General features: G+C 46.5%; 5 protein-coding genes and 2 pseudogenes across 5 annotated transcripts; 5 read left to right on the top strand and 2 right to left on the bottom strand.

Annotated features, from left to right (window-relative positions):
• The first annotated feature begins 12,890 nt into the window (after nucleotides 1-12,890).
• On the top strand, nucleotides 12,891-13,832 carry LOC141989145 (olfactory receptor 5AR1-like). Its single transcript, XM_074955517.1, has one exon. It carries the CDS (start codon nucleotides 12,894-12,896, stop codon nucleotides 13,830-13,832), a length of 939 nt encoding a protein of 312 aa, XP_074811618.1. The 5' UTR covers nucleotides 12,891-12,893.
• Nucleotides 13,833-27,036: 13,204 nt separating this feature from the next.
• LOC141989872 (olfactory receptor 5AP2-like) lies at nucleotides 27,037-28,083 on the bottom strand (annotated as a pseudogene).
• A 27,014-nt stretch (nucleotides 28,084-55,097) lies between these two features.
• On the top strand, nucleotides 55,098-56,096 carry LOC141989127 (olfactory receptor-like protein COR4). The gene has a single exon (XM_074955481.1). The coding sequence runs from the start codon at nucleotides 55,098-55,100 to the stop codon at nucleotides 56,094-56,096; it is 999 nt and encodes a 332-aa protein (XP_074811582.1).
• A 12,729-nt stretch (nucleotides 56,097-68,825) lies between these two features.
• Nucleotides 68,826-69,764, top strand: LOC141989871 (olfactory receptor 5J3-like). Its single transcript, XM_074956792.1, has one exon. The coding sequence runs from the start codon at nucleotides 68,826-68,828 to the stop codon at nucleotides 69,762-69,764; it is 939 nt and encodes a 312-aa protein (XP_074812893.1).
• Nucleotides 69,765-73,631: 3,867 nt separating this feature from the next.
• LOC141989126 (olfactory receptor 5AP2-like) lies at nucleotides 73,632-74,380 on the top strand (annotated as a pseudogene).
• A 12,223-nt stretch (nucleotides 74,381-86,603) lies between these two features.
• On the top strand, nucleotides 86,604-87,763 carry LOC141989870 (olfactory receptor 5AR1-like). The gene is made up of 2 exons (XM_074956791.1): nucleotides 86,604-87,514; nucleotides 87,733-87,763. The coding sequence occupies exons 1-2, from the start codon at nucleotides 86,604-86,606 to the stop codon at nucleotides 87,761-87,763; spliced, it is 942 nt and encodes a 313-aa protein (XP_074812892.1).
• Nucleotides 87,764-103,194: 15,431 nt separating this feature from the next.
• Nucleotides 103,195-119,845, bottom strand: LOC141989125 (olfactory receptor-like protein COR4). Its single transcript, XM_074955480.1, has 4 exons — nucleotides 118,923-119,845; nucleotides 110,575-110,597; nucleotides 103,958-104,095; nucleotides 103,195-103,427 (listed from the first exon to the last, which is right to left on the bottom strand). The coding sequence occupies exons 1-4, from the start codon at nucleotides 119,843-119,845 to the stop codon at nucleotides 103,195-103,197; spliced, it is 1,317 nt and encodes a 438-aa protein (XP_074811581.1).
• Nucleotides 119,846-143,637: the final 23,792 nt, after the last annotated feature.

Here is a 143,637-nt window from a genome sequence, read left to right as displayed (position 1 = left end):
GACAAAAAATAAGGTGTTCAACTCAGAAATGGTTACAAGAAAAATAAAAGTGAGCTGTAGCTCACGAAAGCTCATGCTCAAATAAATTGGTTAGTCTCTAAGGTGCCACAAGTCCTCCTTTTCTTGTTGCAAATACAGACTAACACGGCTGTTACTCTGAAAGATAAAAGACTTTCTCAACTTATCAAACCAGACTTGGTATAAAGTGAAGTTCTTACCACAAGTTCCCATAATCATTGCTGACCACGTTTCAGATCAGGATCTGCATCCAAAGTCCATAGGTTGGTCGTCTTCGTCATCTTCATCTTCTTCGGTGGAAAAGAGAGAGATAACTTGGGAGTATTGGTGCCCTCACTTTTATAGTTCAGTCACACTTTGAAATTCTAGCCTTGGGATTCCTATCCTTAGAAACTTATTAGGACTTTTAAAGTAATAGTTCTGTAGATTTTGTAGCCTACCATCCATGGAAATAGCTTTTGATATGTGGTTAGCTCTATTCTCTTTTTTCAGATACTTGCAGCCTCTCAATAAGAAGTCTGTAGTAAGTCTTGGACACATTCCTCAAGGAATATATAACTTTCAGGGAGGAGATATGGAGAAGTGTGGCAATGGGCACTAATGCTTGTGATGATACAAGCTTCAATCCCATTCACATACCACCAATGTATTTGCTTTGGACTTTCATTCTCCTGTAATGTTGTCATTGTAATTTATGCCATTACAGTTATTTCCATGTTAACTGTTGTGACTTCACTTCAGAATATGCACATGGAAGAGGCAAAGAGGGACTGAGAAAAGATTAAATGGAACCACAAAGATCTGCAGTTAGGTCAAGAGAGATAGACCTTTTGGTCAAGCAAGTAATTTTAGTAACAATATTCTCTTCTCTGAAATTTTGACCAGAGAGAGAAATTTCCAAGTCTGTGTGTTTAAGATTTACGTTGCTGTGTAAATCAAGAGTGGAACTCCTTTAATGATGCTGCAATGGTTATCACTATCAGCTCTAAACACAGCAATCTGTGTTCAAATCTCAGTGAGAACTAAAGGTTTTATCCAATTATTTCATTCAGAGAGAAGGTCAAGGTTTTTTTTAAATGAATGTCTAATGTAGGGCCTGGGTCCATATTTACTCACACAAATAACTGGCCTGATTAACAAAATGCTGAGAATCCAGAAGCTAACATAGATTTTTTTTTATTTTTTTTTTCGTCTCCTTGTGCCAGAACCATGTCTTTCTAGGTGTTCTGGTGAACCTCTTAAAATGCTGTCAATAATAATATGCTGTTGCAAGTTGTTTACATGTTCAATCATTGCAGGACTTCACTGAAAGCAGCTTTTTAATTATACTGAAAGAGTGTGTATTATTTTTAAAACATTAGGATTTCTAGTGTATTCTAAAGAACCATTGTAACAACTTTCCTAGGGTTGTGGTGAACTCTCTGTCACTGGAAATTTTTCAATAATTTATTTTTTTTCTAAAAAATATGCTGTAGTTAACATAGGAATTAATTGCTTGGGTTCTATATCTCTGACTAGCTTCCTGTGATAGATAGGAGGTCAGGATAGATGAGCTCATGGTCCCATCTCCCCTTAAAATGTATGAATAAGTTTCATTGGATTCCATATCGGTTCTTATATGGCCTTGCTCCTCTTAGGATCAAAACACCTCAATAAGCTCATTAAACAACATGACTAACATCTGTCAAATGTGGGGGGTTCTCTCTCTTTCATCATTTAACCATAACTGCTGTTCCAGACCAGATCACTGCTTCTTTTGTCTGAAAGTCACCACCCACAGCTGCTTGAGACGAAGGTGAAAGGAACAACCTGTTGGTGAATTATGAAATACGATGCTCATAGGAAAAGATTCCACCAAAACTGAGTCAGTAATTGGGTGTCTGGAACATTTTTAACAGTGGGGGTGCTGAAAGCCAGCCCCCTTACCCCTGTCCACCCCACCACTCCCCAGAGCTGGGCTATGAGCAGGGCTGTGTCTCATGGAGTGAGTGACCCGGATGGGGTAAGGGGGCCGAGGCTGGGGCCACAGCTGGAGGTGGGCATGGGGCTGGCAGCCAGGACTCCAAGGTGGGGCGGTATCAGAGACCTGGGGCACAAGCCCGGAAGTTGAGCCCCAGGCATGGGGCCAGCAGTGGAGTCCTCGGTGCAGGTAGGTCCCTGGGTGTGGGGGTGGAAGCCTGGATCTTGGGCACTGTGCCGGCAGCCAGGACCCTGGGCGCAGAGTGGCCTCCGGGCCGCTGGGTGTGGGACAGCAGCTGGGACCCCTCAAAAACATGCAGGCATTGCAGCACCACCTGTACCTCCAGTTCCCGTGCCTGTGGGTGTTTTATACACTAAATAATAATTAACTTTTATACAAAGAGTAAAGAAAATTTACTTAAAATTTAAATAGGTGTGTTTTCAATAATCTTACAAGCAGTATTATTAAAACATAACCAAGGCAGAAGTAGCAGAAAGATAGCAGCTTGAAGCTCTGAATTCAGAGGGAAACATTTGGACTTTCCCTAAAGAACTGAAATGAATAGATACAGATTTCCTGAAAATCCCTGGCAAATACTTACATTCCACCCCACTTCCCCCATGACATTGTAGAGCTATCCCCATTCACATTTTTTCATTTCACTCCAAATGTCACTTTTCTGCCCCATGGTCAATCTCATTGGGCCTTGTCATAAATATAAAGGGAAGGGTAAACACCTTTAAAATCCCTCCTGGCCTTAGGAAAAACCCTTTCACCTGTAAAGGGTTAAGAAGCTACAATAACCTGGCTGGCACCTGACCAAAATACCAAGGAGGAGACAAGATACTTTCAAAAGCTGGAGGGGGGGAGGGGAACAAAGGCTCTCTCTGTCTGTGTGATACTTTTGCCGGAATCAGAACAGGAATGGAGTCTTAGAACTTACTAAGTAATCTAGCTAGATATGCGTTAGATTCTGATTTCTTTAAATGGCTGAGAAAATAAGCTGTGCTGAATGGAATGGATATTCCTGTTCTTGTGTCTTTTTGTAACTTAAGGTTTTGCCTAGAGGAATTCTCTACGTTTTGAATCTAATTACCCTGTAAGGTATTTACCATCCTGATTTTACCGAGGTGATTCTTTTACTTTTTCTTCTATTAAAATTCTTTTAAGAACCTGATTGCTTTTTCATTGTTCTTAAGATCCAAGGGTTTGGGTTTGTGTTCACCGATGCAAATTTGTGAGGATTTTTATCAAGTCTTCCCCAGGAAAGGGGGTGTAGGGTTTGGGGAGGATTTTTGGGGGAAAGATGTTTCCAAGCAGGCTCTTTCCAAGTTATATATCTGTTAGACGCTTGGTGGTGACAGCAATAAAGTCCAAGGGAAAAAGGAAAATAGTTTGTACCTTGGGGAAGTTTTAACCTAAGCTGGTAAAAATAAGCTTAGGAGGTTTTCATGCAGGTCCCCACATCTGTACCCTAGAGTTCAGAGTGGGGAAGGAACCTTGACAGGTCCACAGAAGGGTAACTGTACAGTCAGGAGAGTCTGAACCATGGAATGCACAAAGTCCCCCACCCATGAAGCCACCACCAGCTGCACACCTCCTTGTTCATAATGGCCGTATAATGGAGGGATTTGCAGATCGCAATGTAACGATCAAACGCCATCACTGTGAGGAGGAAACTGAACAGCTGTGCTATGCAGCCAGCAAAGGAGATGGTTCTCCTCTCAACAAGCAATCTGCGATCAGCTTTGGGGCTGTGACCAAGGGATAGCAGATGTCTACGAAGGACAGGAAGCTCAGGAAGAAATACACAGGGGAGTTCAGACACTCACTGCACTTTATGGTGACAATGATGAGCAGATTTCCCAGTACGTTAAGTATATAGAAAAGTAAAAACAGCACAAAACACACTCGCTGTAACTTCTGATCCTGGGAGAATCCCAACAGAATGAATTCAGACACATTGTTTGTATTCTCCATGTATTCGGGATAGGAGACAACTTTAAGGTGCTGAATAAAATCACCTGTCGAGACACAGATTAAGGCATATCATCAATAAAAAAGTCAATGTTGATTACTCTCACAGTGAATATTGAACTGTATTAACCAAATAAATAGATTTTGACCAAAAATAAACCAATATCAATATTCCACTCAAAGAACACTAGAAGTTGATGGTCAACTCAATATGAAAAGCTAAGATATATGAACATGTATTGCAGTTTATTTCTATTGTATTGTTATATATGCTCACTAAGCCTATTGTTCAACTGTGTTCTTTTAAACAGGAAGAATAGCCTTCTCACATTGTCCCTTGGGCTTATAAATGCCCATTTTATGTACTTAATTGTTGACTTGAAGATCTAAATATGGGACTGAGATGTTCCACTGAGGAGGCCATGTTTGAAAATTGGTGCATGAATATTTTCATCGGAAATCTCTGGAAATCTCTGTTATAGTCATGAATATGATTTGTATATTAAAGCTTTAAAGAGGAATAAGATAAATGTACATTAGAAAATTGCTTTTTAGTATTTTACCTCTGGTAACTCAAGCAGAAGTTCAGTTTATTATCATCAGAATTCAGACACTGTTAGCACACATTGCTCCAGACCTCTATTGTTCATTTCTGAAGAGGTAAATGATAAAAATTCATCACATGTTTGTTTTCTCATCAGTCATGATCCAGGATTATCTTCTAGAGTGTAACAATCAGAAAATATTGATTTCTCTTGCCACGGACATCAGGATTTAGTTTCTCATGGGAACATACCATATTGATTGAGGAAACTGCACATCTGTCAATATTCACTTCAAGGAACTATAAACCAGTCTTTCCTAAGCCTTAAATATGGAAAGCATTCATACTAAAAGAGAATGACAACAGAGGAAACCTTTTCTCTAAAATGCCTACTGAATATTGTTAGTTTAACTATCATCTTTCTACATATCACATTTTTTTTCATTTCACTCTCAAAGTCACTTTTCTACTCCATAATTTGAAAAGGTGGTGTGAAATTTTCATACAAAAGTTGTTAGCGAAGTGCACGTCGTGAGGCATTGCTCCATGTGCTCATTCTGAAATTCTCCCTGAAAAGAGGTGAGGGTGACCTTCAGGACCACTGGCTGAAAGTCTTAAAATTTAAAAAAATACCTCAAGAATATTTCAAAAAATGTAAGAAACAAAAACAGCCAGGAAAAATGAAAACTTTCAGTGAGCTTTTTGTGAAAATTTCCACACACAACTTCCCTCCATTTTTCAAACAACTATGGATCTGGTTGTATTGCCCCAGATTTGAGGGGGTGGGGTGTACCCCAGATTTTTATCAAGCTAATTGCAACCATATTGTCTGCATTCAGCCACTGTGAATTAATAAAGTGGAACATCACATAGATAAGAGTTAATTTGAACAAGCAGGGCTTCTGGAGGCAAAGTCAAATGTTCACTACACGTTTGCAGTTTCTGCTAATCGGAATGGGAGGAGGGGAGAAAAGAGTCAACAAATTGAGACTGAAAGAAAATAAGTGGATGAAGACTTTGCATTTTGGCGCCTTTAATATAGACGCTTATTATGACTAAGATTGTTAGGAATGTTTGTTGATAAGTAATTTATTGAAGTTAGGAGAGGTAATGACCCAGTAGGGGTCACTATGAGCTATGCGTTTGGTAAACGTTAGTTATAAAAAGACTAGATAAAAAAGTGTACTTTACAGCAGCTTTCTGAAGCTGTCCTGGGAGATCATTTTTCTGACCCCATACTCCCTGGCAGGGAAGTGACTGGCCATCACGGACCTGCTGCAAATTTTTCAATACCATCTCAGATTCTACGTATTTATTTTGGATGTTCTAAACCTATTGCTTATGTCTGTGTGTGCTTAAATCTAATACATCATAGTTTGAGATAAGAGCAAGCTTACTTGTATTAATCTTTCATCAGACAGAATTGCTGTGTTCCCATTGATTTATTCCTGACATTGCCTGGGCTGAAACAGTTAAGTTACCACTGCTTTGGGTTCTGAAAACCCTGGGTAACCATTGAAATGTCATGCATTTTTAATTTAAATAAATAAAATAATTTGTTGGGGGAAAATAACAATTGTCTTCTGGCACAGTTCAGGGCAACTGCCCCTGTATTCCCCCTCTGTGGTCCAGAAAGTGCCCTGACTCTTAGATTTATGGCTCCCCACCTGTCACCTCTCTCGGATGTGGACAAGGTGTCCCTCCCCTTTCTGACCAAAATTTTCCAGGCTGTAAAGTTCCCTGCCTATACTGTGAATTCCCCAGCAAGTGAGATTCCATGAGCCAGCCTGCTTTACTTTTCTCCTCAGAGATAGAAAACAGTATAATTGTCATAGTTACCTCACAGATCTTTCTAAGCAAGCACATTTATCCTTAAGGTAAAAGTGTTACACAGAAAACAAATTAAAACAATAAAAGAATCTACACACCCACTAAAAAGCTTTCCAGAGATCACTGCCCACCCTCTCAACTCCAAAAAGGGCTTTGGCAGGTGACAGTCCTTCCAATCCTTCTCTAAGTACTGGGGGCCCTCCCCTTGGACAGAAGTTCTGTGCATTTGCTGGATCAGAAAGGCGGCCCTGAGTCAGTTTAAACTCAGGTTATTGATCCAAAAGCCCTTTCTTTGTCTGTTGATCTCTAAAGAATCTGAGAGAATTTGTCTAATTACCTCCCACTGGAGCACTGTGGTCCCCTCTGCCATGCAATTCCATATATTCACTGGCCTACAATGTTACATAAACTTATTACAGTAAGATCTCCCCAAAAATATGGCAGGAAATTGCCATCCCTGTCAGACATTCCCCTTGCTCTGTTTTTATATTTTTAACAGTTTGTGGTCTGTGATATGCAGGAAATTAGACTATCTGATAGTTGCCTTCTGGCCTTAAACTCTACAAATTAGTTATTTATTATTATAATTATTTTATTTTATTATTTTATTATTTGAAAAACATATAGTAAAATACCCCAGAGAGTTTGCAATTAGATCCATGTGATTTGGCTCCTGCTCCAATATACAGCCTTCATTCTTACTGTTCTTATTTGTATTAATGTGGGCACCTAGGAGCCCACCAGCACCCCATTGTGCTAGGTGCTGTACACATAGACACAACAGAGAGACAGTCCTGGCCTCAAAGAGTTTGCAGTCTAAGACAGGAGTCCACAGATGTTAGACAGATGGGGCAGTACAAGAAAACAGAGACACAACACTGGGCAGTTGTCTCAATAAAACAGTGGCCTAATCATTGTCAAGTTTCTGGAGACAGTGAGAGCAAACGTGAGTTTTCAGGAGGGAATGGAAGGAGGATAATGAGAAAGCTTTTTGACTATTTCTAGGGAGCTCCTCCCAAGTGTGAGGAGCATGGGAGGAAAGCACAATGGTTCTTGTCTGAAAATTTAACAAGTGCGTGATGGAGGCTGTGCTTACTGGTCAATCTGAGATGAATGGTGACCTTTCAATAGCGAATGGTGTTAGGGTCATCTGGGATAGGTTGTGAAGGGTCCTGAAAGTGAAGACAAGCAAAGCGAAAGGGGAGCCAATAAAGGGATGTCATGGTCAAACCAATGGGCTAGAAAAATTGTCTTTGCAGTAGCAATCTGAATAGATATGAGCAAGGTAAGACTGCATTTGTGATTACATGAGTCACATGGATAGACTCAAGCCTGAGAAATTTTAAGGGGCGGAATTGGCAGTATGAGTGAGAAAAATCCTAGATGAGTTCTGAAATGGTTCAAAGAGAAAGCACTTCTGGGAAAAGCCATTTTTTTTAGGGTGAGATATTCAGAAGTGCCTAAGGGAGTGACCAGTACAAAGTTCCAGGGAAAGTATTATCTGCATTTTACATAGTGAGGAAGTGAGGCAAAGACGGTGAGTGCTCAAATTTAAAAAAAAAAAGTGCTTTAACTTTGAGTGCCCATATTTAAACACCTGGGCTGACATCAAAAGTGCCTGAGTGACATTTTCAGCAATTTTCAATGGGGCTGTAGCTCTCAAGAGTCTAAAACCAGCGTCCTGTGTGGATACAAAATTTGTAACAGCATTCGATCCGCAAAAATGATCCCTGGATATAAAGTGAGTATCCACAGATTTTCAGGGCTCCAGATACAAAGTTTGTGTCTGCATCCGGTCCATCATCCACAAAAATGGTCCACAGATATAAAACGGATATCTGTGGATTTGCAGGGCTCTAATTAAAGGGACCAGTTTTGAATCTATTTTCCAATATATATCACATTTTGCACCTTCTGAGGTGAGTGACCCCGTGAGCATCTGATCAGGATTCGGGGGATGGGAGGGGAGGAATGGGCCAGTTCTCTTTGAAACAAAGAAAAGGGGAAGAAAGAAAACATCCAGAAGTTTGAGCAATAATTGGAAACAACATGTCTTTGTGTAGTTATCCCTAGGGGACGTGAAGGTTTTAATGATCCCATCTGTGTCTGCCCTGAACTGAAGAACTCTGGGGTTCTCCAAGGAGTCCATCCCCAAATGCCACTGAAACAAGTCTATAAACCAGACCTCCAAACACAATCTGCTTTGCAGTCAAGAGTAACAGACGTCTCCCTCCTGCAGGTAGGTTTAATTGCTCTGGTTCTGAGGGAAGTGGAATAAATATTCTCTTTTGGTTCTGGCAATTTTGAATTAATTCTGATTCAGAGCCAAATCTCATGGAGATCAGATTTATTGACTCCAGAGATCCTGACTTTTCAAAGAAGGCTGCATCCTCAGGTGGTGTCCGTTGCCTAAGTTCACTAAAGCCAATTTTCCATGTACACATGCTGACGATCTGGCTCATTAGAGCAGAGCAGTAGCTCTGCTGTAGAAAGGGTTGCGACTCACTTATCATTGGCTCTAAAATCCACAGCTTTACTCAGACTGTCTTGAAAATTGCTGATCCTCGTGGAGGTCTAGGGTAGGGTTAATGGACTAAATTTGGAGTCATGCGTGCAAGGGAGAGCCCCTTGAAAAGTCCCCGGATATCAGAATTGTACAGTTCACATCATGTTGTTTTGTGAACGCCCTGGGCCCACTGGGGCTCTGATTCTCCCCAGACTGTTCTCACCTTCTCGGGGTTGATCCCAGCTAGTGTCTGGCACCCACTGACCCTCTGAGGAAAGGAACATTTCAAAAGTTATTCAAGGTAAACTTTCATGTGCAGGGGGAGCGCTGAAAGCCAGAGGGTTTGCAGGCAGCCTGGCCTCAGAACAACAAGGTGGTTCAAGATGGCTGGATCCCAGTGCCCACCTTGCTCTGTGATTTTTGAATCCTGGCTTTGGCAGATTTCCACACATGTGTATTGTGTATGTATGACAAGGAGGAAGGTGGAGAGGAGAGCTGAATTGCATGTGTGTGTGCGTGTGGTGGGAGGGAAAGCTTGGAGCAGCCAGGTCTTTTGTGAGATGGTCACAGCAATGGATGTGGTGGAGGGTTGGGCGTTGGAGAAATGGTAGAATAATCTGTGTGTGTGTGTGTGGGGGGAATATCCACTGTCCAAACACTAGGGCTTCAAAAACCCAGTTGGATGCCTCAAGCCCTGAAGAAGAACTGAGTTTTGAACAATGTAGGGTTGTTATTTTCCTGTGATCCCTTGATGTATAAGAGATCGTCCTTGTCATAAATATAAAGGAAAGAGTAAATTCCTTTAAAACCCCTCCTGGCCAGAGGAAAAATCCTCTCACTTGTAAAGGGTTAAGAAGCTAGGATAACCTCGCTGGCACCTGACCAAAATGACCAATGAGGAGACAGGATACTTTCAAAAGCTGGGGGGAGGAAAAAACAAAGGGTCTGTGTCTGTCTGTGTGATGCTTTTGCTGGGGACAGAACGGGAATGGAGTATTAGAACTTAGTAAGTAATCTAGCTAGATATGCGTTAGATTATGATTTCTTTAAATGGCTGAAGAAATAAGCTGTGCTGAATAGAATGAATATTCCTGTCTGTGTGTCTTTTTTGTAACTTAAGGTTTTGCCTAGAGGGATTCTCTATGTTTTGAATCTTATTACCCTGTAAGGTATTTACCATTCTGATTTTACAGAGGTGATTCTTTTTACTGTTTCTTCTATTAAAATGTTTCTTTTCAAGAACTGAATGCTTTTTTCATTGTTCTAAGATCCAAGGGTTTGGGTCTGTGGTCACCTATGCAAACTGGTGAGGATTTTTACCAAACCTTCCCCAGGAAGTGGGGTGCAAAGGTTGGGAAGATTTTGGGGGGAAAGACGTTTCCAAACAACGTTTTCCCAATAAACCCAGATAAACGTTTGGTGGTGGCAGTGGAAGTCCAAGGGCAAAGGGTAAAATAGTTTGTACCTTGGGGAAGTTTTAACCTAAGCTGGTAAAAGTAAGCTTGGGGGGGTTTCATGCAGGTCCCCACATCTGTACCCTAGAGTTCAGAGTGGGGAAGGAACCTTGACAGTCCTCAAAGGGACCTTTTCTCTCTGGGAGCTCAGAGACGCTGACAGAGCAGAACCATAAGTGGCATAACTGGTGGGATGGAAAGTCGAGCCACCTGTGCCCTTCCCCACACATAACCCCACCACCACCACCACCATTGCCCCACAATTATTCCCCAGGACTGTTTCACTAGGTGGAGGGAGGGGGCGCTTCTTCCCTCTACTTTTCCTGGGTCAAGGGAAGGAACCCCAAACTCCCCCCTTCTCCACACTGCAGTGGGGAAGGGGTAGGCTCACCCTTCCCTTGGTGCTTCTGCTTCCAGGGGAAGGGGGAGGTCAGAACAGAACTGGGAAGTGTGGGGAAGAAAGGAGGGCATCTGAGCTCAACAGTGGGAAGTCTAGCAGGAGCTTCTACTCTCCCTCCCCCCAGAAAAGCCTCCTCTCAGCCAAGCTCTCTAATTGTGTCCCCTCTTCAAACAATTGCCTCCACTGACTCCGTGTTAATCCTTGCGCTGGTCCTGCATCCTCGACCTGCAGGAGGCCATGTGATTGGAGGACTGGTCTGCTCTGTACAGACAGAGAAACAGGAGACAAGGAGATGATGTAAAGATAGTGAAGGGACTGACATTCAGCTCCTGCCTTCTGTGGCCATGGGAATCCTTGCCAAAGGGGCAGTGGCTGAGGAGAGCTGGGCAGTGGAACATGAGGATGCCAAAATTATTGGACCAGAGAGTGCGAGTGGTTCGGGCACACACCTCATGGGCAGAAGACCCTGGGTCCAGTCCCCCTGCGCCAATTATTCTTTCTTTATCCACAGTGGAACAGCTTCAACAGGAGAGACACGATATCCCAGAGGCCAGAGGTTAGAGCGCTCTCCTGAGAGGTGGGAGATACCTGTTTAAATCCTTTCTTCCCTCTCTTTCAGGGAAGGGGAATGGAACCTGGGTCTCCCACATCCCGGGTGAGTTCTCTAACCACTGGGCCAAAAGTTATCATGGGGGCAGGAGCACCACAGCTGCCTCCTTCCGCCATTTTGTGTAGAACGAGGCTGGTGTCCAATTCATTCCCTCAAGAAACTGCTACGAAGCCAGGAGAGGGGTACCTGTGTGGGGGTTGCTAGTAGAGAGAGTCACATAAATTCAGGTGGAAGGGAGGTGCCGATCTGTGAGGAAGGGGCAGTGCTTCGCAAATCGGTGGGTCCCACTGGCAAGCTTAGGAGACTTCCCACCTGGCATGCTGTGGGCTGTTATGGAATACATTTTAAGGTGCCTATCTGTCCCCATTCATTGTACAGGGAGATTGTGGAAGCTCCTTTGCTGGAGGTTTTCAAAAGGAGGCTAGAGAGCCAACTGCCTTGGATGGTTTGGGCACAACAAATCCTGCCTCTTGGCAGGGGGTGAGACTGGATGACCCTTGCGGTCCCTGCGACCGCTACGGTTCTATGATTCTACAGGGAGGTACCTAACTCGGCTTTCTGGATTGCACTGCTGTGCTTGTTTTTGTTTAGGCACCTAAACGTGAGGTGCCAGGATACTCGGAGCTGCAATGCCTGAGTCCCTTCATGGATTCCAGCCTATGAGACTTAAACACTGAGGGCCAGACGATCATCCCCATGGACATGCCAAATAGCATCAGAACCCACCATTGCTCCCGTCGAAGTGAATAGCACCACCTCCCAGCTGGGGTAAGTTTGCTGCTCACATGAGGAAAGGTATTGGATCTGGTGCTCTGAGTGAAGGAACTTTTTTTTTCTTCAGAAAGGCAGGGCTGTAAAACTGGGCTTGCGATAAACATGGCCGTGCAGCTTTAAGAGCTGAGTCACTGCGGTAATGTGAGGAGTGGAACTGGAGAAAGAGGGTCAGTTTTCTGGAGGGACCTAGTTTATTGTGACATCAGGAGCTCAGGAGTGCGAACAGGGGTCAGGCTACTTGTGCACAAATGCTAGAGGCTTTGCATAGAACGCTGGGTAGCCCCAGGCTGCTGAATAAAGTTCTCTTTCCTGCAACTCCCTGCCTGCCCATATCCCTTATTGCTAATGAAACAACTAGCCTGGCTCCATAAAGACAGTGCATAAGCACCCATGCCTCATATACGTTCGCACCCCAAGTAGTACTTTGCCCTGCAAAAAGTCTCATTGCCCAGTGGTCTCACTAATTGATGTGGGTGATTGTATCAGAATCTGACTGTGGAAACGACATTGTGCAGGTGGGTGGGTTGTTAGCCGCAAAGATTGATCTCAAGAGCATGAGCCACCACTCCCTGAGCTAGAAAACCTAGCTTGAAGCCAGTGCTGGACTCTGAACACTACATGTAGGTCAGACAGTAGAGGGAAACAGAGATCTTCATGGTGGGTGTGAGGCTTATGGAATCCTGAGATGGATCCACTGCCGAGAGTGTATGCTTTGTTGAAAGTAACAAAGTTTGAGGTGTTTGCATTCAGCCCTCATTTGTCTCCTTTTTTAGTGTAGGCCTCACTTTCTCACCTACAGTGGAGAGTGCATCTGGGATAAATGACGGAGAGGAATCACACTGCAGTGAGTGAGTTTGTCTTGTTGGGATTCACACAAGACCCAAAGCTGCAGGTCATCCTCCTTGTGATGTTTCTGTTGATCTACCTGCTGATCCTAGTGGGGAACCTCACCTTGGTCACCTTAATCAGGACTGACTACCAGCTTCACAACCCCATGTACTTTTTCATCAGCAACCTGGCCCTCTTAGATGTTGGTTACACCACCATTATCACTTCCAGCATACTGATTACTTTAGTATCAGCGAGAAAAGTCATTTTGTTCCCTTTGTGTGCTCTGCAATTCTTCTTCTTCTGCATCGCATTGTCCTGTGAATGTTACCTCTTGGGTGTCATGGCATACGATCGCTTCGTGGCCATCTGCAACCCATTGCGCTACACTGTCATCATGTCTAAGCGGTTTTGCATGCTGCTGGTGCTGGGGTCATACCTAGTGGGCTGCGTGAATGCAATTGTTCAAACTATGTTTATATTCCGTTTGTCCTTCTGTGACTCGAATGTCATCAACCATTTCTTCTGTGATGTACCCCCCATCCTGAAACTGTCCTGCTCTGACACCCACATCACAAACATTGTTCATTTCACCTGTACCGCTGTGGTGGTAACACTTACTATCTTGATCATCCTTATCTCCTACATATACATTGTGGTCGCCATCCTAAGGATCAACTCTGCCAAGGGCCAACTCAAAGCTTTCTCCACCTGCGCCTCCCACCTGACGGCCATCACCATCTTCTACGGAACAGGCTCTTTCATGTATTTACAGCCCAGTTCAAAGTACCCCATAGATCAGGACAAAATCATTTCTTTGTTTTATACCCTTGTGATCCCCATGTTGAACCCCCTGATCTACAGCCTGAGGAACAAGGAAGTGAAAGAGGCCTTTATGAGGATGTTACACAGTAAGATTTATTCTCCGTGAATTTAAATGTTGGGAATGGGTTTTTTAATGGTAAACAGGAGTGAAAGTGGGGAGTGAGTCCTTTACATCATTATCTTGGTTTTTGTGAATTACCAACCTTGTTTGTCTTGCACCAAAAAAACCTAAGGGGCAGGTTTTCCAAGGAGATCTGCACCAAACAGCTATGATTTGGCAAGTCGTCAAGGAGCCAGCTTCTCAGAGCTGCTCAACTCCCAGTTAAGAACCATTTTGTGCTAAGGCCACGTTGCCATCCTCAAGGGAAGGGCAGGCTGGTCCCGTGGTTCAGGCACTGGCTGAGGACATAGAAAACCTGGGTTCAATTTCTGCGTCCACAATGGACTTCCCTTTTGAGCTTGGGCAAGTCACTTAGCCTCACTGTGCCTCTGTTCTCCATCCTTACAATGGGGATGGTGGCACTGCCCGGTCTCCCAGAGTGCTGATAGGAGAGAAACGTTAAAGAAAAAGACAGTAAAGTGCTCAGAGAGCTACTGATGTAAGCAATAGGCATTATTTTTATTATTATTTATTGATTTATTAAGTGTTTTAAAAGCATGAGCTGGGTCCTCTAATAATGAGAGTGGCTGAAAAATCATTTATATTTCATAATAATAATGAGGTGTGTGTGCTCATTATTTGCCTTCTAGTTTTTGAATATTTGAGTTATTCGAACTAGTGAATATTTGGGTGAACTCTGGTCATGTTTGGAAGATTTCATTACAGGGTCTTTCTTAGAGTTAAGGGCATGTGCCAGTGAGCCACTTAGGGGCATTTCATCACTGCCTTATACAGTACTAGTCCACTTATTTTGTACAACCTTCTACTTACTCACCAACAGCCCTTTCTGTTTCATGGATCTCCACATCTCATTTATATCTGATCGTTGCCTGGTTGTCGATGCTAAAAGTTTTGTGTGGGTTTGTTCTTCTCAGGTTTCTAAGGATCACCTGACAAAATTACATACAAACAAAGCATTGGAAGTAAGTTATGCCTACTGAGAATTTGGTCCCATACACACATCAGTGACAGAAATGGCAAACACAGGCATGGTGTTGAGACTATCGCATTAACTTTAAAAATGTTATCTGTAAGTCGGTGAGCAAAAACTCAGGAAACATGACAACATCATAGACTGTCATATTAAGAGGTGCCCAGAAAATATTCATGGCCCTTTGTATTCAATAAGTGTTATATGTATTTGTGTGTTCTGGTTTCGCTGGGTGGGTGTGATTTGTTGGATCACAGAAACCTCCCTGGCAGCTGCCAACTGATGTGCCAAGACTACTTCTGCCCCTGCTTCCTTGCCCTTTCCAGCTTAGGACTCCAGAGTCCTACCTGGTTTGAGCCAGATCTGCTAGCCTGCTACAAACCCAGATCCGGTCTGAACCACGTCCCCTAACAGCTGTAGGCTTACCTGGAAACAGCTTAGGAAGTGTTCCAGTCTTTACCACTCAGATGCTCAACTCCCAATGGGGTCCAAACCCTAAATAAATCTGTTTTACCCTGTATGAAGCTTATACAGGGTAAACTCATAGATTGTTCGCCCTCTCTAGCACTGATAGAGAGATATGCACAGCTGTTTGCACCCCTCCCCCAGATACTAATACGTACTCCAGGTTAATTAATAAGTAAAAAGTGACTTTAAGTACAGAAAGTAGGATTTAAGTGGTTCCAAGTAGTAACAGACAGAACAAAGTGAATTCCCAAGAAAATAAAATAAAACACGCTGATCTATCTCTAATACTGTAATAAAACTGAATACAGATAAAAGCCTCACCCTCAGCAAAGTTTCCATGAGCTTCCTTTTACAGACTAGACTCCCCCTACTCTGGGTCCAGAAATCACTCTCACCCCCCTGTAGTCACTGTCCTCTGTTCCAGTTTCTTTCAGGTATCCTTGGGGGTGGAGAGGCTATCCCTTGAGCCAGCTGAAGATAAAATGGAGGGGTCTCCCAGAGATTTTCTCCTCTGGGTGGATGCCCCTCCCTCTCCCTGTGTAGAATCCAGTTACAAGATGGAGTTTTGGAGTCACATGGGCAAGTCACATGTCCCTGCAAGACTGAGTTCCTTACCAGTCAAGCCACATTCCTGGGAAAGCTCAGATGTGGATTGGCATCTCCAAATTCATTGTTGGCTTAAGCGGTTCTTGACTGGGTACTCACTGAGAATAGTCTTCTCTCAGAAATCTGATGAAATATTTTACCAAGGCTACCCAGAAATCAAGCAAGTACACAGCCAATATTCATAACCTCGAACACAAAAATGATACATGCATACAAATAGGAGGAATAGATTCAGTAGATCACAACCTCTACAGAGACATTTTACATGGCATATGTCGCACAAAACGTATTCCAGTTATATCATATATACATTTATAAGCATTTCCCCATAAAGCACTATGGGGTGCACCATCACAGTGGGTTTCCCATGGAATCTGGAATCACTCGGGTTGAGTAATGCAAAACCTAGCCTATAAAGCTTTGTCCTTTGGGATAAGTAGCAGTGATTGGTTTTACCTGTTTCAGGAGGCCTGAAAAACAAAGAAAGCCTTTTGGGTACAAAGGCTGAATTTAAATTAAGAGGGGTCCTTGTTTTGATCCAGCAAACTGGCACAAGCCATTAATCAAGGGCACAAGACCTACCTGGAGGGATTTTAAGACTGGAACCTGCCAGATCTCCATGTGGATGGTGGTTGGCCCTTGGTAAGACAAATGAGCATTTTTTAGACCCTTTTATTGTTATGTTTTCTCTGTAATGCACCGTTGCCAGTTGTTGTTGCCAGCTAAAGTGAGAAAAGATAACATTGCGTTTCAGGCATGGAAAATACCTCAACTCTTCATTTCTTTCTGCATATCTGAATGGCACAAGACACCAGTGGGTAAACTTTACTCTACATTAACAAATGTTTGGGAATTGAATTTAGGCCAAATTTGCAGCTAAATATTGAGTGTGGAATTTTGGAACTACCGAAATAAAAAGCACCCACTCCCTATTGTTTTTAGTTGGATATTTAACTCCTAAAACCATAATGCTCTTCAATGCGACTTTCTTTTGGGAGTTGTTTGATCTTGTTTCAGAGTAACAGCCGTGTTAGTCTGTATTCGCAAAAAATTTCGTGAGCTACAGCTTATGCTCAAATAAATTGGTTAGTCTCTAAGGTGCCACAAGTACTCCTTTTCTGTTTGATCTTGATTTCAGAGGGGTAGCCATGTTAGTCTGTGTCAGCAAAAACAATGAGGAGTCCTGATGTCACCTTAGAGACTAACAAATTTATTTGGGCATAAGCTGACGAAGTGGATTCCAGCCCACGAAAGCTTATGCCCAAATAAATGTGTTAGTCTTTAAGGTGCCACAAGACTCCCTGTTGTTTTTGCTGAAACCGACTACCGACTACTGTCTAACAAAGAGAATCATGAACCAGCAATGCAAATCCAAATTGCCTTTTACTAACCAATAGAAAATAGATGCATTCAACTCACACAGGCAAAATATATTAATGAAATCATGGGATGTGTTTGTTGTTGCAGCTATAAGTGCAATTAAAAAGGAGAAGTGGTGTAACCACAATAAGAAAGTAGTGAATAGGTAAAGTACATTGTACTTAGAATGTGTTATATTCATGCTGAAACCATACTGTTAGATGATGTAACCTTTGCATGACCCTTGCTCTGTATACAGTAGGAGAATTCAACATGGCTAGAGAAACACATTCATCCTGACAGCCTTTAGGTATTCTCCTATGCTTGGCTTCTGCAACCTTCTGTCTTGCATATCTACCTACCTATCTATCTACCTACCTATGTAAAAGTTTTATAGTGTTTGCCAATATCATATATAATATTATACATAATAGTAGATATGTTTATACAAGTATGAATTGTATTCATCTTAAGATCTTCCAAAACAATTTTTACTCACGTTATGCTATTTAGCCGAGGGGAGATGTGAACTCTGGTAATCTCAGAGAACAAGGACAAGAGAAATAATTTTGCTAACGCCTCACTAACGTGGGCTTTATAACAAGGTTTTACTGGTAGAGGATGCTTCTAAGGTTTTGCCAACTTCTCAAATATAGATATTATATTAACATAGATATTAAGCTAGTTATATGTGTTGTCCTGTTTACTTTCGAGTCTGTGCCAGCCTAACAAAAACATTCAAAAACATGTCAAAGATAAGAGATTAAAAAACCCCTCAACTATATATATATATACACACACAGTGAAGTTCAGATTTTAAGGCAGTGTGACCTCTGCACTGTTACCATCCAGATGGGTTGGTAACATATGTAGTCCTCCTTTCTCTGTTATGCTGTATTTATCTGTTACTAATAATCTTTTCTTCATAAAAGTTGATTAAGCCTAGCCATTTGGTATTATTGAATTCAGTCAAATCTGTAACACGTGGTAATGATTTAGGGCTGGATCCAGTGTGCCTTAAAAGCCAATTGCACAACTGATTTCACTGATGCGAATCATGCCCTTAAAGAGGGTGGGGACAGGGAATTCTCTGAGCTTCTCCATTTTCTAAATGATTTTTATTTACTCATCTTGCACAAATATCTGAAGAGCTAAATTCAGCTTGGGCCAGTAAATGCAGCAAAATGAAATTTCCTCTCTCGGTAACATGACATTACATGTCCCATTTTTGGATGGTATCTGTGCCATTAATAGTTCCTCTGTTTATACCTTGGAAACTATTCAAAGTGATGCTTTAAAATGTCATGTGATGGGAAGATGGATCTACTTAAATGCTGATCTGTCCCTTAGGAAGGTCCATTTTGGCAGTGATAGCTATGGTTTCCATGTATTTGTCTGGCACATTTCATCCACTTAAGGATCTCCGATGGATGTCACAGGAGTCATATGCACAATATTTTTCCCACTGCGTTATCACAGTTGCCACTGTGGTGAGGCCATTCTGGCCTAATGCAATGTAGCCAACGTGAAACGCGTCAAGAGTTAACGGTCTAGCTGCCCCTTTGAATCCTCTTTGGCCAAATCCATGGAGGACTGGTGCAAAGACCCCTCCACCTGCATCTTCCTCCTGGTGGCCATCACAGTGTTCTTTGGAACTGGCTCTTCCATGTATTCACAATATTTTGTGCACTCCCTCACATATTTGGGCTCTTGCCTTCACCTGTCCTGGGATGGAATCCCCAGACTCTCCCACTCTTAGGTTATCGCCTCCTGTGTATCTACAGTGACTTCTCATCTGGTCCATCTGGGCATGGAGCCCTCAAGTCTTTCCTTTGGGAGCTGTGATGAATAATTAACACAGTGACCAGCTTTCTTAAAAAAACAACAACAACAAACATCTGTGTTTCATCTTAACAACAAAAATACAATGCAACATGGGAGCAAAAGGATTTTCAGACAGTAAACCAGTCTGTGTGCACGAGTGTCTCACCTAGGGCTTCAGAACCCTGGGTAGATTAGGAAGGCCCTTCTGCAGGGCCCTCGGCTATGTCAGCCTGAGCCTCACAAACAGCACTTGACAACTGCTCCCACCCTCTCTAGAGATTTGATTTTTAACTGTTTCATATCCTTTCACTCTATTTCCACCTGTATAAGGGCTGATCTACACTGAATATTAACATCAGTGTAGCTACGTCTCTCTGGAGTGTGGACAATCCACACACACCCTCCGAGAGATGTATCCACGCCAACATAGCCCCTGGCATACACAGTGCTAGGTCCATGGAAAAATCCTTCTGTCAACCTAGCTACCGCCTCTCGGGAAGGGGGATTAACGACACAGATGGGCGTACCTCCTAGCCCTGTCGTGAGCGTCTCCACTGAAGTGCTACGGGTGCAGCACTGCCCCTGTGCTGCAGTAGTATTTTAAGTAAAGACGCACCATAATTTAGGGCTGGAGGCAAGGATCTGGGCACCATTTCTTAGTCCTGTTGCAATGTGAAGTTTGGGAGGGTTCGTCCGTAATCATTTATAGCTACTGTATATGACATGGATAGTGAGATTAAATCGGACTAGTTACACTGCGTTCTTGGATGATGTAATACATACATTGATTAAGCTGGACTGTTCGGAAACTATCATGAAGGCAACAAAATATCTCTAGTAGAAGTAACCTGCCCGTAAACACAGCAGGAGTCATTAGCTGCTTCCTATTAATTTCTTTGGCTGATCTCTGATTCTTGTCCTTTGTGAAGGGGGAAATAGCATTTCCTGGGGTAAATAACCTGCCTTATTCACTTTCTCCATATCGTTAATGATTTTATTGACCTCGATCATATCCCCCCGTAGTGGTCTCTTTTCCGAACTGAACTGTCCCAGTCCTTTTAATCTTTCCTCCTATGGAAGCTGTTCCATAACCTTGATCATTTTTGTTACCCTTCCCTGTATCTTTTCCACTGCTAATATCTATTTTTGAGATGGGCCGACCAAAACTGCATGCAGTATTTAAGATGTGAGTGTACCATGGATGTATATAGTGGCCTTATGATATTTACTGTCTTATTATCTCTCCCTTACCTTATGGTTCTTATCATTCTGTTAGCTTTTTGACTGCTACTGCAGCTAGACTGGATGTTTTCAGAGAACTGTCTACAATGATTCCAAGATCTTTTTCTTGAGTGGTAACCACTAATCTAGACCTCATGATTTTGTGGCTCCTCAGTCTGGGATGCTTCCTCAGATCCATCACCTAAAAAGAATGGCTCAGGTGTGGGGATCTCCCTCATATACTCTACAGTGAAGACCAATGCAAAGAATTCAATTAGCTTCTTTGCAATGGCCTTGTCTTCCTTGAGGGCTCCTTTAGCACCTCAAATATCTAGTGCCCCCCCACCCCCATTCTTTGTCAGGCTTCCTGCTTCTGATGTACCTAAAACAAATGCTGTTAGTTTTTGAGTCTTTTGCTAGTTGCTCTTCAAATTATTTTTTCACCTGCCTAATTAGACTTTCACACTTGACTTGCCAGGTTTTATGCTCTAGGTGTATAATATATTATATTTAATATTTTAATATAATATAAACATTTTTAAAAAAGGAAATGATAAGATTGAACCAAAATATTTTTCCTTATTGAAATGCTACATTTTTACCTTCTTGAAACAAAAAGTTTCAAGATTATTAAAATGACATGTTTAGACATTATCAGAATAAACTTCTTCATGGTCCCAAACTGAAATTGCTCTGAATTGTGGTTTTTGTGGGAAATGTCAAAATATTGGCTCTCTGTTACAATTCGGAATGAAATGTGGGAATTTTCTGAGGAAGAGGGATCGCAGTTTCTGACCAGTTCTATTTCTAACACAGCTCTACCAATGTTTATGGAGTGCTCGGCTGACTGGATGTTGAACGGGGGAATGCCATTGCCTGCAATGGCCATATTCCTTCCCTATTGCTCAGCTAGTGTGGGGGGGAAGGTGCCATTATTGACTCTGATTCTCTCCTGCCTTGCTTCTTGTGCTACCGTTTATACCTGATCACAGTGACTACTGAAGAGAGGATCAACTATTATATTTCACTCAAATACCTAATTCTGTGTGAAAATCACACTGAATCAGAATGATTTCAGCCTGTCTGCACGTCATGAAGAAGAGCTTCAAATATATAAAGCCCTTCAGAGAGAAACTATTAAAAAAAGCCAACTAATTAAAGTGGGTTAAAGATGGAAAAAACAACGATTAGGGAAGCAGACAATCTGGGCATCCTGGAAGTCAGGGAAGTCTCAGATTCTGGGGACGCAGGAAATTCTCTAGTCCGCCAGCACATCAAGCAGGCCGCCTGGGCACCTGGCCGCCCAGGAAAATGGGGGACCAGGTAGGCTGGGGAGCCTGAGAGCTTGGAGGAGCAGGGCGGCTTGCCCACCCACCCATCAGCCAGCAAGCATGCATGTGGCCTGGTAGGAGACCAGGCAAGAAGACCAGGCTTCCTGTGGTACATTTTAATTCAGTCTGTAAATGTGTGGCCTCCTCCCGAATGTCTCTTTGTGGCTTTGAGGCAACCCTGCAAGTGGCCCCCCATCTCAGTTTCCCTTTTGGGTAACTCCAAGCTCCAATGAATTGGCGGATGTGATTGCAGAGCCATTGGCCATTGTCTTTGAAAACTCGTGGCGAACGGGGGAAGTCCCGGATGACTGGAAAAAGGCTAATGTAGTGCCAATCTTTAAAAAAGGGAAGAAAGAGGATCCTGGGAACTACAGGCCGGTCAGCCTCACCTCAGTCCCCGGAAAAATCATGGAGCAGGTCCTCAAGGAATCAATCCTGAAGCACTTACACGAGAGTAAAGTGATCAGGAACAGTCAGCATGGATTCACCAAGGGAAGGTCATGCCTGACTAATCTAATCGCCTTCTATGATGAGATTACTGATTCTGTGGATGAAGGGAAAGCAGTGGATGTATTGTTTCTTGACTTTAGCAAAGCTTTTGACACTGTCTCCCACAGTATTCTTGTCAGCAAGTTAAAGAAGTATGGGCTGGATGAATGTACTATAAGGTGGGTAGAAAGTTGGCTAGATTGTCGGGCTCAATGGGTCTAGTTGGCAGCCGGTGTCAAGTGGAGTGCCCCAGGGGTCGGTCCTGGGGCCGCTTTTGTTCAATATCTTCATCAAAAGGTGGGGGAGTAGCACTGTATGTAAGGGAGCAGTATGACTGCTCAGAGCTCCGGTACGAAACTGTGGAAAAACCTGAGTGTCTCTGGATTAAGTTTAGAAGTGTGTGCAACAAGAGTGATGTAGTGGTGGGAGTCTGCTATAGACCACCGGACCAGGGGGATGAGGTGGATGAGGCTTTCTTCCGGCAACTCACGGAAGCTACTAGATCGCACGCCCTGATTCTCATGGGTGACTTTAATTTTCCTGATATCTGCTGGGAGAGCAATACAGCGGTGCATAGACAATCCAGGAAGTTTTTGGAAAGCGTAGGGGACAATTTCCTGGCGCAAGTGCTAGAGGAGCCAACTAGGGGGGAGCTTTTCTTGACCTGCTGCTCACAAACAGGGAAGAATTAGTGGGGGAAGCAAAAGTGGATGGGAATCTGGGAGGCAGCGACCATGAGTTGGTTGAGTTCAGGATCCTGATGCAGGGAAGAAAGGTAAGCAGCAGGATACGGACCCTGGACTTCAGGAAAGCAGACTTCGACTCCCTCAGGGAACAGATGGCCAGGATCCCCTGGGGGACTAACATGAAGGGGAAGGGAGTCCAGGAGAGCTGGCTGTATTTCAAGGAATCCCTGTTGAGGTTACAGGGACAAACCATCCCGATGAGTCGAAAGAATAGTAAATATGGCAGGCGACCAGCTTGGCTTAATGGTGAAATCCTAGCGGATCTTAAACATAAAAAAGAAGCTTACAAGAAGTGGAAGGTTGGACATATGACCAGGGAAGAGTATAAAAATATTGCTCGGGCATGTAGGAAAGATATCAGGAGGGCCAAATCGCACCTGGAGCTGCAGCTAGCAAGAGATGTCAAGAGTAACAAGAAGGGTTTCTTCAGGTATGTTGGCAACAAGAAGAAAGCCAAGGAAAGTGTGGGCCCCTTACTGAATGAGGGAGGCAACCTAGTGACAGAGGATGTGGAAAAAGCTAATGTACTCAATGCTTTTTTTTCCTCTGTTTTCACTAACAAGGTCAGCTCCCAGACTGCTGCGCTGGGCATCACAGAATGGGGAAGAGATGGCCAGCCCTCTGTGGAGATAGAGATGGTTAGGGACTATTTAGAAAAGCTGGACGTGCACAAGTCCATGGGGCCGGACGAGTTGCATCCGAGAGTGCTGAAGGAATTGGCGGCTGTGATTGCAGAGCCCTTGGCCATTATCTTTGAAAACTCGTGGCGAACGGGGGAAGTCCCGGATGACTGGAAAAAGGCTAATGTAGTGCCAATCTTTAAAAAAGGGAAGAAGGAGGATCCTGGGAACTACAGGCCAGTCAGCCTCACCTCAGTCCCTGGAAAAATCATGGAGCAGGTCCTCAAAGAATCAATCCTGAAGCACTTACATGAAAGGAAAGTGATCAGGAACAGTCAGCATGGATTCACCAAGGGAAGGTCATGCCTGACTAATCTAATCGCCTTTTATGATGAGATTACTGGTTCTGTGGATGAAGGGAAAGCAGTGGATGTATTGTTTCTTGACTTTAGCAAAGCTTTTGACACGGTCTCCCACAGTATTCTTGTCAGCAAGTTAAGGAAGTATGGGCTGGATGAATGCACTATAAGGTGGGTAGAAAGCTGGCTAGATTGTCGGGCTCAACGGGTAGTGATCAATGGCTCCATGTCTAGTTGGCAGCCGGTGTCAAGTGGAGTGCCCCAGGGGTCGGTCCTGGGGCCGGTTTTGTTCAATATCTTCATAAATGATCTGGAGGATGGTGTGGATTGCACTCTCAGCAAATTTGCAGATGATACTAAACTGGGAGGAGTGGTAGATACGCTGGAGGGGAGGGATAGGATACAGAAGGACCTAGACAAATTGGAGGATTGGGCCAAAAGAAATCTGATGAGGTTCAATAAGGATAAGTGCAGGGTCCTGCACTTAGGATGGAAGAATCCAATGCACCGCTACAGACTAGGGACCGAATGGCTAGGCAGCAGTTCTGCGGAAAAGGACCTAGGGGTGACAGTGGACGAGAAGCTGGATATGAGTCAACAGTGTGCCCTTGTTGCCAAGAAGGCCAATGGCATTTTGGGATGTATAAGTAGGGGCATAGCGAGCAGATCGAGGGACGTGATCGTTCCCCTCTATTCGACACTGGTGAGGCCTCATCTGGAGTACTGTGTCCAGTTTTGGACCCCACACTACAAGGAGGATGTGGATAAATTGGAGAGAGTCCAGCGAAGGGCAACAAAAATGATTAGGGGTCTAGAGCACATGACTTATGAAGAGAGGCTGAGGGAGCTTGGATTGTTTAGTCTGCAGAAGAGAAGAATGAGGGGGGATTTGATAGCTGCTTTCAACTACCTGAAAGGGGGTTCCAAAGAGGATGGCTCTAGACTGTTCTCAATGGTAGCAAATGACAGAACGAGGAGTAATGGTCTCAAGTTGCCATGGGGGAGGTTTAGATTGGATATTAGGAAAAACTTTTTCACTAAGAGGGTGGTGAAACACTGGAATGCGTTACCTAGGGAGGTGGTAGAATCTCCTTCCTTAGAGGTTTTTAAGGTCAGGCTTGACAAAGCCCTGGCTGGGATGATTTAACTGGGAATTGGTCCTGCTTCAAGCAGGGGGTTGGACTAGATGACCTTCTGGGGTCCCTTCCAACCCTGATATTCTATGATTCTATGATTCTACGATTCATAAATGATCTGGAGGATGGTGTGGATTGCACTCTAAGCAAATTTGCGGATGATACTAAACTGGGAGGAGTGGTAGATACGTTGGAGGGCAGAGATAGGATACAGAGGGACCTAGACAAATTGGAGGATTGGGCCAAAAGAAACCTGATGAGGTTCAATAAGGATAAGTGCAGGGTCCTGCACTTAGGACGGAAGAACCCAGTGCACAGCTACAGACTAGGGACCGAATGGCTAGGCAGCAGTTCTGCGGAAAAGGACCTGGGGGTTACAGTGGACGAGAAGCTGGATATGAGTCAGCAGTGTGCCCTTGTTGCCAAGAAGGCCAATGGCATTTTGGGATGTATAAGTAGGGGCATAGCGAGCAGATCGAGGGACGTGATCGTTCCCCTCTATTCGACATTGGTGAGGCCTCATCTGGAGTACTGTGTCCAGTTTTGGACCCCACACTACAAGAAGGATGTGGATAAATTGGAGAGAGTCCAGCGAAGGGCAACAAAAATGATTAAGGGTCTGGAACACATGACTTATGAGGAGAGGCTGAGGGAACTGGGATTGTTTAGTCTGCAGAAGAGAAGAATGAGGGGGGGATTTGATAGCTGCTTTCAAATACCTGAGAGGTGGTTCCAAAGAGGATGGTTCTAGACTATTCTCAGTGGTAGAAGATGACAGGACAAGGAGTAATGGTCTCAAGTTGCAGTGGGGGAGGTTTAGGTTGGATATTAGGAAAAACTTTTTCACTAGGAGGGTGGTGAAACACTGGAATGCGTTACCTAGGGAGGTGGTAGAATCTCCTTCCTTAGAAGTTTTTAAGGTCAGGCTTGACAAAGCCCTGGCTGGGATGCTTTAATTGGGGATTGGTCCTGCTCTGAGCAGGGGGTTGGACTAGATGACCTCCTGAGGTCCCTTCCAACCCTGATATTCTATGATTCTATGATTCTATGATTCTTCATTTCACACTCTTACTCAAACAGTAGTCATCCTGGGGGCCAGTTACCCAGGCTGCCTGTCTGGTGTGCTGTGGGGGGAGGGGGAGGGGTGAGTGCCTGCATACCCAGGATCTGGGATCTCCCTGACTTCCAGGGAAGTACTCCATACCATCCCAATGCATACAGTCCTTGTTCTCCCCATACCCCAGTGTCCTCCACCACAGCTCAGCTCCTTAGCTGTCCTCTTCCAACCCTGTGCCAGAACAGCCCCCCCAATCTCCCTCCCCCCACCGTCCAGCCCTTCCTTCTCCGGTGCAAACCCCCACTTCCCAGTGGGCACTCCCACATCCTTGCCAGGGAGCATCCCTGGCTCCCCTGGCCCTTCTCACTGTCCATTAGGATCCAGCTGTTCTGCAAGGAGACATCAGCATATAAGCCTCTCTGCTGATCCCCCTCCCTTCAGCCCTCTCCGGCCATTGGATCCACTTCTCTGGGTTGGAGCCAAAAGGCATCTCCCTCTTATGTTGCTCCTGCCTTCTTTCTCACCATGCAAGGCCCAGTGACAGGGGTAACAACAGTAAGATCTCACTTTTGCCACATCGCTAGAGCCAGTTGGGAATTTTCCATTGGGATGATGTTCTGGTAGAACAAACCTTTCTCACAAAATTTTAGGGAGGAAAACTTTATTTGTCATTGGAGAAGTCAAAAGGACAGCTTCCTGGCTATCCTCTTGGGAAGCTCGTGCCAATCTCGTGTTCTACCGACAGATAGAAAGCGAAATTGGGAAGAGCCTTCTTGGCGGGTGGCCAGCCAGCCAAAAAAATCCATTTTGGTTTTCCCAAAATAAAATGTTTCAGAATTTCTGTCCCACAAAGTATTTTGAGATGTTAACTTTTTGTCCTGAGTTAGGATGGTTCTTTTTTTGAAATCTCAACATTTTCCATAGGAGAGAAATTCCATTTTCAGGCCAGCTCCTCTCACTTCTATTTCTTATTAAATCATGAAACTCATCCTCTCAGTTAGATTCAGTGAGGAATAATTTTCTGGGATATTGTCTTCCTCAGGGCGTCCTTCACCTCCTTGTTCCTCAGGCTGTAGATCAGGGGGTTCAACATGGGGATCACAAGGGTATAGAACACGGACACCACTTTGTCGTACTCTGATGAGTTGCTGGATGTGGGTCGTAAGTACATAAAGAACAGAGCCCCATACAGTATGGACACGGCCGTCAGGTGGGAGGCGCAGGTGGAGAAGGCTTTGCGTCTGCCCTTGTTGGAGCGAATCCGCAAGATGGCCACCATGATAGAAACATAGGAAACGAGGATGACCAGGATAGTACTTAATGCAGCTACAGTGGCAAAGAGGAAATGCACTGTCTCACCCATGCGAGTGTCAGAGCAGGAGAGTTTCTGGAGTGGTGGGAGGTCACAGAAAAAGTGATCAATGATATTGGGACCACAGAAGGACAGGCTGAACAAAGAGCCTGTATGCACAGTGGCATTAATGGAGGCATAAAAGTATGATGCAGCTACCAGCTGTACACAGACTTTCCTGGACATAATGAGTGTGTACATCAGCGGCTTGCATATAGCTATGAATCGATCATACGCCATCACAGCCAGAAGTAAAGCCTCAGAGTTCACAGAGAAGGAGTGAAAGAAAAATTGCGTAGCACACCCAGCAAAGGAAATGACTTTACTCTCTGCTAAGAAGTTCACCAGTGCCTTAGGGACAATAATGGAGGAGTAAGTGATGTCTACAAGGGACAAGTTGCTGAGGAAAAAATACATGGGGGTGTGTAGCCGCGTCTCGATCCTGATTAAAGAGATCATGCTGAGATTCCCCGCAAGGCTCATGGTGTAGATAAGCAAAAACATCCCAAAGAGGACAGCTTGCACTGATCGGCTGCCTTTGAATCCTAGAAGGATGAACGCCGACACTCCAGTGTGATTGCCATGCGCCATGTATTCCAGATGCCATCGACACTGTTGGGGTAGAAGAAAGAAACACAGCCAAGATAAAGCTTATGATTGAAAATTAACCGTATGGGGCTGGGAGGTGGACACCACCATTGTGAAATACAGTAGAAAGCCAAGATACAAAAAATAAGTTATGCTGTTCTGGCTGTGTAACATTTGCAAACTTAAAATAATTTCATGTGCGTCCGTATAATTGCCAAGATTTTACTCCTTTTAAAGAAAAGAGATGATAAAATAAAATAAAATTGAAAATTCTGAAGTGATCTTTCTAAGTCTGCATCCCAAGCAGGCATTGTCATTTGCTAATATCTCTTCATGGTATTATATGGCTAGGCATGATTTGAAAGGATGTAGAGAAACTAGAAAGGATCCAGAGAGGAGTGACAAAGGTGATCAAAGTGATGGAATGCAAGCCATGTGAGCAAAGGCTGAAGGAACTGGGTATGTTTAGTTTGAAGATGGCTATCATGTCCCTCCTTAATCTCCTCTTTTCCAAATACTTGAAAGGCTGCCATAAAAAAGTTTGAGAAAAGTTGCTCTGTCTTGCCACAGAGGGCAGGACAAGAGGCAATGGGTTCAAACTACAGCACAGATGATTTAGATTAAACCTCAGGAAAAGCTTCCTAACGGTCAGAACAGTAGGGCAATGGAACAGATCTGCCAAGGGAGGTTGTGGAACCTCCTTCACTGGAGGTTTTCGAAAGGAGGTTGGATCGCCATCAGTCTTGGGTTGGTCAGAAACAACAATTCCTGCATCTTGGCTGGGGGCTCGACTAGAACACGGCCCATGTGGTCCCTTCTAACCCTATGGTTCTATGATTCTCTGAACTCTGCAACAACATAATATAGAGCAGAAAGGTGGATGAGGTGTTTGAAAACCAGCCTTATACTGCAGCTTTAGTATCCTTCCATAATTAAATCATCAGTTAGGAACCAGTATATATTTATGACAAGGCAGCCAAAACCTCACATTTGGAATAAAGTCCCAGAGTAAGTTCAACAAAGACAGTTATTTTGGAGAAAACTAAGTTAATATTCACAAAGGGGGGTGTTCACATAACTAAAGGAGGTATGAATGAACAGCAGAGTTCAGCAAAGGGAGGCTGTAGTTAAAGCATGGTTGAAAGAAGCTCTCACACCCATTCTGGCCCCTGGCACTAGATGGAACTGGTATAAGTCAGCGGGGCAACACGAGTGGGTTTGGTAAAGATCACCATTCAAGAGAAAAACAACCTACTGAACAGTGATACAAATACGCTCCCCCCCCCCCCGCCCATGCTCACTATGGCAATATCTGATCACCCTCCCTCCTCGCCTGGTGTCAGAGGCCAGGCTCCAGTGTGGGCCTGAATGTCTACACAGCTATTTTTTGCCCTGTAGTGCAAGCCACACACGGCAGAATCAATTGACCTGGCCTCGAAGACTCTCTGCCATGGGTTACTTTTCCGTTCTGCAGTGTAGACATACTTTGAAGCTCTGTTAATCTCTCTCATGTACCCAGCATGCATGGAGACGGCGGGAGGACCGTCCTTTCTTTCTCAGAAGATATTTTGAAAGCAGAGACATTAAGCAGCTTCATAGTGAATACGCACCCGATAGCCACCAAGAACTCCACAATGAGATGCCCCAGTAGCAGGGAGTGTTGGTCAGACAGCGTCCAAAGAGACGTTTCCTTGGAGTCCAAGTGTGTCCAAATGTGTTTGTTCTTCCACTTCAAGCTAATGAGAAAATCTGAAATATACATGAGCTTTTTATTTTCATTCCATTATCTCTGTGTATCCGCCCTGAACCCGCGAGACCTTCCATCAGCTCAGAGACTGGTGTGTTGGGGGAAGCCAGTGCTGCCCATTCTGTACAGGACCTTCTTTCTGTAGAGAGAGACCATCTCTCTCTAGGGCTGCCAATCTAGAAAATTTCAACAGCAGAAAACCTGCTCTAAGACGTTTAAAATGAAAACATTTGTTGTTCAAAAGCATGAACTGCATTTACAGGAAAAAAAGCCCTTGCAACTTGATTCCTGGCAAACAAGGGGTATTTTTATCTTACCTTTTCCTTTTTTTCCTTTGGGGAGCATATACAATAACTTAGCTCATTAAAGCACATTGGGCCAGATCCGTAGTTGGTGTAACTCATCACAGCTCTATTGCGACAACAGCTGAAGGTCTCTATCCCCATATATGACACCCCCCAAAAAATCACTTCCCGCATTCAGGGTATTTTAGGCTTTTTATCCCATTTTATTGCAAATTGTACAAAGAGGGATCATCAAGACAACATTTTGGTGGTAAAAGTGTCTCCATTTTGAGAACAGAAAAAACAACAACGCTGTTTCTCAGTAAAAAGAATTGATCAGAGTGTCTTTACCAGGTAGTTGAAGAAAAGAAAACATTTCTTTCACTCACGTTAGTCTTTGTCCTGTAATATTAAAGTGGCCTGTTGCAAGGGAGACCTCTCTCTTTCCTGGATTCAAACGGTGTAATTAGCGGCAGGGTGTATTTATTTGGTCTGCTGGCATTTGGAGACAGAATCCCTCAGAGCCGTTAATCTCAGGTCTGGCACTAAAGGCATCATTAAAATGCCCTTTAGGTCACATGGGAGCAGTAGATAGTGGGATGCCAATCTGTTGGCTTCTAACTTTGTTCAAGTTCTTTGAAGTGTTGATGCTGCTCTCCATCCCTTCCCCCTGTTTTATGCATTCTATAAATCTGAACCTCCCCCAGCAAGAATTACTTCCAGTCGGGAGTAAATGTGGGAACGTTTATTGAAAATGCATTTTCCATTACATTTATTTAATTATTTTGTAATTGCAGAGAAAATAAGAATGGAGTCATTCATGACACTGTTTTTTTGAGAGCCCAGAGATAGAAAACTTTATAAGCAGTTACCACGTAGAATGCAATGGATCAGGATTAAGATGCTTCTTTTCCCCCCAAGAGATGTCTAAAAGCCTGGGATTGGAGTGGGAAAAATGGCTGGAGATCAGGACTGAGGGGCACTGGCAGACTCAGGGATTCAGAAAGGGCTGCAGTAGCCTAGAGTGATGCCAAGAGTAATGGGATGAAGGGCATGGCCTGGGACATATCTCACCCTATATCAGCAATAATGTGTGTGTGTCTCTAGTAATGATGATGAAATGGAATTAAAAAATACCAGGATGAGCATGTCATGATAGAGACTAACAACTTGTGATTCTACTATGGAAAATCATTCCTCATCGATCTGCTATAATTCTTTTATTTTGTCGACAAAAGAGTGAATATGTGGGGAACCATCTGACATAATATACTTGGACTTTCTTTGACAAAGTCTCTCACATGAGGCTATTAAGGAAGTTAGGTAGTCATGGAATAAGAGGCAAAATGCTGTCAAGAATGAGAAACTGGTTACGCAACAGGAAACAAGTGCACAGGTCGTCAGAGACATCTAGACACCTAACGTCCTTTGATTTCAGTGGAAGTTAGGAGCCTACCTACCTTTGAGCATCTGGGCCAAAGAGTAGAATAAAAGGTCAATTTCAACACAGCAACAGGGAAAAATATGGGTTGGCACAATGTTCTGCATTAGGACTGGTGGTGTTTCAAATATTTATTATGATCTGGTACAAGGAGCGAGCAGTAAGGTAGCAAAATTTGCAGACGACATGGAATTGTTTTGGTGAGTCCAGGCTGGGGAATGAGAGTGAAAACTTCAGAGGGACCGAGCTGGAAGTTATGTGAATGGGCAGCTCAGTGGCAGGTGACATTAACTGTTGACAAAGGATTTGAACAGCTCACGCACGGTTCTGTGTTCTAAGTTCAGTAACCGCCAGTGAAACATTCTCTGGGGTTCCCATGAAGAGCTGAATGACAACTTCTCCCCAGTGAAATGGAAAGTTGGCAAATTCAGAACTGAACAATGGAAATACTCATGCTTGTCACAAAACAGGGGAGTTTTTAAACAGGAAATTTGCTGCTGTTGTTGGTTTTTTTTTTTTACAGAAAATATTAAACCCCAGAAATGTTCAGCCTGAAACTTTTGGCTGAAAACCAAAAATGTCTCTTTGGAAAAGTTTCCCTGCTGCCCTAGGGGAGTTATTGTTTGGGTGTCTTGTGTGGCAGTTGTCCTCAAACAGCTGGGGTGTCTAGCAGGATTATATCTCCCATTCTTCTGATACCGGGGTGCCCATCCTATGGCCTGCAGTCCATATATGGACCACCAGAGCATTTTGTAAAGTCTGCAGGCCACTTGAACACAATCTACTGATGGCCAATTCAGGGGCGCTGGAACAATTTTTATAGTGGGGCTGCTTAAAGCCATTAAACCAAACTTTAAACACTGTACATGATGGAAACAACTTAAAGCCAGGGGGTGCAGAAGCCCCCCTACGTCCAGCACCTATGGGGATATTCATTAATGTTTTGGTGCCATGTTTAGATCATTTTAGTTTACACATGTGTGCAAATAGACAATCCTGTGCATAGAAACACTCCAAAGACACAGGAAACAAGCTGATCTTAAAATATAAATCAATATCGGCGACTTTAAAGCTTATTAAAATGTGTAGAAACTGCTTGCCCCCACTGTTTGGTTTACGTGGCCCTCCTGTGTAATAAGGTTGGGCACCACTGTAATCTGATCCATTAATATAATTTCTTATGGCCCAAATCCTTGGGACTTAGGTGCCTAAATACCGTTGAGGATCGGGGACTGTGCTCCTATATACAGCAGAAGCCAGGAAAGCAAAACCAAAACATCAGACTGCATAAGGGATAAGATAGATTTTCAGTTTTTAAGGCCAGAAGGGACCATTTTTATAATGATATATTACAATTAATATTGAGCAGCACTTTTTGGTTAAAGGTCCTCTCTTCTATATGCTTAAACATCTGATTGCTTCTTTGGATTCCATTTTCTGTGCTAGGTCTCTGTTGAACCAAGAGAAATTCCAAGCAGCCCGTTGTTACAGCAACTGTGGGTGTGTCTGTACTGCACCTCAGAGAGTGCACGCAAGCTAGCATGCTACAAATAGTAACGTGGACATTGCAGCACCTGTGGCAGCTGAAAGTAGCTGGCCGTCTCCAAGCCTGCGCGACCCCTGAGTCCAAACTCATGCGGCTACCCAGAGTCACTGTCTGTGCCGCAATAGCTAAATGGCAAGTTTTAGCACACTAGATCTGGAGGAGCTAAAGTGAGTCTGTCTAACTGGGCTGGGGGGTAGCAACATTTGCGGATGACAAGGAATTGTTTTGGTGAGTCCAGGCTGGGGAATGAGCATGAAAAGTTCAGAGGGACCGAGCTGGAAGTTGTGTGAATGGGCAGCTCAGTGGCAGGTGACATTAAAGGATTTGAACAGCTCACGCACGGTTCTCTGTTCTAAGTTCAGTAACTGCCAGTGAAACATTCTCTGGGGTTCCCATGAAGAGCTGAATGACAACTTCTCCCCAGTGAAATGGAAACTTGGCAAATTCAGAACTGAACAATGGAAATACTGGTGCTTGTCACAAAACAGGGGAGTTTTTACACAGCAAATTGTGTTTTTCTTTTTGGGGGTGTTTTTTTCTTAAAGAAAATATTAAACCCCAGAAATGTTCAGCCTGAAACTTTTGACTGAAAACTAAAAAATGTCTCTTTGGAAAAGTTTCCGTGTGGCCTTAGGGGAGTTATTGTTTGGGTGTCTCCCGTGGCAATTCTCCTCAAAGAGCTGGGACACCTGGCAGGATGATATCTCCCATTGCTCTGATACTGGGGTGCACAGATTATGGCCTGCACTCCATATATGGACCACCAGAGCATTTTGTAAGGTCCGCAGCCTGCTTCAACACAATCTACTGACGGCCAATTCAGGAGTGCTGGAACAGTTTTTATAGTGGGGCTGCTTAAAGCCATTGAACCAAACTGTAAACCCTGTACATGATGGAAACCACTTCAAGCCAGGGGGGTGCGGCAGCAGCACCCCTAGGTCCAGCACCTATGGGCCAATTCATTAGTGTTTTGGCGCCATGTTTACATCATTTTAGTTTACACAGGTGTGCAAATAGACAATCCTGTACATAGAAACAACCCAAAGACATACAAAACAGACAGATCTTAAAATATAAATCAATATCGGCGACTTAAAACTTATTAAAATGGGTAGAATCTGCTTGCCCCCACTGTTTGGTTCATGTGACCCTCCTGTGTAATAAGGTTGGGCACCACTGTAATCTGATGCATTAAGATAATTTCTTATGGCCCAAATCTTTGGGAGTTAGGTGCCTGAATACCGCTGGGGATCGGCGCCTATGTTCCTATATGCAACACGAGCCAGGAAGGCAAAATCAGAACGTCAGATTGTGTAAGGGATAAGATAGATTTGCAGATTTTAAAGCCAGAAGGGACCATTATTATCATTATATATTACAATTAATTTTGAGCAGCACTTTTTGGTTAAAGGTCCTCTCTCCTATATGCTTAAACATCTGATTGCTTCTTTGGATTTTATTTTCTGTGCTAGGTCTCTGTTGAACCAAGAGAAATTCCAAGCAGCCTGTTGTTACAGCAACTGTGGGTGTGTCTGTACTGCACCTCAGAGAGTGCACGCAAGCTAGCATGCTACAAATAGTAATGTGGACATTGCAGGACCTGTGGCAGCTGAAACTAGCTGGCCGTCTCCAAGCCTGCGCGACCCCTGAGTCCAAACTCATGCGGCTACCCAGAGTCACTGTCTGTGCTGCAATAGCTAAATGGCAAGTTTTAGCACACTAGATCTAGAGGAGCTAAAGTGAGTCTGCCTACCCGAGCTCCCAGCAGCAGTATAGAAATAGCCTGTGTGGCTTAAGGCTAGGTCCACTTAATGTAAGGGCAGGTTTACCCTTAAAACACTACAGCGTAAACGCGACCTGCACTGATGGGAGGGAGTCTCCTGTTGACGTAGGCAATCCCCCTCCCCGACAGGCAGGAGCTAGGTTGATGGAAGAATTCTTCCTTTGACTTAGCACTGCCTACACAGGCACTTAGGTTGGCTTAACTACATCGCTCAGGGATGTGGATTTATGACAACCTAATTTTCTGGTGTAGGCCACGCCTAAGGTACACCCACACACCTCTCTTCCTAGGGAGAAGTCATTGCATTAAGCATTAGGGAAGAGGAATGGTAGAAAGTTTTGGCTGTGGTGCGCGTGCTGCTCTGGGTTCTCCAAAAAGAGAAGTATGTCACCTGAATAGATGACACTCTATGGATCCACAATGTCCCCAGATACATCACCGATGAAGTGAGCCCAAATAGCATACCAGAGAGTTAAAATGTCCATAATGTGTTTTGAAATCTGTCTTCCATTTGTCCACTGCCCAAATGAGTGTTAGATTGCAAATCCTCGCAGATGTAGTTTGATAAAAACCTTTGCAAATTTCCTGTGAGCCAACAATTGTGGGATTCACAGCAGGGGGTTATGGTTCCAAACGATCACTTTCTTCAGGGGCAATTGTCTAAACAGAAGCATAGTAGAGTCCTACATTTCTTCTTCCCCAAAAGGCCCTGGACACCCGTGGGAAACACTGAGTAGCTAATAAACCCTTTGGACCGGTTTTCATGACTGTATGCTGGGAGAGCCAAAAATTCTGGTTCCAACAATGTGTAAATAGAGCCAAAGGTAACTTTCAACCAAGGCTGTAGGTCAAGAGGGCAGTCATAGTCCTGGTGCAGAGGCAACGAGTCCACATTTCTTTCAAAGGTATCCATGTAATCCGGGTATTTATCAGGAATGCCGGGTGTCTGAGTCAAGAATGGTGGAGTAGGTCCAGGGGTGGAGGCTGGTTCAAGGAACCCCAACATTTTCAGTCATTTCCATTCAACAACTCCAGTAGGGGTATCCCCGGGCCAGGCTCATGTACTGAAGTCATAGTTCACACCTGGTGTGGTGTGTCCCTCTTGCATATGGGCCACTTACTTGCAGAGACCTTGCTTTTCTGCAAAAAGTTGCACTCCCTGATGTCACGTGCTGCATCTGATAATTAGGCCCAGTGGTTGGAGCGCAAGTCGCAGTGAGGTGCAGGATTGTGCCTAGGCTAAGAGTGGTGCTAGAATCAAGGACCAGGGACACACCAGGGTCAAAACCGAGATCAGAGTCCAACAACAAAACAGAAGCAGAACCAGAGCCAGACTCCAAGTCCAGGCCAGAGGTCGAAGCTGGGTGGCCAGAGACCAAAGATCAGCCAAGTCCTTGTCAAGCCAGAGTCCAGATACAGGCCGAAGGTCAAAGCCGGGTAGTCAAAATCTGAGGGCTTGAGGAAGATCAGGAGGAGAAGGCAATGCGGGTGCGGGTGGGTGGAGGGCCTGGAGCGAGGCTAGAGAAGGGCAAGGAGAATACTGAGCCAGGGTTGGTAACCAACATCTGGAGCCAAGGGTCATGCCAAAGTCATAGCCAGAGACCGGAGCCAAGAGTCAAGCAAGATTCAATAACGAGGAACCGGAGGGCAGGGCAGGACAGGGTGGTGCATGCAGGTGGGAACCAGGATGACTTACAGGTTCTCCTAGGCACTGCCCAGCTGGATCCCTAGAGACCCCTAATCGGGGGACTCCCTTCCTAGGAATAAAAGAAGGAGAGCAAGATGACAAAGATGTCTCTGACCCTGGGGTCCAAGCCAAGGGGAGCTCTCATCCTGGCTATGAGCCAGGACCCCATCACCATCCCTGTTCATTTCGCACTCAGAGACCCCCCGAGCAGGAGGGGAGAATAAAGGGTAGAAAGTGAAGGTGCCCCTCGGGGAAAGGGACAGAAAACAAAGATGCCCCTGCGGGAAAGGGACTAGCCTGGGACCCAGTCCAGTTCCCAGATCTACCCCCAGGAGTGTGTGACCAGGAGCACAGCCCTTCCTCTGTGTCTCAGACCCCACCTGCCAGATGGGGAGGATCCTTCCTTGCCCCAGGTTGCTAAGGGGGGTTTCATTTGTGGATGGGAAGGGTTCAGATACCATGTGTGTGTCTTGGGCCCCAGGTGGGGGATGGTCAGACATTCACTGCGACGGGATGACATGGGCCATGGGGAGGTCTGAGAAGTGGTGACAGGGGAGGGGCTCCACATCGGGCCACCCCTCCCAGACTGCAATGGTTACTGAGGATAACCCCTGGCTCTGAGGATGCTCTCATTTCTGGGCCAGCCCCACGGCCCTGACAGCTTGATGCTTCCAAAAACTGGCCTCTGGGCATGGGGGAAGGGACCTTATCTGGCCTGGCCCCAGCTCCAGGGGTCGGGGTGGGACATGGTGGTGGGAGCCAGGTGCTCGGCCTGGGTTTCTCTCAGTGCTGTGGGGTTTATGTCCACTCCCCCCAGCCCTTCTCCCCCAGGCCCAATGAGAAATAGCAGTACCTGCGGCAGGGAGTGGGAGCTTCTGGACATGGGAAGCGGGGGCCCTTCAAGGCTGTCCCACTCAGCACAGCCCCTGCAGTGCTTTGGGAACCTGGCGCAAGCACCGGATATAGAAGAGGTGGGCCATTATCCTCACTGTAAAGTCGTCCTGCTGCAAGGGAACAAGAATCAGTCAGAGACTCCGACAACCATGGCAACGAAGGGCATTAACGGCAACGGGAACCACCAAAATTCCCCACGTCTGAGGGATGGATTCCCCCACCCAACTCCTGCGATGAAATCTTGTCTCCTCTCTAGTGATCTCCAACCCCACTCCCACCATTGTTGAATGAACTCCTGCCCCCTTCCTCTCAGTCCCCCTGGGAGAGCTGTTCTACCTCCCAACACAGCCGGGGATTAAACTCCTCTCCCCAGAATCCCCTCAGCCACCCTCTCCCCCTCCAGCTGAGGGGCTGGAAGGCTCTGGGCAGTAGTTCTGTGGGGTGAGAGGATGTGGACACCTTTCCCAAGGGACCCCCTGTTGTTAAGGTGATGCCATGGACAGTAGCTCTGGAGAATGGGGAACTTCAGCAGCCTCTGCTGACTGACTCCTCCAGTTCTCCCAGAGGAGGTGGTGGCTGGGACAACATGATACTAGGTCCCTAGGAACCAGCCTGAGGCCCGGAGGGGTATGAAACTCTCACAGGGGGAGTTGGCAGCCCCTAGCATGAGCAATAGCAGCGTGTCATGTTGATGTGATGCCTGTTAGGAAATACCCAAGCTGGGTCTGCTCTGCTTTGAGCTGCTCAGGGGACAAGCTGGCTCCTATCAATGGCACCTGCCTGGGTTCATCCTCTCCTGGCTCCCAGGTCAGCGCATTGGGATGGGACGGGAGTGACTGTCAATGTCCTGGAGGTGAAAGGCCCTGGGTGTCCCTCCCCAATTGATCCTTCTTTGGTTACCTCGTTCCCTATCAGCTGGCCGACTTCCCCCAGTATGGAATATGTCAGCACAAGCCCAGCCTGGCTGACACAGAGCTGGGGGTCGTGGATGGCCAGAAGCACCACCTGGAGGAAAGATCTTTTCTGGCCTTCCATGAAGATCTCTCCAAAGACCTAAAACCAACAGTACCAGAGCCCTTGTCAATTGCCCAGAACCAGGCTCCAAATCCCTCTAGCATCTCACAAGGTGGATAAGAGTCCTGGGGCAGCCAACTTTTGGGGTCGCATGGACCATGGATCCCCCCCTTCAGTAAGAGGTTGCAGGCACTGAGGAATAGCTCTTTCTGGAGCAGGAGTCACCACAGGTGCCATGACATGCTGGGAACGTGTCTGCGCGCTCTGGATCCCAGCTCACAAAGACAACAAAGGCCCCCTACTGCTCCCAGCAGCGATATCTCCTGCAGCTCACCCGCTAGAGGTTAGGGGCCTTTTCGATCTGCTTCCGTTCCTGCTCCCCACCCCACCAACAATCCCACGAGCGTCACATATGGTGCAGTGACTCAGCCCAGGAAAGGAGCTCAGTGTCCCTCACACAACGCCCAGGGCAGGGGCAGGTCAGGTTCTGCTCCCTGACTGGCCATGGTGCTGGAAAAATCCCACACTCTGTCTGTGCTTCCACAGGTGCAGGGAAACCAGTGAGGATCTGGTCCAGCAATCGCTGGTGTGAGCTTCCCAACTCACTGAGCCAAGGGCTCCCCTCTCAGAGACCAGGGCGTCAGCCAGGGAGACAGTGAGCAGAGCCAGACCCCTGGGGATACAATCCTCCATTAACTCAACCCCTGATGGGATCCTTTTTCTGCCACGATCCATGCAACACACACAAGCCTGCACCATTAGCAAGGCTCCAACCCAGGGTCCTCGGCCTCTTGCAGCTGAACACTCTCTGCTGGAAATAAGTATCATAGAATATCAGGGTTGGAAGGGACCTCAGGAGTTCATCTAGTCCAACCCCCTGCTCAAAGCAGGACCAACCCCCAACTAAATCATCCAACAGATTTTTGCCCCAGGTCCCTAAATGGTCCCCTCAAGGATTGAACTCATAACCCTAGGTTGAGCAGGCCAATGCTCAAACCGCTGATCTATCCCTCCCCTTACAGAACATACTCACTGCAGGGGAAGACAGCTCCACATCTGAGCTGCTGAAATGCACCGGCGGAGAGTCCTTACCTCCCCCACCCTGGCCATGTTCCTGTAGGCCAGGCGCTCGGTGTCTTGGAGACCATCCCGACACCACAGATCGCTTGCCACTCTGATGTTAGCACTGGGGGAGAAAGTCACACCGATTGGGGAGGTTTGGCATCTGGCTTTAGTGCCTGTTTCCTTCTTTACCCTTTGCTGGGTGAACGCTGGCTAGGGTCCTCATGGCATCCATGGCCCAATGGACTCACAGGGTCCCCACTAGGTGGTTTAGTACCTCAAGCGGGATTTGTCTCATTCATCACAGTAATCATGTGACCCTTACGGTCACTGTGCTCTGGGAGTGGGTGCCCGTTAATGGTGGCGTCTAATACTGAGAACCTCCTACACCCACTGACATCAGGATCTGACCCTAGCTACCCAACTGGTGACATCCTACAAGCTTTGCGTCCATCCCCTGTAGTCCTGCCCCTGCCCTCATGATGGTCTCGTTCCCTCCATGTGTCTAAATAGCTCCGCTCCTTTCCCCTCACCAGGTGGCAGCCCCCTGGGTGGGCTGATTTCCCTGGACTGGGGGACAGAGCCAGGCTCTGAGGTAAAGCAGCCAATTTCCCTGGCATGTTCGTCCCCTTCCTCTCTCCTGAATTTGGGAGATGAGTGTGAGTCATCATCTAAGCTGGGGTCAGTCTCAGAGGAGGGGGCTTCTTTCTGTAAGGTCCCTTGGCCAGCAAGTTGGGGGCCCAAAACAGGGGCCTTCTTTCCATTGGGGTCCCTCTGCCCTGCTGCAGTTGGTCTAAGAGAAGAGGCCTTAGTTCTACTGGTGTCCCAATGGCCAGCTGGAGCTACTCTCCAAGGGACTCACTTCTACGGGGTCCCATTGCCCAGCTGGGTTTCTTACCCCTCCTCTGCAGCAGGAGCCTCTGCAGCCAATAGATCCCATCCCTGGCTTGCCCACTGATGTCATTGGCTGGGTCAGAGATGTAGAGACCCAGATGCAGCACAAAGTTGCCTGCCTTGGGGAAATCGGAGGAGGTCTGGTGGAGGAGGAGAAGAGGGGAATCCATCAAAATTCTGCCTTCAGCTCCCCAGTTCCCCTGGGCCAGAGCTCTGCTCCCATCCATCTGTAGGAGGCGCTGGGGGAGAGGAACTAGAGCCCCCTTTCTCTCTACCCCCAAGGGAGCTTGGAGCAAAGGGACCAGGGCCTGGGCCCTCGATGAGCACTAGCTGCCAGGCTTCTCCAGAGTAACAAGGGCACTGAGGCCAGGCACGACCCTGCCAGCCAGTGGCCTATGGAACATCACAGTCCCTTACCGCGCCAGGGGGGACCAATTAACCAGGGGATAAGGAATTTGACTCAAGCATTGGCACTGCAAGATGCTGGGGTCAATGGTCACTTATGTCAAATCCGGAGAGGGAGGTGGCGAATTGGAGCAGGGCAGCGCTGCTCCGTATGGCCCAAGCTCTCCCCTTGGTGTTCCCAGAGTTGAGCCAGAAATGGACATGATGCGGGAGAAGAAGGCAGGAGAGGGTTAGCGGGCAGGCGTACATGCTCTACAAATGAGCCTCTCCCACTCCACACGGGGCTGAGACCTCGTCCTCAGGGTGGAATATCTGACTCCTCATGTGGGGGTTCATGACACTGCCCACGTCTTGCTGGGCACAAGCTGTCAGTGTCTCTCCAGCCTGGGACAAAGCTCGGCCTTGGGGCTGGTCTATTTGCTCTGAACCCCTGATCCATGACCAGCCCATCAGGATCAAGGCACATGCCCTGGGCCCCCAGACCCCAGCTCCAGAGCCCTTGGTATGATGGATGGAGGGGCCGTGAGGACAATCCCTCTGGGAACTGCCGTGACTCTAGGACAGAAGAGCTGATTCCCTGAGGCTCCTCCTGTATCTCAGGGTCTCCCTAGAAAGGAGCCAGTGACTTTTCTCAGAGGCCTGTGTCCCAGATCGCACACGGATTTCAGTCTCTCAGTCCCCAGCCAGGCCTGGTGCTCACTGTTAGTGCTGAATGGAACCATGCAGAGCTCTGGCGGACAGTCCCTGCTCCTTCCCTCTGTCCCCACTTCCACTCCGCCGCTACCCCGGATGGTGGAAGGGCCCCAACATTGCACTGCACTGACGGCTCTGGGAAAGTGTGGCCGGCTGGGACCGAGGTGGGAGGACACAATGGAAACATGGTTCTTCCAGTCTCTCCTTTGCAGCCCTCCCACGAGGTTCATGGGAAATTCCCCCCCAGACCCTCCCATTTTGCTCACCTCCAAGAGGTGGTGCAGCTTGTCTGTGGTGGGGGTCTCGGTGAGCAGGTCCCAGAGCATGGTGTCCAAGACTCTCTAAATAGGTGTTGTGCAGAGCCTGCAAGAAGAGGGAGCACCCATCAGTCATGGGACATGGGGCTACCCCAGTCAGGGGATCTGAAGGACTCTCTGGGGAGCCCTGGCCAGACCCAAAAGGCACATCCTGGCCTCTGCCATTCACATCACTCCAGGGACACTTAGCAAGAGTTCATGGCCGGATGCTGGCTGGCTCTTCAATCCTTGCCCTTAGCAGTTCTCTGCGCAGGGCCTGGTACCCAGCAGAGTTTGGAACAGCCAAACTGCAATGGGTGGGAGGTAGGATCCCCGGGAGAGTCCAGGCAGCAGAGCAGAGAGTGAGGAGAAGAGGGAAGGCTGGGATCAGCCACAGAGGGGTAAGTCAATTCCCTCTGGAGGGAAGGGGTCCTCCCTGACAGTTTGTGTTGTTCCCCCCAAACCCCACCCTGACCGGGTCTGTTCCCAGCTCTGCTCACCCCTCCCCTATTCTCAGCAGCTCCATCAAACCAAGGGAGCAGGTTCCAGAGGCCGCTCCTGCTCCTGGGACAGAGAAGTAGGATCATGACCTAGCCGGAAATAGGTGGTGTCCTGCCCAGTGCCCATGGTGAAGATGGTGTAGAGTAGAGCCCGCAGGAGGGGAGACTCCAGCTCCAGGACAAGTGGCAGCTTCAGTTTGCTGGTGGGAGAGAGGAGCCCGTGTTATGCTTGGCAGCACCCGAATGGCACTGGCACTGCCATGCACATGACCCCCCTCCCCTGCAGTGATCCCCTCCCTGTGGCCACTGTAACGTTACGGGAGTGAAATCACCCCCCAGCCAGGAAAGAGGGGATGTTCCCACCTCCTCTGTTGGGGGATGCAAACAGCCATGGCTGGGAGTAATCTAGGCCGGAGAGGATCAGCACCAGGGTTAGGGAAGCTGGATGGGAGGGTCCTGGTACCTGAGGCTGCAAACCGCGGCCATGGAGCTGGAGAGGATGGAGCTCAGCAAAGACTCCCTGGGCAGATTTTCAATCAGCTTCTGAGAGACCCCAAGGAGATAAAATCCCATGTGAGATTCAGGGCCTGCAGACCCTCAGGCGCTTCCCAGGGAGGAGGCCAAAGTGCTCTGCAGAAACAGCCAGTGTCACCCCAAACAGCTAGGCCCCCCATTCCTCCCATCCATCAAACTTACTCCTTCCTTCCCCCTCTCCCACCCAATTCCTCCCTCCCCTCAGCCTCAGCTGTCCCTCTGGCCTTTCAATTTCCTGAATGCCAGCTCCCCATCAGTGTCAGAATTTCCCCTTCCCTGTTCCCCTGCCCTCATCCCCAGGAACCCCTCCTCCTCTCCGTACCTCTCCAGCCCCACTAACTCTCCCTCCCATGTCTGGCTTCCTTACCCCAGGGGCCGGGCGCAGGGTTCCACTCACCACAATACTCTCCATGAGGGCCGCTTTGGAGAACTGTGGCTCCAGAGTGTCCCGCCCCTGCTTCTGTGCCAAGAAGCACAGACATGGGACAGCATGGAGGAAGCAGAGCTGTTTGGCCCTGTCCTCCACCCATTAAGAGTGGGATTGGTGGAGAGAGAGAGAGATGGTTAGGTAGGGACCTCCCCACCCCACCTACAGCAGCTCCAGGGCTCAGGAACCCCATGGAGTTGGAAAGGGAAAGGCGCCCTGCTTCCCAAAACCAGTGTCGCCCTGCACAGACGGGGTTGTAACTGAGACAGTGTCTGCGGGGAGCGGACATCTTGGCCTGCGTGAGACGAATACCCCCACTTTGGGGTGCCAGGTAATAGGGGAGAAGTACCCCCTATTGGGGGTGGATTCTCTGGGACAAGACCCCCCCAGTGTGGGTGGGGATAGAACAAGGGGCAGGACAGACTCGGGGGCAGTGCAGCTGGAAGATTTTTGTACCTCAGCTCTGCCCTGGAGGTGCTGCTGGATGACCCTGATGGTGTCTTGTTCAGGGGACACATCCTCCTCCTCCTCCTCCTCCTCCTCCTCCTCCTCCTCATCGCCACCTCCTCCAGCTGGGCACTGAGGGTCTCTGCACCAGGGAGAGAAGGAGAAAGGGTCATTTGTGCTGATGCTGTGGGAATGCAAGGTAGAGAAATGGCTCAATGTCCCCCCTCCTCTTCAAGGAACCCCACGGCATTGAGGGCCCCACCCTGCCCCTCCCAGCGACGCCCTCAGCCCCATCAGCCTCAGGGCCCCGTGGCCATCAGCCCCTCCTCCCAAAAAATCATCAGGGGAGGCTGGAGCTCCCCCAACTCTGCCCAGCATCCCCTGCCATGGAGTGTGGCTGGGCCACTCCCACTGGTGTCAGTGGGCTCCCGTGGCTCAGTCCTGGTGTGTTGGTGAGCCAAAGGGTACACAGTGGTACTACTCCCCAATGCCCCTGTCCTCCCCCGTGTCCCCTGGGTCTCCCCTCACCTGCAAAGAGGGAGCCTTGAGCCTCAGGGCTATCAGACCCCACGGAGGGGCTGCTGGCCCCTCGGGAGTAGGTGGAGCTGCTGGTCCCCATGCCAGAGTCGCCCAGCTCCTGCTCTGGGCTGGCTGGGGGCTCCTCAGTGGCCAGGCTGGTGGATGGCTCCGATGGGCACTGGGGCGCAGCTCCTGGCTCCTCTGCTTCCTGTGAAGGAAGCCGCAGAGCCGCCTTGCCTAGACCTCGCCCGCTCCTGTGTCCTTCCTGCAGAGCATCACCCTGGGCCACCTCCATTTGGGAACAGAAAGGACCTCAGGGCCTGCGACGGGAGCTGGTGCCTTCCTCCTCCTCCAAAAGGCCAGGGAGCTCCTCCTCCTCGCCTGGCCACTGACCTCTTCCCTGCCCGCAGGGACAGAGGGGCCGCTTTCCTCCTGGGCAAGCCAGCCGCTGCTTACCACTAGCTCCGGAGCCACCTGCCCGGCCTTCCTCCTCAACATCCGCTTCAGCCGCTGCATCCTGGGATTGAGTGGGGAGCAGCCATGAGTCTGGGCTCAAGGCAGCCGCTCATTAACATGCCTGCCTGCACCCCTGCCAACCTCCGATTGCTGAGGCGCTTTCTCCTCACCACACACCCCACCCCAGGGCATGGGGGCTGCCGTCCACACTCACTGGCAGCAGCTCACAGCACAGGCTGCTCCCAATGTTCCCCCTCACCCCTGGGGCCCTGTGACACTGGGAGAGTCTCGTCCTTTCAGAGCAGTGCGGCTCTCTGTTAGTTTGGACAAGAAGCTCCCTCCACCCATCCAGGCCCAACTCCCTCCCAGGCCAGAGAAAGAGCAGCACCCGGATTGTCCCCAGCGACAGTTTACAAGGTGCCAACCCTATGAGGCAGGAATCGTCCTCAGTTCCCACTGATTTCACTGATTCGGGGTGGGGGTGTTCATCACCTGCCAGGTTCTGCCCTCCCCAAAAACTCTTGACACAGGGAACAGTCTCCTGCAAAGGAAGGGCTGGGGGTCCTCTTGCTGGGCCATTCCCACCACACTGGGGATGGCTCTGGAGAACTCCACTCCCTTACTCTAGAAGGGAAAGCACTGGGTGGCAGATACTCACGCTGCTTAGTCTCTAGCCCTCCTCCTCGATCTCCCAGGTGGGCTGGAAAGGGTGCTGCCCAATGCCCTGCCAGCAGAGCAGGGAGTAGAAGCCTGGAGATCGAAAGTGGCTGAGAAAACAAGATGATGTTTTATTGCCAGGGGATGGATACACCCAGCCTAGCAACCGGGGGTTCACTACACTGACCTATGGCCAGCAGCACACCTCCCATCTCCAGGTCTCCTCGTACCTCATGCACATTCCTGAAGCGTGATGACCCAAGGGCTGTAGGGGAGTATCCCCAGCCCCAGTGAGGGAAACAGAGGCCTTGTCAGGAGAAGCCACTGCCTCAGGGTCGCGAAGGGAGTCAGGGATGGAGCCAGGGATGGAGCCTTTGTCCAGGCTCCTACACTAACCACTAGAGGAACACTCCCTTCCAGAGCTGGGAAGTGCCAGCGGGACTCGATTCCCAGTCTCCCTGGCTCTGAGTGTGACCTGTTGTCGTGACTGAGGCAGGGAGTTGGGAGTCTGGACTCCTGGCTTTCACTGGTGATTTTCCTCTATTCCCAATCTCTCTGGATCTGAGTATGTCCTGTGGAGGTGGTGGAATCTTCATCCTTAGAGATTTGTAAGGCCCAGCTTGACGAAAAAAATCATCTATTTTAAATTAAGGGAGAAATTTATGAGAATCTCTTAAATAATTTAAATAGAAGAGGAAAAAATAACATGAAGTGGAACATGTTCACTGCCAAGTTTTAAAGACAGTCACACCACTGATGTGATAGCTGAGGCCCTGGAAGCAAAGTTAGCTGAAACATTAACCCAGCTTTGGACAGCAATAGCTTCCTTGGAAGGTGCAGAAAATATTGTCTTCCTTTCAGTTTATTCAAAGGGTTCAGTTCAATGACTAGTTCGTTGAAATTCAAGAAAGCCATTGGGAGTTCACAAAACAGGCAAACTTCTTTTCCTCCCTCAATCTATGGATAAAAACTAGGTGTCAGGGGATGGATCTATGAGCTCCTAAATCTAGAATCATGTGCAGACCAGAACATATCATTTCAGTTCACTAACCACCCTTCAAATTTCCTTTGTTTAAGAAATCCGTTTTAAATGCAAAACGTTTTGATTCAACTTTTTTCTTCTGCTTCTCTTTCTAGCTGTAGGATGACCTTGGTGTGTGACCAAAGAGAGGTCACTTATTTTCACTCTCAATCTGTATCATGGGGTTGGCACTCTCCCTCTGTATCATGGGGTTGGCACTCTCCCTCTGTATCATAGCGGGCTAGAGATGTAAGCACGTAAGGCGTGTTAGAGCCCTTGTGCTCGAAAGGACAATGAGTGATGGTTGTTTGGGGCAAGAAACCCGATGGATTTGATACTTGTCCCCCATCCAAAGCCAATAACACATCTCTGTACCTGCAATCATGAGTTAGACAGTCTCAGCACCCCTCTGTCTCCCGCAGCCCTCAAGTGTTCCTTGGATTATGGAGGCTTGGTTGCAAAGAGGACTTGAATTTTTTTACTGGCTTCCTGGGTGTCCCTAGCCAATGAGGGTCTCAGTCTGGCCTCCGAGGCCCATACCCCGAGATACTAAAGATCAGGAAGGACTGATTTCACTCCAAGTTTTTTGTATTTGTATTTTTGAATTATTTTCCTAATGAAAGATTGATTCTCCTGAAATTCGTAGAGCTGGCAGATGACAGAACAAGGAGCAATGATCTCAAGTTGCAGTGTAGAAGGCTTGGATATTAGGAAAAACTTTTTTACTTGGAGGGTGGGGATGCCTTTGAATCTGCTAGGATAGAGTCCCCAATCTTCTACTTAGAGCCTATATTTTTTCTTACCTTCTACACAGATGATGATTTCTTTCCACAAAATCAACACAGTAATGAAAACAATCCCAGAGAATCTCCTCCACACCAACCGTCTCTTGGTCCTCACCGAGAGACCGCGAGAGGGAGGCTTGCTGCAGCAAGGCTACAGGGGTCTCCGAGGTTCCCCCTGCCCCGCATCCCTGTCCTGCCGGGCTGTTGTCAAGGGAGCTCTGTGGGGTCACACCCGCCTCATCAGCTTTGCCCAATAGGCTGAGTTCCTGCCAAAGGCCTGTGTGAAGTCACTGCCACACTCACCTTTCCCTTGCAGGACGGATGTCTGCCCCTGGCCAGCCCGGCTGGATGTTTGAGCTGCACCCTGGATCTCCCCACTTGCTCATTATTCATTCTGGGGAGCAAGCAGGCCACCCAGTAAAACAGCAGAGTCTATTCCTCACCCCACACTGGGTTTTCCATACAGATATAGATTGTGAAACTATTTGATCTCCTAATCTGGCCTCTATTTCACCGGCTATGAAATTTCACACGCTTACCACCATATTCAGCCCAATTGCTTGTAATTCACGAAAAGGTGCCATGGCACCTTCCAGAATGATAACCAGTTGTGATGTGAGGATACCAGGAAACAGAGAATCCACCTCTTCCCTGGGTAATTTGTTCCAGGGGTTAGTCTCCCTCACTGTCAAAAATGTGTGCCTTACGTCTCATTTGAATTTCTCTGGCTTCGACTGACAGCCGTTGGTTCCTGTTGTGCCTTTCTTGGCTAGATCGAAGTAGCCCTTCCCAGTGAAATCCGATCTCCCTGTCCTGCTTTGTTCCCCCCAGCCAGTAGAGTCCTCCTAACTGTTTGTCTGCTGGGCTGGGGATATCAGATGCACCAGAGGCATGCAGAAGAGAGTGCACTGCATCAGCCCTGCGTTGGGCTCAGGGGTTTGGCCTTGGCAACTTCTGCTCCAGCCACATCTCTGGGTGCCTGGGATCAGGGCTTCTGACCCCCGTGGTTGCAGCCAGGGCTGGGGTGCTGAACTCAGGACTTTCATGCCCCTACCCACTCCTGCCGGCACTCTGGGTGCCTGGGCTCGGGGCTTCTGCCCGGCATCTGCAGCTGGGGCTCAGGGCTTCCCTTGCAGTTCCTTCTGGGGCTCAGGGGTCCATTTTTCTGGATGCCCCCAAATTGGCCCTTGTCTTAATTTGCCAGGGGACTAGTAGGTAGGAGCCCCCAGCTGAGGTGCTCTCAGACGCAGGGACCCACTCGCACATCTTAGAACCTCATCTAACTTCAGAAAGATTCTTGTCTGCTGCCCTCAGAGCCCAGGTCTGAAGGCAGCACAGAAGTGAGCGTGGCAATGCTGTGACCCCCCCTACAACAACCGCTGAACTCCCCCACGATCCCATTTTGGTTGGGACCTCCACCAAACGAAATGTCATTGAGATGGACATGTTCCCAAGGAATGTGTCAATTTCAAGGAATCAACATTTCCCAGCTGAAAACAAATGTTCACCTGGAAAACTTTCAATTTTTTTCAGAGTGGTGGCCATGTTAGTCTTTACTAGCAAAAACAAAGAGGAGTCCTTGTGGCACCTTAGAAACTAACAAATTGATTTGGGCATAAGCTTTCGAGGTTTAGAACCCACTTCATCACATGCATGGAGTGGAAAATACAATAGCAGGTATAAACACACAGCACAGGAAAGGATGGGCGTTGCCTTACCAAGTGCGAGGTCAGTCTAACGAGACAATTGAATTAAGAGTAGGATACCAAGGAAGGAAAAATCACTTTTGTCGTGGTAATGAAGGTGACCCATTTCAAACAGTTGATAAGAAGTTGTGAGTAAGAGTAGGGAAAAATTAGTATGGGGGAAGTTAGGACTTTTGTCTGCAGAATTTTATTTCATTTTTTAATGAGATTATGTCTTTTAGGTTTTGTTGCACACAAGCAGAGAAGTTTGCAAGACATTGCAAACTTCCAGCAAGAACAATAACACACAAGAGCCCCAAAATCAGAGGGAGAGAATGGAAGCTACTGCCTATAACAGAGAGGCACAAGTCACTAGGTACCTGCTGACTGATTGCTGCAAAGCCCCCACTGAGCTACCTAGCATGCAAGTAGGTCCAGGAACCGTGCCCAAAATGTAAAGTCGCAGTATTCAATTTTAACACAACCACAAATACACCAGAGCCTCCAAATTTTCTGTTTTACGAGGTCTCTCCTTGTTTTGGAACACTGAGTTCTAAACATGCCATGGGGAATTTGAATCAAATTTCAGCTACTAATTAGTATGTGTTTGGAACAATCACTAGTGTGCATTCGGTGTTATGTTGTAGGTTTCTTTAGGAAATTTGGGGAAACGGGAGCACTGGGAAAGCCTATTTCCACCCCCCCACACACACACACACACTGCACATTTGCTGCCCACGGGTGCTGCCTGAGCAGTAGCATTGTGACATCAGAGATAACCCACCACTCAGCACTCCCGGCCTCCAGCTCCTTGTCACACTTGGGGAGAATGACTAGCCCCCTGGCTGCCATGGCAACAGCTACCTTTGACAACTGATTGCCCCCTTCTTACCAGAACATCGTCACAGAAAGGACGTTTGTAATGAAACAGGACCAGATTTGGAGAAGCAGGACAGCCGCCTGCTGGGCTCATTTGGGTTTGTACTGTGGTACGGTACAGTGTTTCTTCTCAAAGGGCAATTGTTTGCTACTTTCCTTAGTAAGGGCTTGGTGAAAATAAGATGCAAAATTCCTGCTCTTTTACTTGGATATTGTTTATCTGCTTCTTACACATTCAGGGTTATAGCTTAGAACTTTCACTGAAACTCAAGTTGCATAAAATGAGGGTTTTGTTTTAATACAGTTCAATTTAATTACTGTCAATACTGTGTTCAGCACAGAACTGAGTGGTGAAAAGGGACCTTCACAAAGATAAGGATGACAATAAAATATATACTGAAAACAACGGATGAGTAAGAGGTTCATTGTTTAAACAGCACTTATATAATAGTTTTTCTTTCTATTAAAAAAACTAAGGAAATTAACAAACCAAAAGCCCTTCATTTAATGTTTCTTAGTTTAGCTTTCATCAATAAATTAAGCCGTCAAATAATTTGGATATACAAAGTCAAGGTTTTAAAAAGGATTAAAAGGTTACAACTTTTAGCATTCTCAGGTTAGCAAATGTCCAAATAAGTATTGCCCTGGCACCCTTAATTCAGTCGTCTTGGTCCTTTGCGTGATGATGCAGATTTTAATTACATGATCCCATGTTATTTTTTTCCCGTCAGGACCCTGCCTTATTCAGTGCACAAGATTTTCTGCTCTGGGGCTGTGTATTGAAGGAGTCTGTTGTCTGCAGGATCCCTGCCTCATTTATTGCAGAGTTAATGTTGAGTGGGCAACGCTCATTCTGGTATTTCCTTTCTTGAAAGTGCTTGACTTTGAAACCTTTTAATCCTTTGTGTATTTTCTATTTTTATGGCTTACAACACTGATGAGACCAACCTTTATGACAAAGGGTATTTTTTTGTTTGTGACATATCTATTATTTGTCTCTTCAGTGTCAATAGTGTGTACTTTACAAGACAGAAAAAGAAAAGACACTCCCTAATAAAAAGACATTATGATCTAAGGAAGACGGACACATAGAAAGAAACCAGGATGTGTAAGGACTGGGAATATCTTTTTCTCTCTTTGTTTTGAAGTCATTTATTATTAATAATTATTATTTATTAGTAAAGAAAGGGTGGTGCATTGGGGAACTTGCGTGGTGAGGATGTTCCATGCAGAGGAAACAATTTGAAAACACACAGGGAATGGAATGGGAGAAAGAAACACATGGTATTGGTGCTAGCTGTACTGGTAAAGCAGAAAGGGAGGGAGGTGATGTAGAAAAGACCTAGATTTTTGATTATGGCCTGTCCCTGTAAATAGCCCTGTAATGAGGTGGCTTGGCATTTTAAGGACTGGAGGCCTGAGCTCAGCCAACCCTAGCTGCTAAGAAGGCCCACCTGAACACGGATCAGCTGATTCTCTTACTGATCATCTGGGAGCAGAAGAGGAAGTGGCTGAGAGAGTTGCAGGAGCTGCAGAGAAAGGAAGGAGCAGAAAGGAAGGCTAAAGACAGAGTCTGGCAATAGTCTCTGCTCTCAGGATCTTTCCTTCAAGGTTAAGGCCAGCAGCAAATTGCCATATGCTGTTCTTCTCCTTTTGGTTCGTTGTCTCTTGGAAAATATATAAAACCTGGCTGGAAGGGCCAGTGAGACTGATCTGTTGTGAGTGCAGCTGTGGAGACTGGAGGAGGGAGAGATGGATGACAGGGTGGTACAGATAGACTCAGGCCACCAGGGGGTGCTTGGGAGGAGGTCATGAGCAGGGGAGGAGTGGGGTTTGGGAGGAGACTGCTCTACAACAGGGCCAAATGGGAACCCTGAATTTGTGCACTCACCATCTTTCCTGGTGTTTCAAGTTCTAAACTCCAACCTGGTCGGAAGGCGGCTGTTCAGAACCATCCATAAGTCACATTTAATTGGGCTGTAAAGTTTCACAGGCACAAGGTCATGCCCCCAGAGTTCAAATAAATTGGAAAACCAGCATCATACATTGCATGTAGCGCCCTGGGCCGGCAAACAGGAGGGAACATGGCAGGTACCATTGTGGGAGCAGGCTTGCTGCATACCGGGGAACAAGTCATGCTCTCCGCCACACTGTTACAGCCCCTTGGCAATCAATGATGAGAATGATGTTAAACCTACTCAGGACCAGCACTGTATAAACACATAATAATGCAAGGCTGGCCATACCTTGACCTTCCCCTGGATTGCTCCAACCTGCCTCGTATGACAGGCGCTGGGTCAGGGAGCCAGGGGATGGGTTGTACATCAGCCACAGAGCCCATAGCTCCTCAGTGGCAGAAACCTTTGCAAAACTTTTAAAGATAATGCATCTACATGTGATTATCCCCTGTCCCCAAGAGAAATATGGTATATTTTAATGAGTCTGCCCATGCTTCTCTTGATGATCAGAGCTAAAAAGTGCTACAGGGATTCTCTCCCAAAACGATGCTATGCCAAATATAAACACACTTCCATCCTATACTTTGAAATCAAGAAAGACAACATCTCTCAGAAGGTAGGAGTGAACATTATTACCATTACAATAGAACTGAAATCTCCTTTTGTTTTTACATCAGGAAATAACTCTTTTCAGGTCTCCTTGCCAAGACAGAAATGTGCAGAAGTCAACTTGTTGATTATTTGAATCTGAAATGCAGCCATATTTTTCTTTCAGGATAAAATTATAGTCTTGAAGGGGCACTGCTCTCTGGTGAGGACATCAGAAGATGTGGAAACAGAAAGGAGGTTGTTCTGAGTCTTTCACATGACTTCTCTCTCGTAGTCCATACCTTGGGTGACTTTCTGAGAGGATTATTGACATGTTCTCTGTCATGAGAAACTCAGCCCAAGCACAGATGTTTCCCAATGCAGCTGTCCACTAAATTGCAGGGGATATTACACCTAAGGAGAAATCCTGGGTCAATGAAACTAATGGGAATTTTGCCATAGACTTCAGTGAGGCCAACATTAAATATGGGGGAGTGATGGTCGAGCATTCTCACTGGAGGCTCTTCTAAACCTGGAGGTCATTTCCCTGGGAGCACAGGTCAAAACTCTGCGTTTTCAAGGCACAGTGTAAGGCTCAGCTCTTTCTCTGACTGCTGTGTGGAGGTTTGGTTGTGGTGAGCTGAGTCCAATGGAAATAAATCATTTCCGTGAATTGAATGGCCTTTCAGTGATACGGCCAGCTGAGTTGCTCTACTGAGCATTATGTAGAATGTGTTTACATTCCTCTTTTCTCTGATGTTTTTAACTCCATCTTTCCTTGAATTATATAAAGGGGAATTCGACAGCCTCTTTGGAGAGAACTTTTTGCTTGCAGATAGATAGATAGATCTGAGCTGTGTGAACTGGCAGGAGAGCTCTTTTAGCATCAGTCCTGCTCTTCCTTTAAAAGTGGGGGTAGGAAATAGTTACATTATAGCAAATTTCTATTAAGCTCTATGATCTCTGGTTCAGAGTCTCTCTTGAGAAGGAATTTGGTCTGCAGGGGCATTTGGCTTCACCGGTCTTTTTATGAAACACTGAATAAACACACAGTAATTGCCAGATTGGATCAGACCTGAGCTCCATCTACTGTCTTGTCTCTGATAATGGCTAGTACCAGATGTTTCCAAAGAAGGTTTAATGACCTCTAATAGTCAGATGTGGAATAATCAGCTCTTCCCCGCATCTCGCCCTGAACTCTAATGGTTAGAGATTCATTTAAGCCCTGAAGCATGATGTTAGCATCCCTTAAGCATCCGGATCCATACACTATGCTATATAAAGCTGTCAGATCCCTCCAGTTTCTTTGTAATTCTGCTTAACAGCACTCCTAGGATCTACAGACATTTCCCAACTTCTCAGCTCACCCATAATACAAGCTCAAACCAGCAAGGTACTGAGCACGCTACCCCCAATCCAAAGAAACATATAAGCACATGCTTAACTTGAAGCAACTTTAAGAATGTAAGAAGCCCCATTGAAATCAACATGCTTAAAATTCTGGGTGCTCCACTACAGGAAAGATGGAGATAGATTGGAGACAGCCCAGAGGACAGCAACAAAAATGATGAAAGGTTTAGAAGTGGTAGGGGATGGGCTAGATGACCTCCTCAGGCCCTAAGTTTCTATGATTGTATGAAAAGATAATGCAGCTGCCTAAATGTTCTGCTGGACTGAGGCAAGATCCATGCAGGATTAAGCCCTAAATGACCTATTGTTCTTTGCTTGGACACATTTGATGAAAGAAGTCATGTCCTTCTTCCTTGGTACCTTCTGTAGAACTGCACATTAACCAAGCTGCCTTTGAAGTTGAATAATCATTTTTATTTGTAATATTTGTCTGAATGCCGACTGACTGACATGCTATTTGGCCAAAGCCAAAGAGTGGGTAAAGAAATAAATGACACGTGTGTGTATGTACGGCATGTGTATGAATATGTACACACACAATATGTACACACTACCTTTTACCTTTCCAGGGGTGTTATGAATGAGAAACACGACATTCTCATAATTTCACAAACTGGAATGTGTGACATGAGCTAAATACAATTAACGATTATATGATTTGGCAATCACTATTGTGACACGGCCTGAGGAAAGAGGTGCATTGAGGATATTGACATAGGATGAACCAGCTTTACAGGCAGTTTGATCCCAACTCAATAATCATAATAGAATATTATTATTCTTATCTCTATAAAGACAGGTTAAAAGGTAAATCTATTCAGACAATATTTTTTTCTTATCATTATAAATATATGTTTCTGAAAATATGTTCACTGTTGTTAATTTTCTCACAAATATTCACCCTGGCTACACGCTTTTAGTCTGATCATTAGAAGTGTATGAGTGGTAATTTTTCAGCAGCCAAAGAACAAGAAGCTGCAGGACTTAGTCAGCATGGCTGTAGTGTCCAGAAGGGATACATTCAGAAGTTCCATTTTTGAACTATTTCCTCAATGAATGCATGTGCATCCTGTGTACTGCCTGGTCGCCAATGATTTAAAAACACGAAGGCAAATTTCGGTGCTGGAAACTGTCACCCAATAACCAGAGAGTGTGATGCAAACTGTGTCTTCCTCCTACCCATGTTATTATTCCCAGGTATAATGGAGAGCCACGGATCCTAAGTCTACACTGATCAGTGAAATTAAAATATCAGCCGAATCAGGGTCAAAATGTGTAAATCAGACAAAATTGCAGGGTTATGCACTTTCCTAGAGAGAAAGGAATTTTTTTTTCCCTCAGAAGAAGTGAAGAAGTTCTGGGTTTTCCCATCAGTTGTTACAGGTTCCATTCCACAACTCAAAGGGTCTCTGTGTATATGACCACAGTTCTTTATATTAGCATACACCATTTTCATAAGAACTAATGCCTTCCTTTGTGGTTGATCCCGCAGCGAGTGCCCAAGGCTGAATGAATGGCTGGAGGAAATTGTACGACAGTGACTGAGTTCATTCTCACAGGACTGACAGATCGTCTGGAGCTGCAGGTCCCTCTCTTCGCGGTGTTCCTAGTGATCTATGGTATCACCCTAGTGTGGAATCTGGGAATGATGGTTTTAATCAGGATCGACCCCCGACTTCACACCCCCATGTACTTCTTCCTCAAGAATTTGTCCCTCGTGGATGTCTGTTACTCCACAGTCATCACACCCAAGATGCTGATGAGCTTCTTAGCCGAGAGGAAAGCTATTTCCTACACAGCTTGCATCATCCAATATTTTAGCTTCATATTGTTTGTCATCTCTGAGTGCCTTCTGCTGGCAGTAATGGCATATGACCGTTATGTAGCCATCTGTACCCCGATGCTGTACACGGTCATCATGTCACCAAATCACTGCCTATGGCTGGCGGCTGGTTCATATCTATGGGCCTTCCTGAACTCTGTGATACACACAAGCGGTTTGCTAAGATTATCCTACTGCCACTCCAATATCCTGAATCATTTTTTCTGTGATATCAACCCACTTCTAAAGCTCTCCTCTTCTAGCACCTATGTCAACGAGCTACTTGTTTTCCTCTTTGGCAGTCTGATAGAGGTGATCAGCATTGGGATCATCCTCATCTCATACATCTTAATTATTGCAACTGTGCTGCAGATCCGCCCCACCGACAGCAGGTGCAAAGCCTTCTCTACCTGCACCTCCCACCTGACGGCTGTCTCCATCTTCCACGGGACAATTCTCTTCATGTACTTCCGACCCAGCACCAGCTACGTGCTGGACACGGACAAAATGGCCTCTGTGTTCTACACGGTGGTGATCCCCATGCTGAACCCCCTCATCTACAGCTTGAGGAACAAGGACGTGACGGATGCCCTGAGGAGAGCAATAAAGACAAAATTGAGGGCCCATTTTCCCCCAAAGGGTGTCTTAATAGGACAACCAAATCCTTCAACGGCTGCTCTGCACACATAGGGCTTGTCTCCACTATGGGGTGGATCAATGCTGCTGCGATCGATCCACTGGGGGACAATTTAGCAGGTCTAGTGAAGACTCACTGGATCGACCCCGATTGCTCTCCCATTGACTCTGGTACTCCACCAGAACGAGATGAGTAAGGGGAGTGAAAGGGAGAGTTTCTTCTGTAGACTCAGCGAAGTGTGGACCCTGCAGTAAGTAGATCTAAGCTATGTCTATTTGAGTGACACTACAAACAAAACTCAAATTATGTAGCTTCGATTGACCTGTTCCCTTAGTGTAAACTAGGCCATGTGCTCTGATTCAGAAAGTCCATAAGCACATGTTTAAGTATGTCTCCCTTTGACTTCAGTGGGACGTAACCATATGTTTAAAGTTAAACATGTATTTAAGTGCGGCCTCAGACAGAGATGCTTTTCTGAATAGACACGTGATGTGCATAAAAAGGCCATGTCAGTTATTAAACGATGGTTTGGCTCCCCTGTACCTATGGTAATATATTTTGAAATTGATTTTTCAGTGTAAGATGTAAAAGTGTGATTTGAATATTGTTTAGAATTACTGAATAAAAGGGAAAAGTTCACATTGCAACAATGGATTCATGAGCAATAACCAGGACTGGTTTGATACTCCAAAAACATTGACAGATATTTGTTCAAATAAATTTTGTGATTTTGCTTCAATCAGATCCACAGCCCAACTCATCTGTTTTCTGGGAGGCATTTGAGTGTGTGTAATTACATTGAAAACCGTGTCTTTCGAAAGGGAGACTGTCATGAGTGCTCACTCAGATATAATATTTTGTCAGTACTCACACCAAAAATCTCCCCCGCCCCCCCCCCCCACACACACAACTCTTTGTGAGTTTAGGAGTCGCAATTAAAGACCAGGTAGTTTAGGTGACCAAACATATACAGACACATTTTCAAGGATAGTCATTGTTGGTGAATGCCACAGTTATTGGGATCTCAATGTAAAAGACCTTGGGCCCTATTTTCCTAAGTGCTGAGTACTTGCAGCTCCCCTTGACTTCAGCTAGAGTGATGAATCTTTTATTTCTGGAAATGAGGGATCGAGGGGACTGAAGTTGGGCACTAAAATCACTGGTCATTTCTGAAACTTTTGGGCATGACGAATTAGAACAGTGAATACCTGAAGCACCAGTCACCTCAGGGTACATCCACTCTGCAAGCTAAGCCCAGGGTTTGAACTCCTGCTCAAGTCAACTCAAGCCCCCTTCCATCTCCACATAAATTGCACTAACCAAGGGCTCAAAGCCTGGGTCCAAGGACCCCAGAGTGATAGAAGGTCTGAGCCTGAGTCAAACTAAGACCCAGGGTTTACGTTCTTTATTGGTTTGCAGTGTAGACGCAGCCCCTCTGGACTCCTGCTCTGGGAGTCAGCCAAAAATATCCCCAAAGCTGAGTTTCTTTGTCCACACTGCACCACGAACAAAGAGTTTAGAGTGGTCACATTTTGGAAGCGTGCTAGGAACTCTGGGATATAGGTGGTTGAAATGGGGATCACATAATGCCGTGTAGATGCTGGAGCCCCAGTTTGGGACACAGGGTACAACAATCCCTAACCTGGAGTTACAAACGAGTGTAGATTCTCAAACCCGAGGTTAACAAACTCAGGCTTTGCAAATGTGAGTTCTACTAGCCCAGGGCTTACACTGCAGTGTAGACATGTCCTCAGAGAGCTAGTGAGTCACTGTGGTGTGGATGTGTGTTCAGCACAAGGGGGCTCTGGTCTCAGTTTGCACCTCCAGGCACGACTGTAAAAGTGAGAGCATTGAACTACGGGCAAGTTTCAACCACCTGCCAGGCTCCTGCTAAGATCCTTTGATTTCATACGTATGACGCAGCAGAGCTCCCCTCAGGAAATGGAGAGACTGAACTAATCTGTGGAATCCCAGCCTAACCCCTAGGCCCGCTGCCTTTCAGACCCATGACACATTTTCCCTCTTTTTCCTGTAATTTGATCTCTTCTGCCCTTACCCATACACCGTTTGGTTTTATCTGAGCCCAAAACACAGCTCAGACCCAGGGCAGGGACAGAGCAATTTTAAAGGCTGGGGAGCCTCCTGCATGGCCTACAGAAGCAGCGGAATCCGAGAGCTGTGCAGGCAGAGGAAGGGGGCAAAGAACAGAGCCACACCCGCTACCAGCACCAGCCATCTTAACAGAAAGCATCACCCAGCCCATCACATAGAACCATAAGACTAGTCATACGGCGTCAGACCAATGGTCCATCTAGCCAAGTGACCTGTCTTCCACAATGGCCAATGCCAGATGTTTCAGAGAGAATGAACAGAACAGGGCAATTATCCAGTGATCCATCCCCTGTCATCCACTCCCAGCTTCTGTCAGTCAGAAGTTTAGGGACATCCATAGCACGGGATTGCTTCCCTGACCATCCTGGCTAATAGCTATTGATGGACCGATCCTCAAGAACTTATCTAATCCTTTTAAATACCCAGTTATACTTTTGGCCTTCACAACATCCCCTGGCAATGACTGTCCTCTGCAAAGCTCTACTGCTGACAGTTGAAATTCTTCTTATACACCTCAACTATTGGCTTGTGTTTTAGGAACTGAGTTCCAGACCCTAGGTTGTTGTATATTTTCATTGAAGTCACTTGAAGACAAAGAAGCTACACAAATGACAGCAAATGAGGATCTGGCCCTGCAAATAAGGAATTCTACTGATACATCTTATTTTTATTAGTTAGTTTATCCAAGGGAAGGATCAAGAAGTGCCTTTAGCATGCTATATATGTGCCTGTGTGGGACAAAGATTTCCAGTCGGGTAAGGATCTTCAATTCTGCAGACAGAGGCATAAAATTCAGTGGCTGGAAGCTAAACAAACTCAGTCAAGATATGAGGCGCACCTTTTCTTCCTGAGGGTAATTAGTTATTGGAACAAATTATTTATTACTGTGGCGGATGTTCCATCATGTAATGTCTTAAAATCAAGGTGATATATCTTTCTAAATCATATACTATAGCTCTAAGAGAATTCATGGGCTCGATGGATAAATTAAGGGGTGAGGGACTTGTGCCTGTGTTATGAAGGAAGTTCAACTAGATGAAGGTATTGTTCCTTTCAGCATATTTAAGTCACTTTAAAAAAAATCCAGGAATCTGAGTCTCTTTATGTCTTCCCAACACATCTTGATCTCGGACCTATAATGATACAGAACAATAACCCTGTTATCTCTGTTCAGAATATGACATTTCTTTCAGCAGCTATTCGCACATCTCATAGCAGTGTGGAATTGGAGACACTGAACGAAAGCCTGGGCTTAACAAGGCACGTATAAATCTGGAATAACTTTATAGATTTCACTGGCTTAGCGATGGCATAAGAGCCTGAGCCAAAGGTGCTGAACTTGATGCACTACTTAACTCTTCCTTGTTGGGAAGAGTCATCTCTGTCTATATCTCCTCCCATCCTGAGCCAGGAACTGGGGGTCTTGCCAAGATGCTGCAATACAATGCAAGGCTCTCTCAGTCTCACTAGCTGCAAGAAAAGAGAGTTCCCAAAGAACAGCAGCAAAAGGGTTAAGGAGCATGAAGTTTAATTCTACATACACAAAACTATACTTCTCTGCTAACAATGCCCATTGCAACTGATGTTCAAGGTATGTCTTCAGATGGTGGTATTTACATATTCCCAATATATTTGATTATCGTCATTATGTTTATACCCAAGAGCATATCTAGCGTTGCAGCAGGTGAACGAATACTTTGATCAATACTGAGAGCAAAAGGCCAAACAGGAAGGAAGGGCCAGCAGGCTGGGCACTAGCCTGTAATTTAGAAGACGAGTTAAATTCCTATGTCTACCACAGATTTGCTGTGTGACCTTGGACAAGTCACTTAGCCCCTCATTTGAAATTCTGTAAAATGGGGTTAATAGCACTTCCTTATTTCACAGAGGTGTTCTGAGGACACAGTCATGAGAAGGTTGTGAGATACTCAATTGTTGCAGTAGCTGGAGCCATATATGTCCTTTACACACATCGCAAATACCTTACTTATGTTGGGGAATGCTGATCCACAGGAGCTGTCCCATTCACTACTGCAGGAATAAGATGTCACCCCTCAATAAGAGTCCAGTGATGTGGCTCAAACAGATATAGAAAATGGTTACCATTATCAATAAGAACATTCCTATAACTGAGCCATCGGGACACCTTTGGTGTGGGGTGTGTGTGTCCTTTCTCGTAGATACCACGCCTGGCATTCATAGCGCAGGGCATTTTTGCATGAAAAGGAGATAGAAGGGAGGGGAGTTGAATTAATAAGAAATTTGTTTCATATGAATTCCCAAAGTCCTGCCCCTTCCTTTCCTCTTCTGTGGCAAATATCCTAAACTCTGGATTGAGACATGAAGGATTCCATAGGCCAAATGCTTTGAAAATGATCCACTAGCTGATTCAGAAATGACCATTAAAAGGAAGAGAGACATGCCATGGAATAAAGCTGTGGATAGAGGTGAAAGCATTTGAAGAAAATCAGGGCCCAGTTGTGACAGGGTGTGGCCAGACTGCACTATTTTGTGGCTATACTGTGCTGGTGTAATGGCCCTGAGTAGCTTTAACATCATTACATAAGAATGGACATACTGGGTCAGAGCAAAGGTCCATCTAGCCCAGTGTCCTGTCTTCCAACAGTAGCCAGTGCCAGGTGCCCAGAGGGAATGAACAGAAGAGGTAGTGATCAAGTGATCCGTCCTTTGTTGATCATTCCCAGCTTCTGGCAAACAGAGGCAAGGGACACCATCCCTGCCCAGCCTGGCTAATCTGGACCAATGATGGACCAATCCTCCATGAGTGTATCTAGTTCTTTTTTGAACCCTGTAATAGTCTTGGCTTTCACAATATCTTCTGGCAAGGAGTTCCACAGGTTGACTGTGCGTTGTGTGAAGAAATACGTCCTTTTATTTGTGTTAAACCTGCTGCCTATTCATTTCATTTGGTGACCCCTAGTTCTTGTGTTATCAGAAGTAGTAAACAACACTTCCTTAACTACTTTCTCTACACCAGTCATGATTGTATAGACCTCAACCATATCCCCCCCTTAGTCATCTCTTTTTCAAGCTGAAAAGCTCCAGTCTTATTAATCTCTCCTCGTATGGAAGCCGTTCCATACCCCTAATCATTTTTGTTGCCGTTTTCTGAATCTTTTCCAATTCCAATATATCTTTTTTGAGATGGGGCGACCACATCTGCACACAGTATTCAAGATGTGGGCATACCATGGATTAATATAGAGGCAAGATGATATTTTCTCTCCTGTTATCTATCCCTTTTTTAATTATTCCCACCAGTCTGTTCTGTTTTTTGACTGCCGCTTCACATTGAGTGGATGTTTTCAGGGAACTTCCTTGAGTGGTAACAGCTAACTTAGACCCCATCATTCTCATCACTGATTCCCAAGGGGCTGTAACAGTGTGGCGGAGAGCATGACTTGGTCCCCGGCATGCAGCATCCCTGCTCCCACAATGGTACCTGCCATGTTCCATTCTCTTTGCCGGCCCAGGTTGCCATTTGCAATGTACAATGTTGGTTTTCCAATTTATTTGAACTCTGGGAACATGACCTTGTGTCTGTGAAACTTTGCAGCCCAATTAAATGTGTCTTATGGATGGTTCTGAACAGCCGCCTTCCGACCGGTTGGAGTCTAGAACTTGAAACACCAGGAAAGCTGGTGGGTGCACAAATTCAGTATTCCCGTTTGGCCCTGTTGTAGAGCAGTCTCCTCCCAAACCCCACTCCTCCCCTGCTCATGACCTCTTCCCAAGCATCCCCTGGTGGCCTGAGTCTATCTGTAGCACCCTGCAGTCCATCTCTCCCTCCTCCAGGCTCCACAGCTGCACTCACAACAGATCAGTCTCACCGGCCCTTCCAGCCAGGTTTTATTTATTTTCCAAGTAGGGTGACCAGATGTCCGGATTTTATAGGGACAGTCCCGATCCTTGGGTCTTTTTCTTCTAAGAACTCCTATTACTCCTCACCCCCGTCCCGATTTTTCACACGTGCTGTCTGGTCACCCTATTTCCAAGAGACAACAAACAAAAAGGAGCATAACAGTATAAGACAATTTTACTGCTGTCCTTAGTCTCTGCTCTTGGGGTCTTTCCTCCAAGGTTATTGCCAAACTCTCTGTCTCTAGCCTTCCTTGCTGCTCCTTCCTTTCTCTGCAGCTCCTGCAACTCTCTCAGACACTTTCTCTTGTGCTTCCTGCTGATCAGTAAAGAATCCACTGACCCGTGTTCAGGTGGGCCTTCCTAGCCGCTAGGGTTGGCTGAGCTCAGGCCTCCAGTCCTTAAAATGCCAAACCACCCCAGTACAGGGCTATTTACAGGGACAGGCCATAATCAAAAATCTGGGTCTTTTCTACATCACCTCCCACCCTCTCTGCTTTACCAGTACTCCTAGCACCAATACCATGTGTTTCTTTCTCCCATTCCATTCCCTGTGTGTTTTCAAATTGCTTCCTCTGCATGGAACATCCTCACCACGCAAGTTCCCCAATGCACCACCCTTTCTTTAATAATACTAATGATTATTCATCAAAAGAAAAAGAAATTGCTAGTTCTTATACACCCTGCTTTCTTTGTATTTTTCAGTTTTCCTTCGACCATAGGGTCTTTGAATTAGGGAGTGTCCTTATTTTTTCTGCCTTGTAAAGCACACACTGTTGACACTGGACAGATAAATAATAGATACATCACGCACACACCAAAAAAAACCTTTGTCATAAAGGTTGGTCTTGTCAGTAAAGTAAGCCATAAAAATTAGGAAATGCACAAAGAACCAAAAAGCTGCAAAGTCAGGCACTCTCAAGTTAGGAAATACCAGAATGAGCATTGCCCATGCAACATTAACTCTGCAAAAAATGAGGCAGGGATCCTACAGACAACAGACTCCTTCAATACACAGCCCCAGAGCCAAAAATCCTGTGTACTGAATAAAGAAGCAGATAAACAATATCCAAGAAAAAGAGCTGGAATTTTGCATCTTATTTTCACCAAGCCCTTACTAAGGAAAGTAGCAAACAATTGCCCTTTGAGAAGAAACACTGTACCGTACCACAGTACAAACCCAAATGAGCCCAGCAGGAGGCTGTCCTGCTTATCCAAATCTGGTCCTGTTTCATTACGAACTTCCTTTCTGTGATGATGTTCTGGTTAGAAGGGGGCAAGCAGTTGTCAAAGGTAGCTGTTGCCATGGCAGCCAGGGGGCTAGTCATTCTCCCCAAGTGTGACAAGGAGCTGGAGGCCGGGAGTGCTGAGTGGTGGGTTATCTCTGATGTCACAATGCTGCTGCTCAGGCAGCACCCATGGGCATCAAATGTGCATGGGGGAGGGGCGGGGAAACAGGCTTTCCCAGTGCTCCTGGTTTTGCCAGTTTCCTAAAGAAACCAACAACACAGAATACACATTAATGGTGATTCCACACACATGCTAAATAGTAGCTGAAATTTGATTCAAATTCCCCATGGCATGTTTTGAAACCAGTGTTCCAAAACAAGGAGAGACCTCGTAAAACAGAAAATGTGAATGCTCTGGTGTATTTGTGGTTGTGTTGAAATTGTGAGTTTAAATTTTGGGCATGGTTCCTGGACCTGCTTGCATGCTAGGGAGCTCAGTAGGGCAGCACGCAATCAGGGCGTAGCAGCAGTCAGTCAGCAGGTACCCAGTGAGTTGTGCCTCTCTGTTATAGTCAGTAGCCTACGTTCTCTCTCTCTGATTTTTGGGTTCTTACATGTTATTGTTCTGGCTCCTACGAAACAAATTAGCGAGACATTGTGAACTTCCAAGAGTGTTTTATGTTTTCTCTAACTTCTCTGCTTGTGTGCCACATAACATAAAAGACACAATCCTGTAAAAAATGAAATAAAATTCTGAAGCCAAATGTCCTTTTGAAACAAAAAAAAATTGAACCATTTCATTCTGAAAAGGTTGATCTTCCTGAAGCACTTCACTTTTCCTTTCCCTTTCCCAGGGAGGAGCCTAAATTAGGTTTCCCTAAATCCATGATTGGAATACTCAAACATTTCCCCTCTTTTTCATGCAATTTGCTCCCTTCTGCCTCTGGCTGCTGCCACCCCCTTTCTGCCCTCACCCAAACACAGTGGAGATTTTATCTTGCTCCCTTGCCGCAATACAGCTCAGACCCAGGGCAGGGGAGCCAGCTGCGTGGCCTACAGAAGCAGCGGTATCCTAGAGCTGAGAAGTGGGCAGGCAGAGGAAGAGGGCAAAAAATAGAGCCACCCCCAGCTACCAGCACCAGCCATCTTAAGAAAAAGCATCACCCAGCCCACGATAGAATCACAGAATTGGAAGGGACCTTGAGATGTCATCAAGTCCAGGTCCCTGAGCTCATAGCAGGAGCAAGCACCATCAAGAACATCCCTGACAGGTGTTTGTCTAACCTGCTCTGAAAAATCTCCAATGATGGAGATTCCAGAACCCCCCAGGCAGTTTATTCCAGGGCTTAACCACCCTGACTGTTAGGAATTTTTTTCTAATGTCCAACCTAAACCTCCCTTGCTGAAATTTAAACCCACTGTTTCTTGTCCTATCATGAGAGGTTAAGGAGAATATTTTTTTCTCCTTCCTCCTTGTAACAACCTTTTAAGTATTTGAAAACTGTTAACATGTTCCCTCTCAGTCTTCTCTTTTCCAGACTAAACAAACCTAATTCTTTCAATCTTCCCTCATAGGTCATGTTTTCTTGACCTTTAATCATTTTTGTTGCTCTTCTCTGAACTCTCTCCAATTTGTCCCCATGTTTCCTGAAATGTGGTGCCCAGAACTGGACATGAGACTCTAGTTGAGGTCTTATCAGAGCTTTGTAGAGTGGAAGCATTACTTCTTGTGTCTTGCTTACAACACTCCTGCTAATGGTGGATTGCCTGTCACTTCAAGTCTTTCCAACTGGATATCTAGCTAAATGATGTGTTAGAGCTAAAATAATAATAATAATAATAAAAAAATATTGAGCTTGATACAGAAATTATCGGACAAGGTTTTGTTATGCGGGAGGTCAGATTAGATGATCATATTGTCCTCTTCTGGCCTTAAAATGTATGAAAAATCAATTTTACCCAATGAGGAGTGGTAAACTCTGCTCTGTGTAGATGCCAAGCCTTACAATTAGTGCTTTACAAAGTTAAAGTTGTTTGATTGCTGTAACTGTGCTCTTTCCATAGTTTAACATAGTTTAACATGTCTGGATTTCTTTTAAGCGTAACTTTGACACTGAATTCACTGACTCCTCCATACGGAAAGACAGACTTAGCCATTCATTTTCAGTTACACTGCCCCTGAAACCTCTTTTGTGGCTTAGCAAAACAGCGAGAGCTTTCTGTAAAACTAAGCAAAGGCTAATAAAGAAACCTACTTAGCACGTGCATCGTTTGGAGGTAAGATAGGGCACCACGGAGGGCATTTTAATGAGCCCCTCTATGCCTGGCTTGAGACTATAATTGAAGGTGTAACTTACTTTAGAGACTTGATCCCTAAATGCCACAGAAAGGAATATATAAGGTTTGTGGTGCCTTAACATGTTCCTTAGGGATGAAGAGTGAGTGAACACTTTCATCCACCAGCAGCTATGATTCAATACCTCTTTCCTTCAGTGAAGGTGGGTTAACTATTTTTCTTCCCTTCTGATTCCTGGACATAACTTTTCATTTTCTCCATTTACTTAGACGTGTGATGTTAGTGTAGTCAACATTTTGGCAACTTGAGACAGACATTGTTCGTTTGTTCATTTTTCTGTCTCAGGATAAATTACAGTGAAAACGGACATGGTTCGTGAAAAAGAGCCTGAAAGGTCCAGATGGATACGAGGTAAGAATCCAGGATTGTACATAGAGATGCATTTGAGTTACACACTTCAGAGATCTGGAATCAGATTCAGATCCAACTTCTGCAACCTTTGATGATTTTCAGATTCTGGGCTTTGGTTATAGCCAATTATAGAGATAAGTCAGGGTTGTAAAACTTGTATTTATTGTCGTTGTGTTATCAGTTAGAGATCAGTGCCCGCACTGCACTGGGTTCACTGAAAACACATAGTAAGAGACAGTTCCTGCCCTCAAGAGCTTATAGGCTAACAAACAAGACAGAAGAGGGTGGGTGAAAGGAAGGTTTATTATCCAAATTTAATAAAGAGGGAATGGAGGCAAAGAGGAAATCTTTGTCCGAAATCACACAGGTATTCTGTAGCAGAGCCAGGAATTAAAGGCCGATCTCAGTCTAATGCTCCTAGCGTCAGTCTGACCATTATCCAGTGTTGTGTATGGATGTGAGTGGGGGTGGGGGAGGTGGAGGACAGACACTTGGATCCAGTGGGTTGTGGTGTGGCCGATCTCTCACCATAAGGGGGAAATAACAATAATTATTTGCACTGCGGCAGCTCCAGACATCTTTGTGTTTGTTTGAAAAATGTGACCAGCAGGTAGTATTGGAAAGGCGGAGGTGGTAGATGACATTGCAATAGCAGAGGATCCTCAAGGTGTTGAGAGCCTGTGAAGGGCCTTGGATTGAAAACAAGCTGTTTGTGTGTGATGAAATGGGGAAGGGGGAGCCAGAAGAAGGAAGCAAATGGAGAAAGCCTGACTTTTGAGGTGTTACATAGTTTTGGCTTCATGTCTCTTCAGCCTTCTTTCTTCCTTCTTTCTCTCTTCCTCCCCATTCTTCTCACACTCCTTGTCTATACAGCAACTTCTCCGTTTATCTTATTCTCTCACCTGTGGCTTCTGGCATTCCCTATATGCTACCTTTTCCAAGCATCCTCCCTCCCTCCTTCAGAGCCTTGCCTTGCACACAGCTTCCTATCGTCGCTTCTGTGCCAACATTATTCCTTCACCGTTTCCTGCCTACCTCATACTCCTGTGTCATGGCGAATGGCCCAGAGAGATGAAGGACCTGGCAGTGTGTACCACTAGCAGGTGTAAGCAGTTGGGACTGGAGACAAGTGGCCAGACAGCTCCTAGAGCAAGGAAAGCATAGACCGAAGGCACAGTTGTCAATTCTCATGATATTTGGTGCTTCTCTTAAAGCCCCGGCTCCTTCAGCCATGTGATCACTTAAGAATCTCAGATTTTTTTAAGTATGTCTCTAGCCCTCAGAGTTGCTAAGAAAAGCTTGAAAACGTGACCCCCTTCAGGGCCCAGAAATATTGTTGCATTGCAATTTGCTGACTGCACGAAATCGAAACATTTCATGAAGACGGGCCAATTTCACTGCGGCACCACGGAATTGGGGAAACTCTGCCTACATGAGAATCCTGCCTGGTTTCTGCTAGTTCACCTGCCCAGCTCCTTGGCAACTTGCCATGTGGCCTGCTAGCAACCAGAGTCCACGGCCTTGGAGCTGCCACACATGCCATTGCCCTGGGGCCTGGGTACACCCAAAATTTCCAGGGTCCATGGCTCCAGGGATCCATTCCTTTTTTCAGAGACTTTTCAAATACTGGGGGTTTGGTCCTAACCCAACAAATTCTGAAATAACAAAATCTTGCACAAAACGAAACCTTTCCCTGCCCCTCTCTCTGGACCACCCTTAGGCATAGGCAGCAAACACAGCTGTGTAGGGCACCTGAAAATTTGGGACACCCCTGAGTCTTAATATCCACCTACCCGACTCTTCCTATCGCTGTTGCTGGTGGCTGCTGTAGCCTGGTGAGTCTTCCTCTGGAAGGGATCTAGTTAACTTAAAAGTGAAAAAGCCTCCAGCCTGCCAGACCTATTAGCACAACATTGAAATTCTTAAAGAGCCATTAAAGTGGTAATGAAACCATTTAATGGGCATTTGCCAGCTCCTGGGTATATACTGTCAGTTTCTGAATTTACTGACAAAAACAGTTGTGCATCACTGTAATATTTACTCAGAACATGTTAGTTTACCGGAGCTACGTTTAAAATCTGCTTTAAAAATATTTCATCAGTATGTTGCTAAAGATTATAAAATCACAACTCTAGAAACAAATCGCCGTCATCCCCCTCAGGCTGCCATTGGGCACAGGGTTTAAAAATACTTCCTAGGACCCCATATATCCTAAAGATGGATCTACCCTTTCTAAACCCTTTCTGTATTATTTTAAAAAGATCTCAAGATTTTAAGCCAATCGCATGATTTTTGGAAGCCTGGTTCCTGGTTTTCAAACGCTTGGGATTAGCTACAGGGGATATGTTATGAAGCAGCAGTAACCAAGTGACTGGGACACAACTGAGATGCTGTAGTCATCTAAAAGGGTTATCTGGGAGGAGTCTGAACCCAGAGAATAGGATCCCAAGTACGAGAGCTTTCTAACTTACCCTTAGTGAGCAGACAATATAAAGTAAACTCATAACTCATGCAGGTATATTTCATTGGGGAAAATTTGTAAGAATGTGCTTGAATTTGGAAATTCCCCAAGGGGAACTGGATGCCTAATTCCAGTCAATTTTATGGAGACTGGGATGTCAAAATCTCCTAGACAGCTTTGAAAATCCCAGTCCTCATGAAAAGGGAATGTAAATCAAAAAGTCCATCTCAACTTTTCCCAGACATCACGGTGGCTGGTTTCCTGTAAGATATTCACTACCCACTCTCCAGCCCGGTGGTGTCATTCAGATTTAATTCATGCCATGAAATTTCCTTCTTCCATGCTGCTCACTCTTGTTATCCCGGCAGGTATGGTTTCATGTAGCCCTGTATACATGGCTGAGGGCAATCACAGCATGGTGACCCAGTTCATCCTCCTGGGGTTGACGGATCGTGAGGAGCTGCAAATACCCCTCTTTGCGGTGTTTCTGGTGATCTATATTCTTACGCTGGTGGGGAATCTCGGGATGATTGTGTTGATCAGGGTTGATCCCCGACTCCACACCCCCATGTACTTCTTCCTCAGTAACCTGTCTGTCATTGACCTCTGCTACTCCACAGTCTTTGCTCCGAGGATGCTGGTGAATTTCTTAGTGGGGAGTAAAAGCATTTCTTACTCTGCCTGCATTGCCCAACACTTCTCCTTCATTGTGTTTGTGACCACAGAAGGGTTTCTGCTGGCCGTGATGGCATGTGACCGCTATGTAGCCATCTGTAACCCTCTGCTCTACACTGCTGTTATGTCTAAGAGAGTCTGTTTTCGTCTAGTGGCCGGCTCATATGTAGGGGGGCTCGTGAACTCACTGACCCACACGTGTGGCTTGCTGAGGTTGTCATTCTGCGGGCCCAACGTCATCAATCATTACTTTTGTGACACTAACCCATTGCTGAAGCTCGCCTGCTCTGATAATCGCATCAATGAGATTTTGCTCATAATGTTCTCTGGGGTTCTTGCTACATCCACCCTCCTGATTATCATCATCTCTTATCTGTTCATCTTCTTCTCTATCCTGAGGATCCGCTTCGCCGCGGGCAGGCGGAAAGCCTTCTCCACCTGTGCCTCTCATCTGACAGCTGTCACCATGCTCTATGGACCTGTGAGCTTAAGCCACATACAACCCAGTTCCACCTACTCGCTGGAACAGGAGAAAATCTCTGCTGTGTTTTATACCCTGGTGGTCCCCATGCTGAACCCCCTTATTTACAGCCTGAGGAACAAGGAGATTAAGGATGCTCTTAAGAGGGTGATAGACTGGAAAAACATTCTCAGCTAATTTGTTCACCATGACAATTCCAGTCAATGAGAAGAACAATTGGAAGAAGGAGAGGAGTATCGTCTATGTCACTGCCTTCATTTGTGTATCTCAAATGTTGTACAGGAATTAAATGAAACTCATAGAACTGATGTAGCATGTGGAAATTACGTTTTACGATTGCTTGACAGGAACAATGTTACCTAATGACCTGTCATTATGTGGCTGTTGCAACAGACACCCTTCCTTGTTTCTTGACCATTAATCTATTTGAAATGCTGCCCTGAAAGGTTATCTGAGATTTAAAATAAAATAAAACTTGCCTCTAACTTTAATTTCTTCATGTGTTGCTCTAATTAATACTCAGTATGTAACTTGCACTATGAGAATTCAATACTTTTGCTCTCTTTAGTGTCTGGGCCTCATAAGGGCTTTGTGAGCCTGACACAATTAATCTCTATCCCCTTTATAACAGCCCTTAACGTACTTGAAGACTGTTATTAGGTCCCTCCTCACTCGTCTTGTCTCAAAACAAGACATGCCCAATTTTTTTAAACCTTTCCTAATAAATCAGATTTTGCAAACCCCTTTTGTCATTTTTGTTGTTCCCCTCTGGACTCTCTCCTATTTGCCCACATCTTTTCTAAAGTGTGACGCCCAAACCTAGATACAGAACTTCAACTGCAGCCTCACCAGTGCCAAGTACAGCCAAACAGTTACTGCCCTGGTCTTACATACAACACTCGTGGTAATACACCCCAGGCAGCCTTTTTCACAACTGCATCTCATTGTTGGCTGATACTCAACTTGTGATCCGCTTGAACTCTCAGATCCATCTCAGCTGCGCTTCTCCCTAACCGGTTATTCCCCACATTGTATTTGTGCATTTGATTTTTCCTTCTAGAGTGAAGTACTTTGCACTTGTCTTTATATTGATCACATCTATACTCAGACCAGTCCTATATACATCTATTCTCAACAGTGTTATCATATATACCTAGGCTTGGAAGGAATAGACTTTTCTCAAAAAAATGTTGGTAAATGTTGATTTCACCACAAGCACACAAACCAATGAAAAAAATATTGCCTTCAATAATTGAAATGTACAGCTAGGCAAGAGTAAGAAAAATTGCAGCTTGAGAATGTACTAGAGTTTGATTTAAGGATATTTATTTTGACATGTGATGTTGACAATTTGTGTTTTTACAGTTATAAAGCTTTAACTTTTTGAATCTCAGTGTTGGCTGTCATTAAAAAACTTATGTCTGACCTCCCATTGCCCGATCCCACATAATTTCCTGCGACTGTAAAGGTTTGAACATTTAAAACAAAAAGACTTAAAAATAAACATTGATATTATCAATTAAGATTATAAAAATTATTTTAAAATATAAAATTCTGAACAAGGCTCTCTGTATTTTTTGTACAGCTTTATTCTCAATCATCTTTCTGTCACCTTATTCTGTTCTCTATCTGTACCTCTTGTCTCTTATTTTAAGCTTACATTACAAGCTCCTTTGGCCAGAGGTTGTCTTTTTGTTATATGTTTGTACAGCACCTAACAGAAGGGGGTTGGGATTAAGCCTAATTCTAATGAATTAATTAAGTACTATCAATAATAATGCTCATGTAATGTTACTCCCACCAGTGCCGTATATTTCAGAGGGGTAGCTGGGTTAGTCTGTTTCAGCAAAGACAATGAGGAGTCCTGTGGCACCTTAAAGACTAACAAATTTATTTGGGCAGAAGCTATCGTGGGCTATAACCCACTTCTGGGTTCCAGCTCATGATAGCTTATGCCCAAATACATTTGTTAGTCTTTAAGGTGCCACAGGACTCCTCGTTATCAATGCCATATAGTGATTTTATAGGTTTACTAACAGCAATGCTATAAATTGATCGTATATTTTCAGGACTAGACGGGACAATGAGATCATTTAGTCCGACTGTATAACTCAGGTCACACTTTGATACAGTTACCCTCTGTATTAAGCCCATTAACTTGTGTTTTATTAAGTGTGTCTTCCAGAGAGCCATCGGGTCTTGATTTCACAGCATCTCTAGCTGGAGAATCCACCACTTCCCATGGTAGTTCATTCCAGCGGTTAACCACCCTCACTGTTGAAAATGTGAGCCTCATGACTAAATTGAATTGGGATAGTTTTACTCTGAGCAAGATGACATATTGTTCAGTAGAACTGGGGGTGGGGGGAAATTGGGCTAAAATACTTGTTTTTTCTGAGCAACGCAGATTTGGGATCGCTGAAATATTTTATGAATTTGTATCAAATGAGCTGAATTGTTTTGCTTTGAACTAAAACCTCAGAAAAATCAAAAAGGTCTAAATAGTTTAAGTTTCCCATTTAAAAGACTGTTTCAAAATTTACTTTCATTTTATTGAAAAATATAACAATTGGAAAAACAGCAACTGATCAAACAAAAAAATTTCATTCAACTTGTCAGTCAGCCAAAAATTTGGAAAAAAAAATCAATTTGGTTCAATCAGAAACTAAATTTTTCATTTATGTTTCAGAAGAGCCACCAAACCAAGAAGTCAGGTATTCACACAGCTCTTTTGATCATACATTTTGTTTCTCATCATTGCTATCTACTGATTAGCCCTATTCTCACCAGTGATACAATTCTACTGCTTTAGGGCTGGTCAACATGGGAAACTGACTCTACAGGTACCTAATGGAACTCCCTATGTGGCCACTTTTCTTTTTCCGGTTTAGTTTAATCCAGTGGATTAAGAGGGTCCATACCAGGAGCTATTCCAGAAAAGCTCTAGTGCCTTATATTCACCTATTACCTTGCTCAGGAATAACTTCCCAGTGCAGACAAGCCCCTGTTCTCACCAACACTGATTTGGATCTGTCCTTTCACCCCTCCATGCAGAGGTGGGACACTGAACAGCAAGGTTTATCAGTGGGGAAATGGATTTATTTGATGTTTTTCACATCCCGAAGACAGCAATACAATTTTGCAAACATTCTGGTGTAGCTGAATCCGCATTTTTCTCTGAAAAAAAGTTTCAGCCAAAGAATTTTACCCAGCTGTCGTTAGGATCCTTTCTACCCATGGAAATGCCTTACATTTAAGCTCTGCTAGGTAGACTTGAGCCAAGGGATAATAGGGTTTAGCCCATGGTGAGTAGTAGTGAGAGGACAGAAACCACAGAAGAACACTCAGATGCAGCTTCCTCCAGGATTCAAGAGTTGACCCGCTACCCAACCCCATTCTTGGGGGCTCTTTTTTATCTTGTATTAATACAGTTTCAATGAAAAATATCAGAGCACTATATTGGATCAATGCTACCGTAGAAAGGTGATTTTATCTTTCTCAGCTGATAAATGTCTACCTTCTTGACACCTTAACATCAGAAAAAAAAAACTTTAAATAAATCTTCAGCTAGTACAAGTCCTTCTGCACTAGTGTGATTCTGTGGTCACAAAGTTTGCCATGGAATTCACCCTGTTGCTTCCAGAATGGTGGCCCAGAATCTCCACTTTCATAAAATAGGCCTCAGGTGTCCAGCCCTTTGTGGAATTGACCTTCAATGCATAGCCAATGCAGTGCCATCTGCTTGTGTCTGCTGGCTGCCTAAAACAATAGGTCTGAGAAGTATTAACAGTCCCATTCATCTTAATCAGAGCTCTGGGGTCTCCTTGTGTGTGGGGTTTCCCCTTCCAGGATGCCATAGAGCAGCCAGGCACTTCACATTTTGTTTTCTGTCACCTTGCCCAGCTAGTACAAGGAGGAGTTAATTGGACCAGGCAGCCTGAGTTGCTCCAGGTAGGAGGGAGCCTGGGCCCATGTCCAACTTGCAGCTAGGGAGCATAGGGAATGACAAGTACATTGCGGCGGCTCAGGCCGAGGGGAGTCAGAATGCGTGTGAAGGATCCGCTCTTGGTCCTTTCTTGGCTCCTGTTTAATTGTACGTTTGGGGTTCAGGGCAAACCCATTTCTCTCGCTGCATGCACAGCACAGGTTTCCTTTGTCTGTAACTTTCTGACCAAGGAAGCTTTGCCTGGTGGTGGTAATGGCATCTGATCACTTCCTAGCCCTCGGTAGCCCCTTGCTCTAGAGCCTCGTCACGTCAACGAGACTGTTTGTGTTACTAGTGGTTGCTTCCTACATATGTGGCTTTGTGAACGCAGTTCTTCGGACTCCATTTATAATTTACCCTGCCCTTCTGTGACTCCAATGTCATCCACCATTTCTTCTGTGACATCCCCCCAATCCTTAAGCTGTCCTGCTCTGACACCCACAATGCTAACACGGTGCATTTCACCTTGTCCACTATAGTGGTCATGACTACGATTCTCATTGTACTATTCTCCTACATGTACATCCTCATTGCCATTCTGAAGATCCACTCTGCCAAGGGCAGACGCAAAACCTTCTCCACCTGCGCCTCCCACCTGATGGCCATAACAATTTTCTACGGGACTGTGATCTTCATGTATTTACAACCCAGTTCCGACTACACCACAGACCCAGACAAGATCATCTCTGTGTTTTATATACTCATAATTACCATGCTGGATCCCCTGATCTACAGCTTGAGGAACAAGGAGATGAAGGACACCTTTAGAAGGATGATAAACAGGAAGGTTTGTTCTCAGTTAATATAATTATTGGGATTTGTGCTTATCAATAAACAAGTGATGAATTAATAGTGAATTCTCTGTGTCATAGCTCTGATTTCTTTGTTTTAACTGTATTCTGTGGCTTGTTCGGAAAAAAAAGGAATCCAAGGCTGTTAATCTTGGAAATTCAGTTTCCCATGTTCAGGAATGACTGCGAGGCTGCAAAGAATACAGACGCTCCCTGACTTTTGCAAGTATTCTGTTCCAGAATGCCTCGTATACCTCGAGTTTTGCATAAGTTGGAAACGTATCTCTGACCATTACACGCAAAAAAAAAACCCCAAAGAAACTCCTATTTCTAGTTTAAGGAACTTTTTCCATAATCTCGGATTTGCGTAACTCGGGGAGAGTCTGTGCACTATTGTAAGGGAGCATTTGTCACAGTTCCCCTCTGACTCCCTTTGCTGGATATGCACCGACTTGTGTTGAGGGGAATCCCATCTTGGATCCCCAGTTGTTTTAAGGTGCCAGAGATTGAATGGAGCCAGTCACTGCTGCAGGCTTGGGGTTCCTAGGCACGCAATCAGGGTGCAGGCCCTCTGCCTAGCGCCCTTTCTGGTGAGCTAGAACCTGCTATCTAGCTGCCTAGTCCCTGGGCTCAGGGATGACTTTGCAGACTCTGCCATAGCTTAAACACCCCCGTCCTAGAATGCCACCAAACAGTGTGAGCCTTCTGGGTTACAGCTGAACTCTCCCATAGGGCCACACAGTATGTGTAAAGAATATAACACACAGAGAGAGACACTCTGAACAGGAATCTAACACGGCAGAGCTAACACTTCACCAGTAAAGCACAAGCTCATTTAGAAAAGGACACACATCCTAACTTCAATTGGCCTCACTAGCTCATCCTTTCCTTGGGAGTCCCCTTGTGTATACATCTATGTTCAGAAAGACTGCTCCTCTCCCTCCTCATCTAGCTCCTACACGCAGCTCCTCTCAGTTCGAGCTGGTCAAACATGGCCAGGTAGAGCCCAAATTGAGCAGCTTTTGCCCTTTTATAACCATCTTACTCTCTGTCAGGTGACCTCATGATCAGCCTCTGCGGATGGCCAGATACCCCTACCAGGCAACCACTGCTTCCCCGTCCCCCCTCCCCCGCCCGCATCAACAGAAAGTTTAGATGGGAAATTTTCAACCAGCCCCAGCCAGGAACAGATCCAAAGCTCATTGAAGCCAATGAAAAGACTCCGATTGACTTCAGTCAATATTTGGCTCAGTCTGCAGGAGTTTAAGTGGGGATATTCAAAAGGCACCAAACTCCCATTGCAGGGAGTTGTCCAGGGAACTGGATGTCTAACTGCTCATTGAAAATGTGCCTTTGCTCACGGGCAGTTGTTGATTGCACTATGGGGTTCCAATCCTGGACCGGTATTAAAGTGTTGAAAGGAAAATAGCATTGGTAGCCAAATGAGTTTGGCCCACACACGTATTGCCAGTTTAAGAACATCACGATGTTAATCAATAGAGTAACTTTGATGTCTTTTTATGTTATGGCACTATAGCTTCATTCCATTTTGCACATATATGGAAAAATCATAAGTAGTATTCCTAGGAGCACAAGAAGTGGATTTAAGTGATTGATGATTCAGAGAAAACTTCCCTGGACTAACCAGAGCATATGAATATTCAAATGTCAGTGTGTGAGCAAGCTTGCTAGTGCTATGAATATTGATAGCCCCATTACACTAGTACTTCATAATGGGTACTAGTACATCACAATCGTACATCTTTATAAATTGATTGGACTACGTGTATCCTTTATCTGTCCCCACATCATACTCGCAACTCAATGGAGTTACTTCTGGGATGAATCTGTCTCAGGGTTTACAAAGTCCAAAGAAAGCCAAACAAAGCAGACTCTTGATATAACTTCATGATCACCAGAGAAACTCTTTCATAGATTGGAGAGAAGATAAAGAAGTAAATTGAAGCACTCCCATAAAAATGTCCAGGACTGAGATCTATGGTGCTGAACTAATATGCACTGGAGAGACTCCATTGAGTCCAAAGGTCAATGGCTCTGGTCCTTAATGAATGACAAGGGGGCTGGTATAGTTTTGTCAGATTGATTTGAATGAGAAGGGGCAGCTATTTTTTTTATACACAGCTGTTCTCTGGGAGAAGGTGCCACTGTACAAATTGTCTTGGCAAATTGTCTTAACTTCCGTTACACTACAAATAGGTTTACTTATTCATTACTCTGGCAGAGCAAGTGTTAATATTGACATTATTTCTGTATCATGACTCATATGTTGTTTTCCTAACCATTCCCAATATGTTTGCTTGCCTAATTAGATAATGAAAGAATTGCTCAAAAAACAATGTTTTAATGAGGCCCACAGCAGCTTATTATAATTCATAATAATGGATGCCATCTACATAGTTCTCCAAACTTTGGAGAATTATGTCAATATGAACATTACTGGCATAACCAGTGCTGGACAATAGCATTTACTCTTTCCCTTTTTTTCTCCTTTCAATATCTTCGCTTTCGGGCCAAATTCATCTCTGGCATCATTCTTTTATGCCAGGGCTATATTTGGCCCATTGTGTCCAAAGCCATGATAAATCAAACCAGGTCACTGCGGGCGTGAGTCTATGATCCTTGCTCACATTGACTAGCACTTACTCATAGCAGGAGCCCCAATGAGATCAAGTTCTACTCAGTGCAAGTAAAGCAAGATCGGCTTAGGTTCCAAATAAACAAAAAATTTTAATGTGCACAAGACAGACAAGAAGGGGCTTTATCCCATACATAGCAACATGTTAGAGCATCTCGAAACTATAGGCTCGATTCGGATGTCCTTACACTGAATAGCCCATTACTGTGAGAGTGGTCTCATGGACTCCCACCTGCTGAAAAAGTGTGGATAAGGGCATAAAAATCTGCCATTAAAAAGACAAGAAACTATGTTAGGGAAATAAGCAGAATCTCTTATTTAATCTGGAAGAAACAGTGCAATCCTCAGAGTGTTTTATGTCAATACAACATTAATACAAATCAGTATTGAAACTGATGGTTAAGTGAAATACAATTCGCCAGATTCTAAGCTAGTGTAAATCAGCATCACCACATTGATGCCAAAGGGGCAGAAAGCCCAACTAATGTAATGTAGCTTGATGGAGTGCGACTTAAATCAATGTGGCTATATCTCCAGTGGGTGTAAATCATCTTTGCCCCATTGAAATCAATTTCATATGGCTAAATTGAGTGGAAATCCATCAACCTCAACAAAAAATTCACAGATACAGATTGAAATCAATGGCACTCCAGCTCCAGTTGGTGTAAGCTAGCATCACTACATTGCAATCAATGGGGCCAGATCCCCAGCAGGTGAAAATCAGCATTAGCTCCATTGGTGCTAATGCGTGAGACCCCAAAGTAAATAGGTGGAGAGCTACTGAACGCATTGGGCCAGAAACATAACTACTCAAAATTGGTGTCATTCCATTGAAGTCAGTGGGGCTACACACATTGATACAAGAAGAGGATCTGGCCCTTATGACCATAGGATTTCCCAAGGCACATAAATGACTTACGGGCAAAAGCCCCTTATTGGGGCAGCAGTCTGGCTTGTTATATCCAATTGGCAGATCATCTCCTTAACTTGTAACCTGGTGTAGATATGTAACCCACACACCGCCTGGGTGTGGTGCTCTGTCCCATCCGGTGGCACTGAGACCACTCAGAGAGAGTTTAATGAGTCTACCCTACATCCTTAGTCAAGAGCCATGTTGCTTTTAGCTCATGTGGTAGAGGCTCATGTACTAAGCTGCAGAGGTCCCAAATTCCATCCCGACCACTGAAGACTGGGGTCTGTCGGTGTTACAGATGCACATCAAATTATCCACCCACAGGGGCAAGTGTGAATTGTCTGATGTTCATAGCTTCCCAACATTAACCTTAATCCTAACCATACCCCTGCAGAGTTTGGGGAAGTTCTAGGGCAGACTCTTGTTTCATGACTGAACTAACCTGTAGAAGCTACCAGTTCCCCTCAGTCTCATAGAAACATGGGGATTTCCAGACAGGATCAGACACAAGGTCTATCTAGTCCAATAGCCTGTCTATGACAGTGGCTTATACAGATGCTTCTAAGGAAAGCAGAAGAAGCTCATAGTAGGCAGATGTGGGATAATCTTCCCCCAACATTAGGTCACTGGAGAATGAAAATAGTGGTATATTAGGTGATGGTCTGTTTCCATCTTGGCATTTGGTCAGAGGCCCATGCAGTGGTTATTCTGAGGTTGTTTAATCAGTTCTCCCTCGGAATCATCTGCATTGTCAGCTTTGTCCACAACCCTCCCTGACTTTGTATAGGTCCATATCTGAGTCTGCACTGGGATCAGAGTGAACTTCACATCATCTATGAGTTTGATGGAAATATTTTCCACATACCAGGCCCTGAGTTCTCTCTCTGATCCCACATGATTGAGATGTACTGTTCTCTGCAGTCCTGGCCTCCTTACAATTCTGTCACAGTAGTGCTAGAATTGAGATTGTGTGATCTTAGCACACCAGGAGTTGAGCACAGTCTAACAAAAGAGAATATAAAATAGATGGGCCTGTATATTTAACAGCATCCTCTATTGAGATGCAATTTCAGAACAGCTCAGGTATTTGTATGATTTCAGCATCCTTTTACCTGAGTTTCAATCTACAGAGGGCACCCAACCTAAAGCACTAATGGTAACTGCAATTTACCTTTAAATCAAGAATAAGAGGCCTGTGATTTACAAACAGACTCTCATGAGGTCTAGCCTTACTGAGTACAACAAACTGCAGACACCCTCTAAGTAGAAAGCTGGAAGTGTGCTACTCCCATAATAACCCAGTGGTCAGTGGACTGAAACCAAGGTCAGCTAGCCCCGGCCTCTTTATTATTTAGGGGTATAAAATGGCCATGACTAAAGTTAGTCTGGAAAGTGGAAGAAAGTTTCTAACCATCAGAAGAGGGAGGTTCAGGAACAGCCTCCCACTAGAATTAGTGGAGTTATACAAACTAACTCAATTTAAAGTGGAGCTGAATAAGTTTATGAATGGGATTATATCATGTTGCTGCCTGCAACAACAGTAGACTGGACTCAGTGACCTCGGGGGGTCACTTCCTGTCCTATGTTGCTCTTGGGATTGCCAATATTAACGAGCCTGCATTATGCACAATCATTTTTGTGCAATTCAAAGAAATAGTGCAACCCGAGAAATCAGGATTGTGACCGAGGGAACTTGCCCCCACTCTCACAGCTGTTTATTGATTTTTTTTAAAAATCAGTAAATAAATTTATTGAGAAAATATCTTCCTGTATATCTTCCTTCTAAAGGCGTCCTTCACTCCTTGTTTCTAAGGCTGTAGATCAGGGGGTTCAGCATAGGGAACACAGAGATGACGTTGTCTTGGTCCAAGGTGTAGCCAGAACTGGGTCGTAAATACATAAAATCAGAGTATCGTAGAAGGTAGTGACAGCTGTCAGGTGAGAGGCACAGGTACAGACGGGTTGGAGTGGATCTTCAGGATGGTGTATTAAGAAGACAGCCTGAAACTTAAGGCCATGTATCAGAGTCCTGTGTGAGGCCTAAAGCCTGAGCTAAAGTAACCAAAACTTTGCAGATCTAAAGCAAAGCCAAGCTGTGAGCAAGAGGCAGGCCCCGTTTACAGAATCTGGGAAGAACAGGGCTGATATTGCAGAATCACACGTGCTTAAGTAGTGCTAGGCACAAGTATATATACGCCAGCACATTCCAGAAAGTCGGTACCAGAACACCTCGATACCAAACACATGCCCCAGAAATAACAGGAGCACGCTGACCCATCTTAAGGATAAGGTCAGGATGACAGCATGATGGATAGGGATGTTTTAATCAAACCAACATGTACAAGGTAATGGGCAGCCCTCGGTTCCGTCAATGGGTGGCACCCTAATACGTCAGAGGGTGTCACTCTGATACGTCAGGGGCAATACGTCACTTGTTTGTATTTGTGTATAAAGATGTATCTCAGAGGGAGTGTCTTTGGCCAGCCTAGGGACCAGTGGAGAGTCCCACCAATGACTGAGTTGCGTCCATTGACACAAGCATACAGGTCTGACTATCCATCCAGATGCTATTACTGTGCTCTGTTGACAGTAAACTTGGCCAGGTGCCTTCACTGAAAATTGAGTCTGTGGATTTCTTGGGCTGTTTAATTGAGGTCTGCTATCTCCACAGAGCTGGGACAGCACACTGAATGAACACACACGCAGCCAACATCTGACCACAGGTGGCGACGAGGCTGTACATATAAGAGACTATCTAGAACAACTATCAGCAAAGAGGGTTTCCTGGACATGATGACCCTCTAGAGCAGTGGGTTACAGATGACTGTGAAGCGGTGAGAGGTCATGGTGGCCAGGAAGCATCATTCATTGGTCACAAAGACACAGACAAAGAAAAATTGCACAGCTCACTCAGTGAATGAAATGATTCTATTACTCTCTGCTACAGAAGTCATGAGAACCCTAGGTGCAATGACAGAGGAATAACCAACATTGACAATGGACAGATTACTGAGGAAGAAGCACATAGGGGTGTGAAGATGGGAGTTAATCCTGATTAAAAGTCATCCCAAGATTCCCTACCACTGTGATAACATAGCTTGGTAGGAACAACGTGAAGAGTGGGACCTGCAGCTCTGGGTGGTCCATGAATCCCAGAAAAATCAACTGTGTCACCATGGTATGAGGCAGGGTGGGTAGGAAATCTAAATTTTCAAATAAACAGGAGCCAAAAAGGGAGCATGTGTAGATTCCTTGTAACAACGCTGACTCCTCCTGTGAAATAGTGTGTCTTGGGGAATGTATTATGGGTTATGCACACACTTCCCCCTGGAGCTAGTGCACTGTCTCCTTACAGAAACACAAAACACTGTGCATTGTTTTGCATTCAATTAAATATGTGCAGAGATTCCGCCACAACACGAGAGACTGTCCAAATCTGAATCGTTCCCATGCCAGAAATATCCCTCAGGGCACAGGGCTTTGCCATCCATGTCTCTCCTGCCCACCCTCTCTGTTGTTATATCAGATTAGTTTGGAAAGGAGGTAAATCATCTCTTGTAAATGTATAGACAATAATGAATGGTGTAGAACATTTTCATTTACACTGGTTTTCTCTTCTGGCTCCCATCAATGTCAGTGGGAGTTGATGGCACTTGGCACCACTGAAACTCAAAGCAAAGGTCCTACAAAGGATCTGTGTCTAACGTTGGGAATCCCCAGCAGAAAGATGTTGCAAGGCTAATACGTACCTGTAGAGACATTCATGTCATTGAATGTCTTTTTTTTCTTCCTGAAGGCTAGATTTTAAATGGAAAAATCTGCTCAACTTCAGAGAGTCACTAGCACCAAAGGGCAATAATACATGTAGATGACCATAAGTGATAGCTAACATAAGGACCGTAGCAAGTTCTAAAAATCATCCCCCCACCCCTCATTGGGTATATCTATGCACCATTCCAAGGTGTGATTTCAGCTTGGGTATTCCTCAATCTCTACAGAAGTGGTGTAGGCCCAAAAACCTAACTTTGACAATTGTTTTAAAGGATAATTATTTTAAGTGGTAATATTATAAGTGGGTACAGAGTAGATATAGGTGGGAAAAAGGATTTCCTGTCTCCTGAACATATTCAAGATTTCAAAATATTTTCCCATTCTACATTGGGATGAAACCAGGTCTTCTGGAAAACTTCACAGAAAGTGAAAGATAGAGAAGCTTGACCCATGAATAACCAGTAGCCCAGTGGTTAGGGTACTCATCTAGGTTAAGGGATGAACTGGTGGATTTTCAACAGTTCCAGGGAGACTCGCTGACAGTCACTAATGTGACTTGGCCCTCCAGATAAGCCCCGGATACTACCACTCAAAATGCCACCAGGCAATTGCCTGGTGGGTTAGGATGACTTGACAACCACAGACAAGGTTGGGGGAGAAAGGATGCTGGAGAGACTGTAGCAACACTTATAGAAAGGGGTGCATCCGTTTGTCATCATCCATGTCCATCACCTGCAGTATCATTCCCCATAGCTCTCTTGGCTAGGCAAACCCACAGTTTCTTGTAGATGCTCTTCCCCAGGCCACACCTAACTCTCCCCAAACTCACTATCTCCCCCACCGGGCTGATCACAACTCCTTCTTCCCCATTCCAAATCAGGCACTTGGACTTGGGTCTCTCACATCCCAGATCAGGCTTACAATCACTGGGCTATCAAGATAGACTTTCTCTTTGTGTGTCCCAATGAATCCTTTATTGTTCATCCAACAGGAGAGATTGAGAGACAGAGATGCACCATAGAATAGAAAACAGGGCAGACATTAGGGCACTCCCCTGTGATATTGGAAACGTAGATCTATTTCCCTGCTCTTAATTAGGCAGAGAAGTGACTTGAATAGGGGTCTCCCACATCCCAGGTGAGTGCCCTGCTAGCTGGGATTTGGCTATTTTGGAGTTGCTCTCTCTATGTCTCTGGAGTTTAATCACAAATTCCACCCTGAACCTGAGAAATGTTGAATCAAAACTGAGACATTCCAATTAAAAGATTCCTATTTGGCAAATCCATATTTGTGGTAGAAAATCCATTTTATTGAAAAGTTCCCAGCCAGCTTGAGTGCAGAGAATGGACAGTGCCCACTTTGTGAGCAGCTGTTCAGTATTTTGTTTAAGCCTCATCATTCAATGTGTGGGCCCAGGTGTGACGGAGAGCTGGGCAAGAGCTGCTGACTTGGCCCTCTGTCACGCCAGCTTCCATTAAGGGAAGCAAATTGGAGCTGGCTAGAAAAACCTGCACCGAGTTGGTGAATGGGAGACAGTTACCCACCCAATTAACCTGGGGCTATAGAAAAGCCTGGGAGAACAGCCGCCAAAAGTCGGGGAGAGTAAGGGAGTGGAGGCAGAGATAGTGCATCTCTCCTAGGTTGACATGGGAACCTAAAGCTGTGTATGGTGAAAAGGTGGTGGGAAGAGAACCTGTAAATGAATGACACCAGTGATTATTGAACCCTAGGGTCTCCTAGGGACTTTGTCAGCCCGGCAGGAGCTAAGAGGGCCCTGCAGATCCCTTCTACACCAGGCCTTATTTAAACTCTTCCAGCCTTGCTCTGGAGACAGAATTCATAATTTGCTCATGTGCTTTTCCATGGTGTTTATCACTGTAGTGTGTGAATTTATTTTCAAAATGCCCCTGTGAGGTAGGGAAGTGAGGCACAGAGAAATTAAGGTCAAAACTTGCCACTAATTTTGGGTGCCCAATTTGAGACCCTGCAGCAGCCCAGAACTGGAATTGCTGGGAAAATCCCCTGCTCAGCCCATGGAATCCCTGGGATGTTGCCTGCCCAGGGCAGATGGAATCTTGGGGGGATTAAATTGGGAAGCTCTAGCAAATCTCGATTCATCCTGTGTGAGCAGCAATTTTTTAAAGGGTCAAATTTGGGCAGAATTTCATGAGACCAGCATAAGGCACCGCCCTGTCAAATTTCAAGTCACTGCTACAAAGCTTGGGGTCACCAGAGCTTTTCCGAGGAAAAGTCATCTGTGGTGGGGTGTGTGTTTTTTTTTAATGTGGGTACAACAATGTCTTTCCCCCTAGCTTTGGTCTCAGAAATGGCAGAACAGGCTGAAACTTTCCAACTAAATACATTGCAATCTGAGACAGGCAGCAGCCTTTTAACTCAGGTCAATACACTGACAGGAAGCATTTCAATTTTGGAACGTCCACATGTTTCATGCTGATCAAAAATTTGAAAACCAAAGATTTTGACATTTGCAAATGGACATTTTTCAGAATTTCCATTCTGTTCAAAATGTTAATATTTTAGCTTTTTTTCTTGATTTGTCACCATTTGTTTGCATCCCAAGTCAGTTCTTCCCATGGCATGGAAATTCTGAATTTCACTCAGCTCTGCCCTGTAGAATAGACTCAGCTACAGCAGAGTAAAGGTGTTTTGTTCTAGGGTAGCACTAGGGAGAAAGCACTAATGCAATGTGATAGGTAGCTCTGTGGTGCAATGGCTAGTCCATGATCCTTGATAATGGAGGTGGAGATACACAGATTAGAGTTTCACCTGAGTCAATCCTTTCAACATTTCCTTTATGGCCTGTATTACACAGGAGGTCAGACAAGCTGATTAGACTGGTCCTCTCTGGCCTATAATCTATGGACCTATTCAGTATATGGCACCTTTATATTGATATAACTTCATCCACACTGATGCTTACACCAGTATATCAGTAGAGAAGCACATCCCTAACACATATAGCAACACCTGGAAATCTTTCGGCTGTAGGCCAGATCTAAGTGTTGGCACATGGCAGAGATGAAACCTGTACTCCTAAATCGAATTGCCACTTTGGGCATCTCAATCCAGAACCAGGCCCCATTGCTATTCCTGAAATCCCCTCTCAACTGAGGCCAAACCCCATAGATGCCTAAACTCACTTGGCACCTACATTCTTGCAGTAAAAGCTCCTTTGTGCCTGTTTCAGCCTCTGAGGATGCACATTGCTACTTCTTTCTCAGCATCCAGATGCCTACCCCTTCCACCTCAAAGGAGAAGAGATTTGACCAGGGGTCTCCCACCTCTCCTGTGGGCACTCTAGTTGCTGAAATATGGGATACTACTTCAGATGCATAGAGTGAAAATTACAGACGCAGGCATTGTTATCCTGACACATGAAGAGAAGGGAGTTCCCTCACAAGTGGAGAGCCAGTGTTTGCAGCGCCGATTCAATCAGGGTGGATGTGGTCCACTCCCAATAATTGATGAGGAGATGTCCGGTTTGGCCAATGTACATGGTAGAGGGGCATTGCTGGCACATGATGGGGTATATCACATTAGTAGACTTGCAGGTGAATGAGCCCCTGATGGTGTGGCTGATATGGTTGGGTCCTCTGATGGTGTCACTGGAGTTGAATAGGGACTGGGAGTGGCTGGCTCACTACAAAAGCAGCTTTGCATCTCCTGGAATTGACACCTCCTCATCAGTTATTGGGAGCCAAACCAGCCCATCACTTCCTCCACCAAATACAAACCACAATGGAATTTATTGAGTGTACACCTACACCATGACTGGTAAGAAATGTCATTATTATTATCTTTTGAGCATCTCTTTGTGAATGTGTCAGTGAAATTCCATAGAAACATAATGGCCAGACTGGGTCAGACCAAAGGTCCATCTAGCCCAGTCTCCTGTCTTCCGACAGTGGCCAGTGCCAGGTGCCCCAGGGGGAATGAACAGAACAGGGAATCATCAATGATCCGTCCCCTGTCGCCCATTCCCAGCTTCTGGCAAAAAGAGGTTAGGGACATCATCCCTGCCCAACCTGGCTAATAGCCATTGATGGACCTATCCTCCATGAGTTTATCTAGTTCTTTTTTGAACCCTGCTATAGCTTTGGCCCTCAAAACATCTTCTGGCAAGGAGTTCCACAGGTTGACTTAGTATTTATCCCTAGGAGATGCATTTTCTCGTTTCTAGGCTCTGTGAATCTGAGAGTCAAAAGTAACCATAGAATCAGTTACAGTCCACACCACTTACAAATGTTAGTACCTCTGGGAGGATTTGTAAGAGGGAGGAAAAATAATGCACATGGTGACAAAGAATGTCTGTAAAACATACACTGACTCCAATAGGACTGTGACACTTTAAGGCTACATAGACAGTGATACCAAACTTTTCCGCTGGGGCTGCCTCATAGTAGGCACCTAAATTTCTATTTAGGCACCTATATAAAAGGGGCACTGAGCATCCCTTGTGCCCTTTGAGGTCGTTTGGATTAGGACGAGAAAATCAATGACCATGAATAAACTCTATAGCATTGATTATTTGTGTACATTGATAGGAGATTATTTGCCTCCCTTCTAAACTAAACACTCCCAATCTATATCTCTCTTATTTTATAGAAGATTTGACCCACTGGATGGTTGCATGCATATTAACACAGAGTATACAATATTTCTGGAGCTGGGTCATATCCTATCTCTAATGGAAAGCATGTGGGTAATACAAAGAGAACATTCCCTAGGAGTGTCCTTTGATGTATTATGTTTGTTCCTATGAAACAGTGTATAATCACAGGGATTATGAGGGATCTGTACTCAATACTTTATTGGCCCATGATTAATTGTAATCCTTATTTTTATTTTTCACCAGCAGAGGAGAGAGTTTCTGGAATAAATGGCAGAGAGAAACCACACCACGGTGACAGAGTTCATTTTCGTAGGATTCACAGATCATCCAGATCTACAGATCCCCCTCTTTATGTTGTTCCTAGTGATGTATGTGGTCAGCCTGATGGGGAATCTTGGGATGATAGCGTTAATCATGGTTGAAACCCGACTTCACACCCCCATGTACTTTTTCCTAAGCCAGATGTCCATTGTAGATATTGGATATTCCACAGCCATAGCTCCCAGGCTGCTCATGACCTTTGTAGCAGAGACGAGAGCCATTCCTTTCACTGAGTGTGCGGCACAACTATTCTTCGTCTGTTTCTTTGTGACCAGTGACTGTTGCCTCCTGGCTGTGATTGCGTATGACCGCTTCAAAGCTATCTGTAATCCACTGCTCTACAGAACCATTATGTCCAAGAGACACTGTGTCCTGTTGGTGGCTGGCACATATGTCTGTGGCTCTGTGAATTCAACTGTGCAAACTCTATTTATATTCAGTCTGTCCTTCTGCAGCTCCAGTGTTGTCAACCATTTCTTCTGTGACGTGCCCCCCATGCTGAAGCTGTCCTGCTCCGACACTCAGGTCACTGACCTTGTACTTTTCACTTTCTCGACTGTAATTGTCACGACTACTTTCCTGGATGTCCTAATCTCCTACATGTGCATCCTCGTGGCCATTCTCAGGATCCATTCTGCCAAGGGGAGACGCAAAACCTTTTCCACCTGCGCCTCCCACCTGATAGTCGTCACTATGTTTTATGGGATGCTGATATGTATATATTTAAGACCCAGTTCCAGCTATTTGAGGGACCAAGACAAGGTTACCTCTGTGTTTTATGCCCTTGCGATCCCCATGTTGAACCCCCTGATCTGCAGCCTGAGAAACAAGGAGGTAAATGATGCCTTTAAAAGGATGTTATATAGGAAGATTTTTTTCTTGGTAATTATAATCATTATTATATTTTAACCAATAAACAGTAGATGGAAGAGTGAATTCTCTGTATCATTATCCTTAGTTCTCTGACTCAGCTACTCCATGTGACGTTACGTTGTATTGGGCTGTGTACAGAAAATATAATGTTAGAAATTGCTGTTTTCAAGATCCACGAATGAGGGTCTGTGACACTACGTAGAATTGGCAAGATGCTCTGGCATTTGGCTTAAAGGACAATTGCTGTTGGTCCCAAAACCGATCCCTGAGGAACTCCACTGGTAACTCCCTCCAGCCTGACAGTTCGCCTTTCAGTATGTCCCGCTGTAGTCTCCCCTTTAACCAATTCCTTATTCCTTTCAATTTTCATATTGATCCCCATCTTTTTCAATTAAACTAATAATTCCCCATGTGGCACCATATCAAACGCCTTACTGAAATCTAGGTAAATGATAAATACCATGGAGGGAGAGGAATTATTTAAGCTCAGTACCAATGTGGACACAAGAACAAATGGATATTGTGGAAGAAAACAAGTTTGTTCTTTTAGTTTGGATGCAAGAAGTTAGAGACAGTTTTATTTTTAGACAATTGCAAGAAGGAAAACAGCCGTTTGGACAAAGTGTCGGTTTTTATGCTAATTTTTAAAGTATAAACAATGTAAAGCAAGTATTAATACCGTTTTATTCACATAAAGCTCTGCTTTGTTTATACATTTTTTAAAATATTTTATTTCTTTTAAACATTTTTTGCTACAATTAGATTTTATTATTTTAAGGCAAGGTTAAAAACAGCTTTCTTTGCAATTTTTGTTCGCTTACACCAGTTTTGCCTTGATAAGTTTTATGTTATTAGGGGTTAGCGTTAGCCTGACTTTTGCTTCTTTTTTTTTTTAACAGAACTAAGATGGCTGCCCTTAAATCCCCTTTTTTTACTTTCACACTCCCCCCTTTAGAGCTTTTAGCACAACCATCAGTTTTAAACTTTTATTTTTTAGACCTTGTATTTTTGATTGTAGATTAAAAGGATCAGGTTTAGCCACATTACTTTTGGTTGGATGCAACGATAATGCGTAATTAGTATGAACATGAAAGGTATTTTTGTTCTTTTTTATAACAACATATTTTAAATTAAACAAAAACATTGTTTTTATTGTAATAGTATGCTGGGGTTATTGTGAGTTCAACCCTTGAGGGAGCCATTTAGGGATCTGGGGCATAATTGGGGATTGGTCCTGCTTTGAGCAGGGGGTTGGACTAGATGACCTCCTGAGGTCTCTTCCAACCCTGATATTCTATGATTCTATGTTGGTAGCAGAAGCTCTCCCACCGACATAACCACAGTCACTTATGGAGGTGGTTTTATTCGGCCAACAGGAGAGCTTTCTCACATCAGCACAGAGCGGCTACATGAGCGATCATACAGTGGAGCAGCAGCATTAGTACATTGACTATTGTTTATTCCGGTGCAGGTCTGATGCAATCTGCCCACCCAAGAATGCCCCCATGAAGCACGGGGTGCCCTTACAATACCAGTTAAAAGAGAGGAAGAGAGTAGATTGGGGGGAAAAATCCAGTGCATCAGCACTTCTCTGCATTGTTGCAGCACCAGTCCCAGGAGCAATACAGGTTAAAAATCTCCATGGTTCTTTCCCCCTAGAACCACATCCGAGCAGAAAAAGGCCTTCAGACAATTATTTCCTTACACTCTGAATGGGTGAAATTCAGCCCTGTGCATACAGTCAGTGCATCACAGCGGGTTTAAGTGGCACTTCACTGCACAGGTGTTCTGAGACTTTGGTGGCATAATTTTCATCCTGGATTGAAACAGCCAGTGGGAATCCTGTGAGGTACAGAGCAGAGAGAGGTTTGGGCCACAGCATTCACCTCAGAGGTTGAGCTTCTGCAGACTTTTGGGATGTTGCTATCTGAGGAGGATGATTTTGGCCAGCCCTAGTTCAGAGCTTTCAGTCACCTCAACCGGTGATTCTCTGGCACAATTGATCTAATGTAGCTGAACTTTTCAGGCCTTGCCCCCACCTCTGACATCCATTTACCCTCTAACAGCCCCTGTCCCTTCTCTTGAGCCCTGCCAAGCCCAAATACAGAGCCTAGCTCATGCTTAACCTCTCTTAGACCTTCTCCTTACACCATCCTTCCCTACCTTTGATAAACTGATCACTGTGCCCTTCCCCAGCTCCTGGAGGAATTGTGGCTCCTCGGGACAACCTGGGAATGGGTGGCTCCTATGTCTGGGTGGGGTGTGTGGTTTTCCATCTAAGCATCCCTGAGATCCATCACTTCCCACTTTCACAGGATGAGGTCATGGCTCCCCAAGCCAGGCCAGCTGCAGACTGCATTGCTGTTGGCGACATGGAAAGATCCCAGTGCCTGGAAGACAGAGCGGGGAGGAAACCTCTGCTCATTTCCCTTTCAGAGCCCCCTTCAAAGACAGGCTAAGAGGGAAGGAGAGGACGAAGGTCAGAAAGTGAAGCTGCCCCTGTGGGGAGGGCACTCCTATAGAACCCAGTCAGTTCCCAGCTCTCCCCCACAATGATCGGTGTGACCTTGGAGAGGTCACGTCACAACCTTCATTACCTGTCTGTAAAATGGGGTTCTAGTGCGCCCCCCAGGGAGGAGAGTCCCATTTTCGACGAGGGGCTCAGACACTCTGGGCACGGATTGTGCCAGAGTGAGGAAAGGGACCCAGAGTTTGCTCCCTAGATCCAGGGGAGGAAGATGTTATCAGAAGGTCAGCAAAGGGGATGGGTCAGGAACTGCTGCCACGGACAGGGCTTAGGGATTTGGTCAGTGCCAGGGACTTTGTACCTCCCTTCAGCAAATGGCTTCCCTCTTGTTATCAGCAGTCCGTACACTATCTGAATTACTTCCTAGTGTCCTGAAGGGGCTCCCTTCATTCTTATTGCATGCGATGGATTCGTTTACCCAGGTCAATAGCTGGGAATTTCGGAGAGGTCATTTGTAGCGTGACATGAAATCAGTGGGAAATCTACATTTAGCAAAATAAAGGTTTCATTGGCCTTTGCAAATTTGAAACTGATCCGTCCTCTCAATCGACGGTTGGGGATGAAGGGGATGAAGCACACCATTGTGGTCAGGTGATCTTTGAGAGTCAGTTCCATCATGTGGCCATTTGATTTGGTAAAATTCCTGGCAATGGCTGCCCATGGCCAGGGCAGGGTCTCCAGAGGCCTGAAATGCCAAGGAGTTTGGTGCGTGGTGCCTTGGTGAAAGCGCAGAAGTCACATCAGTCAAGCTAAGTCTGACTTTCAGCACACATCTGGCTCCAGCAAATGAAGCAGGCCCTGGTCATAGTACATGTGTCTACTTCCAGGATGAGTGCTGAGCCTCTGAATAGGTGCAGAGATGAAGGTAATTATGAGCTGTCTGCGAGCTTGTTGGAACTTTGGCAACCAAACGAACGTGGCCATTATGTGGAGGAGAGCTCTCGTGGGGGTTATTGGCTCTGAGAACACTGTGCTGAAGTGGCAGTAAAGCGGGTGAAGTCTAGGAAGTGCTGGTCTTCTTGAGGACTTCAAACTTTGTCCCGTCTATGAATGGCTTCCACCTTATTTGGATCAATCATAGCATCTTATGACGAGAGGACATACCCCAAAAACTCTGTGGAGAGTTGGCCGGATGTACGCTTTTCCAATTCTGTGTGGAGACCATGCTGCCAAAACCTCTCCAGGTTCGGGTGTGGAGTGCATGCTGCTCTCTATTCTCCAAAAAAAGAAGTCTGTCACCTGAATAGATGACACTGTGTGGATCCACAATGTCCCCAAATACATCACTGATGAAGTATTGCAATGGCAGGGGACAGTTAGTTAGCTCAAATGGCATATCAGACAGTTAAAATGTCCATAGTGTGCTTTGAAATCTGTCTTCTATTTGTGCCCTGCCTAAATGAGTGTTAGATTGTAAATCCTCGCAGATGAAGTTTGATGAACAACTTTGCAGATTTCCTGTGAGCCAACAATTGTGGGATTCCCAGCAGGGGGTTATGGTTCCAAACGATCATTCTTTTCAGGGGCTGATTGTCCAGAGAGGTGTAGTAGAGTCCCACATTTCTCCTTTCCCAAAAGGCCCTGGGCACCCATGGGAAACGCTTATTTGCTCATAAACTCTTAAGACCAGTTTTCTGGCCTGTAAACAGGGAGAGCCACTAATTCTGGTTCCACCAATGTGTAAATATTGGTGAAGGCAACTTTCAACCAAGGTTGCAGGTCAACAGAGCAGTCATAGTCCCGGTGCAGAGGCAACGAGTCCCCATTTCTTTCAAAGGTATCCATGTAATCCGGATATTGATCAGGAATGCCGGGTGTTTGAGTCAAGAAGGTGGAGTAGGTCCAGGGGCGGAAGTTGGTTCAATGAACTCGTGACATTTTCAGTCATTTCTGTTGCACAAATCCAGCAGGGACACCATTGGGCCAGGCTCATGTAGTCAGGTCATTGTTCACACCTGGTGTGGTGTCACCCTGTTGCATACAGGCCACTGACTTGCGGAGAGCCTGCTTTTCTCCAAAAAGTTGCACCACCTAATGTTACATTCTGCACCTGATAATTAGGCCCAGGGGTTGGAGCGCAGGTTGCAGCGAGGTGCAGGATAGGCTGAGAGTGGTGCTAGAATCAAGGTCCAGGAACACACCATGGTCCAAACCAAGATCAGAGTCCATCAAAAAAGCAGAAGCAGAACCAGAGCCAGAGTCTAAATCCATGCCAAAGGTCATAGCCGGATAGTAAGAGAGCAAAGATCAGCCAAGTCAATGTCAAGCCAGAGTCCAGATACAGGCCAAGGGTCAAAGTTGGGTAACCAATGTCTGAGTGCTTGAGGAAGATCAGGAGGAGAAGGCAATGCTGGAGTGGGTCGGTGGAGGGCCGGAGAGGGGCTAGAGAAGGGCAAGGAGAATATGGAACCAGAATGGGTAGCCAACATCTGGAGCTAAGAAGGGTCACGCCGAAGTCATAATCAGAGACCGGAACCAAGGGTCAAGCCAGAGTCAACAGTGAAGAACCGGAGGGCAGGGCAGGACAGGGTGGTGCATGCAGGCAGGAACCAAGATGACTTACAGGTTCTCCTAGGCCCTGCCCAGCTGGATCCCTAGAGACCCCTCATCGGGGGGGGTCTCCCTTTCTAGGAATAAAAGAAGGAGAGCAAGATGACAAAGATGTCTCTGACCCTGGGGTCCAAGCCAAGGGGAGCTCCCACCCAGGCATTGTTCTAGGACCCCATCACCCTCCCTGTTCATTTCACACTCAGAGACCCCCCCTAGCAGGAGGGGAGAATAAAGGGCAGAAAGTGAAGTTGCCTCTGAGGGAAAGGGACTAGCCTGGGACCCAGTCCAGTTACTAGATCTACCGCCAGGAGTGTGTGACCAGGATCTCAGCCCTTCTCCTGAGTCTCAGACCCCACCTGCCAGATGGGGAGGATCTTTCCTTGCCCCAAGGTGCTAGGGGGGAGTTTCATTTGTGGATGGGAAGGGTTCAGATACTAGGTGGGTGGCATGGGCCCCAGGTTGGGGATGGTCAGACATTCACTGCGATGGGGTGACATGGGCCATGGGGAGGTCTGACCATTGATGACAGGGGAGGGGCTCCACGTCGGGCCACCCCTCCCAGACTGCAATGGTTACTGAGGATAACCCCTGGCCCTGAGAATGCTCTCATTTCTGGGCCAGCCCCACGGCCCTGACAGCTTGATGCTTCTGAAACTGGCCTCTGGGCATGGGGGAGGGACTGTATCTGGCCTGACCCCAGCTCCAGGGGTCAGGGTGGGACATGGTGGTGAGAGCGAGGTGCTCGGCCTGGGTTTCTCTCAGTGCTGTTGGGTTTATGCCCACTCCCCCCAGCTGTTCTCCCCCATGCCCAGTGAGAAATAGCAGTACCTGTGGCAGGGAGTGGGAGCTTCTGGACATGGGAAGGGGGGTCTCTTCAAGGCTGTCCCACTCAGTATAGCCCCTGCAGCACTTTGGAACCTGGCACAAGCACCGGATGTAGAAGAGGTGGGCCATTATCATCGCTGTAACCTCCTCCTGCTGCAAGGGAACAAGAATCAGTCAGACTCTGACATACATGGCAACAAAGGGCATTAACGGCAAAGGGAACCAGCAAAATTTCCACCCCAACCTTCCCCACGTCTGAGGGACGGATTCCCTCACCCAACCCCCAAGACGAAATCTTGTCTCCTCCCTAGTGACCTCCAACCCCTCTCCCACTGTTGTGGAATGAATTCCTGTCCCCTTCCTCTCAGCCCCACTGGGAGAGCTGTTCTACCTTCCAAACCAGCCGGGGATTAAACTCCACTCCCCAGAATCCCCTCAGCCTCCCTCTCCCCATCCAGCTGAGGGGCTGGAAGGCTCTGGGCAGTAGTGCTGTGGGGTGAGAGGACACCTTTCCCAAGGGCCCCACCCCTGTTGTTAAGATGACGCCATGGACAGTAGCTGAGGGGAATGGGGCACTTCAGCAGCCTCTGCTGACTGACTCCTCCAGTTCTCCCAGAGCAGGTTGGTGGCTGGGATAACATGATACTAGGGCCCTAGGAACCAGCCTAAGGCCTGGAGGGATGTGAAAGGCTCACAGGGGGAGTTGGCAGCCCCTAGTATGAGCAATAAAAGCATGTCATGTTGATGTGACACATGTTTGGAAATAGCCGAGCTGGGTCTGCTCTGCTTTGAGCTGCTCAGGGGAAAAGCTGGCTCCTACCAATAGCACCTGCCCGGGTTCATCCTCCCCTTGCTCCCAGGTCAGCGCATGGGGATGGGATGGGAGTGACTGTCAATGGCCTGGAGGTGAAAGGCCCTGGGGGTCCCTCCCCAATTGATCCTTCTTTAGTTACCTCGTTCCCTATCAGCTGGCCGACTTCCCCCAGGATGGAATATGTCAGCACCAGCTTAGTCTGGCTGACACGGAGCTGGGGGTCATGGATGGCCAGAAGCGCTGCCTGGAGGAAAGATCTTTTCTGGCCTTCCATGAAGATCTCTCCAAAGACCTAAAACCAACAGCACCAGAGCCCTTGTCAATTGCCCAGAACCAGGCTCCAAATCCCTCTCTCATCTCACAAGGAATAAGAGACCTGGGGCAGCCAACCTTTGGGGTCCCATGGACCATGGAACCCCCCCTTCAGTAAGAGATTGCAGGCACTAAGGAATAGCTCTTTCTGGAGCAGGATTCACCACAGGTGCCATGACAGGCTGGGAACGTGTCTGCACGCTCTGGATCGCAGCTCACAAAGACAACAAAGGCCCCCTACTGCTCCCAGCCGCGCTATCTCCTGGAGCTCACCCGCTAGATGTTAGGGGCCTTTTTGATCTGCTTCCACTCCTGCTCCTCACCAACAATCCCACGAGCGTCACATACGGTGCTGTCATAAATATAAAGGGAAGGGTAAACCCCTTTAAAATCCCTCCTGGCCAGAGGAAAAATCCTCTCACCTGTAAAGGGTTAGGAAACTAGGATAACCTCGCTGGCACCTGACCAAAATGACCAATGAGGAGACAAGATACTTTCAAAAGCTGGGTGGAGGGAGAAAAACAAACGGTCTGTGTCTGTCTGGGTGATGCTTTTGCCGGGGACAGAACAGGAATGCTTGTGGCACCTTAGAGACTAACCAATTTATTCGTCTCTAAGGTGCCACAAGTACTCCTTTTCTTTTTGAGAATACTGACTAACACGGCTGTTACTCTGAAACCAGAACAGGAATGGAGTCTTAGAACTTAGTAAGTAATCTAGCTAGGTATGTGTTAGATTATGATTTCTTTCAATGGCTGAGAAAATAGCTGTGCTTAATAGAATGAATATTCCTGTCTGTGTGTCTTTTTTGTAACTTAAGGTTTTGCCTAGTGGGATTTTCTATGTTTTGAATCTAATTACTCTTTAAGGTATCTACCATCCTGATTTTACAGAGGTGATTCCTTTTTACTTCTATTAAAAATCTTCTTGTAAGAAAACTGAATGCTATTTCATTGTTCTAAGATCCAAGGGTTTGGATCTGTGGTCACCTATGCAAATTGGTGAAGATTTTTACCAAACCTTACCCCGGAAGTGGGGTGCAAGGGTTGGGAGAATTTTGGGGGGAAAGGTGTGTCCAAACTACTTTTTTTCAGGAACCCAGATAAAGTTTGGTGGTGGCAGTGGAAGTCCAGGGGCAAAGGGTAAAATTAATTTGTACCTTGGGAAAGTTTTAACCTAAGCTGGTAAAAGTAAGCTTAGGAGGTTTTCATGCAGGTCCCCACATCTGTACCCTAGAGTTCAGAGTGGGGAAGGAACCTTGACAGGTGCCGTGATTCAGCCAAAGAAAGGAGCTCAGTGTCCCTCACCCGACGCCCAGGGCAGGGGCAGGTCAGGTTCTGCTCCCTGACTCACCATGGTGCTTGGCAAACTCCAAACCCTGCCTGTGCTTCCAGAGGTGCAGGGAATCCAAGAAGGACCTGTTCCAGCAATTGCTGGTGTGAGCTTCCCAACTCACTGACCCAGGGGCTCCCCTCTCAGACACCAGGGTGTCAGCCAGGGAGACAGTGAGCAGAGCCAGATTCCTGGAGATACAATCCTCTGTTAACTCAACCCCCTGAAGGGATCCCTTTTATGCCACGTAACCATGGATCCATGCAACACACACAAGTCTGGACCATTAGCAACGCTCCAACCCAACCCAGGGTCCTCAGCCTCTTGCAGCTGAACACTCTCTGCTGGAAATAAGTATCCAAGAGTATCAGGGTTGGAAGGGACCTCAGGAGTTCATCTAATCCAACCCCCTGCTCAAAGCAGGACCAATCCCCAACTAAATCATCCAATTAATTTTTGCCCCAGGTCCCTAAATGGCCCCCTCAAGGATTGAATTTATAACCCTAGGTTTAGGAGGCAATGCTCAAACCACTGAGCTATCCCTCCCCCTCCATAACACACTCACTGCAGGGGGAGACAGCTCCACACCTGAGCTACTGAAATGCACCGGCAGAGAGACCTTACCTCCCCCACCCTGGCCATGTTCCTGTAGGCAGGTGCTCAGTGTCTTGGATCCGGTCCCGACACCACAGATCGCTCGCCTCTCTGATGTTCAGCCCTGGGGGAGAAAGACACACCCATTGGGGAGGTTTGGCATCCAGCTTTAGTGCCTGTTTCCTTCTTTACCCTTTGCTGGGTGAACACTGGCCGGGGTCTTTGTGGCATCCATGGCCCAGTGGACTCGCAGGGTCCCCACCAGGTGGTTTAGTACCTCAAGGGGGATTCATCACAGTAAACATGTGACCCTTACGTCACTGTGCTTTGTGAGTGGGTGCCTGTTAATGGTGGCACCTAATACTGAGAACCCCCCACACTCACTCAGGATCTGGCCCTAGCTACCCAACTGGTGACATCCGACAAGCATTGTGTCCGTCCCCTGCCCTCACAATGGCTCTTTCCCTCCATGTGTCTCAATAGCTCCATTCCTGTTCCTGCACCAGCTGGCAGCCCATGGGTGGGCTGATTTCCCTGGACTGGGGGACAGAGCCAGGCTCTGAGGTAAAGCAGCCAATTTCCCTGGCATTTTCCTCCCCTTTCTCTCTCCCTGAATAAAGGAGATGAGTGTGAGTCATCATCTAAGCTGGGGTCAGTCTCAGAGGAAGGGGCTTCTTTCTGTAAGGAAAAGAAATGGAGGCAAAAGAAAAAGAAAAAGAAAGAAATGGAGGCTGCCCATAGGAGAGTGAAGGAGGCCAAAAAAAGAAAAGAAATGGAGGCAAAGGAAAAAGAAATGGAGGAGAGGAAAAAGAAAGGAAGCATGCTGAGGAGGAGAGGGAAAAAGAGAGGAAGCCTGCACTGGAGATGGAGAAGGCAAAGGCTCAGCAGAATGTACTAAATAACCCTAACAATCCACAAATGGGAGCGACTATGTCCACAGTATAATGAATCCAGTGATATTGCTGAATATTTTCTCACCTTTGAGTGACTGTGTACACTCCATCAAATTCCTGAAGCTTACAAGATGACCACATTGGCAGAAAAATTGACTGGAAGAACTCTGGACATATTCAATAAGATGCTGAATGAGGAGGCTTCGAACAATCATAAATTCAAGGATTTGGTTTTAAAACAATTTCAAGTTACACCTGAAACTTACAGAGTAAAATTTAAAGCCCTTAAAAGAGGACCCGGACTAAGTAATGTGGCTTATGTAAGCCAAATAACAGATCTGTTTGATAAATCATAGCATAGACGAGTTGGGAGGGACCTTGGGAGATTATCTAGTCCAACCCCCTACTCAAAGCAGGATGAATCCCCAATATTTGACCCAGATCCCTAAATGGCCCCCTCAGGGATTGAACTCACAACCTTGGGTTTAGCAGGCCAATGCTCAAACCACTGAGCTATACCTCCCCCACAATGGCTGAACGGATGGGATGTAACTAGCTTTGGAGGAATACGGGATTTGATAATACAGGAGCAATTCTTGAATATGTCCAAGGATGATAGAACACAGTGTTTATGGGAGAAAAAAATGGACTCAACAGGAAGTCTTGCTTCTTATGCTGATCAATACAAGCAGTCCCAGACTGCCAGACAGGCGGGGCAAACCAGCACAAAACAGGTGGAGGGAGGAGAGAGGAACAACCCTGGTCGCAGTTGGAGCGGATACCAGAAGGGACACCCTCTGACCACACCCTACTACCGGTGGCAGCCCAAGGCCCCAACTACACCCCAAGGAACACTCCAGACACCATATCATCCTGCCACACTGTTCTACAGAAATCCACCTCCACCCAGTGACCAGTCAGCTTGGTGATGTTTTAAATGTAACAAGCCGGGGCATGTAAAAGCCAACTGCCCCAAGAACCCCAACAAATTACAGTTCATTGCACCAAAATCACACCAGAGGTCCTCAGGCCCAGATGCCTCCCAGATACCCTTGGAGCAGAGGGAAACTGTGAATGTGGGTGGGAAGAAGGTCACCACGTGGAGGGACACTGGAGCACAAGTGTCGGCTATCCACGTTTCCTTAGTGGACCCCAATTTAATTGACCCAGAGGTCCAAGTGATGATTTAACCCTTAAAGTCAAACTCTTTTGACTTGTCTACAGCCAAGTTGCTGGTCCAGTACAAGGGCTGGTCAGGAACATGGACTTTTGCAGTTTCTGATAATTATCCCATCCCCATGCTGTTGGGGGAAGACTTGGCCAATCATGTGAAGCTAGCCAAGAGGGTGGGAATGGTCACCCGCAGCCAGACTAAGCAAGCTCTCATGCCTAGCTCTGTTCCAGAGACTTCTACCAGGACCTGCTCAAAGGTGATGGACCCGGACCCCATACCAATGTCTGCAACAGCAGTAGTGGATCCAGTCAGAGAGACCCAGACAGAGCCAGTCCCAGAACCGGAACCGGCAGAACAACCAGCACCAGAACCATTGCCAGCACTGAATCCAGTACTTGCAACCCCCATACCAGAGGACCCCACTGAACCTGCACTGGCAGTAGCAGATAACCCTATACAAGAGGCTCAGCTGGAGCCTGAACCCCAACATAGTGCACCAGCAAAGAACAGTTCACAGTCAACAAAAACAGCTCCATCACCTCCATTGCTTCCAGAGGGACCAAGCTCAGGTCCACAATCCAATAAGAAACTGATGTCTCCAGCATCAAGGGAACAGTTCCAGACCAAACAGAAAGCAGATCAAAGCCTCCAGAGAGCTTGGACGGCGGCATGAAGCAACCCACCACCTCTCAGCTCTTCTAATAGATCCAGGTTTGTTGTAAAAAAAGAACTTTTATACAAGGAAACTCTTTCTAGTAGACACCAGGAAAACTGGCATCCTCAGAGACAGTTGGTAGTTCCAACTAAGTCCCGGGTAAAGCTACTAAGCTTAGCCCATGATCATCCTAGTGGCCATGCTGGGGTGAACAGGACCAAAGACCGTTTGGGGGGGTCATTCCACAAGGAGGGAATGGATAATAATGTTTCTACCTATGTCCGGTCTTGTGAGGTGTGCCAAAGAGTGGGAAAACCCCAAGACCAGGTCAAAGCCCCTCTCCAGCCACTCCCCATCACTGAAGTTCCATTTCAGCGAGCAGCTGTGGATATTCTGGGTCCTTTTCCAAAAAAGACACCCAGAGGAAAGCAGTACATACTGACTTTCATGGATTTTGGCACCCGATGGCCGGAAGCAGTAGCTCTAACCAACACCAGGGCTAAAAGTGTGTCCCAGGCACTAACAGACATTTTTGCCAGGGTGAGTTGGCCCTCCGACATCCTTACAGATGCAGGAACTATGGAAAACCTTTGGGAAGCTCATGGGGTGAACCACTTGGTTGCCACCCCTTACCACCATCAAACAAATGGCCTGGTGGAGAAGTTTAATGAAACTTTGGGGGCCATAATACGTAAATTCGTAAATAAGCACTCGAATAATTGAGACCTAGTGTTGCAGCAGTTGCTCTTTGCCTATAGAGCTGTACTCCATCCCAGTTTAGGAGTTTCACCATTTGAACTTGTATATGGCCGCAAGGTTAAGGGGCCATTACAGTTGGTGAAGCAGCAATGGGAGGGGTTTACACCTTTTCCAGGAACTAACATTCTGAACTTTGTAACCAACCTACAAAACACCCTCCCAACCTCTCTAGCCCTTACTGAAGAAAACCTACAGGATGCTCAAAAAGAGCAAAAAGCCTGGTATGATAAACATGCCAGAGAGTGTTCCTTCAGAGTAGGGGACCAGGTCATGGTCATAAAGGCGCTCCAGGCCCATAGAATGGAAGTGTCGTGGGAAGGGCCATTAACGGTCCAGGAGCGCCTGGGAGCTGTTAATTATCTCATAGCATTCCCCACCTTCAACCGAAAGCCTATGGTGTATCATATTAATTCTCTAAAGCCCTTTTATTCCAGAGAATTAAAGGTTTGTCAGTTTACAGCCCAGGGAGAAGATAACGCTGAGTGGCCTGAAGGTGTCTACTACGAAGGGAAAGGTGCTGGTGGTGTGGAAGAGGTGAACCTCTCCATGACCCTTGGGCGTATGCAGTGACAGCAGATCAAGGAGCTGTGCACTAGCTACACGCCGACGTTCTCAGCCACCCCAGGACTGACTGAATGGACATCCCACTCTATTGACACAGGTAATGCTCACCCAATTAGAGCCCAGACTTACCGGGTGTCTCCTCAAGCTAAAACTGCTATAGAATGGGAGATCCAGGATATGCTACAGATGGGTGTAATCCATTCCTCTGGCAGTGCACGGGCATCTCCACTGGTTCTAATTCCCAAACCAGAGGGGAGATACTTTTTTGCTTCGACTCCCGTAAGCTAAATGCTGTAACTATCTGTCAAGGTTCCTTCCCCACTCTGAACTCTAGGGTACAGATGTGGGGACCTGCATGAAAACCTCCTAAGCTTACTTTTACCAGCTTAGGTTAAAACTTCCCCAAGGTACAAACTATTTTACCTTTTGCCCTTGATCTTATCGCTGCCACCACCAAACGTCTAACAGGGTTATAATTTGGAAAGAGTCCGTTTGGAAATGTCTTTCCACCCAAAATCCTGCCAAACATTACCCCACACTTCTGGGGAAGGTTTGATAAAAATCCCCACCAATTTGCATAGGTGACCACGGACCCAAACCCTTGGATCTTAAGAACAATGAAAAAAGCATTCAGATTCTTCAAAGAAGAATTTTAATAGAAGAAAAGTAAAAAGAATCACCCCTGTAAAATCAGGATGGTAAATACCTTACAGGGTAATTAGATTCAAATCATAGAGAATCCCTCTAGGCAAAACCTTAAGTTACAAAAAGACACAAAAACAGGAATATCCTTTCCATTCAGCACAGCTTATTTTTCTCAGCCATTTAAAGAAATCAGAATCTAACGCATATCTAGCTAGATTACTTACTAAGTTCTAAGACTCCATTCCTATTCTTATTCCGGCAAAAGCATCACACAGACCGAGAGAGAGAGGCTTTGTTTCTCCCTGCCCCCAGCTTTTGAAAGTATCTTGTCTCCTCATTGGTCATTTTGGTCAGGTGCCAGCGAGGTTATCCGAGCTTCTTAAACCTTTACAGGTGAAAAGGTTTTTCCTCTGGCCAGGAGGGATTTTAAAGGTGTTTACCCTTCCCTTTATATTCATGACACTAGCCCAAACAACTATCCAATGCCATGCACAAATAAAGAATTGAAGAAACTGGGATGGGCCCAGTTCATTCCTATCTTGGACTTAACCAAGGAGTACTGGCAGGTACCGCTAGATGAATCTGCCAAGAAAAGGTCAGCCTTCATCACACATATCGGGCTGTATAAATTTAATATGCTCCCTTTCGGGCTGCGAAATGCACCCGCCACCTTCCAAAGACTTGTAGATGGTCTCCTAGCGGAACTGGAAAGATATGCAGTCACCTACCATGACAATGTGGCCATATTTTTGGATTTCTGGGAAAACACCTGGAACAGCTACAAAAAGTCTTTGAGCGCATAAGGGAGGCAAAACTAACTGTTAAGGCTAAAAAGTGTCAAATAGGCCTAAACAGAGTGACTTACCTTGAACATCAGGTGGGTCAAGAAACTATCAACCCCCTACAGGCCAAAGTGAATGCTATCCAAAAGTGGCCTGTCCCAAAGTAAAAAAAAACAGGTCCAATTCTTCGTAGGTTTGGCCGGATATTGCAGGCAATTTGTACCGCAATACAGCCAAATCGCCAATTTCAAGTTACACCTAAAACTTAAAAAGTAAAATTTCAAGCCCTTAAAAAAGGGCCTGAACTAAGTAATGTGGCTTATGTAAACCAAACAACAAATCTGTTTAATAAATGGCTCAACAAACGGGCTGTAACTAACTTTGAAGGAAATGTATATTCCTGTTTTTGTGTCTTTTTGTAACTTAAGTTTTTGCTTAAAGAAATTCTCTGTTTTAAATATAATTACCCTATAAGGTATTTACCATCCTAATTTTCAAAGGTAATTCTTTTACCTTTTCTTTAACTAAAATTCTTCTTTTAAAAACCTAATTAATTTTTCATGGTTCTTAAAATCCAAGGGTTTGGCTCTGTGTTCACCTGTACCAAATGGTAAAAATTATTATCAAGCCTTCCCCAGGAAAGGGGGTGTAGGCCTTGCGGGAACATTTTTGTGGAAAACATCTCCAAGTGGTCTCTTTCCCTGTCCGTTGTTTAAAACGCTTGGTGGTGGCAGCATACTGTTCAAGGACAAGGCAAAATCTGTACCTTGGGGAAGTTTTTAACTTAAGTTGGTAAAAATAAGCTTAGGGGGTCTTTCATGCAGGTCCCCACATCTGTACCCTAAAGTTCAGAGTGGGGAATAAACCTTGACAGGCTGTTACTAGTCCCCCACCGCCCCTTTCCTTCCCCACATCCCCTGCATCTCCCCTCACCTGCAAAGAGGGACCCTTCAGCCTCAGGGCTGTCAGACCCCACAGAGGGACTTCTGGCCCCTCAGGCATAGATGGAACTGCTGGCCCCCATGCCAGAATCACCCAGCTCCTGCTCTGGGCTGCCTGGGGGCTTCTTAGTGGCCAGTCTCGTGGATGGGTCCGGCTGGGCACTGGGGTGCAGCTCCTGGCTCCTCTGCTTCCTGTAAAGGAAGCCGCAGAGCCACCTTGCCCATCTCCCGCCCTCTCCTGGGTCCCTCCTGCAGAGCATCACCCTGGGCCACCTCCATTTGGGACCAGAAGGTGCCTCAGGGCATGCTAAGGGAGCTGGTCTCTTCATCTTCCTCCAGAAGGCCGGGGAGCTCCTCCTCCTCGCCTGGCCACTGGCCTCTTCCCCGCCCGCTGGGACAGAGGGGCCGCTCTCCTCCTGGACAAGCAGGCTGCTGCTTCCCACTGGCTCCAGGGTCACCAGCCTGGCCTTCCTCCTCAGCATCCGCTTCCGCCGCTACATCCTGGGACTGAGTGGGGAGTAGCCATGAGTCTGGGTTCAAGGCAGTCGCTCATTAACATGAGTGCCTGTTCCTCCGTCCACTTCCCCTCCGCTGAGGCACTTTCTCCTCACCACACACCCCACCCCAGGGTACAGGGGCTGCCGTCCACACCCACTGGCAGCAGCTCACAGCACAGGCTGCTCCCAACGTTCCCCCTCACCAAAAGAGCCCTGTGACACCGGGAGAGTCTCGTCCTTTCAGAGCAGTGGGGCTCTCCGTTAGTTTGGACAAGCAGATTCCTCCACCCCAGGAGGCCCCGCTCCCTCCCAGGCCAGGGAAAGAGCAGCACCCGGATTGTCCCCAGCGACAGTTTACAAGGTGCCAATGCTGGGAGGGAGGAGTCGCCCTCAGTTCCCACTGATTTCACTGATTGCGGTTGTGGGTGTTCAGCGCCTGGCAGGTTCTGCCCTCCCCGAAGACTCTCGACGTGGGAAACAATCTCCTGCAAGGGAAGGGCTGGGAGCCCTCTTGCTGGGCCATTCCCACCACACTGGGGATGGCTCTGGAGAACTCCACTCACTTGCTCTAGATGGGAAAGCTCTGGGTGGCAGATACTCACTGATGCTTAGTCTCTTGCCCTCCTCCTCAATCTGCTGCACCCAGGTGGGCTGGAAAGGGTGCTGCCCAATGCCCTGCCAGCAGAGCAGGGAGTAGAAGCCTGGAGATCAAAAGTGGCTGTGAAAACAAGATGATGTTTTATTGCCAGGGGATGGATAAACTCAGCCTAGCAACCGGGGGTTCACAACACTGACCTACGGCCAGCAGCACACCTCCCATCTCCAGGTCTCCTCGTACCTCACGCACATTCCTGAAACGTGATGACCCAAGGGCTGTAGGGGAGTGTCCCCAGCCCCAGTGAGGGAAACAGAGGCCTTGTCAGGAGAAGCCACTGCCTCAGGGTCGCGAAGGGAGTCAGGGATAGAGCTGGGGTTGGAGCCTTTGTCCAGGCTCCTGCACTAACCACTAGAGGAACACTCCCTTCCAGAGCTGGGAAGTGCCAGCGGGACTCGATTCCCAGTCTCCCTGGCTCTGAGTGTGACCTGTTGTCGTGACTGAGGCAGGAGGTTGGGAGTCTGGACTCCTGGCTTTCATTGGTGGTTTTCTTCTATTCCCAGTCTCCCTGGCTCTGAGTGTGACCTATGGAGGGGGTGGAATCTTCATCCTTAGAGATTTGTAAAGCCCAGCTTAACAAAAAAAAACACATCTATTTTAAATTAAGGGAGAAATTTATGAGAATCTCTTAAATAATTTAAATAGAAGAGGAAAAAATAACATGAAGTGGAACATGTTCACTGCCAAGTTTTAAAGACAGTCACACCACTGATGTAATAGCTAAGGCCCTGGAAGCAAAGTTAGCTGAAACACTAACCCAGCTTTGGACAGCAATAGCTTCCTTGGAAGGTGCAGAAAATATTGTCTTCCTTTCAGTTTATTCAAAGAGTTCAGTTCAATGACTAGTTTGTTGAAATTCAAGAAAGCCATTGGGAGTTCACAAAACAGGCAAACTTCTTTTCCTCCCTCAATCTATGGATAAAAACTAGGTGTCAGGGGATGGATCTATGAGTTCCTAAATCTAGAAACATGTGGAGACCAGAACGTATCATTTCAGTTCACTAACCACCCTTCAAATTTCCTTTGTTTAAGAAATCTGTTTTAAATGCAAAACATTTTCATACAACGTTTTTTTCTTATGCTTCTCTTTCTAGCTCTAGCATGACCTTGGTGTGTGACCAAAGAAAGGTCACTTCTTTTCTCTCTCCCCCTGTATCATGGGGATGGCAAAAATTCTCTAAGTCCAAGAAGGCAAGAGATTTGAGCATGTCAGGCATATTAGAGCCCTTGTGCGCTAAAGGACAATGAGTGATGTTTGGGGCAACAACCCAGACTGATTTGACACTTGTCCCCCATTCCAAAGCCAATAACACATCTCTGTATTTTCAATCATGAGTTAGACATTCTCAGCACCCCTCTGTCTCCTGCAGCCCTCAGGTGTTCCTTGGATTATGGAGGCTTGGTTGCTAAAAGGACTGGAAATTTTGCTGGCTTCCTGGGTATCCCTAGCCAATGAGGGTCTCAGTCTGGTCTCTGAGGCCCACACCCCCAGATATGAAAGATCAGGGTGGATTGATTTCACTCCAAGTTTTTGTATTTGTATTTTTGAATTATTTTCCTAATGAAAGATTGATTCTCATGAAATTCGTAGAGCTGGCAGACGACAGAACAAGGAGCAATGATCTCAAGTGGCAGTGTGGAAAGCTTAGATATTAGGAAAAGCTTTTTCACTGGGAGGGTGCGGATGCCTTTGAATCTGCTAGGATAGAGTCCCCCATCTTCTGCTTAGAGCCTACATTTTTTCTTACCTTCTACACAGATGATGATTTCTTTCCACACAATCAATACAGTAATGAAAAAAATCCCAGAGAATCTCCTCCACACCAACCGTCTCTTGGTCCTCACCGAGAGACCGCGAGATGGAGGCTTGCTGCAGCAAGGCTACAGGGGTCTCTGAGGTTCCCCCTGCCCCACATCCCTGTCCTGCCAGGCTGTTGTCAAGGGAGCTCTGTGGGGTCACACCTGCCTCATCATCTTTGCCCAATAGGCTGAGTTCCTGCCAAAGGCCTTTGTGAAGTCACTGCCACACTCACCTTTCCCTTGCAGGCCTGATGTCTGCCCCTGGCCAGCCCGGCTGGATGTTTGAGCTGCACCCTGGATCTCCCCACTCGCTCATTATTGATTCTGGGGAGCAAGCAGGCCACCCAGTAAAACAGCAGAGTCTATTCCTCACCCCACACTGGGTTTTCCATACAGACATAGATTGTGAAACTATTTGATCTCCTAATCCGGCCTCTATTTCAGCGGCTATGAAATTTCACACGCTTACCACCATATTAAGCCCAATTGCTTGTAATTCATGAAAAGGCACCTTCCAGAATGATAACCAGTTGTGAGTGAGGACACCAGGAAACAGAGAATCCACCTCTTCCCTGGGTAATTTGTTCCAGTGGTTAGTCTCCCTCACTGTCAAAAATGTTTGCCTTATGTCATGTTTGAATTTCTCTGGCTTCAGCTGACAGCCGTTAGTTCTTGTTATGCCTTTCTTGGCTATATCGAATTAGCCCTGCCCCGTGAAATCTGATTTCCTCAGCCAGGAGAACCCAGTAGGGGCCTTCTAGCTGTTTGTCTGCTGGGCTAGGGATATCAGATGCACCAGAGGCATGCAGAAGTGAATGCACTGCATCAGCCCGGCATTGGGCTCAGGGGTTTGGCCTTGGCAACTTCTGCTCCAGCCACATCTCTGGGTTCCCGGGCTCAGGGCGTCTGACCCCCATGGCTCGGTGCCTGGGCTCGGGGCTTCTGCCCAGCAGCTGCAGCTGGGGCTCAGGGCTTCCCTTGCAATTCCTTCTGGGGTTCAGGGGTCCATTTTTTTCTGGATGCCCCAAATTGGCCCTTGCGTTAATTTGCCAGGGGACTAGTAGGTAGGAGCCCCCAGTTGAGGTGCTCCCAGCAACAGGAACCCACCTCCACATCTGGGAACCTCCTCTAACCTCAGAAAGATTGTTGGCTACTGCCCTCAGAGCCCAGATCTGAAGGCAGCACAGAAGTGAGCAAGGCAATGCTGTGACCTCCCCCCCCCAAACAACAACCTCTGAACTCCCCCATGATCCCATTTTGGTCAGGACCCCCACCAAATGAAATGTCATTGAGAGGGACGTGTTTCCAAGGGATGTGTCCATTTCAAGGAATCAACATTTCCCAGCTGAAAAAAGTGTTCTGCTGGAAAATGTTCAATGTTTTTAACAGGGGCGGCCGTGTTAGTCTGTATTAGCTAAACAACGAGGAGTCCTTGGGGCACCTTAGAGATGAACACATTGATTTGGGCATAAGTTTCCATGGGCCAGAACCCACTTCATCAGATGCGTGGAGTGGAAAATACAGTAGCAGGTATAAATACACAGCACATGAAAGGATGGGCGTGGCCTTACCAAGTGGGAGGTCAGTCTAACAAGACAATTGAATTAAGTGTAGGATACCAAGGGAGGAAAAATCACTTTTGTCATGGTAATGAGGGTGGCACATTTCAAACAGTTGACAAGGAGGTGTGAGTAAGAGTAGAGGGAAATTAGTATGAGCGAAGTTAGGACTTTTGGCTGCAGAATTTTATTTCATTTTTTATGAGATTGTGTCTTTTATGTTATGTGGCACACAAGCAGAGAAGTTAGAGAAAACATAAAATATTCTTGCTGGAAGTTTGCAATGTCTCACTAATTTGTTTCTTAAGACCAGAACAATAACACATAAGAACCCCAAAATCAGAGGGAGAGAATGTAAGCTACCTATAACAGAGAGGCACAATTCACTGGGTACCTGCTGACTGGCTGCTGCTAAGCCCCCACTGAGCTGTCTAGCATGCAAGTAGGTCCAGGAACCGTGCCCAAAATTTAAAGTCGCAGTATTCAATTTTAACACAACAATAAATACACCAGAGCATCCACATTTTCTGTTTTACAAGGTCTCTCTTTGTTTTGGAACACTGGTTTCTACACATGCCATGGGGAATTTGAATCAAATTTCAGCTACTAATTAGCATGCGTGTGGAACAATCACTCATGTGCATTCAGTGTTATGTTGTTGGTTTCTTTAGAATATTTGGGGAAACAGGAGTACTGGGATAGCCTATTCCCCCCCCCCCACACACACACACACACTGCACATCTGCTGCCCACTGGTGCTGCCTGGGCAGTAGCATTGTGACATCAGAGATAACCCACCACTCAGCACTCCCTGCCTCCAGCTCCTTGTCACACTTGGGGAGAATGACTAGCCCCCTGGCTGCCATGGCAACAGCTACCTGTGACAACTGCTTGCCCCCTTCTTACCAGAACATCATCACAGAAAGGAAGTTTGTAATGAAACAGGACTAGATTTGGATAAGCAGGACAGCCGCCTGCTGGGCTCATTTGGGTTTGTACTGTGGTACTGTACAGTGTTTCTTCTCAAAGGGCCAGTGTTTGCTACTTTCCTTAGTAAGGGCTAGGTGAAAATAAGATGCAAAATTCCTGCTCTTTTTCTTGGATATTGTTTATCTGCTTCTTACAAATTGAGAACTTTCACTGAAACTGAAGTTGCATAAAATTTTAATACAGTTTAATTCATTTACTTTCTGTACTCTGATCAACACAGCACTGAGAGGTGAAAAGGGACCTTCACAATGATAAGGATGGCAATAAAATATATATTGAAAACAACAGATGAGTAAGAGCTTCATTGTTTAAACAACACATATATAATAAATTTTCTTTCTATTAAAAAACTAAGTAAAATTAACATACCCCAAACCCTTCATTTAACATTTTTTAGGTTAGCTTTCATCTATAAATTATACCATCAAATAATTATGAAATAGAAAGTCAAGGTTTTAAGAAGGATTAAAAGGTTACAAAGTTTAGCATTCTCAGGTTAGCAAATGTCCAAATAAGTGTTGCCCTGGCACCCTTAATTCAATCATCTTGTGCCTTTGCATGATGATGCAGATTTTAATTATATGATCCCACGTTATTTTTTTCCCCTCAGGACCCCTAAGTAACTGTTAAGGTTAAAAAGTGTCAAATAGACCTAAACAGAGAGACTTACCTTGGAGACCAGGTGGGTCAAGGAGCTATCAACCCCCGTCAGGCCAAAGTGGATGCTATCCAAAAGTGGCCTGGCCCAAAGTCAAAGAAACAGGTCCAATCCTTCTTAGGCTTGCCCGGATATTACAGGCGATTTGTACCACAATATAGCCAAATCACTGCCCCACTGACAGACCTAACCAAAAAGAAACAGCAAAATGCAGTTCAGTGGACTGAAGAGTGTCAGAAGGCCTTTAATCAGCTTAAACACTCGTGTCTGACCCTGTGCTAAGGGCCCCAGACTTTGACCAACAGTTCCTAGTAACCACTGATGCATCCGAGCGTGCTGTGGGAGCAGTTTTAATGCAGGAAGGACTGGATCAGAAGTTCCATCCTGTCATGTTTCTCAGCAAGAAGCTGTCTAAGAGGGAAAACCACTGGTCAATCAGTGTAAAGGAATGTTACACCATTGTCTACACTCTGGAAAAGCTACGCCCATACGTCTGGGGATGGCGTTTCCACCTGCAAACCCGACCATGCTGCGCTACAGTGGCTTCATACCGCCATGGGAAATAACAAAAACTTCTTCGGTGGAGTTTAGCTCTCCAAGACTTTGATTTCGACATACAACACATTTCAGGAGCTTCTAACAAAGTGGCTGATGCACTCTCCTGTGAAAGTTTCCCAGAATCAACTGGTTAAAATCATCCTTGAGATGTGGAAAATATTGTTAGTCTTTATACTGTTAGTAGTATATTTAGAGGTGCATGTGTCCTATTAACTCTGTTTTCTCCTAGAGCTCCAGGAAGAAATCACAGCCAGTGTTTCACCCTATCTGTGATTTGGGGGCATGTCATAAATAGAAAGGGAAGGGTAACCACCTTTCTGTATACAGCGCTATAAATTCCTCCTGGCCAGAGGCAAAACCCTTTCACCTGTAAAGGGTTAAGAAGCTAAGGTAACCTTGCTGGCACCTGACCCAAAATGACCAATGAGGGGACAAGATACTTTCAAATCTGGAGGGGGTGGGAACAAAGGGTCTGGCTAGCTGTGTGTTGCTTTTGCTGGGAACAGATCAGGAATGCAGCCTTCCAACTCCTGTTAAGTTAGAAAGTAATCTAGCTAGAAAATGCATTAGATTTCCTTTTATTTAATGGCTGGTAAAATAAGCTGTGCTGGAGGGAATGTATATTCCTGTTTTTGTCTCTTTTGGTAACTTAAGGTTTTGCCTAGAAGGATTCTCTTTGTTTTGAATCTGATTACTCTGTAAGGTGTTTACCATCCTGATTTTACAGAGGTGATTCTTTTACCTTTTCTTTAATTAAAATTCTTCTTTAAAGAACCTGATTAATTTTTCATTCTTCTTAAAATCCAAGAGTTTGAGTCTGTGTTCACCTGTACAAATTGGTGAGGATTTTTAACAAGCCTTCCCCAGGAAAGAGGGTGTAGGGGGAATTTTTGGGGAAGACAGCTCCAAGTGGTCTCTTTCCCTGTTCTTTGTTTAAAACGCTTGGTGGTGGCATCATACTGTTCAAGGACAATGCAAAGCTTGTACCTTGGGGAAGCTTTTAACCTCAGCTGATAAGAATAAGCTTAGGGGGTCTTTCATGCAGGTTCCCACATCTGTACCCTAAAGTTTAGAGTGGGGAAGGAACTTTAACAGGAGCTCTTATAAGAAAAAGACCCAAAAATCAGGACTGTCCCTATAAAATCCGGACATCTGGTCACCCTACTTGGAAAATAAATAAAACCTGGCTGGAAGGGACGGCGAGACTGATCTGTTGTGAGTGCAGCTGTGGAGCCTGGAGGAGAGAGAGATGGATGGCAGGGTGCTGCAGAACCACTCAGGCCACCAGGGGGTGCTTGGGAGGAGGTCATGAGCAGGGGAGGAGTTGGGTTTGGGAGGAGACTGGTCTACAACAGGGCTAAACGGGAACCCTGAATTAGTGCACCCACCAGCTTTCCTGGTATTTCAAGTTCTAAACTCCAACTGGTTGGAAGGTGACTGCTCCGAACCATCCATAAGTCACATTTAATTGGGCTGCAAAGTTTCACAGACACAAGGTCATGTTCCCAGAGTTCAAATAAATTGGAAAACCAGCATCGTACATTGCAAATGGCACCCTGGGCCGGCAAACAGCTTGGCTTAACAGTGAAATCCTTGCTCATCTTAAACACAAAAAAGAAGCTTACAAGAAGTGGCATATTGGACAAATGACCAGGGATGAGTATAAAAATATTGCTCGGGCATGCAGGAGTGAAATCAGGAAGGCCAAATCACACCTGGACTTGCAGATAGCAAAAGATGTTAAGAGTAACAAGAAGGGTTTCTTCAGGTATGTTGGCAACAAGAAGAAAGTCAAGGAAAGTGTGGGCCCCTTACTGAATGAGGGAGGCAACCTAGTGACAGAGGATGTGGAAAAAGCTAATGTACTCAATGCTTTTTTTGCCTCTGTCTTCACGAACAAGGTCAGCTCCCAGACTACTGCACTGAGCAGCACAGCATGGGGAGGAGGTGACCATCCCTCTGTGGAGAAAGAAGTGGTTCGGGACTATTTAGAAAAGCTGGACATGCACAAGTCCAATGGGGCTGGATGCGTTGCATCCGAGAGTGCTAAAGGAGTTGGCGGATGTTGCAGAGGGGGAGTTGCAGAGCCATTGTCCATTATCTTTGAAAACTCATGGCAATCCGGGGAAGTCCCGGACGACTGGAAAAAGGCTAATGTTGTGGCCATCTTTAAAAAAGGGAAGAAGGAGGATCCTGGGAACTACAGGCCAGTCAGCCTCACCTCAGTCCCGGAAAAATCGTGGAGCAGGTCCTCAAGGAATCAATTCTGAAGCACTTAGAGGAGAGGAAAGTGATCAGGAACAGTCAGCGTGGATTCACCAAGGGCAAGTCATGCCTGAGTAATCTAATTGCCTTCTATGATGAGATAACTGGTTCTGTGGATGAAGGGAAAGCAGTGGACGTGGTGTTCCTTGACTTTAGCAAAGCTTTTGACACTGTCTCCCACAGTATTCTTGTCAGCAAGTTAAAGAAGTATGGGCTGGATGAATGCACTATAAGGTGGGTAGAAAATTGGCTAGATTGTTGGGCTCAACGGGTAGTGATCAATGGCTCCATGTCTAGTTGGCAGCCGGTATCAAGTGGAGTGCCCCAAGGGTCGGTCCTGGAGCCGGTTTTGTTCAGTAACTTCATAAATGATCTGGAGGATGGTGTGGATTTCACCCTCAGCAAGTTTGAAGATGACACTAAACTGGGAGGACAGGTAGATATGCTGGAGGGTAGGGATATGATTCAGAGGGACCTAGACAAATTAGAGGATTGGGCCAAAAGAAATCTGATGAGGTTCAACAAGGACAAGTGCAGAGTCCTGCACTTAGGACGGAAGAACCCCATGCACCGCTACAGACTAGGGACCGAATGGCTCGGCAGCAGTTCTGCAGAAAAGGACCTAGGGGTTACAGTGGACGAGAAGCTGGATATGAGTCAACAGTGTGCCCTTGTTGCCAAGAAGGACAATGGCATTTTGGGATGTATACATAGGGGCATTGTCAGCAGATCGAGGGACGTGATCGTTCCCCTCTATTCGACACTGGTGAGGCCTCATCTGGAGTACTGTGTCCAGTTTTGGGCCCCACACTACAAGAAGGATATGGAAAAATTGGAGAGAGTCTAGCGGAGGGCAACAAAAATGATTAGGGGACTGGAACACATGACTTACGAGGAGAGGCTGAGGGAACTGGGATTGTTTAGTCTATAGAAGAGTAGAATGAGGGGAGATTTGATAGCTGCTTTCAACTACCTGAAAGGTGGTTCCAAAGAGGATGGATCTAGGCTATTCTCAGTTGTAGCGGATGACAGGACAAGGAGTAATGGTGTCAAGTTGCAGTGGGGGAGATTTAGGTTGGATATTAGGAAAAACTTTTTCACTCGGAGGGTGGTGAAACACTGGAATGCGTTACCTAGGGAGGTGGTGGAATCTCCTTCCTCAGAAGTTTTTAAGGTCAGCCTTGACAAATCCCTGGCTGGGATGATTTAATTGGTGATCGGTCCTGCTTTGAGCAGGGGGTTGGACTAGATGACCTCCTGAGGTCCCTTCCAATCCTGATATTCTATGGTTCTATGAACATGGCAGGTACCATTGTGGGAGCAGGGATGCTGCATGCCGGGGACCAATTCATGCTCTCCGCAGCACTGTTACAGCCCCTTGGGAATCAGTGATGAGAATGATGGGGTTCTAAATTAGCTGTTACCACTCAAGGAAGTGATTTCAGAGGCATTGTGGACAGTTCTCTGAAAACATCCACTCAATGTGCAGGGGCAGTCAAAGAAGAGGACAGACTGCTGGGAATAATTAAGAAAGGGATAGATAATAGGACAGAAAATATCATCTTGCATCTATAGTAATCCACGGTACACCCACATCTTGAATACTGTGTGCAGATGTGGTCGTCCCATCTCAAAAAAGATATATTGGAATTGGAAAAGATTTAGAAAAGGGCAACAAAAATGATTAGGGCTGTGGAATGGCTTCCATATAAGGAGTGATTAATAAGACTGGGGCTTTTCAGCTTGAAAAAGAGACAGCTAAGGGGAGAAATGATTGAGGTCTATAAAATCATGACTGGTGTAGAGAAAATAGATAAAGCAGTGTTGTTTACTACTTCTCATAACACAAGAACTAGGGGTCAAATAATGAAAAGTATAGGCAGCAGGTTTAACACAAATAAAAGGAAGTATTTCTTCACACAATGCACAGTCAACCTGTGGAACTCCTTGCCAGAAGATGGTGTGAAAGGCAAGACTATTACAGGGTTCAAAAAAGAACTAGATACATTCATGGAGGATTGGTCCATCAATGGCTATTAGCCAGGCTGGGCAGGGATGGTGTCCCTTGCCTCTGTTTGCCAGAAGCTGGGAATGGGCGACAGGGCATGGATCACTTGATGATTACCTGCTCTGTTCATTCCCTCTGGGCACCTGGCACTGGCTACTGTTGGAAGACAGGACACTGGGCTAGATGGACTTTTGGTCTGACCCAGTATGTCCGTTCTTATGTTCTTATGTAATGATGTTAAACCTACTCAGGGCCATTACACCAGCACAGTATAGCCACAAAATACTGCAGTCTGGCCACACCCTGTCACAACTGGGCCCTGATTTTCTTTGAATGCTTTCATGTCTATCCACAGCTTTATTCCATAGCTTGTCTCTCTTCCTTTTAATGGTCATTTCTGAATCAGACAGTGGATTGTTTTCAAAGCATCTGGCCTATGGAATCCTTCATGTCTCAATCCAGAGTTTAGGATATTTGCCACAGAGGAGGAAAGGAAGGGGCAGGCCTTTCGGAATTCATATGAAACAAATTTCTTATTAATTCAACTCCCCTCCCTTCTATCTCCTTTTCATGCAAAAATGCCCTGTGCTATGAATGTCAGGTGTAGTATCTACTAGAAAGGACAAACACACAACATACGAAAGGCGTTCTGATGGCTCAGTTATAGGAATGTTCTTATTGAAAATGGTAACCATTTTCTACATCTGTTTGAGCCACATCACTGGACTCTTATTGAGGGGTGACATCTTATTCCTGCAGTAGTGAATGGGACAGCTCATGTGGATCAGCATTCATCCACATAAGTAAGGTATTTGGGATGTATCTAAAGGACATATATGGCTCCAGCTACTGCAACAATTGAGTATCTCACAACCTTTTAATGTATGTGTTCTCAGAACACCTCTGTGAAATAAGGAAATGCTATTAACCCCATTTTACAGAGTTTTAAATGAGTGACTTGTCCAAGGTCACAATGAGTGTCACTTGGCTAAGTGACTTGTCCAAGGTCACACAGCAAATCTGTGGCAGAGATAGGAATTTAACTCGACTTCTAAATTCCAGACTAGCACCCAGACTGCCGGCCCTTCCTTCCTGTTTGGCCTTTTGCTCTCAGTATTGATCAAAGTATTCGTTCACCTGCTGCAACACTAGATATGCTCTTGGGTATAAACTTAATGACGATAATCAAATATATTGGGAATATGTAAATACCAGCATCTGAAGACATACCTTGAACGTCAGTTGCAATGGGCATTGTTAGCAGAGAAGTATAGTTTTGTGTCTGTAGAATTAAACTTTATGCTCCTTAACCCTTTTGCTGCTGTTCTTTGGGAACTCTCTTTTCTTGCAGCTAGTGAGACTGAGAGAGCCTTGCATTGTATTGGAGCATCTTGGCAAGACCCCCAGGTCCTGGCTCAGGATGGGAGCAGATATAGGCAGAGATGACTCTTCCCAACAAGGAAGAGTTAAGTAGTCCATCAAATTCTATGCCTTGATCTGAAGTCAATGGAAAGCTATGATTGAGTTCAGCACCTTTGGCTCAGGCTCTTATGCCATCGTTAAGCCAGTGAAATCTATAAAGTTATTCCACATTTATACATGTGTTGTTAAGCCCAGGCTTTCACTCAGTGTCTCCACTTCCACACTGCTATGGGATGTGCGAATAGCTGCTGAAAGAAATGTCGTATTCTGAACAGAGATAACAGGGTTATTGTTCTGTATCATTATAGGTCAGAGATCAAGATGTGTTGGGAAGACATAAAGAGACTCATAGATTCCTAGATTTTTTTAAAGTGACTTGAACATGCTGAAAGGAACAATATCTTCATCTAGTTGAACTTCCTTCATAACACAACTCCCTCACCCCTTAATTTATCCATCGAGCCCATGAATTCTCTTAGAGCTATAGTATATCATTTAGAAAGATATATCGCCTTGATTTTAAGACATTACGTGATGGAACATCCGCCACAGTAATAAATAATTTGTTCCAATAACTAATTACCCTCAGGAAGAAAAGGTGCACCTCATATCTTGACTGAGTTTATTTAGCTTCCAGCCACTTAATCTTATGCCTCTGTCTGCAGAATTGAAGATTCTTACCCTATTGGAAATCTTTGTCCCACACAGGCACATATATAGCATGATTAAGGCACTTCTTGATCCTTCCCTTGGATAAACTAAGTAATAAAAATAAGATATATCAGGAGAACTCCTTATTTGCAGGGCCAGATCCTCATTTGTGTCATTTGTGTAGCTGCTTTGACTTCAAGTGACTTCAATGAAAGTATACAACAACCTAGGGTCTGGAATTCAGTTCCTAAAACACAAGTCAATATTTGAGGTGTATAAGAAGATTTTCAACTGTCAGCAGTAGAGCTGTGCAGAGGACAGTCATTGCCAGGGGATGTTGTGAAGGCCAAAAGTATAACTGGGTTTTTAAAAGAATTAGATAAGTTCTTGGAGGATCGGTCCATCAATAGCTATTAGCCAGGATGGTCAGGGACGCAATCCCATGCTATGGATGTCCCTAAATTTCTGACTGACAGAAGCTGGGAGTGGATGACAGGGGATGGATCACTGGATAATTGCCCTGTTCTGTTCATTCTCTCTGAAACATCTGGCATTGGCCATTGTGGAAGACAGGTCACTTGGCTAGATGGACCATTGGTCTGACGCCGTATGACTAGTCTTATGGTTCTGTGTGATGGGCTGGGTGATGCTTTTTGTTAAGATGGCTGGTGCTGGTAGCGGGTGTGGCTCTGTTCTTTGCCCCCTTCCTCTGCCTGCACAGCTCTCGGATTCCGCTGCTTCTGTAGGCCATGCAGGAGGCTCCCCAGCCTTTAAAATTGCTCTGTCCCTGCCCTGGGTCTGAGCTGTGTTTTCGGCTCAGTTAAAACCAAACAGTTTATGGGTGAGGGCAGAAAGGGGGTGGCAGCAGACAGAGGCAAAAGAGAGCAAATTACAGGAAAAAGAGGGGAAAGGTTTGACTGGGTCTGAAAGGCAGCGGGCCTAGGGGTTAGGCTGGGATTCCACAGATTAGTTCAATCTCTCCATTTCCTGAGGGGAGCTCTGCTGCGTCATACGTATGAAATCAAAGGATCTTAGCAGGAGCCTGGCAGGTGGTTGAAACTTGCCCATAGTTCAATGTTCTCACTTTTACAGTCGTGCCTGGAGGTGCAAACTGAGACCAGAGCCCCCTTGTGCTGAACACACACCCACACCACAGTGACTCACTAGCTCTCTGAGGACAAGTCTACACTGCAGTGTAAGCCCTGGGCGAGTAGAACTCACATTTGCAGATCCTGAGTTTGTTAACCTCGGGTTTGAGAATCTACACTCATTTGTAACCCCAGGTTAGGGATTGCTGTATCCTGGGTCCCAAACTGGGGCTCCAGCATCTACACGGCATTATGTGACCCCCATTTCAACCACCCATATCCCAGAGTGCCTTGCATGCTTCCAAAATGTGACCACTCTAGCTCTTTGTTCGTGGTGCAGTGTGGGAACACTTTATTGTCCAGAGGACAAAGAAACTCAGCCTTTGGGATATTTTTGGCTGACTCCCAGAGCAGGAGTCCAGAGGGGCTGCATCTACACCAAGCGTAAACCCTGGTTCTTAGCTTGACTCAGGCTCAGACCTTCTATCACTGTGGGGTCCTCGGACCCAGGCTTTGAGCCCTTGGTTAGTGCAATTTATGTGGAGATGGAGGGGGGCTTGAGTTGACTTGAGCAGGAGTTCAAACCCTGAGCTTACTTTGCAGTGTGGACGTACCCTGAGGTGACTGGTGTTTCAGGTATTCACTGTTGTAATTCGCCATGCCCAAACATTTCAGAAATGGCCAGTGATTTTGTGCCCAACTTCAGTCCCCTCGATCCCTCATTTCCAGAAATAAAAGATCCATCACTCTAGCTGAAGTCAAGGGGAGCTGCAAGTACTCAGCACTTAGGAAAATAAGGCCCAAGGTCTTTCACATTGAGATCCCAATAACCATGGCATTCACCACCAATGACTATCCTTGAAAATGTGTCTGTATATGTTTGGTCACCTAAACTACCTGGTCTTTAATTGTGACTCCTAAACTCACAAAGAGTTGTGCGGGGGGGCGGGGGGGCGGGGGAGAGAGATTTTTGGTGTGAGTACTGAAAAAATATTATATCTGAGTGAGCATTCATGACATTCGCCCTTTCAACAGACACAGTTTTCAGTATAATTACTCACACTCAAATGCCTCCCAAAAACAGATGAGTTGGGCTGTGGATCTGACTGAAGCAAAATCACAAAATTTATTTGAACAAATATCTGTCAATGTTTTTGGAGTATCAAACCAGTTATAAACCTGGTTATTGCTCATGACTCCATGGTTGTAGTGTGAACTTTTCCCTTTTATTCAGTAATTCTAAACAATATTTGAATCAAACTCTTACATCTCATACTGAAAAATCAATTTCAAAGTATTTTAATATGGGTACAGGGGAGCCAAACCATCAGTTAATAACCGACATGGCCTTTTTATGCACAAAAGGTGTCTACTCAGAAAAGCATCTCTGTCTGAGGCAGCACTTTAATACACGTTTAACTTTAAACATATGGTTATGTCCCACTGAAGCCAAAGGGAGACATACTTAAACATGTGCTTATGGACTTTCTGAATCAGAGCACATGGCCTAGTTTACACTAAGAGAACAGGTCAATCTAAGCTACATAATTTGAGTTTTGTTAGTAGTGTCACTCAAACAGACATAGCTTAGATCTACTTACTGCGGGGTCCACACTTCGCTGAGTCTACAGAAGAAACTCTCCTGTTGACTCCCCTTACTCATCTCATGCTGGTGGAGTACCAGAGTCAATAGGAGAGCAATCGGGGTCGATCCAGTGAGTCTTCACTAGACCTGCTAAATTGTCCCCCAGTGGATCTATCGCAGCAGCATTGATCCACCCCATAGTGGAGACAAGCCCTATGTGTGCAGAGCAGCTGTTGAAGGATTTGGTTGTCCTATTAAGACACCCTTTGGGGGAAAATGGGCCCTCAATTTTGTCTCTATTGCTCTCCTCAGTGCATCCATCACATCCTTGTTCCTCAAGCTGTAGACGAGGGGGTTCAGCATGGGGATCACCACTGCGTAGAACACGGAGGCCATTTTGTCCGTGTCCAGCACGTAGCTGGCGCTGGGTCGGAAGTACATGAAGAGAATTGTCCCGTGGAAGATGGAGACGGCCGTCAGGTGGGAGGTGCAGTTAGAGAAGGCTTTGCACCTGCCTTCGGTGGAGCGGATCTGCAGCACAGTTGCAATAATTAAGATGTATGAGATGAGGATGGTCCCAATGCTGATCACCTCTATCAGACTGCCAAAGAGGAAAACAAGTAGCTCGTTGACATAGGTGCCAGAAGTGGAGAGCTTTAGAAGTGGGTTGATATCACAGAAAAAATGATTCAGGATATTGGAGTGGCAGTAGGATAATCTTAACAAACCGCTCGTGTGTATCACAGAGGTCAGGATGGCCCATAGATATGATCCAGCCGCCAGCCGTAGGCAGTGCTTTGGTGACATGATGACTGTGTACAGCAGCGGGTTACAGATGGCTACATCACGGTCGTACGCCATTACTGCCAGCAGAAGGCACTCAGAGATGACAAACAATATGAAGCTAAAACATTGGATGATGCAAGCTGTGTAGGAAATAGCTTTCCTCTCAGCTAAGAAGCTCATCAGCATCTTGGGAGCGATGACTGTGGAGTAACAGGCATCCATGAGGGACAAATTCTTGAGGAAGAAGTACATGGGGGTGTGAAGTCGGGGGTTGATCCTGATTAAAACCATCATTCCCAGATTCCACACCAGGGTGATTCCGTAGATCACTAGGAACACCGCGAAGAGGGGGACCTGCAGCTCCGGACGGTCTGTCAGTCCTGTGAGAATGAACTCGGTCACTGCCGAACAGTTTCCTCCAGCCATCCATTCAGCCTTGGGCGCTCGCTGCGGGATCAACCATAAAGGAAGGCATTAGTTCTTATGAAAATGGTGTATGCTAATATAAAGAACTGTGGTCATATGCACAGAGACCCTTTGAGTTGTGGAATGGAACCTGTAACAACTGATGGGAAAACCCAGAACTCCTTCACTTCTTCTGAGGGAAAAAAAAATTCCTTTATCTCTAGGAAAGTGCATTACCCTGCCATTTAGTCTGATTTACACATTTTGACCCTGATTCGTCTAATTTTTAATTTCACTGATCAGTGTAGACTTAGGATCTGTGGATCTCCATTACACCTGGGAACAATAACATGGGTAGGAGGAAGACAGAGTTTGCATCACACTCTCTGGTTATTGGGTGACAGTTTCCAGCACTGAAATTTGCCTTCCTGTTTTTAAATCTTTGGCGACCAGGCAGTACACAGGATGCACATGCATTTATTGAGGAAATAGTTCAAAAATGGAACTTCTGAATGTATCCCTTCTGGACACTACAGCCATGCTGACTAAGTCCTGCAGCTTCTTGTTCTTTGGATGCTGAAAAATTACCACTCATACACTTCTAATGATCAGACTAAAAGGGTGTAGCCAGGGGTGAATATTAGTGAGAAAATTAACAACAGTGAACATATTTTTAGAAACATATATTTATAATAAGAAAAAAATATTGTCTGAATAGATTTACCTTTTAACCTGTCTTTATAGAGATAAGAATAATAATATTCTATTATGATTAGTGAGTTGGGATCAAACTGCCTGTAAAGCTGTTTCATCCTATGGCAATATCCTCACTGCACCTCTTTCCTCAGCCCGTGTCACAATAGTGATTGCCAAATCATATAATCGTTAATTGTATTTAGCTCATGTCGCACATTCCAGTTTGTGAAATTATGAGAATGTCGTGGGTCTCATTCAAAACACCCCTGGCAAGGTAAGAGGTAGAGAACATCGAGTGTGATCAGCAGGTATGTTTGTGTGGTATGTTTATTGTGGCCAAAGACAAAGAAAAAGTGTGTGTGTGTGTGTGTGTGTGTGTGTGTACATATTCATACACATGCCGTACATACACACACGTGTCATGTATTTCTTTACCCACTCTTTGGTTTTGGCCAAATAGCATGTCAGTGTGTCGGCATTCAGACAAATATTACAAATAAAATGATTATTCAACTTCAAAGGCAGATTGGTTAATGTGCAGTTCTACAGAAGGCAACAAGGAAGAAGGACATGACTTCTCTCATCAAATGTGTCCAAGCAAAGAACAATAGGCCATTTAGGGCTTAATCCTGCATGGATCTTGTCTCAGTCCAGCAGAACATTTAGGCAGTTGCATTATCTTTTCATACAATCATAGAAACTTAGGGCCTGAAGAGGTCATCTCGCCCATCCCCTACCACTTCTAAACCTTTCATCATTTTTGTTGCTGTCCTCTGAGCTGTCTCCAATCTATCTCCATCTTTCCTGTAGTGGAGCACCCAGAATTTTAAACATATTGATTTCAATGGGGCTTCTTACATTCTTAAAGTTGCTTCAAGTTAAGCATGTTCTTATATGTTTCTTTGGATTGGGGGTAGCGTGCTCAGTACCTTGCTGGTTTGAGCTTGTATTATGGGTGAGCTGAGAAGTTGGGAAATGTCTGTAGATCCTAGGAGTGCTGTTAAGCAGAATTACAAAGAAACTGGAGGGATCTGACAGCTTTATATAGCATAGTATATGGATCTGGATGCTTAAGGGATACTAACATCATGCTTCAGGGCTTAAATGAATCTCTAACTATTAGAGTTCAGGGCGAGATGCGGGGAAGGGCTGATTATTCCACATCTGACTATTGAAGGTCATTAAACCTTCTTTTGAAACATCTGGTACTAGCCACTATCAGAGACAAGACACTAGATGGAGTTCAGGTCTGATCCAATCTGGCAATTACTGTGTGTTTATTCAGTGTTTCATAAAAAGACCGGTGAAGCCAAATGCCCCTGCAGACCAAATTCCTTCTCAAGAGAGACTCTGAACCAGAGATCAGAGAGCTTAATAGAAATTTCCTATAATGTAACTATTTCCTACCCCCACTTTTAAAGGAAGAGCAGGACTGATGCTAAAAGAGCTCTCCTGCCTGTTCACAGTGCTCAGATCTATCTATCTATCTGCAAGCAAAAAGTTCTCTCCAAAGAGGCTGTCGAATTCCCCTTTATATAATTCAAAGAAAGATGGAGTTAAAAACATCAGCGAAAAGAGGAATGTAAACACATTCTACATAATGCTCAGTAGAGCAACTCAGCTGGCCATATCACTGAAAGGCCATTCAATTCACAGAAATGATTTATTTTCATTGGACTCAGCTCACCACAACCAAACCTCCACACAGCAGTCAGAGAAAGAGCTGAGCCTTACGCTGTGCCTTGAAAACTCAGAGTTTTGACCTGTGTATCCAGGGAAATGACCTCCAGGTTTAGAAGAGCCCCCCAGTGAGAATACTCGACCATCACTCCCCACTTATTTAATCTTGGCCTCACTGACGTCTATGGCAAAATTCCCATTAGTTTCAATGACCCAGGATTTCTTCTTAGGTGTAATATCCCCTGCAATTTAGTGGATAGCTGCATTGGGCAATATCTGTGCTTGGGCTGAGTTTCTCATGACAGAGAACATATCAATAATCCACTCAGAAAGTCACCCAAGGTATGGACTACGAGAGAGAAGTCATGTGAAAGACTCAGAACAATCTCCTTTCTGCTCCCACATCTTCTGATGTCCTCACCAGAGAGCAGTGCCCCTTCAAGACTATAATTTTATCCTGAAAGAAAAATATGGCTGCATTTCAGATTCAAATAACCAACAAATTGACTTCTGCAAATTTCTGTCTTGGGCAAGGAGACCTGAAAAGAGTTATTTCCTGATGTAAAAACAAAAGGAGATTTCAGTTCTATTGTAATGGTAATAATGTTCACTCCTACCTTCTGAGACATGTTGTCTTTCTTGATTTCAAAGTATAGGATGCAAGTGTGTTTTAATGTTTGGCATAGCATCCTTTTGAGGGAGAATCCCTGTAGCACTTTTTAGCTCTGATCATCAAGACAAGAGTGGGCAGACTCATTAAAATATACCATATTTCTCTTGGGGACAGGGGATAATCACAGGTAGATGCATTATCTTTAAAAGTTTTGCAAAGGTTTCTGCCACTGAGGAGATATGGGCTCTGTGGCTGATGTAGAACCCATCCCCTGGCTCCCTGACCCAGCGCCTGTCATACAAGGCAGGTTGGAGCAATCCAGGGGAACGTCAAGGTATGGCCAGCCTTGCATTATTATGTGTTTATACTGTACTGGTCCTGATTGGTTTAACATCATTCTCATCATTGATTGCCAAGGGGCTGTAACAGTGTGGCGGAGAGCATGACTTGTTTCCCGGTATGCAGCAAGCCTGCTCCAGCAATGGTACCTGCCATGTTCCATGCTGTTTGCCGGCCCAGGGCGCTACATGCAATGTATGATGCCGGTTTTCGAATGTATTTGAACTCTGGGGGCATGACCTTGTGCATGTCTAACTTTGCAGCCCAATTAAATGTGACTTATGGATAGTTCTGAACAGCCGCCTTCCGACCAGGTTGGAGTTTAGAACTTGAAACACCAGGAAAGCTGGTGGGTGCACAAATTCAGGGTTCCCGTTTGGCCCTGTTGTAGAGCAGTCTCCTCCCAAACCCCACTCCTCTCCTGCTCATGACCTCCTCCCAAGCATCCCCTGGTGGCCTGAGTCTATCTGTAGCACCCTGCAGTCCATCTCTCCCTCCTCCAGACTCCACAGCTGCACTCACAACAGATCAGTCTCACTGGCCCTTCCAGCTGGGTTTTATTTATTTTCCAAGAGACAACGAACCAAAAGGAGAAGAACAGCATAAGGCAATTTTCCTGCTGGCCTTAGTCTCTGCTGTCAAGTTCTTTCCTCCAAGGTTATTGCCAGACTCTGTCTCTAGACTTCCTTGCTGCTCCTTCCTTTCTCTGCAGCTCCTGCAACTCTCTCAGCCACTTCCTCTTCTGCTCCCAGATGATCAGTAAGAGAATCAGCTGATCTGTGTTCAGGTGGGCCTTCTTAGCAGCTAGGGTTGGCTGAGCTCAGGCCTCCAGTCCTTAAAATGCCAAACCACCCCAGTACAGGGCTATTTACAGAGACAGGCCATAATCAACAATCTTGTGCTTTTCTACATCACCTTCCTCGCTTTCTGCTTTACCAGTACAGCTAGCACCAATACCGTGGGTGTTTCTTTCTCCCATTCCATTCCCTGTGTGTTTTCAAATTGCTTCCTCTGCATGGAACATCCTCACCACGCAAGTTCCCCAATGCACCACCCTTTCTTTACTAATAAATAATAATAATTAAGTATAAATGACTTCAAAAGAAAGAGAGAAAAATAAATTCCCAGTCCTTACACACGTTGGTTTCTTTGTATGTGTCCGTCTTCCTTAGATCATAAGGTCTTTATATTAGGGAGTATCTTTAGTTTTTCTGTCTTGTAAATTACACACTATTGACACTAAACAGACAAATAATTGATATGTCACAAACAAAAAAATACCTTTTGTCATAAACGTTGGTCTCATCAGTGTTGTAAGCCTTAAAAAATACAAAATACACAAAGGCTTAAAAGGTTTCAAAGTCAAGCACTTTCAAGTTAGGAAATACCAGAATGAGCGTTGCCCACTCAACATTAACTCTGCAATAAATGAGGCAGGGATCCTACAGACAACAGACTCCTGCAATACACAGCCCCAGAGCAGAAAATCTTGTGCACTGAATAAGGCAGGGGTACTGACGGGAAAAAATAACATGGGATCATGTAATTAAAATCTGCATCATCACGCAAAGGCACAAGACGTCTGAATTAAGGGTGCCAGGGCAACATTTATTTGGACATTTGCTAACCTGAGAATGCTAAAAGTTGTAACCTTTTAATCCTTTCTAAAACCTTGACTTTGTATATCCGAATTAGTTGACGGCTTAATTTATTATTGAAAGCTAAACTAAGAAACATTAAATGAAGGGTTTTTGGTTTGTTAATTTCCTTATTTTTTTAATAGAAGAAAAATTATTATATAAGTGCTGTTTAAACAATGAACCTCTTAATCATCTGTTGTTTTCAGTATATATTTTATTGCCATTCTTATCTTTGTGAAGGTCCCTTTACACCACTCAGTGCTGTGCTGAACACAGTATTGACAGTAATTAAATTAAACTGTATTAAAACAAAACTCATTTTATGCAACTTGAGTTTCAGTGAAAGTTCTAAGCTCCAATCCTCAATTTGTAAGAAGCAGATAAACAATATCCAAGAAAAAGAGCTGGATTTTTGCATATCACTTTCACCTAGCTCTTACTAAGGAAAGTAACAAACACTGGCCCTTTGAGAAGAAACACTGTACAGTACCACAGTACAAACCCAAATGAGCCCAGCAGGCGGCTGTCCTGCTTATCCAAATCTGGTCCTGTTTCATTACAAACTTCCTTTCTGTGACGATGTTCTGGTTAGAAGGGGGCAAGCAGTTGTCAAAGGTAGCTGTTGCCATGGCAGCCAGGGGGCTAGTCATTCTCCCCAAGCGTGACAAGGAGCTGGAGGCAGGGAGTGCTGAGTGGTGGGTTATCTCTGATGTCACAATGCTACTGCTCAGGCAGCACCAGTGGGCAGCAAATGTGCAGTGTGTGTGTGTGGGGGGGGGAAATAGGCTTTCCCAGTGCTCCCGTTTCCCCAAATTTCCTAAAGAAACCTACAACATAACACCGAATGCACACTAGTGATTGTTCCAAACACATACTAATTAGTAGCTGAAATTTGATTCAAATTCCCCATGGCATGTTTCGAACTCAGTGTTCCAAAACAAGGAGAGACCTCGTAAAACAGAAAATTTGGAGGCTCTGGTGTTTTTGTGGTTGTGTTAAAATTGAATACTGCGACTTTAAATTTTGGGCACAGTTCCTGGACCTACTTGCATCCTAGACAGCTCAGTGGGGGCTTAGCAGCAGTCAGTCAGCAGGTACTCAGTGAATTGTGCCTCTCTGTTATAGGCAGTAGCTTCCATTCTCTCCCTCTGATTTTGGGGCTCTTGTGTGTTATTGTTCTTGCTGGAAGTTTGCAATGTCTTGCAAACTTCTCTGCTTGTGTGCCACAAAACCTAAAAGACACAATCTCATTAAAAAATGAAATAAAATTCTGCAGCCAAAAGTCCTAACTTCTCCCATACTAATTTCCCCCTACTCTTACTCACACCTTCTTATCAACTGTTTGAAATGGGCCACCCTCATTACCACGACAAAAGTGATTTTTCCTTCCTTGGTATCCTACTCTTAATTCAATTGTCTCGTTAGACTGACCTCCCACTTGGTAAGGCAACGCCCATCCTTTCCTGTGCTGTGTGTTTATACCTGCTACTGTATTTTCCACTCCATGCATGTGATGAAGTGGTTTCTAGTCCACGAAAGCTTATGCCCAAATAAACTTGTCAGTCTCTAAGGTGCCACAAGGACTCCTCATTGTTTTTGCTGATACAGACTAACATGACCACCACTCTGAAAAAAATGGAAAGTTTTCCAGGAGAACATTTGTTTTCAGCTGGGAAATGTTGACACATTCCTTGGGAACACGTCCATCTCAATGACATTTTGTTTGGTGGGGGTCCCAACCAAAATGGGATCGTGGGGGAGTTCAGAGGTTGTTGTAGGGGGGTCACAGCATTGCCACGCTCAATTCCGTGCTGCCTTCAGACCTGGGCTCTGAGGGCAGCAGACAAGAATCTTTCTGAAGTTAGAGGAGGTTCGAAGATGTGCAAGTGGGTCCCAGCTTCTGGCACCTCAGCTGGGGGCTCCTACCTACTAATCCCCTTAAGCAAATTAAGACAAGGGCGAATTTGGGGGCATCCTTAAAAATGGACCCCTGAGCCACAGAAGGAACTGCAAGGGAAGCCCTGAGCCCCAGCTGCAGATGCCAGGCAGAAGCCCCGAGCCCAGGCACCCAGTGTGCCGGCAGGAGTGGGAAGGGGCATGAAAGTCCTGAGCTCAGCACCCCAGGCTTCGCTGCAGCCACGGGGGTCAGAAGCCCTGAGCCCAGGCACCCAGAGATGTGGCTGGAGCAGAAGTTGCCAAGGCCAAACCCCTGAGCCCAACGCAGGGCTGATGCAGTGCACTCTCTTCTGCATGCCTCTGGTGCATCTGATATCCCCAGCCCAGCAGACAAACAGCTGGGAGGAACCTACTGGGTTCTCCTGGCTGGGGGGAACAAAGCAGGACGGGGAGATCGGATTTCACGGGGCAGGGCTACTTCGATCTTGCCAAGAAAGGCACAACAGGAACCAACGGCTGTCAGTTGAAGCCAGAGAAATTCAAATGAGACGTAAGGCACACATTTTTGACAGTGAGGGAGACTAACGACTGGAACAAATTACCCAAAGAAGAGGTGGATTCTCTGTTTCCTGGTATCCTCACATCACAACTGGTTATCATTCTGGAAGGTGCCATGGCACCTTTTCGTGAACTACAAGCAATTGGGCTTAATATGGTGGTAAGTGTGTGAAATTTCATAGCCGGTGAAATAGAGGGCGGATTAGGAGATCAAATAGTTTCACAATCTATGTCTGTATGGAAAACCCAGTGTGGGGTGAGGAATAGACTCTGCTGTTTTACTGGGTGGCCTGCTTGCTCCCCAGAATCAATAATGAGCAAGTGGGGAGATCCAGGGTGCAGCTCAAACATCCAGCCGGGCTGGCCAGGGGCAGACATCAGGCCTGCAAGGGAAAGGTGAGTGTGGCAGTGACTTCACAAAGGCCTTTGGCAGGAACTCAGCCTATTGGGCAAAGATGATGAGGTGGGTGTGACCCCACAGAGCTCCCTTGACAACAGCCCGGCAGGACAGGGATGCGGGGCAGAGGGAACCTCGGAGACCCCTGTAGCCTGCCTGCAGCAAGCCTCCATCTTGCGGTCTCTCGGTGAGGACCAAGAGACGGTTGGTGTGGAGGAGATTCTCTGGGATTGTTTTCATTACTCTGTTGATTTTGTGGAAAGAAATCATCATCTGTGAAGAAGGTAAGAAAAAATATAGGCTCTAAGTAAAAGATGGGGGACTCTATCCTAGCAGATTCAAAGGCATCCCCACCCTCCCAGTGAAAAAGGTTTTCCTAATATCCAAGCCTTCCACACTGCAACGTGAGATCATTGCTCCTTGTTCTGTCATCTGCCAGCTCTACGAATTTTATGAGAATCAATCTTTCATTAGGAAAATAATTCAAAATACAAATACAAAAAACTTGGAGTGAAATCAATCCATCCTGATCTTTAGTATTTCGGGGTGTGGGCCTCAGAGGCCAGACTGAGACCCTCATTGGCTCGGGACACCCAGGAAGCCAGTAAAAAAATTCAAGTCCTCTTAGCAACCAAGCCTCCATAATCCAAGGAACACTTGAGGGCTGCGGGAGACAGAGGGGTGCTGAGAATGTCTAACTCATGATTGCAGGTACAGAGATGTGTTATTGGCTTTGAATGGGGGACAAGTATCAAATCCATCGGGATTCTTGCCCCAAACAACCATCACTCATTGTCCTTTCGAGCACAAGGGCTCTAACATGTTTGATGTAATCAAATTTCTTGCCTGCTAGGACTTAGAGAATTTTCTCCATCCCCATGATACAGAGGGAGAGTGAAAAGAAGTGACCTTTCTTTGGTCTCGCACCAAGGTCATGCTGGAGCTAAAAAAGGAAGCATAAGAAAAAAGTTGAATCAAAATGTTTTGCATTTAAAACGGATTTCTTAAACAAAGGAAATTTGAAGTGTGGTTAGTGAACTGAAATGATACGTTCTGGTCTCCACATGTTTCTAGATTTATGAACCAGTAGATCCATCCCCTCACACATAATTTTTATCCATAGATTGAGGGAGGAAAACAAGTTTGCCTGTTTTGTGAACTCCCTTTTTTGAATTTCAACAAACTAGTCATTGAACTGAACTCTTTGAATAAACTGAAATAAACTGCACCTTCCAAGGAAGCTACTGCTGTCCAAAGCTGGGTTAGCGTTTCAGCTAACTTTGCTGTCAGGGCCTTAGCTATCACGTCAGTGGTGTGACTCTCTCAAAAACTTGGCAGTGAACATGTTCCAATTAAATAATTTAAAAAGAAGAGGAAAAAATAACATTAAGAGATTGTCATAAATTTCTCCCTTAATTCTTTTTGTCAAGCTGGGCCTTACAAATCTCTAAGGATGAAGATTCCACCTCCTCCATAGGTCACACTCAGAGCCAGGGAGACTGGGAATCAAGTCCCACTGACACGTCCCAGCGCTGGAAGGGAGTGTTCCTCTCGTGGTTAGTGCGGGAGCCTGGACAAAGGACTCCTGGGCTCCATCCCCGGCTCTATCCCTGACTCCCAGTGCGACCCTGAGGCAGTGGCTTCTCCTGCCCAGGCCTCTGTTTCCATCAGTGGGGCTGGGGACACTCCCCTACAGCCCTTGGGTCGTCACGCTTCAGGAATGTGCGTGAGGTATGAGGAGATGGGAGGTGTGCGGCTGGCCATTGGTCAGTGTTGTGAACCCCCACTTGCTAGCCTGGGTGTATTCATCCCCTGGCAATAAAACATCATCTTGTTTTCACAGCCACTTTCGATCTGCAGGCTTCTACCCCCTGCTCTGCTGGCAGGGCATTGGGCAGCACCCTTTCCAGCCCACCTGGGTGTGGGAGATCGAGGAGGAGGGCAAGAGACTAAGCATCAGTGAGTATCTGCCACCCCGCGCTTTCCCATCTAGAGCAAGGGAGTGGAGTTCTCCAGAGCCATCCCCAGTGTGGTGGGAATGGCCCAGCAAGAGGGCTCCCAGCCCTTCCCTTGCAGGAGATTGTTCCCCACGTTGAGAGTCTTTGGGGAGAGCAGAACCTGCCAGGTGCTGAACACCCACAACTTCAATCAGTGAAATCAGTGGGAACTGAGGGCGACTCCTGTCTCCTAGGACTGGCACCTTGTGAACTTTCGCTGGAGACTATCTGGGTGCTGCTCTTTCCCTGGCCTGGGAAGGAGCGGGGACTGCTGAGGTGCAGGGAGCTGCTTGTCCAAACTAACGGAGAGCCCCACTGCTCTGAAAGGACGAGACTCTCCCGGTGTCACAGGGCCACAGGGGTGAGGGGGAACGTTGGGAGCAGCCTGTGCTGTGAGCTGCTGCCAGTGAGTGTGGATGGCAGCCCCCGTGCCCTGGGGTGGGGTGTGCGGTGAGGAGAAATTGCCTCAGCAATCAGAGGTTGGCAGGGTGCAGGCAGGCACGTCAATGAGCGACTGCCTTGAGCCCAGACTCATGGCTGCTCCCCACTCAGTCCCAGGATGCAGCGGCTGAAGCAGATGCTGAGGAGGAAGGCCGGGCAGGTGGCTCTGGAGCTGGTAGGGAGCAGCGGCCGGCTTGCCCAGGAGGAGAGCGGCCCCTCTGTCCCCGCGGGCAGGGAAGAAGCCAGTGGCCAGGCGAGGAGGAGGAGCTCCCTGGCCTTGTGGAGGAGGAGGAAGGCACCAGCTCCCTTAGCATACCCTGAGGCACCTTCTGGTCCCAAATGGAAGTGGCCCAGGGTGATGCTCTGTGGGAGGGACCCAGGAGCAGGCGGGAGCTGGGCATGGCGGCTCTGCAGCTTCCTTCACAGGAAGCAGAGGAGCCAGGAGCTGCGCCCCAGTGCCCAGCCAGAGCCATCCACCAGCCTGGCCACTGAGGAGCGCCCAGCTAGCCCAGAGCAGGAGCTGGGCGACTCTGGCATGGGGACCAGCAGCTCCACCTACTCCCGAGGGACCAGCAGCCCCTCCGTGGGGTCTGACAGCCCTGAGGCTCAAGGCTCCCTCTTTGCAGGTGAGGGGAGACCCAGAGGACATGGGGGAGGATAGGGGCATTGGGCAGTAGTACCACCCTGTGCCCATTGGCTCACCAAGGTGCCAGGACTGAGCCACGGGAGCCCCACTGACACCAGTGGGAGTGGCCCAGCCACACTCCATGGCAGGGGATGCTGGGCAGAGTTGGGGGAGCTCCAGCCTCCCCTGATGATTTTGGGGGGGAGGGGTTGATGGCCACAGGGCCCTGAGGCTGACGGGGCTCAGCCATCTCTGGGAGGGGCAGGGAGGGGCCCTCGATGCTGTGGGGTTCCTTGAAGAGGAGGGGGGACATTGAGCCATTTCTCTACCCTGCATTCCCACAGCATCAGCACAAATGACCCTTTCTCCTTCTCTCCCTGGTGCAGAGACCCTCAGTGCCCAGCTGGAGGAGGTGGCGATGAGGAGGAGGAGGAGGAGGATGTGTCCCCTGAACAAGACACCATCAGGGTCATCCAGCAGCACCTCCAGGGCAGAGCTGAGGTACAAAAATCTTCCAGCTGCGCTGCCCCCAAGTCTGTCCTGCCCTTTGTTCCATTCCCACCCACACTGGGGGGTCTTGTCCCAGAGAATCCACCCCCAATAGGGGCACTTCTCCCCTGTTACCTGGCACCCCAAAGTAGGGGCATTTGTCTCACGTAGGCCAAAGTGTCCGCTCCCCGCAGACACTGTCCCAGTTACAACCCCGTCTGTGCAGGGTGACACTGGTTTGGGGAAGCAGGGCGGCTTTCCCTTTCCATCTCCATGGGGTTCCTGAGCCCTGGAGCTGGTGTAGGTGGGGTGGGGAGGTCCCTACCTGATCATCTCTCTCTTTCTCCACCAATCCCACTCTTAGTGGGTGGAGGACAGGGACAAAGAGCTCCGCTTCCTCCATGCTGTCCCACATCTGTGCTTCTCGGCACAGAAGCAGGGGCGGGACACTCTGGAGCCACAATTCTCCAAAGCGGCCCTTGTGGAGAGCATTGCGGTGAGTGGGACCCTGTGCCTGGCCCCTGGGGTGAGGAAGCCAGACATGGGAACAAGAGTTAGTGGGGCTGGAGGGGTAAGGTGAGGAGGAGGGGTTCCTGGGGATGAGCGCAGGGGAGCAGGGAAGGGGAAATTCTGACACTGATGCGGAGCTGGCATTCGGGAAATTGTAAGGCCAGAGGGACAGCTGAGGCTGAGGGGAGGGAGGAATTGGGTGGGAGAGGGGGAAGGTAGGAATAAGTTTGTTGGATGGGAGGAATGGGGGGCCTAGCTGGTTGGGGTGACACTGGCTGTTTCTGCAGAGCACTTTGGCATTCTCCCTGGGAAGCGCCTGAGAGTCTGCAGGCCCTGAATCTCACATGGGATTTTATCTCCTTGGGGTCTCTCAGAAGCTGATTGAAAATCTGCCCAGGAAGCCTTTGCCGAGCTCCATTCCCTCCAGCTCCATGGCTGTGGTTTGCAGCCACAGGTACCAGGACCCTCCCATCCAGCTGCCCTAACCCTGGTGCTGATCCTCTCTGGCCTAGATTACCCCCAACCATGGCTGTTTGCATCCCCCAGCAGAGAAGGTGGGAACATCCCCTCTTTCCTGGCTGGGGGGTGATTTCACTCCCATAATGTTACAGTGGCCATAGGGAGGGGATCACTGCCGGGGAGCAGGGTCATGTGCATGGCAGTGCCAGTGCCAGTGCCATTCGGGTGCTGCCAAGCATAACACTGGCTCCTCTCTCCCGCCAGCAAACTGAAGCCGCCACTTGCCCTGGAGCTGGAGTCACGCCTCCTGCGGGTTCTACTCTACACCATCTTCACCATGGGCACTGGGCAGGACACCACCCACTTCCGGGTAGGTCATAATCCTACTTCTCTGTCCCCGGAGCAGGAGTGGCCTCTGGTCCCTGCTCCCTCGGTTTGATGGAGCTGCTGAGAATAGGGGAGGGGTGAGCAGAGCTAGGAACAGGCCCGGGCAGGGTGGGGTTTGGGGGGAACAACACAAACTGTCAGGGAGGACCCCTTCCCTCCAGAGGGAATTGACTTACCCCTCTGTGGCTGATCCCAGCCTTCCCTCTTCTTCTCACTCCCTGCTCTGCTGCCTGGACTCTCCCGGGGATCCTACCTCCCACCCATTGCAGTTTGGCTGTTCCAAACTCTGCTGGGTACCAGGACCTGAACAGAGAACTGCTAAGGGCAAGGACTGAAGAGCCAGCCAGCATCCGGCCATGAACTCTTGCTAAGTGTCCCTGGAGTGATGTGAATGGCAGAGGCCAGGATGTACCTTTTGGGTCTGGCCAGGGCTCCCCAGAGAATCCTCCTGGTCCCCTGACCGATGTAGCCCCATATCCAATGACTGACGGGTGCTCCCTCTTCTTGCAGGCTCTGCACAACACCTATTTAGAGAGCTTTGGATGCCATGCTCGGGGGCCTGATCACCGAGACCCCCACCACAGACAAGCTGCACCACCTCTTGGAGGTGAGCAAAATGGGAGGGTCTGGGGGGGAATTTCCCATGAACCTCGTGGGAGGGCTGCAAAGGAGAGACTGGAAGAACCATGTTTCCGTTTTGTCCTCCCATCTCGGTCCCAGCCGGCCACACTTTCCCAGAGCCGTCAGTGCAGTGCAATGTTGGGGCCCTTCCGCCATCCGGGGTAGTGGTGGACAGGAAGTGGGGGCAGAGGGAAATAGCTGGGACTGTAAGCCAGAGCTCTGCATGGTTCCACTGAGCACTAACAGTGAGCACCAGGCCTGGCTGGGGACTGAGAGACTGAAATCCGTGTGCGATCTGGGACACAGGCCTCTGAGAAAAGTCACTGGCTCCTTTCTAGGGAGACCCTGAGATACAGGAGGAGCCTCAGGGAATCAGCTCTTCTATCCTAGGGACATGGCAGGTCCCGGAGGGATTGTCCTCCATCCATCCTACCAAGGCCTCTGGAGCTGGGGTCTGGGGGCCCAGGGCATGTGCCTTGATCCTGATGGGCTGTTCATGGATCAGGGGTTCAGAGCAAATAGACCAGCCCCAAGGCCGAGCTTTGTCCCAGGCTGGAGAGACACTGACAGCTTGTGCCCAGCAAGACGTGGGCAGTGTCATGAACCCCCACATGAGGAGTCAGATATTCCACCCTGAACACAAGGTCTCAGCCCCGTGTGGCGTGGGAGAGGCTCATTTGTAGAGCATGTAAGCCTGCCCGCTTACCCTCCCCTACCTTCTTCTCCCACAGCATGTCCATTTCTGGATCGACTCCAGGAACACAAAAAAGAGAGCTTGGGCCATACGGAGCAGTGCTGCCCTGCTCCAATTCACCACCTCCCTCTCCGGATTTGATGTAAGTGACCTTTGACCCCAGCATCCTGCAGAGCCAGGGCTTGAGTCAAATTCCTCATCCCCTGGTTAAGTGGTCCCCCCTGGCTCCGTAAGGGACTGCGATGTTCCATAGGCCACTGGCTGGCAGGGTCATGCCTGGCCTCAGTGCCCTTGTTACTCCAGAGAAGCCTGGCAGCGAGTGCTCATAGAGGGCCCAGGCCCTGGTCCCTTTGCTCCAAGCTCCCTTGGGGACAGAGAGAAAGGAGGCTCTAGTTCTTCTCTCCCAGCGCCTCCTACAGATGGATGGGAGCAGAGCTCTGGCCCAGGGGAACTGGGGAGCTGAAGGCAGAATGTTGATGGATTCCCCTCTTCTCCTCCTCCACCAGACCTCCTCCGATTTCCCCAAGGCGGGCAACTTTGTGTTGCAGCTGGGTCTCTACATCTCTGACCCAGCCAACAACATCATCAGGCAAGCCAGGGATGGGATAAATTGGCTGCAGAGGCTCCTGCTGCAGAGGAGGGGTAAGAAACCCAGCTGGGCAATGGGTTTCACTCATAGAGGTGAGGTCTTGTCTGTTAGACTAACTGCAGCAGGGCAGAGGGACCCCAATGGAAAGAAGGCCCCTGTTTTGGGCCCTCAACTTGCTGGCCAAGGGACCTTACAGAAAGAAGCCCCCTCCTCTGAGACTGACCCCAGCTTAGATGATGACTCACACTCATCTCCCTAATTCAGGGAGAGAGGAAGGGGATGAACATGCCAGGGAAATTGGCTGCTTTACCTCAGAGCCTGGCTCTGTCCCCCTGTCCAGGGAAATCAGCTCACCCAGGGGGCTGCCAGCTGGTGCGGGGACAGGAACGGAGCTATTTAGACACGTGGAGGGAAAGAGCCCATCATGAGGGCAGGGGCAGGACTACAGGGGATGGACACAAAGCTTGTAGGATGTCACCAGTTGGGTAGCTAGGGTCAGATCCTGATGTCAGTGGGTGTGGGGGGTTCTCAGTGAGTTATACACCACCATTAACAGGCACCCACTCCCAGAGCACAGTGACCCTAAGGGTCACATGATTACTGTGATGAATGAGACAAATCCCGCTTGAGGTACTAAACTACCTGGTGGGGACCCTGCAAGTCCATTGGACCATGGATGCCACGAGGACCCCGGCCAAACCTCCCCAATGGATGTGTCTTTCTCCCCCAGGGCTGAACATCAGAGCGGCGAGTGATCTCTGGTGTCGGGACGGGCTCCAAGACACCGAGCGCCTGGCCTACAGGAACATGGCCAGGGTGGGGGAGGTAAGGACTCTCCGCTGGTGCATTGCAGCAGCTCAGGTGTGGAACAGTGAGTGTGTTCTGCAGGGTGAGGGATAGCTCTAGCGGTTTGAGCATTGGCCTGCTAAACCTAGGGTTATGAGTTCAATCCTTGAGGGGACCATTTAGGGATCTGGGGCAAAAATCTGTTGGATGATTTAGTTGGGGATTGGTCCTGCTTTGAGCAGGGGGTTGGACTAGATGAACTCCTGAGGTCCCTTCCAACCCTGATATTCTCGGATACTTATTTCCAGCAGAGAGTGTTCAGCTGCAAGAGGCTGAGGACCCTGGGTTGGATGGAGCCTTGTTAACGGTCCAGGCTTGTGTGTGTTGCATGGATCCATGGTTACGTGGCATAAAAGGGATCCTCTGGGGGGTTGAGTTAATGAAGGATTGTATCTCCAGGGATCTGGCTCTGCTCACTGTCTCCCTGGCTGACGTCCTGGTCTCTGAGAGGGGAGCCCTTGGCTCAGTGAGTTGGGAAGCTCACACCAGCGATTGCTGGACCAGATCCTCGCTGGTTTCCCTGCACCTGTGGAAGCACAGACAGAGTGTGGGATTTTTCCAGCACCATGGCCAGTCAGAGAGCAGAACCTGACCTGCCCCTGACCTGGGTGTTGGGTGAGGGACACTGAGCTCCTTTCCTGGGCTGAGTCACTGCACCATATGTGACGCTCGTGGGATTGTCGGTGGGGTGGGGAGCAGGAACGGAAGCAGATCGAAAAGGCCCCTAACCTCTAGCGGCTGAGCTGCAGGAGATAGCGCTGCTGGGAGCAGTAGCGGGGCCTTTGTTGTCTTTGTGAGCTGGGTTCCAGAGCGCGCAGACACGTTCCCAGCATGTCATGGCACCTGTGGTGAATCCTGCTCCAGAAAGAGCTATTCCACAGTGCCTGCAACCTCTTACTGAAGGGGGTTCCTTGGTCCATGGGACCCCAAAAGTTGGCTGCCCCAGGACTCTCGTCCACCTTGTGAGATGCTAGAGGGATTTGGAGCCTGGTTCTGGGTAATTGACAAGGGCTCTGGTGCTGTTGGTTTTAGGTCTTTGGAGGTATCTTCATGGAAGGCCAGAGAAGATCTTTCCTCCAGGTGGTGCTTCTGGCCATCCATGACCCCCAGCTCCGTGTCAGCCAGGCTGGGCTTGTGCTGACATATTCCATACTGGGGGAAGTCGGCCAGCTGATACGGAGTGAGGTAACCAAAGAAGGTTCATTTGGGGAGGGACCCCCAGGGCCTTTCACCTCCAGGACATTGACAGTCACTCCCATCCCATCCCATCCCCATTCACTGACCTGGGAGCAAGGAGAGGATGAACCCAGGCAGGTGCCATTGATAGGTGCCAGCTTGTCCCCTGAGCAGCTCAGAGCAGAGCAGACCCAGCTCGGCTATTTCCTAACAGGCATCGCATCAACATGACACGCTGCTATTGCTCATGCTAGGGGCTGCCAACTCCCCCTGTGAGAGTTTCATACCCCTCCGGGCCTCAGGCTGGTTCCTAGGGCCCTAGTATCATGTTATCCCAGCCACCACCTCCTCTGGCAGAACTGGAGGAGTCAGTCAGCAGAGGCTGCTGAAGTTCCCCATTCTCCAGAGCTACTGTCCATGGCATCACCTTAACAACAGGGGGGTCCCTTGGGAAAGGTGTCCACATCCTCTCACCCCACAGAACTACTGCCCAGAGCCTTCCAGCCCCTCAGCTGGAGGGGGAGTGGGTGGCTGAGGGGATTCTGGGGAGAGGAGTTTAATCCCCGGCTGGGTTGGGAGGTAGAACAGCTCTCCCAGGGGGACTGAGAGGAAGGGGGCAGGAGTTCATTCAACAATAGTGGGAGTGGGGTTGGAGGTCACTAGGGAGGAGACAAGATTTCATCGTGGGGGTTGGATGGGGGAATCCATCCCTCAGATGTGGGGAGGTTTGGGATGGAAATTTTGGTGGTTCCCATTGCCATTAATGTCCTTCGTTGCCATGCGTGTCAGAGTCTCTGACTGATTCTTGTTCCCTTGCAGCAGGAGGACCTTATAGCGACGATAATGGCCCACCTCTTCTATATCCGGTGCTTCTGCCAGGTTCCCAAAGAGCTGCAGGAGCTGTGCTGAGTGGGACATCCTTGAAGGGCTCCCCCTTCCCATGTCCAGAAGCTCCCACTCCCTGCCGCAGGTACTGCTATTTCTCATTGGGCCTGGAGGAGAAGGGCTGGGGGGAGTGGACATAAACCCCACAGCACTGAGAGAAACCCAGACAGAGCACCTCGCTCTCACCACCATGTCCCACCCCAACCCCTGGAGCTGGGGCCAGGCCAGATATGGTCCCTGCCCCTTGCCCAGAGGCCAGTTTTGGAAGGATCAAGCTGTCAGGGCCATGGGGCTGGCCCAGAAATGAGAGCATCCTCAGAGCCAGGGGTTATCCTCAGTAACTTTTGCAGTCTGGGAGGGGTGGCCAGATGTTGAGCCCCTCCCCTGTCATCACAGCTCAGACCTCCCCGTGGCCCATGTCACCCCGTCACAGTGAATGTCTGACCATCCCCCACCTGGGGCCCAAGCCACACACATGGTATCTGAACCCTTCCCATCCACAAATGAACCCCCCCACCTTTAGCACCCTGGGGCAAGGAAGGATTCTCCCCATCTGGCAGGTGGGGTCTGAGACACAGAGGAAGGGCTGTGCTCCTGGTCACACACTCCTGGGGGTAGATCTGGGAACTGGACTGGGTCCCAGGCTAGTCCCTTTCCCTCAGGGGCACCTTTGTTTTCTGTCCCTTTCCCCAAGGGGCACCTTCACTTTCTACCCTTTATTCTCCCCTCCTGCTTGGGGGGTCTCTGAGTACGAAATGAACAGGGATGGTGATGGGGTCCTGGCTCATAGCCTGGATGGGAGCTCCCCTTGGCTTGGACCACAGGGTCAGAGACACCTTTGTCAGCTTGCTCTCCTTCTTTTATTCCCAGGAAGGAAGACCCCTGATGAGGGGTCTATTGGGATCCAGGTGGGCAGTGTCTAGGAGAACCTGTAAGTCATCCTGGTTCCCACCTGCATGCACCACCCTGTCCTGCCCTGCCCTCCGGTTCCTCGTTATTGAATCTTGCTTGACTCTTGGCTCCGGTCTCTGGCTATGACTTTGGCATGACCCTTGGCTCCAGATGTTGGTTACCAACCCTGGCTCAGTATTCTCCTTGCCCTTCTCTAACCTCGCTCCAGGCCCTCCACCCACCCGCACCTGCATTGCCTCCTCCTCCTGATCTTCCTCAAGCCCTCAGATTTTGACTACCCGGCTTTGACCTTCGGCCTGTATCTGGACTCTGGTCTCTTGACTTGGCTGATCTTTGGTCTCTGACCACCCGGCTTCGACTTCTGGCCTGGACTTGGACCCTGGCTCTGGTTCTGCTTCTGTTTTGTTGTTGGACTCTGATCTCGGTTTAGACCCTGGTGTGTCCCTGGTCCTTGATTCTAGCACCACTCTTAGCCTAGGCACAATCCTGCACCTCACTGCGACCTGCGCTCGAACCACTGGGCCTAATTATCAGATGCAGCATGTGACATCAGGGAGTGCAACTTTTTGCAGAAAAGCAAGGTCTCTGCAAGTAAGTGGCCCATATGCAAGAGGGACACACCACACCAGGTGTGAACTATGACTTCAGTACATGAGCCTGGTCCGGGGACACCCCTACTGGAGTTGTTGAATGGAAATGACTGAAAATGTCGGGGTTCCTTGAACCAGCCTCCACCCCTGGACCTACTCCACCATTCTTGACTCAGACACCCGGCATTCCTGATAAATACCCGGATTACATGGATACCTTTGAAAGAAATGTGGACTCGTTGCCTCTGCACCAGGACTATGACTGCCCTCTTGACCTACAGCCTTGGTTGAAAGTTACCTTTGGCTCTATTTACACATTGTTGGAACCAGAATTTTTGGCTCTCCCAGCATACAGTCATGAAAACCGGTCCAAAGGGTTTATTAGCTACTCAGTGTTTCCCACGGGTGTCCAGGGCCTTTTGGGGAAGAAGAAATGTAGGACTCTACTATGCTTCTGTTTAGACAATTGCCCCTGAAGAAAGTGATCGTTTGGAACCATAACCCCCTGCTGTGAATCCCACACTTGTTGGCTCACAGGAAATTTGCAAAGGTTTTTATCAAACTACATCTGCGAGGATTTGCAATCTAACACTCATTTGGGCAGTGGACAAATGGAAGACAGATTTCAAAACACATTATGGACATTTTAACTCTCTGGTATGCTATTTGGGCTCACTAACAGTCCCCTGCCCTTGCAACACTTCATCGGTGATGTATCTGGGGACATTGTGGATCCATAGAGTGTCATCTATTCAGGTGACATACTTCTCTTTTTGGAGAACCCAGAGCAGCACACGCACCACAGCCAAAACTTTCTACCATTCCTCTTCCCTAATGCTTAATGCAATGACTTCTCCCTAGGAAGAGAGGTGTGTGGGTGTACCTTAGGCGTGGCCTACACCAGAAAATTAGGTTGTCATAAATCCACATCCCTGAGCGATGTAGTTAAGCCAACCTAAGTGCCTGTGTAGGCAGTGCTAAGTCAAAGGAAGAATTCTTCCATCAACCTAGCTCCTGCCTGTCGGGGAGGGGGATTGCCTACGCCAACAGGAGACTCCCTCCCATCAGTGCAGGTAGCGTTTACGCTGTAGTGTTTTAAGGGTAAACCTGCCCTTACATTAAGTGGACCTAGCCTTGAGCCACACAGGCTATTTCTATACTGCTGCTGGGAGCTCGGGTAGGCAGACTCACTTTAGCTCCTGTAGATCTAGTGTGCTACAACTTGCCATTTAGCTATTGCGGCACAGACAGTGACTCTGGGTAGCCGCATGAGTTTGGACTCAGGGGTCGCGCAGGCTTGGAGACGGCCAGCTAGTTTCAGCTGCCACAGGTCCTGCAATGTCCACATTACTATTTGTAGCATGCTAGCTTGCGTGCACTCTCTGAGGTGCAGTACAGACACACCCACAGTTGCTGTAACAACAGGCTGCTTGGAATTTCTCTTGGTTCAACAGAGACCTAGCACAGAAAATAGAATCCAAAGAAGCAATCAGATGTTTAAGCATATAGGAGAGAGGACCTTTAACCAAAAAGTGCTGCTCAAAATTAATTGTAATATATAATGATAATAATGGTCCCTTCTGGCTTTAAAATCTGCAAATCTATCTTATCCCTTACACAATCTGACGTTCTGATTTTGCCTTCCTGGCTCGTGTTGCATATAGGAACATAGGCGCCGATCCCCAGCGGTATTCAGGCACCTAACTCCCAAAGATTTGGGCCATAAGAAATTATCTTAATGCATCAGATTACAGTGGTGCCCAACCTTATTACACAGGAGGGTCACATGAACCAAACAGTGGGGGCAAGCAGATTCTACCCATTTTAATAAGTTTTAAGTCGCCGATATTGATTTATATTTTAAGATCTGTCTGTTTTGTATGTCTTTGGGTTGTTTCTATGTACAGGATTGTCTATTTGCACACCTGTGTAAACTAAAATGATGTAAACATGGCGCTAAAACACTAATGAATTGGCCCATAGGTGCTGGACCTAGGGGTGCTGCTGCCGCACCCCCCTGTCTTGAAGTGGTTTCCATCATGTACAGGGTTTACAGTTTGGTTCAATGGCTTTAAGCAGCCCCACTATAAAAACTGTTCCAGCGCTCCTGAATTGGCTGTCAGTAGATTGTGTTGAAGCAGGCTGCGGACCTTACAAAATGCTCTGGTGGTCCATATATGGAGTGCAGGCCATAATCTGTGCACCCCAGTATCAGAGCAATGGGAGATATAGTCCAGTCAGGCACCCCAGCTCTTTGAGGAGAATTGCCACGTGAGACACCCAAACAATAACTCCCCTAAGGCCACAGGGAAACTTTTCCAAAGAGACATTTTTTAGTTTTCAGTCAAAAGTTTCAGGCTGAACATTTCTGGGGTTTAATATTTGCTTTAAGAAAAAACACCCTGTCATAAATAGAAAGGGAAGGGTAAACCCCTTTAAAATCCCTCCTGGCCAGAGGAAATCTCCTCTCACCTGTAAAGGGTTAAGAAGCTAAAGGTAACCTCGCTGGCACCTGACCAAAATGACCAATGAGGAGACAAGATACTTTCAAAACCTGGGAGGAGGGAGAGAAACAAAGGGTTTGTGTGTCTGTCTACATTTTGTCTTTGCCGGAGATAGACCAGGAATGAAGCCTTAGAACTTTTAGTAAGTAATCTAGCTAGGTATGTGTTAGATTATGATTTCTTTAAATGGCTGAGAAAAGAATTGTGCTGAATAGAATAACTATTTCTGTCTGTGTATCTTTTTTGTAACTTAAGGTTTTTGCCTAGAGGGGTTCTCTATGTTTTGAATCTAATTACCCTGTAAGGTATTTACCATCCTGATTTTACAGGGGGGATTTCTTATTTCTAATTACTTCTATTTTTATTAAAAGTCTTCTTGTAAGAAAACTGAATGCTTTTTCATTGTTCTCAGATCCAGGGGTTTGGGTCTGTGGTCACCTATGCAAATTGGTGAGGCTTTTTATCCAACATTTCCCAGGAAAGGGAGGGTGCAAGTGTTGGGAGGATTGTTCATTGTTCTTAAGATCCAAGGGTCTGGGTCTGTAGTCACCTAGGCAAATTGGTGAGGCTTTTTACCAAACCTTGTCCAGGAAGTGGGGTGCAAGGTTTTGGGGAAGTATTTTGGGGGGAAAGACGTGTCCAAACAGCTCTTCCCCAGTAACCAGTATTTGTTTGGTGGTGGTAGCGGCCAATCCAAGGACAAAAGGGTGGAATATTTTGTACCTTGGGGAAGTTTTGACCTAAGCTGGTAAAGATAAGCTTAGGAGGTTTTTCATGCAGGTCCCCACATCTGTACCCTAGAGTTCAGAGTGGGGGAGGAACCTTGACACACCCCCAAAAAGAACAACACAATTTGCTGTGTAAAAACTCCCCTGTTTTGTGACAAGCACCAGTATTTCCATTGTTCAGTTCTGAATTTGCCAGCTTTCCATTTCACTGGGGAGAAGTTGTCGTTCAGCTCTTCATGGGAACCCCAGAGAATGTTTCACTGGCGGTTACTGAACTTAGAACACAGAACCGTGCGTGAGCTGTTCAAATCCTTTATTGTCACCTGCCACTGAGCTGCCCATTCACACAACTTCCAGCTCAGTCCCTCTGAACTTTTCATGCTCATTCCCCAGCCTGGACTCACCAAAACAATTCCTTGTCATCAGCAAATGTTGCCACCCCCCAGCCCAGTTAGACAGACTCACTTTAGCTCCTCCAGAGCTAGTGTGCTAAAACTTGCCATTTAGACATTGCGGCACAGACGGTGACTCTGGGTAGCCGCATGAGTTTGGACTCAGGGGTCGCGCAGGCTTGGAGACGGCCAGCTACTTTCAGCTGCCACAGGTGCTGCAATGTCCACATTACTATTTGTAGCATGCTAGCTTGCGTGCACTCTCTGAGGTGCAGTACAGACACACCCACAGTTGCTGTAACAACGGGCTGCTTGGAATTTCTCTTGGTTCAACAGAGACCTAGCACAGAAGATGGAATCCAAAGAAGCAATCAGATGTTTAAGCATATAGAAGAGAGGACCTTTAACCAAAAAGTGCTGCTCAATATTAATTGTAATATATCATTATAAAAATGGTCCCTTCTGGCCTTAAAAACTGAAAATCTATCTTGTCCCTTATGCAGTCTGAAGTTTTGGTTTTGCTTTCCTGGCTCGTGCTGTATATAGGAGCACAGTCCCCGATCCTCAACGGTATTTAGGCACCTAACTCCCAAGGATTTGGGCCATAAGAAATTATCTTAATGGATCAGATTACAGTGGTGCCCAACCTTATTACACAGGAGGGCCACGTAAACCAAACAGTGGGGGCAAGCAATTTCTACACATTTTAATAAGCTTTAAAGTCGCCGATATTGATTTATATTTTAAGATCAGCTTGTTTCCTCTGTCTTTGGGTAGTTTCTATGCACAGGATTATCTATTTGCACACATGTATAAACTAAAATGATGTAAACATCACACCAAAACACTAATGAATTGGCCCATGGGTGCTGGACCTAGGGGGGCTTCTGCACCCCCTGGCTTTAAGTTGTTTCCATCATGTACAGGGTTTAAAGTTTGGTTCAATGGCTTTAAGCAGCCCCACTATAAAAATTGTTCCAGCGCCCCTGAATTGGCCATCAGTAGATTGTGTTCAAGTGGCCTGCAGACTTTACAAAATCCTCTGGTGGTCCATATATGGACTGCAGGCCATAGGATGGGCACCCCGGTATCAGAAGAATGGGAGATATAATCCTGCTAGACACCCCAGCTGTTTGAGGACAACTGCCA

Source organism: Natator depressus, chromosome 6 (genome assembly GCF_965152275.1).
Source record: "Natator depressus isolate rNatDep1 chromosome 6, rNatDep2.hap1, whole genome shotgun sequence".
Classification (NCBI taxonomy): domain Eukaryota; kingdom Metazoa; phylum Chordata; order Testudines; family Cheloniidae; genus Natator; species Natator depressus.
This window is presented reverse-complemented; position numbering and strand designations above follow the sequence as displayed.

What these genes read in the sequence shown, in the direction of transcription:
- LOC141989145 (XM_074955517.1), top strand. Translation starts at nt 12,894, where the DNA reads ATGACGGAGAGGAATCACACTGCAGTGAGTGAGTTTGTCTTGTTGGGA.
- LOC141989127 (XM_074955481.1), top strand. Translation starts at nt 55,098, where the DNA reads ATGGCTGGAGGAAATTGTACGACAGTGACTGAGTTCATTCTCACAGGA.
- LOC141989871 (XM_074956792.1), top strand. Translation starts at nt 68,826, where the DNA reads ATGGCTGAGGGCAATCACAGCATGGTGACCCAGTTCATCCTCCTGGGG.
- LOC141989870 (XM_074956791.1), top strand. Translation starts at nt 86,604, where the DNA reads ATGGCAGAGAGAAACCACACCACGGTGACAGAGTTCATTTTCGTAGGA. An exon ending in AATGATGCCTTTAAAAGGAT is followed by an intron (nt 87,515 to 87,732) that starts GTTATATAGGAA and finishes GACACTACGTAG; the next exon opens with AATTGGCAAGATGCTCTGGC.
- LOC141989125 (XM_074955480.1), bottom strand. Translation starts at nt 119,845, where the DNA reads ATGGCTGGAGGAAACTGTTCGGCAGTGACCGAGTTCATTCTCACAGGA. An exon ending in CTTTGCATTGTCCTTGAACA is followed by an intron (nt 104,096 to 110,574) that starts GTATGATGCCAC and finishes TTTGATCTCCAG; the next exon opens with GCTTCTACTCCCTGCTCTGC. An exon ending in AGCTTTCCCATCTAGAGCAA is followed by an intron (nt 103,428 to 103,957) that starts GTGAGTGGAGTT and finishes CCTTGAACCCAG; the next exon opens with ACTCATGGCTACTCCCCACT.